This window comes from Neovison vison, chromosome 1 (genome assembly GCF_020171115.1).
Source record: "Neovison vison isolate M4711 chromosome 1, ASM_NN_V1, whole genome shotgun sequence".
NCBI classification, from domain to species: domain Eukaryota; kingdom Metazoa; phylum Chordata; class Mammalia; order Carnivora; family Mustelidae; genus Neogale; species Neogale vison.
This window is the reverse complement of record NC_058091.1, coordinates 136,508,227-136,650,315: the sequence shown is the minus strand read 5'-3', so window position 1 is coordinate 136,650,315 and position 142,089 is coordinate 136,508,227. Positions and strand designations below refer to the sequence as shown.

The 142,089-nt window shown below is 42.7% G+C and overlaps 2 protein-coding genes across 2 annotated transcripts; one reads left to right on the top strand and one right to left on the bottom strand.

Moving 5' to 3' along the window:
• Window positions 1–47,714: 47,714 nt before the first annotated feature.
• RANBP9 (RAN binding protein 9) lies at window positions 47,715–136,335 on the top strand. The gene is given in 15 exon segments (XM_044259249.1): window positions 47,715–47,980; window positions 47,982–48,324; window positions 61,787–61,898; window positions 97,607–97,659; window positions 98,539–98,706; window positions 103,017–103,039; window positions 111,817–112,001; window positions 114,730–114,842; window positions 116,112–116,220; window positions 117,792–117,982; window positions 119,135–119,279; window positions 122,979–123,100; window positions 124,734–124,885; window positions 131,545–131,656; window positions 135,344–136,335. Coding segments are annotated over 15 exon segments (2,202 nt in total). The 5' UTR covers window positions 47,715–47,737; the 3' UTR covers window positions 135,475–136,335.
• A 632-nt stretch (window positions 136,336–136,967) lies between these two features.
• On the bottom strand, window positions 136,968–141,659 carry NOL7 (nucleolar protein 7). The gene is made up of 8 exons (XM_044259265.1): window positions 141,350–141,659; window positions 140,999–141,059; window positions 140,291–140,349; window positions 138,384–138,415; window positions 138,059–138,146; window positions 137,599–137,720; window positions 137,443–137,520; window positions 136,968–137,163 (listed from the first exon to the last, which is right to left on the bottom strand). The coding sequence occupies exons 1-8, from the start codon at window positions 141,613–141,615 to the stop codon at window positions 137,087–137,089; spliced, it is 783 nt and encodes a 260-aa protein (XP_044115200.1). The 5' UTR covers window positions 141,616–141,659; the 3' UTR covers window positions 136,968–137,086.
• Between the last annotated feature and the right edge of the window lie 430 nt (window positions 141,660–142,089).

The following is a 142,089-nucleotide window of genomic DNA, read 5'->3' as shown; positions in this document are numbered from 1 at the left end:
AGGGAGCTGCGCTCATGGTTTTCCTCAGCACGTCCTTCCCGCACTTACTGTCTCGCACAGGTGCTTGAATTCTTCCTTGGCCACTTCTGACTCCATCCACAACGTGTGTTCTCCCAGGAGGGAAGAAACAGCTGCTGCGTGGCCTCTTGTCCCTTGCATGAAAATCAGTGTCTTTACCTACTACAGAAGCATTTTTTACTATTTCTCTTGCTTTTGTAGAAGTTTATAGTGTGCATGAGCCTCACATCATCCTGAAAGATGCTGTAACAGGTGGTGTCTCTGGGCTATTCGTGAAAAAGTGTGATGAGATTTTAGGGAGAAAAGATGGAAGCCTGCTTGCTTCCAAAAGATCGAGATACTTGGTGAACCCATGAGAGCACTTGTGAATTTTTTTTCTTTTTTTCTTTTTTTTTTTACATCATAGCTGTTGGATGCTATCAAATGTAAGTAACACAAAACAAACAGCAGCTTATACCAAATGACATTTACTACTTAATTGAGTCTAGAAATAAAGGTGATCCTCAGGGTTGGTTTGGCAGCTCAACATTGCTTTCAAGGACCCAGCTCTTTCCATCTTGCCATTGTTAGCCTCCTCCGTGTGTTACCTTTCAGCTTCAGCCTTGGTATTACCTGGTCACAAAATGGCTGCCACAGCTCCAGGCCTCACATCCTCACATGGCAGCGTGCAAAACAAAAAGAAAGCGAGGTGCACAAGGGCTCTTTTCATAGGTCTCTCTTCTTTTAGTCAAGGAGAAAGCTCTATCCCACTCCCACAGAAAACCCTGGATGTCTCATAGGCCAGGATGAGGTCACATAGCTACCTACAGCAAGACAGGTTGCAAAAGAGAATGTTTAGCTTTTGCAGCCCTTCTGGTGGGAGCAGGACAAGGAAGAGGGAAGCTGGAAGTCTTTGTTGGGTTGGCATTCAACAGTGTCAGTTACAGTGTTTGTGTGATTAACACAGGCTGTGCACTAGGGAGAAGGATATAATTAAGTTACCACCTTTCGTGGCTAGAAATGCTTTAGGATGTCCTTTCCCTTTATTTCCAAGAACCTGTGGCTAATTTTATTTTATTCTATGCCACAGAATATTTTTACTGGTTCTCTGACCAAATTTTAATTCCTATATATTTTTAATTCTAAAACTAATTCTTTGGATTTGTTCCAAATAACTTGCATATTTGAGGAAAAATAAATCTGTTAATGAACAAATTCACATACATGCTTATTTCTCAAAACTCCTCCCCAATCTGCAGGGCAATATAGCCTCAGTTTTTTTGTTTTTTTTTTTTTCCCAATTTATTTATTTTCAGAAAAACAGTATTCATTATTTTTTCACCACACCCAGTGCTCCATGCAAGCTGTGCCCTCTATAATACCCACCACCTGGTACCCCAACCTCCCACCCCCCCGCCACTTCAAACCCCTCAGACTGTTTTTCAGAGTCCATAGTCTCTCATGGTTCACCTCCCCTTCCAATTTACCCAAATTCCCTACTACTCTCTAACGCCCCTTGTCCTCCATGCTATTGGTTATGCTCCACAAATGAGTGAAACCATATGATAATTGACTCTCTCTGCTTGACTGATTTCACTCAGCATAATCTCTTCCAGTCCCGTCCATGTTGCTACAAAAGTTGGATATTCGTCCTTTCTGATGGAGGCATAATACTCCATAGTGTATATGGACCACATCTTCCTTATCCATTCATCCGTTGAAGGGCATCTTGGTTCTTTCCATAGTTTGGCGACTGTGGCCATTGCTGCTATAAACATTGGGGTACAGATGGCCCTTCTTTTCACGACATCTGTATCTTTGGGGTAAATACCCAGGAGTATAGCCTCAGTTTTGCTGAATTATTTTGGCCAAAGCACAGCATAACCCAGATAACCACTCCCCTTCCATTCAACAGCGCTGTTGCCCCGTATCCTGAGGTTTATTTTTTTTCCCAATTTATTTATTTTCAGAAAAACAGTATTCGTTATTTTTTCACCACACCCAGTGCTCCATGCAAGCTGTGCCTTCAATAATACCCACCACCTGGTACCCCAACCTCCCACCCCCCAACCTGAGGTTTATTTTTGCCTCCGTTGCCTTTGGCTGCATGGCAGAAGCACGCATTTCCCCCAACTGTCCTATCTGTTCTTGACCTCTGTTCCCAGTTTCTTGGTTCCTTCTTTTCCAACTATCTCCTATAAGAGAACATACATACTAGATCTGAAATTCACATGGTTGAGGGACAGTAAAAAAGTGAGTCTACCAAAAAAAAGTGAGTTTACATCTGGTAGAAGTCAGGGTTGGGGAGGAACGGCTGTGGCACAGTTGGTGACCATCAGGCTTGCGAAGGGGGCAGCAGAACTTACTGAACATCATGTTCTTTGTGGGATCCTGCACATTCCCAGCGAAGCCAATTCCTTCATGCAACCCAGGACAGGTGCACCTGCAAAAAGTCTGCTTAAGATGTGGGAATGCAGTTAAACCAGAAGGCAGTGAGAATGAAAAAGCTGTTGAACTGAGCGTGGTCAGGTCATTCCGAGTCTTCCCCATTAATACTTATGTGAAAGCCTTTGCTTAGTTATGAACACCGCAAGTGCTGGGAGACAGAACAGCATCCAAGTCCTCCAAGGTTTAGCAAACACTAAGGCAAAAAGTTTAAGGTTTGGAAAAATCTATTAACTTCTGCCTGCCAATTAATAAAACCGTGATGATTTTGTTTTAGCGGCCCAGTATCTTGTTTTGGTTGCTAACCACCAGTTTTTATGGGCAGATAATTTCACAACCACTAATGCGATGAGTCAGGAGATCTGGGTTCAGCTCCCAGCCTGGCCACTTGCTGTGCTCTTGGGAAAACCACTGGACCTTGCCAAGCCAATGGTTCCCACATTTCTAAAATAACAGCAACAATAATAATGAGAATGGGAATCATTATGGAGCTTTGGTTTAGTGTATTTCAGGCACGGTTCTAAAGTCTTTCCACGCTCACTTACTCTTCATCACATCCCTAGGACGTAAGCACTGAAATGATCTCTTTACAGAGGGGGAAATCAAGGCAGAGACAAAGTAACGTGCCCTACAGGCACCCAGCTGATACACTCAGTGACTCCAGATTCAAACCCAAGCATTCTGACTCTGAGGAATAGAGACTCTACCCACTGATAGCACTTGGTAAGCATCAAATGAGGTAATTAAAAAAAAAAAAGCGAAAATGTTTTCTAAAACTATAAATCCATTTGTGCAATTAACTGGAATCACCTACTCGTAATTGCCAGTAACATTGCTTATACCACTACCCAAATAAGTACATTTCCCTTAACTCTACTCCCTCGCAACCTCCCCAGAGTACCAAGACAGATGAAGTTATTGAGAAAGATGCAGTATCCTAGCAAAAAACTAATCCTGGCGCCCTGGGTGGCTCAGTCGGTTAAGCGTCTGCCTTCAGCTCAAGTCAGGATCCTGGGGTCCTGGGATTGAGCCCCATATTAGGCTCCCTGCTCTCCCTCTCCCTCTGCCTCTCTCCCTGCTTATGCTCTCTCTCTCTCTTTAAATAAATAAGTAAATAAATAAATAACACAAATCCTTAGAAAAGCTGGAGTATAGATTATAGCAGGGATTGGAGGAACACAGATTACCTCAAGGAAATAACCATAAGCTCTCAAGTATTATATTATACCAGCCCTTCATATAAATCCCAGGGCGACTGTGAATGTTCATAATTTTATTTGGGGGTCTTTATATAAAAGGATTAATGTTGACATGAAGGCCACTGTCCAAGCCTTAGATTCATCCAAAGTGTAGACCTTAAATAATTCCTTATTATTTAGTTAGTATCTTTTTTTTTTTTTGGTGATATGATAATTAGGATATTTCATTCTTTTTCTTCTTAAAGATTTTATTTTTTAAAAAACATTTTATTTATTTATTTGACAGAGAGGGAGATCACAAGTAGGCAGATAGCAGGCAGAGAAAGAGGGGGAAGCAGGCTCCCCGCAGAGCAGAGAGCCTGATATGGGGCTCGATCCCAGGACCCGGAGATCATGACCTGAGCTGAAGGCAGAGGCTTAACCCACTGAGCCACCCAGGTGCCCCTAAAGACTTTTTTTTTTAAGATTTTATTTATTTACTTGACAGAGAGAGAGAGCACAAGCAGGCAGAGCAGTAGAGAGAGAAGGAGAAGCAGGCTCCCCACCGAGCAGGGAGCCCGATGTGGGGCTCAATCCCAGGACCCTGGGATCATGACCTCAGCTGATGGCAGTCACTTAACCAACTGAGCCACCCAGGCACCCCCTAAAGATTTTATTTTTAAACAATAATCTTTACATCAAATGCAGGGCTCAAACTCCCAACCTTGAGATCAAGAGTTGCACACTCCACGGATTAAGCCAGCCAGGGTAACCTCAGATATTTCATTCCTTTTTTTTTTTTTTAAAGATTTTATTTGTTTATTTGACAGAGATTACAAGTAGACAGAGAGGCAGGCAGAGAGAGAGAGAGGGAAGCAGGCTCCCTGCTAAGCAGGGAGCCCGATGCGGGACTCGATCCCAGGACCCTGGGATCATGACCTGAGCCGAAGGCAGCGGCTTAACCCACTGAGCCACCCAGGCGCCCCAGATATTTCATTCCTAATCAACCAAGTCAACCATCTCTCTGTAGGACTACATGAGAAAAAAAAAAAAAATCAGCACTTTTCAAAATTTCCCAGAAAGCTGGGCTACCCAAATCCTGTCTGGGCCCCTGGTAGCATTCACATCTTATCCAAATTCTTTCTTTGCATAAAACCCTTCTTGCCTGCTTTCGGCTTACCATGGAAACCATGTATGTCCTGCTCTTCCCAAGCAAAGTGGGAATTTAGATCTCAGATGGTAGGAAGAAGGGGCACACTTGAAGGGCACACACGCTTTTTACCCCAGCTTCTTGTATGTTAAAAAAAAGTATATATGTATAAAATGTGTGTGTACACACACACACACACACACACACACACACAGCTTCACCAGAATAAGAAAATCCATAGAGACAGAAAGGGGATTGGTATCTGCCTGGGGCTGAGGGGGTGGAGCGTGAGTGTAGAGGGTACAAGGTTCCTTTTTGGGGTGATGACAATGTTCTAAAAATGGATTATGGTGACGGTTGCCCAACTCTGTGAATATAACACACTTCAAATCAGTAACTTGTACACTGAACTCATTAAAAAACTGCTTTTTTAAAAACCTTGTCCATACTACATCAATTTTCGGAGGAAGAACCCAAGCCAGAGAATTGTGCAGTTGACTTCCTGGGTCACAGAGCGGGTTGCTCACTGGAGGCCCCACCTACTCCGGGAATAAGTGATTCCAGTTTCTTGCACATAGGGTCTTACAGTTTATTAAACATTTTCACATTTTTGACCTCATTTTTGACCTTCGCATTTTTAACCTTTTGACCTTTGACCTTGGCTGCACACCCCAGGACTCCCACCCAGTCTCCCAAGATGATGTTCTGGCTTCTGATAAATCCTAAATTTTTATTTAGTGATTAAGGTTCAGTGATAACTAAATGAAATGACCTAGTGCATCCCTCTGTTTAAAATGTTGAGGAAGGGCGCCTGGGTGGCCCAGTGGGTTTAGCATCTCCCTTTGGATCAGGTCACAGGATCGATTCTCCATCTGGCTCCCAGGTGGGGGGGGGGAGTCTGCTTCTCCCTCTCCTTTTGCCCCTTCCCCTTCATGCTCACACTCTCTCTTTCAAATACGTAAAATCTTTAAAATAATACAATAAGTAAAATGTTTCATGAGGAGCAGAGCCGGCTCCTGGTCTGCACAAGGAGAGAAACTGAGCTGGTGGGTTTAGAAATGTGTCCCCCCGCCCCAGCCGCCTGGCGGGCGCCCCGCACTCCCGGGCGGGGAGGGGGGGCAGGCTCAGCACGGCGCCCGGGGCACTCCCCTTGGGCCCAGGCCACCCATCCTCACCACGGGCCTCTCTTCTGGGGAGTGAGCGGACATGGGGGCCAGAACCGGGCGCTACGACCGGCAGCAGGCGCAGAGGTCCGCCGTCCAGGGGCCCAGACCAGCCGGCCCCACCCGGAAGGGCCCTTCGCCTAGACCTCCGCCTGCCCCCAGCCCCGGCCTCGGCGGCGCCCGCCGGGAAAGGACGCTGTTGAGGGGGGCGGGGCCTGGGGTCCCGGGCCCGTCCGGAGTGCCTGGGCGTGTGCTCACGAGCGGAGCCGCTGCACGGAAGGCCGCAGCCCGCGGGGAGGCCCCCGGGGTCGCTCTCAGCTGGGGCTCCTTGTCTCTGAAAGAGGACGGCTCAGCCTGGGGACCGGATCGCTCTCCGTCCAGACCCACAGCTCCGGGAAAACCCGGCCCCCAGGGCCTGGCGCAGGCCTAAGGACTGAAGCTACGAAGAAACTTGCTCCTCATTACAGGGAACGGGGGCCAGGGCCGCCTGGATGGGGGAGGCCGGAAGCCACCGACTCTCGGTTTCAGCTCAGGTCATGACCTCATGGTGGGGAGATCGAGCCCCGCCTCGGGCTCCACACTTATCCGGGAGTCTGCTTAAGATTTTCTCTCTCTGCCCCTCCCCGACTCGTGCTGTGTGTGTGTGTGTGTGTGTGTGTGTGTATCTCTCTCTCTCTCTCTCTCTCTGCCCCTCCCCCACTCGTGCTGTCTCTCTGCCCCTCCCCCACTCGTGCTGTGTGTGTCTCTCTCTCAAATAAATAAATATATCTTAAGAAAAAGGCGACATGGCTTAGCAAGAAGGGGAACCTAAGTTTTGTTTTTAGTTGTTTTTTTTTTTTTTACCTCTTGCTCATTCTCATTTACCAACAACATGGCCCTGCATCCCCACCAGTCTCCTGAACCCATACCTCCTCCAGGGGGCCGTCTCAATGAACCCCATTCTTCCCTGCGCTCCTCCCTGTTAGCGTCCTGCATCAGGGTCGGGAGCACGGCCTCCAGAATCAGCCTGCTTCGGTTTTGAAATCCCTTGACCTTGGGAAAATGACTTAAGCGCCCAGTGCCTCCGTTTGCTTATCGGTGCAATGGAGATAATGACAGGACTTAAGGCTGGGGCTCCTGTCCGGCATCACAGTAGTTTAGACACAGTGGTACCTAGGAAGGAGACCGTGCCTTGCTGTCTTTGCGTCTTATCCTCTCTATCTTCATTGTTAACTTGTTTTATAGTCGTTTCTAAGTCTGGAGGGACTGTCCCCTCACTGAAGTCCTTTCCCAGTGCTCAGTTAAAGCCACGCACTAGCATAGGCTTCAAGAAATGCCTGCTGTTTCCCAGAGCCAGCGGTTTCGAATTAGGAGAACATTTATCAGAACTTTTAACAAAGCTGATCTGCCCATGTTTCAAACTCTGGCTGACAGTTAGAGAAAAGAGTTGTCCCCTTCTTGTTTGTCTTGTTTCTCGTAAGCCTTGTTTCGTGTTTTCCCTGAAAGGGGCCTCTAGCTGCAGCTCCCCTGGTACCTTGGGACTGCCCCCAACTGAGCTTCAGATCACAGGTTAAAATTAGGCACCTCACTCTCGTGATCGGTTCCAGAAGAGGCCGGGGTGTGTCAGAAGTGGATGGCGGAGACCTCCAATGGAGACCACAGTGTAGGGGAATAGAGGCAAGAGCCTCCTGCCCCCCTCAAATGTTGGCATCCCCTGAGGGGGCATAGAGCCTGGGGATCCCCGAGGTTAGAAAAAATCCCCGATCTGTGTCATGGCCTGTGTCTCCTGTGCAAGGTCTGCTGCTGCTACATTTTAGCTGTGTTGACAGCTGGAATCTTCCGGATTGTTCCTTTTGTGATTATAAACTGTCTTTGGAGTAGCGGGCTGTGGGTGGATGCCATTTATAGACCTCCTTGGACCAATCAGCCTGCTCCCCAAAGGAACACTCTCGCCTTACCCTCTGCCGGCGTCTTCCCTGCAAAACAACAGAATATGACAATCTGTTTGGGGAGAAAGGAAAGGAGAAAGGACATCATTTAATTTAGGGACAGGAAGAAATACCCAAGCAGAGGCCAGACCTGAGTAGAATTCAGCAGGAATTCTCTTTTCTGCAACCTCCCTCCTCTCCCTGGACCTTTTCCCCATTCTGTGGTATCCCTTCTTCTGTCAGATGCCCTAACCCATGGAGTATATGCACAGAAGCTTCTGATCTCAGGAAGAGGGGAAAGCTCACCCTTTCGGGGCTTCATTATGATGGTGGGCTTTGACAACATAGAGATCCTAGCTTTTCTGCTTCCTAGGGGTCTGAGCTATACTGCAAATCAGCTGGCCTCTCCCACGTAAGAGACAGATCATCATGCTCTGTGTGTTTGGAGGTGCCTTTCAGCTGCAAGAAACCAGAAGCCAACTCACAGGGGTCTAAGCAGTAAGGAAATTGACGGACATTCCCCACCCCACCCGCCCTAATTCAAAGTTCAAAGGAATCACAGTCTGCCTGAATCCTGCTGCCAGGGACCCAGGCTTGGTCGGCCTCCCTGCCTTCCATTCTCGACAGCAGCCGCATCTTAAGGCCGGCTCCTTTCACAGAGTGACTGTCACCAGGATGGACGGACCATGCCCTCGGGCACGGAGTCATGACTGACACCAAGGGAATGCCAGGTGCTGCTTGACTAAGGCCTGGGTCCTTAAAGCAGTTACTAGCAAGGTATGGACAGGGTTACTGGGGTTGGTATATGGATGGGAGTTCTCAAACTTGCGCATATGTCAGGATTACCTGAAGGACGCGTAAAAACACAAATCACTGGACAGATAACTGGGCCTCGGTGCTTGAATTTCTGATTCTACAGGTCTAGAGAAGAGCCTGAGGATTTACCTTTATTTATTTATTTATTTATTTGACAGAGAGAGAGAGAGAGAGAGACAGAGCATAAGCAGGAGGAGCAGCAGACTGAGGGAGAGGGAGAAGCAGGCTCCCACTTAGCAGGGAGCCCGATTCAGGATTCGATCCCAGGACCCTGAGATCATGACCTGAGCCGAAGGCAGAGGCTTAACTGACTGAGCCACCCAGACGTCCCAGAATTTGCCTTTCTAATGAGTTCTGAGATAACACTGAAGCCACAGGATCACACTTTGAAAACCACTAGCATGGTCTGATGAGGGGGTACCCTAGGGGAACCCAGATTGCACAGTGAAGAAGAGTGAAATGGATGTTGGAGCATTCACTGTGGTTTTCAGAATCTTGGAGAGTATCTCAGCAATCTCTGGCTGGATAACAAAACCTTCCGAAATCTAGTGGTCTAAAGCACCAATTTCTTATGATTTCTAATGTTCTGCGGATTGAGTGGGCTCTTCTGGGCAATTTTCACTTAGGGTCATCAGATTCCGGGTCGGGGCCAAATCGTCTGAAGAGGACGTTGCGACTGCATAAAGCTGGCTTCTTCGTTCACGTGTCTCGCACCTGGTGCAGGACGGCGGGACTAGCCGAGGGCCACCGCCGGCATCGCTCTCTACTAGGCCGTTCCACGTGACTTGCTTGGGCTTTCTCCCAACATGGCAGGTTCAGGGGAATTGGATTTCTCATCTGGCAACTGAGTTTCCCCCAGAATGCCTTTTCCAAGAAACCAAGGTGGCAGACTTCTCCCGAGCTAGGCTTGGAGACCGCACAGTATCCCTTCTGCCCCATGCTGCTGGTTACGTGTGCGTCCCAGAGCCAGCCCGGGTTCAAGGGAAGAGCGGTGCACCAGGGCATCTATGTATGTAGAGGCCAGGTCATGGAGGGGTCATCCTGGGGACCAGCCACCACAGGGATTAAAGGAGATCATTCATGTAAAGTCCTGAGTATGAATGTAAGCATCTACCGTAAGTAAGCATTCGGGAAATGAGCATTATTGTGATTGCTGATTTTGCTTCTTTCGCGTTCTCCACTGTTGAGGACTTGGAGGCTTTCTCAACTCAGAAAGGATTTTTCAGGCAGGAGCCAGCAGGTGAGGCAGTATTTCCGTGCAACGTGATTGTTCTAGTGTCCCGGAAACCAGACATAAAAGTTTCTCTTTCCTTAACCAGGAGTAAGACGTGCTCTCCCAGGTGTCTCTGCTATACGATGGAAACGTTCCTTTTCTACTGCTTTCCATATGGTTCCTATTTTAGAGTGTTGGCTTTTGATGAGAAATTTTTACTCGGGTTCCCTGTAGATTGGCTGACTCCGCTAAAAATTAGGACAGCTCTTTTATTACTCTGTATTGGGACTTAGGTAAGAGCAAGTCCTCTGGTGTTCCCCAGTCCCGTGTCAATTATGAAAAAGTCTCTAGAACGGCAGCTTCTCATGTTACTCCGTATCGCTCCCATCAGCCACTGCTATCCTGAAGCCAAAGACACCACTTCCCGATTTGAGCGATACTGTGCGTGACCTAGCTTCAGAATGGCCTCCTAGACAGAATGATTTCCCTTGTTTCTGCCAAACATGGACACATGGGTGTGTTTCTTTATACCTGCTGGTGTTTCTTCCTTTCCTTCCGAGTGCGAGCGAGTTGGGTTTTGGTCCAGCTGCGTGATGGAGAGAAACTTGAGGGGCTTTCCACTTCTGCGTGTTGGCGACAGGAGATGGGCTGGTGTGGTCCAATCCGTAAGAATCTGCTGGTTCGGAGGGAAAAGCACAGAGAGGCTGAGGAACTAAAGTGTCTGTCTGTCGGCCAATGTACCCGAGCAGCCCTGCCAAGCTCTGATGTGTTTAGACTTGAGCTTGAAGGGGAAGGTTGCACAAAGGCAAGTTCCTGGGATTTGTTCTGCCGTCTGAGTAGGCTGGGTGTTCTCACCGGGCTATTTCTGTACAAAAAGCTGTCTGGAACCATCTGAGAATCCACTCACCACTGCGGTTTACTGGAATATACCTACTAGTCATGCTGTTGCATCATTTCCCCTCCATTTTCTGCTGTAGAGGACGACTGTGTATATGTGTACGTGTGTATATCTGTGTAAGTGTGTGTGGTTATGTATGTTCCAAAGCTATGTTGCCATGGAGAGTTATTTGGAAAAGCTATCTTACAAACCACTTCAGCTGAACCTATAAAAACGCATTTCAAAAAATCAAAGCTCCTCTTGTGTGCATAGACTCTATTGGGAAGGACCCACAAAAAAATGGTAACAGTGGTTTCCTCTGGGGAAGGGACCTGGAAGGGGGACAGTCAGTGTGCTGAGGGAGGCTTACTCTTCACTGTGTGATGTTTACTTTTTTCTTAACATGAGCATATAATAGTTTTTAAAAATGAAAACTGGAGGGGTGCCTGGGTGGCTCAGTGGGTTTAGCATCCAACTCTTGATTTCGGCTCCGGTCATGATTCATGTTGTGAGATCGAGCCCCCACATCGGGCTCCATGCTGGGCGTGGAACCTGCTTAAGATTCTCTGTCTCCCTACCCTCTAAAAAAAAAAATGAAAACTGAGTTTAAGTGCTGAAGCTTCTCTTGGAAAACATTCACTGGACTCACACATCCCCTTGGCTTCTGCACTCAGCTCCCCAGGAGAAAACTGGGAATCTTTGAGCCATCTTGGGCTGAGTATGAAGAATGAGTCTGACTGCCTTCTTGGACGCACACTACGGGTTCTCAAGGACACTCTTCACCTCTAGCCATCGCAGAGGACAAAGTATGTTGAGAGGATACTGTGTTACTACCGGATTTAGTAGTAACTTTAAACATATCCCGCCTAGCGATCTCCCAGAGAAAACACAGCAGTTGGACTCGGAAGCTCTGTACCTGGTCACGTAGAAAAATATTAAAACCTTCATGATGTGTCTACACATGTTTCAATTCCCTAACAGATGATGGCTTAGACTTCAGAGAATATGGGGACCTTACTGTGTATTTTTACATTCTCTTTGCTGAGCTCATGCCCTGCTTCCAAACCAAGAGCACAAATTACAAGTGAACACCCCAACATTTCCTCCTCCGTCTTCACTATACTGGGAGTCCATTAAAATAATGAATGTCTCTCATTACACAGCCTCTCTTTGATACCGTGCATGCAACGTGAGCTAACTGGATTGTACCAGACAGGGGCTATTCATTGGAAATCCTTCGCCAACTTGAGAGGGAGGAAAATGGAATAAAAAAAAGAAAAACACTGCCCATCACAAAAATAACTCGAGCATTATGCAATCTGCCAACATTGGTCATTCATGTTGAACTTGCTTTCACCGCTCTGTTAAATATACCACACCCTGCCCCCGAAACGATTACTCCCTTCCTTGGGAGTAGCAAAGTAATGGGAACTAGAAAAGCTTCTGTGAAATTGGCAAGGTTTAGTATAAATGTTTCCATTAAATCTGGCAAAAGCGAGGATAGTGTTCATTCTGTGTTAGGGCTACCTGTCTGTTAAAGGCTGCCGTTCAGTGGAGGCAAAGCCAGGCTTCCGTCGGCGTGAGCTAACTGCCCGGATCTGGTGGACCCAGCCGGACGTGGAACTTTGCCGCGCAGGTTGCTGTTGTATTGTTCCAAGATGTTTGAAATTCTCACAACCCTTCATGTAATGCTAATGTTTTCCCGAGGGAAATAATAGATTTTTGCACACGGGGGCTACCGAGACTCAAAGCTGCCTCTTGAGGACACAGGGCCACTCCACTGAACACAATGGGCCAGATGTTACCGAGGATCTCAGGATAGTCGGGGAAGTTTGCTGACTGCCCGCAACGTGCCAGACGTCTTCATATGTTCTCCTGTGCTGATGACAGCCTCTCTGCAAGGCTGACGTCATCAACTGTACTTTCCAGCGGGGTGGGGAGCTAAAGCACAGAGAATTGAGGGGCTAGCGCGACGGCGGCCCCACAGTAAGCGGCAGAGCTGGGATGTGCACCTCAACGCAAACTTTCTTCCCTGCAGCAGGGACACTGCCTGTCAGTGGCCTTTCTGATGCTGCTGATGAAAGGGTGGCTCATCGTCTGGACAGGGCTTTCAGGGAGGTCGACCAGACCGTGGGTGGCACATGGATGAGAATGGGGTCTTAGATTGCAGGGGGAGGTTCTGATACTCAACAACACAAGGGCACCTGGAGAGTGAGAGGTAGGATTCCTGCTAATCGAATAGCAGATAGAGAGGGACGACGCTGGAGGGGCAGGATCCTGCCTCTAGAAAGGTTGGAGAGGAGGTAATAAGGCAGACCCTCCACCAAGTCGTGGAGGATACGATGGGAGCCATGAAAGACATTGACTCATCATCAAAGAGATCGAAGGAGTCAAGGTGGAAAGCCACACAGCAGGACTTTGTCACAGAGGATAGAACAGTGGCCAGTGACCAGCATCAGGTCAGAGCAAGACCAGCAGCATCCTGACTTGGTGCTGAGTCCCGACCCTGTGGCAGGAGCCAGGGAATCAATAGCAGTGAACAAAACAGGTGAGGTCCATGCCCTACGAAGCAAGTGTGCAATGGGAGAAATAAACAAGGAAATATTTATCACGTGATCACAAAGACGTAGAAAACCGTGCAGCCCAATGAGGCTCCACCACCACACTCATTAAATTGTGTCCAAGCGATGACAGGAGAGGACTTGGTGCTGGCGGTGCTGTTTTAGTCAGGAAGGGCCGCTCTCTACGGGATGTTCCGGAGAGATGGGAAGGAAGGGAGGGAGGGAGCCGCAAGAGCATCTAGGAGAAGAGCTGGGTGAGTTTACTGGTGCGTTCCAGAAAGAGCAAAGGGATCAGTTTCCCAGGTCGGGTTCCCCAGGAAGCAGTGTCTGTCTGAGGTGGCGATTGGTGCCCGGGGAGTTCATGGGGGAGTGCTCTTGGGATCAGCTTGTGGAAGGGAAGGGGGAAGGGAGCGAAACTAGGTTCAGGAGGAGCTGTCTCCCATGTCGGGAGTTCTGAAGATAGGACGAACCTCCAGAGCTGTCCCAGAGCTGTGGAGGGGCCTGGCCCCTTGCACCCCTCTTTCATTCAGCAGTGGCTGCTCTGGGACAGGGGTGGGGTGGGCTGTTGATGAGAGGGGGAGGGGGAGGCCACCCTCCTACCCTGCGGCCATCCTCAGTGCCCAAGGGCTGTCCACGGGCAGCGCTGCCTTGTGCGTGCCAGCGATGGGAGCAAAGTGAGCGAGTGTTGACCAAAAACCAGCTCAGAGAGGCATCCGGGGGCCACGTCATACAGGCCGTGGAGACCCACCTAAGGATGGGCTTTCATTTCACACGAGATGGGGTACCATGGAAGGTCCTAAGAAAGGAATGACAAGGGGCGCCTGGGTGGCTCAGTGGGTTAAGCCGCTGCCTTCGGCTCAGGTCATGATCCCAGAGTCCTGGGATCGAGTCCCGCATCGGGCTCTCTGCTGAGCGGGGAGCCTGCTTTCCTCTCTTTCTCTCTCTCTGCCTGCCTCTCTGCCTACTTGTGATCTCTCTCTGTCAAATAAATAAATAAAATCTTTAAAAAAAAAAAAAAGAAAGGAATGACAAGCTCTAATTTATGTTTTAACCTGATGGCTCTATTAACTGAGTGCCATAGACCGTAGCTGAGCAAGAGGGGACATAGGAAGACTGTGTGAGCCTGGAGTTCAGAGGAGAGGCCCCAACTGAAACATGACTTTGGCAGCTGTTGTGATGCATCTAAAGCCACGTGACCACAGATGCCCCTTAGGAAGTGAATGCAGAGAGGAGGAGAGAAAAAGTCTGAGGACTGAGTTCCGGAATATTCCAGCGGCTGGGGGGTTGGGGAGATGAGGAGGATGCAGCAAAGAGAGACAAGCGAGGCTGCAGGAGACGCATGGGGGAGTGGTGGTCCCGAGGCCAAGTGAGGAAAGGGTTCCACAGCGGGGAAGAATCAGCTGGTGAGAGGTCGAGTGAGAGGAGAGGGGGAGGGGTGCCCATCAGGCCTGGCGAGTGACCTGGACAAGAGCGGTGGCAAGGGAGCGGCAGGGTGAGAGCCTGATGAACTGCATTAAAAGATAACGGGAGAGGAATTGAAGACGATCGGTACAGACAACTTCCTGGAGAGTTCTGCTGGAAAGAGGAGCAGAGCAACGGGGGCACGGCTGGATGCCTTCGGGATCCAGAGGAGACTGAGGGGCCTCGGGTCTCCCAGGGACAGTCCAGCTCCAGAGTCTGGGCTGAGGGGGAGTCCATGGCTGAGCACAGAGGGGCCCGACTGAAGGCTGGAGACGGTGGGATTTCTGGAATCTGGATTTCTGGATTTCTGGGTACCCCCATAACTGCACTTTGCACTCTTGGCTACATCTAGTATGAAACTAAGTATCATTATACAATATTTTCTTCAAAGGCTCTTAAACAAAAACATTGAGGCCATCCCAATCTGACTGTGAGATTTTAGAACAGCCTGTCGTTTTTAAAAGCTAAAAGATGGCGTCGGAAAGTTCTTTTCCAGATGTCCCTGAGGAAGCCTGGCCAAGCCTGGCAATGAGGCAAGAAAACAGAAATCTGGGGCCGGAAGGCCAGTTGTCCTCCGGACCCGAGGGAGATAGATACTCATCACGAGCCCCAACACTTGAGGGAGGGCTTCGAAAATTAAAGGACCAGCCTCTAACGTGAACAGGACCCTGGATAGCAGCATGGGGGCAGGGGGACAGAAGACATGGCCACCCGAGGATGGTTGCCGAGCACGTGAGCATAACAGGCTTGGTCCACACGAAGGAGAAGGTGCCCACCTTGTGCTTGGAGCTTCAAGGCTGTTGGGTGTCACGTGAAACTGACATCTCCAAGATGGAAGTAACATCTCCAAGAAGTGCCGGCCACCCAGGGGCCTTTGACATGTGGTCCCTCTGCTGGGACTACTCAGCCCTCCCCTCTATCCCCAGTGGACTCTTACTCAGCCTTGAGGTCTCATCTCAAACCTGAAAGCCTTCCTGACTCCCCTCCCTGAAATCTCATTTTATTTTTTTTTTGTAGTGCAGATGTGGATTCCCGGCTTCTCCTTCCTTGCTTGGTCTTTGTGCACCTGCCGCCCTCCCCGGTTCCTCTTTCATTCCCTCTGGCTCTGATTTCCTCATTCCCCTTGGCTCAAAGCAAGCCCTTGACGGGCAGTCCGCTCACACACTGCCGTCTCCAGTCTCGTCTCTGGCTCCAGCCGCCATGCGAAGTCAGTCCCCCCTGTTTCACGGGATAGACCGTTTCAGCTGCGCCGTATCTGTTCAGTCAAAGGTGCCCTCCTGCTTTGCCAGTCACATTCTTTTTTTTTTTTTTTTAAAGATTTTATTGACTTATTTGACAGAGAGAGAGAGAGAGATTACAAGTAGGCAGAGAGTCAGGCAGAGAGGGAGGGGGAAGCAGGCTCCCTGCTGAGCAGAGAGCCTGATGTAGGGCTCGATCCCAGGACCCTGAGATCATGACCTGAGCCAAAGGTAGATACTTAATGACTGAGCCACCCAGACGCCATTGCCAGTCACATTTGAAGGAAACCCTTTGGTCTCCTGACAAGACATACTTCTGCAGATAATATTCCAGATAATCACCAAGAAGCAATTTGATCTGCATCCGAGGTCACCCCTGAGACTTCCCATTGCTGCGTGGAGACCTTCCTTCCTTAAGGATTTTGGGAAGACTCCATGAGGTCCCACATCATTGACGATTTCAAATATTCTACTGAAAAAGAGAAGAGTGAGAACGTGAGGACACCAGTTGTCACCTTCTAGCGCCTTCCATCACCTTCCGAGGCTGTTGCATCGGAGCTGTTTGCTTTCCCTCACTGTAACCAGGACAAGACACAGGCCATGTACCTTAGAGTGCCCCATCCAGAAACCAAGCCAAGGCACCCAGCTCAGCTCCCCTAGGCCTGTGACACTTCTATCACGTTTTCCTTTTTCCAGAGACAAGCGTGGCTTAGAAACTTCAGAACCTACATCAAAGACTCACCATGGCTTTGGGTTATGGTTTCCTGAGTCTGCTTCCTGGAATGCCAGGGAGCCATAGAATGTCTTTGCACACCAAGACCCCAAACCACTGCTTATTACCACTTTAGGTACCAAAGTGCCAGCCACCAAGCCAAGCCATCCTTAGCTATGCTTTCAGAGCAGTGCCATCCACAAGTATAAAACCTGGTATTAAGAAGTCCCACCCTTGGGGTGCCTGCGTGGCTCATTCGGTTGAGCGTTTGACTCTTGGTTTCGGCTCACATCATGATCTTGGGGTCGTGAGAGTGAGACCCACATTGGCCATGCTGAGAAGGGAGTCAGCTTGAGATTCTCTCTCTCCCTCTCTCTCTGCATCACCCACCCCTGCATGTGCACAGACACTGTCTTCTTCTCTCTCCCATGTTCTCTTTCTCAAATAAATAAATCTTTTTTAAAAAATATTTTTATTTATTTGACAGAGAGAGACACAGCAAGAGAGGGAACACAGCAGCAGAAGTGGGAGAGGGAGAAGCAGTCTCCCCTCTGAGCAAGGAGCCCGATGCGGGGCTCAATCCCAGGACCTTAAAATCATGACCTGAGCCAAAGGCAGACACCTAACCACTGAGCCACCCAAGTGCCCCTAAATAAATAAGTCTTGAAGAAGGAGAAGAAGAAGGGGTCCTATCCTTGCCTCTGTGGAGGCGAATTAGACAAATTTTAACTTCTGATATTCATATGCATCTGACAAGGGCTTGCTTGTATCCAGATATATTTAAAAAAAAACACAAACAACTCTTACAAATTAATAATAAGAAGACAAGCATCCCATTTCTTTAATGGGTAAAAAAAAATTTAAACATTTCACAAGAAGAGACCTACAATTGACCAATAAGCGCAGGAAAAATGCTCAACATTTTTATTTATCAGAGAAATGCAAACTAAAGCCAGGAAAAGACGCCACTACACATCCACTGGAATGGCTAACATGTGAAAAACTGACACCACCACCAAGTGTTGGTAAGGATGTGGAGTGACAGAACCCTCAGACACTGAAGGTGAAAACCAAAATGGTACAAACCAACATTGGAAAACAGTTTGGCCATTTCTCATAAAGTTACACTAACCATATGATCCAGCAATTCTACTCCTGTTGTTTTTACCCAAGAGAATTGAAAATCTGTGTCTACACAAAGACCTGTACATGAGTGTTCATGGAAGCTTTATTCATAACAGCAAAATAAAATTGAAAATACCCAAAATGTCTGTCAGCAAAGAGATAAACGAATTCTGGTAGATTCACATCTTAGAATGCTTCTCAGCAATAAAAAGGAACAAAGTTCTGGTATACAAGACAGGAGCGAATTTCAGAAACATTACACTCAGTGAGAGAAGCCAAATACCCCAGAGCATACACGATCTGATCCCATTTTTATGAAATTCTAGAAAAGGGGAAAATAACTGTAATGACAGAAACATTCTCAACTTCATACACAATTAAAAAAAAAAGACAAAGTAAAACCACAATGAGGTGGTTTTTTAATCTCCAGGACTGCAAAAAATATGTGCTTTGAGCAGAACACAAGTCTAGATTAGAGGTCAGAGACAGAGTTTGGGGACTGATTGCAGAGAGCCACAAGGGAACATTTTGTGGTGACAGAAATGTTCTATATTTTGATGAGAGAGTGACTACCCAAGAGTATGCGTTTGTCAACATCTACCGAAATGTACACTTAAGATGGGGATTTTATTGGGTACAAATTGTACCGCAACCAGGGGAATAGGGAGTTATTGTTTAATGGGTACAGAGTTTCAGTCAGGGATGACAAAAAAGTTCAGCCTTTTCATGGTGTGATGGATGTCACTTTTTTTTTTTTAAGATTTTATTTATTTATTTGACAGAGAGAGATCACAAGTAGGCAGAGAGGCAGGCAGAGAGAGAGAGGAGGAAGCAGGCTCCCTGCTGAGCAGAGAGCCCAATGCGGGACTCGATCCCAGGACCCTGAGATCAAGACCTGAGCCAAAGGCAGAGGTTTAACCCACTAAGCCACCCAGGTCCCATGGATGTCACTTTTAATGTAAATTTTAAATTCTTCATGTAAACTGTTAAGCAACAATGTGAGCGTACATAATGCCAAAGAATGGTACACTTGAAAATGGCTGCAATGGTAATTTTTGTATTGTGTGTATTTTACCACAATGAAAAATTCTACCTCTTGGGGGGCTTGGATGGCTCAGTCAGTTGACTCTTGGTTTCAGCTCAGGTTGTGATCTCAGTGTTGTGAGATGGAGCCCTTCATTAGGTTCTACGCTCAGTGAGGAGTCTGCTTGTCCCTCTGTTCCTCCCTTCCATGATCCTTCACCCTCTCTCTCTCAAATAAATAAAGAAAACCTTGAACAAAAAATTCTACCTCCCTAACATTAATTTTACAAAAATGGAAGAGGGTATTCCAAATAGAAGTTTGGAAAAGAATGAACTACAATGCCTTGAGAATGAATATATAAATGAAAATGAATGGAAATGAATATACAAAATCTGGAAAAACTGACGGAGGATCTACGGATGCTCGCTGGCCGTCATATGCTCCTGGGCCGTCAAAGAGGATAGACATGGCGGCCATAGGGCAGAGAAAGAGCTGAGATCAAACACGAGAATTGTAGCTCCTGCCCTGTTCACTTGTGTGGCCTGGTCACTTTTCCTCTTTGAGGAACACATAAAACGTGTGAGGGCTGGTATGTGGGGGCTGGTCTGGCTTGCATCCAAGGAGGGCCCCGCCCCAGGGTTGACACTGTTTTTACGTCCATCAGGGATTTCCTTCCCTACAGAGTGAGAGAGTCGAGCAAGTGGAGAAGCTACAGCTTACGTCAGACAGACCTAACGTGTGCTTTAGAGAAGTAAACAGTATTTGCATCCATGATAATAATTATGATTATATAACATTAGATAGTAATTATTATTTCTCTTAAGGAAGTCTTGCCAGTTTTTTCTTTGTTCCAATTAACTTCTGCTAAGCACTCCTGTTTTGTGTCCAGGCCACTCCCTCCCTATTTCTTTCTCTCTCTCCCTCTGTCTCTCTCCCCAACCCCAACCTCACCCCACCCCACCTCACCCCACCCCCAGGGCCTTCCCTCCCTTTCTGGTTTTTTTTTTCTTTCTTGTGACTCAAAAACCCGCCTATCAACAATCCCCCAAACCTGTTCTACAAAGGTCACAGTGACCTGCTTCCTCATTGCTGATTCCAGAACACTATTTTTTTTTTAAGGTTTTGTTTATTCACCTGACAGAGAGAGAGGGAGCACAAGTAGGGGGAGGGGGAGGGGGAGAGGGAGAAGCAGACTTGCCGTTGAGCAAGAAGCCTGATGGGGGGCTCGATCCCCGGACCCTGAGATCATGACCTGAGCCAAAGGTAGATGCTTAACCAACTGAGCCACCCAGATGCCCCAGATTAAATCTTGATCCTTCCTGAACTCTTGGCCAAACTTGACACCGAGAAGCCCTCCAGCTAAGAGAACTGGGGACTCTTCCCTTCGGAGCTGCCATCTGTCTGAGTCCCCTCCTGCCTCCCAGCCTGCGCCAGCCTCCCCTATCCCAGCCTCCTCTTTTTTCTTTTTATCCCTTCCAGCACCAGAAACGCAAATGTTTTCTGCAAGGGGCCAGATCGCCAATATTTCAGGTCTAGGGAGCCATAAGGTCCCTGTTGCACATTCTTTTGTTCTTTCTTTGTTTGGCGATGTAATGTATATTACAACGTATAATACATTGTATAAGCCATGCTCTCGGTCTCTGTGGTGCCTCCCTCACTCCGTGGGTCCCTCCTGGGCCATTCTGCCCACCACTCCCACTCAACGCCCACCTGTAACCCCACGGCCTAATGGGAAGGTTTCTAAGTTCCACCGTCCCAGGAGAGGGGTGTCGAGGATGTCCCATCTCCCACATTCCAAGGAAACTGGTAGATGCACAAGAGCAAACGGGCCAAGTATGGGCCCAGATGATTTACAAAAATAACTGTCAGTGGCTTTTAAGCTTGTTAACATTCTCAACCTCAAACAGGATGAAAGAAAGGCAAACTAAAACCACAAGGAGATGTGTTTTTTTGATCCTGTACAACAACAAAAATGAAAGGGTAATAACATAAGGTGTTGATAATTCAATGGAGAAATAAAGCATCTGTGAAGCTTTTTGTATTGTTAGAATATTTTTATCTTATGCATATAGTATTATTACCAAAAAAAAAAGCCATAAATGAATGAATGGAGATGGATGGATGGATGGATGGATGGATGATGGATGGATGATGGATGGATGGATGGATGATGGGTAGATGATGGATGGATGATGGATGGATGGATGGATGGATGATGGATGGATGATGGATGGATGGATGGATGGATGGATGATGGATGGATGATGGATGGATGGATGGGAATATCTTATAAACAAAGAAGGGACCATGGTGATTGTGTCCTCCAAAGCCATCATTTGCCGATAAGGAAACTGAGTCCGGAGCAGGTCCGTGACTGCTGAGAGCTCACTGTTGCTGACTGAGCTAGAACTTGAGCTCGGGCTGCTAATTCTCAGTCCAGCACTGGTCCCTCTAGCTACAACACGGTGCATCACATCTCTTAGATGACCCTTGGATGCAGGAAGTTTAGCTATGTAATTTGAACTTGAGGAAGAAATAAAAAATATTTGTAAAAATGATCATTTGCTGGGGCGCCTGGGTGACTCAGCCGGTTCTCTTGGTTTTGGCTCAGGTCAGAACCCAAGCTCCAAGCTCAGCAGATGCTCTCTCTCCCTTTCTGTCCCCCTCCCCTCCCAAGCTGGTGCTCTCTTCCTCTCTTTCCCCCTCTCTCGCCCTCACTCCTTCTGCCCCTCTCTCTGCTTGGGTTCTCTCTCACTCTCTCGCTCTCTCTTAAAGAAATAAATCTTAAAAGAAAAAAAAAAGATCATTTGCAATGTATTTTCATGAACCAAAGGAAAAAAAAAAAGGTCTACTGTTGTATTTTTTAAATTACCAAAGTGTTAAATGCTTTGGTGTCTATTGAATTGATAGAAATTTAAACAATGCAGATGTGTGTTGTAGTGTTGTTTCCACAACAAGCGTTCCACCCCTCCCCCATCACAGTCACAGCCATGAGTGATTTATATGGGATCTACCGTACTCCCAGCTCCAGGGGACGCTTTGATCAATCTCAGTAGGACTCTGTCACAGTGGTTTATTTAGAGTATATAGGCCCAAGCTGATACTTCCCTGCCATTCCTCTGGCCCCTGGAATTCATTCAGGCTTGGTTCCATCGACACCGAACCTGAAGACTTTTGCTAAGTAACAGAGGACACGAGCACATCCCTGCTTCAGGATACGGTGGGGTGCTTATGTGAAGCCTGGAACCGCTGCAACCTTTTTGCCACCCTGAGGGAATCTTGCTTATGAATGCAGCTGACACAGCTGAAAGCAGAGTACAAAGATGGAAAGAATCCAGTTCCTTGAAGACATTGCTCCATTGCCAAATCACACCAAACCCAGCCTTGTAAAACTGTCAAATCACACCAGACCTCTGGGCCTTCCAGTGGTATGTGCAAATGTTCCCCTGTAGTATTTCAGCTGGTTTGGGTTAGGCTTTCTGTCACTTATGAAGTCAAGAGACCTAAATGATACATATTTAAAGAAGTGAACGCCCCCCTATTTCCACATTTAAGGAATAACTACTGTAAATGACTTGGTGTGTGTCCTTTTTCTTACATCACTCTGTGGGGGTGGGTTGTTGAAGTGGTATGTGTCCCTTTGTACCTATGCACACACCTAGTTGATTTAAAAAAATCCATTTAACTGCTCATGTCATTTTATAACTTCCTTTTTTTCTACTTAATAAAATGACATGAGTAGTTTCCCTGTCGGTATGAATGAAGCTATCTACTGCTGTAGGGCTTCCCAAGGTAAGACTGTAACTTATTTATCAAACCATCCTTGTGATTTTATTTTCTTTTATTATTTTTAGATATTTTTTATTTATTCATTTGAGGTAGAGCAAGTGAGAGCAGGTAGAGAGAGGGAGACAAGCAGACTCCACACTGAGCGGGGAGCCTGACGTGGGGCTGGATCCCAGGACCCTGAGATCATGACCTGAACCGAAGGCAGAGGGTTAACCGACTGAGCCACCCAGGCATCCCCGACCCTTCTGAAGTCCCCCATCCTTCTAATGCTAGAATCTTGGATTTTGTCTATTATAATAGTACAACCTCGTGCAAGTGTGAGGTATGCTAAAGGGAGTGATGATATGCACAGGGTTTGGAATCAGACTTCCCGGATTTAAATCCTGGCTCTGCTAATCACTCACCAAGAAAACTTAACTTCTCCAAGCCTCAGTTTCTTGGAAAATGGAGGTGATGATAGGTCATCTTGTGACGCAAATGACGTTGTCCTTGTGATGCACTTGGCGTGGCATCTGGTACACAGGAAGTGCTCTGTGAAGGCTGCCCATTGCTGTACCACCCGAATGCTTCTCCAGAATTGTACTTTCTGGACACAAGCTTATTTACCTTTTATATCATGGTAGATGCTGCCAATTGCCCTCCAGAAATAAACCAAGTTATACTTTCTCCCCGAGTGCTTTTCACCCCCAGCTTTAGCAACACTGGATCTTTTCCATTTCTGTCAACCCAGGAGGCAAAAAGTGACTCATTGCTGTTTTAACGTGCATATCTTGGGTCAGTAGCAGACCCTTTCCTTGTTTACCAGCCACTTGTGCAATCTCTCTGCCTCCTGCTCTCCCTGCTTGTGCTCTCTCTCTCTCTCCCTCTGACAAATAAATAAATAAAATCTTGTCAGAGAGAGAGCACACAAGTGGGAGAAAGGGACATAGGGAGAAGGAGAAGCAGATTCCCCACTGAGCAGGGAGCCCGATGTGGGGTTCGATCCCAGGACCCTAAAATCATGACCTGAGCTGAAGGCAGCCACTTAACCGACTGAGCCACCCAGGCGCCCCCTTTCATAAAACATTTAAATACAGGTAGTGATATTGACAAGATTGGTCCATTTAATATTACGGAATACTTTAAAAAATGGATCCAATAAATTATGATCTAAGATTCAACAACAACCAAAGAATTACCTTCTAAATGAGACAAATGAAAATGGCAGGCGTGGAAGGAGGCCTCCTGAACAAGGATCCGTTCCTTGGATTCTGCCCTGGGATCATGCGGGGGACATGACCTGGGGACTCCCCTACACCTTTGAGCTCGACTCTTTCTTCTTTGGCTTTTAGGAACTTGGGGTAAGGGGAGTTTGGGTAAAAGGAGGGCAAGGGAAGGCGGAGGTGCATAAGGATTGTTTTAATGTTTCATTTTGATTTAAAAATCTCGTACTGGAAAACCCTGGCCTGTAGATGAAACTTGTATTTGGTTTATAAAGTACTTTGGTTTATATTTGGTTTATAACGTACTTTGTAATTTGCTCTTGAACACATCCTAGACTCATCTTTTTTTTTTTTTTTAAGATTTTATTTGTTTAGAAAGAGTGCACAGAGTATGAGCCGGGGTGGAGGGCAGGGCAGAGGGAGAGAGAGAGAGAGAATCTCAAGCAGACGAGGCACTGAGGGCAGAGCCTGTCGCGGGGCTCTGTCTCATCACTGTGAGACCATGACCTGAGCCGACCCAAGGGCTGGACGTTTAACTGACGGAGCCACCCGGGCCCCCCACCTCAGGCTCATCTTGATTCTCTTCCCCGTGTGGCCCTGTGCTCTCCGGTCTCTGTAGGGCCTTTGCAGGTGCCTGGCTGGCCTTCCTCCCATGACCACTCTGCCCACTCTTATGGGGTGAATTGTGTCCCTCCCAATTCACGTGCTGAGGTTCTAACTTCAAGTACCACAGAACGGGGCCTTATATGGAAATAGAGCCTGGCAAATGTAATGAGTTAAATCAGGGGGAGGCCACACTGGGGGTGGGGGGCCGGTGGGCCGGGCCCCTACGCCAAGAGGGACTGGTGTCCTTATGGAAAAGGGGAAATTTGGACACAGAGCCCTGCAGGGAGGGTGCCGTGGGAAGACTGGAGTCAGGCTGCCACAAGCCAAGAAGCCCCAAAGATTGCCTGTTAACCCCAGGGAACTGGAGGAGAGGCAATGGAAAGGGGGAAAAAAGCCCAGCTTACAAATCATCTTCAGATGGAATCACTTTTTATAAGTAATTTGGATGCAACTGAATATGGCAGGTTTTGAAGACATTCAGTTACATATGTATTTGATCTCATCTCTTTTTCATATTTTGGACATGATGCCTTTTATTCCCCCCCAAGGATTCAAACATTTTCCTAGTTCCTGGGAAACCTGGCCTTAAGCTCCTGCCTGTGGTGACCAGAGAATAGCCTTTGGCATCCGGGGCTTATTTTGCCGCAGAACCTGGCACCTGCTACGTAACTCTCATCCCGTTGTGTTTTTCTTACGAGGCTATACCTTCCCGGGGGACCAGTCTTGACCTTATCTCTCTTTGTGTCTACGGCTCCCATGTAGCTTGTAGACTTATTTAATAAGCAATGATTTTTTACAAAGTCCATTTTTTAAAACTTACAAAGTGGGGCAACCCTTAGTGTTTCTACTTTGAAGCTTAGATTGCAAGAAATAGTTAAACATGACACAAGGAAAAACCCAGGACACATTTTCTATATTTGAGGATATTTACATACGGAGGCTATGATGACGATGAAACCACATTTCACATCATGAGGACAAAACCACGGTCACTTTGTTATTCCTAAGGGATAGGAGCAGAGGCGAACTGTTGGTAAGTAATTTAGGTGGATTTCTATCTCTCTTGGCCTCTTTTGGTTTTCCCAGGAGATGCGTCTTGTATTGGGTTCAACTCAAGGGTTTAGAACAGCTGCTGGAGAGAAAATGCCAGGCAGGAGAAGACAATGGACGGTCATCATAGTGGCAGGAATGAGTGCCCTCTGGAAGAAAGTAGGCGTGCGAGGAAGTAGAAGGCGAAGTGGAAAGAGAGAGTTGTCTCTGGAATAATAATGATGCTTCTGGTAAGACCCTAAGCAGGCGAGCAAGCAAGGGCTTGCTGGGAGCTCACTGGTGCCCCCAAACAGTGGTGAGTCCTTGTGTGCCTGTCTCCGTCTACCCTCCTGACAGCGATGAAGTTATCATTCTGTTCTGTACTGATGAAAGAGACTGAGATTTAAATTTTTTTTAAGATTTTATTTATTTATTTGACAGAGATCACAAGTAGGCAGAGAGGCAGGCAGAGAGAGAGAGGAGGAAGCAGGCTCCCTGCTGAGCAGAAAGCCCCATGCGGGGCTCGATCCCAGCACCCTGGGATCATGACCTGAGGCAAAGGCAGAGGCTTTAACCCACTGAGCCACCCAGGCGCCCCAGTAACTGAAATTTAAAGGGGGTTCATCTGAGGTTAGCATGAAGGTCTTAACAGCCGGTGATGGTGGGGCTGGTATCGAGGGATTGCTTGGTCCCAGCACCTAACTCCTCCCAAAGATCCCGCCCCTCCAGCAAGTTGTACCCCTGGGTCTGTCACTTCCTTGTGTGGCCCCGGAAGGCAGACATTCCCTTCCATCTTGTACGATAGGTAGGCTTTCTGAATTTTTTTTTTTAAGATTCTATTTATTTATTTGACAGAGCACAGTGAGAGAGGGAACACAAGCAGGGGGAGTGGGAGAGGGAGAAGCAGGCTCCCCGCCGAGCAGAGAGCCCAATATGGGGCTTGATCCCCGGACCCTGAGATCATGACCTGAGCCGAAGGAAGAGGCTTTAACCCACTGAGCCACCCAGGCGCCCCCCTCTGACTTTTTTCTTAATGGAAGAATATGTTAATTGCGTACCAAATCAGTGATTCTGATTGAGGAAAGCACATCTTAACTCTCCAAGTTGATTTCTCTTGTCATTCATCCCAATATTTATTTGAGAGCAATAATCCCTTGAATCAAGACCTGTTCTGTTAAAAACATCAAACAGTCAAACAATTTCACTTGCTGTGTGGCTTTTACTCATGTTCTCCTCTCAGGAACCCTCCAGGCAGAGCAGCAGCCTACAGTCTTGGAGGTGCCCCCAACTCTATGCAGCTCTCAGTCTGTACTACCGCATACGGTGACCCTGGCTGGAATCCTTAATATACCCATTTTATGGGTGAAGAAACTGAGGCATGGAGATGTTCAGAGAAACTTTCCTAGTTCAGGGTTTAAGCAAACACACCCTAACTACATAATACTATATTCAAGATTTGATAAGATAAAAACTGTATCAGTCAGCCTAGTTGTAAGGGTGGTTATGGAAAGGGGATAGAACTTACATGCCTCGGAAAATGTGTGAGTTTTAGAGTCACTCATAAGACATCAGTTCTAGTGCATTAAATTACATCAGACCAAATAAAGTACTCTCAGAATGTCTGTTGGAAGCAGTTCTGGCCCCCTAACGAAGGTTGATGTCTCATTTGCAATCAGAAACCATTAATATACTAAGATCCTCAAAATTAAAAAAAGAAGCTGGGCTGGCTTTGTTTAGTGGCTTACATATGGCCCCCTCCAAGCCTAGTGACTAGCTTGACAAATTATTTACTAAACAATTTCTTCAATTTCTCGAAGCCTTCACCAGATTCCAAAGGAATATGTTGCAAGTCAGAATTGAGTTCAATAAGGTTTTACTCTATGGTTGAAGACTGAGTTTGGAAGGTCAGAGGCAGGAGTCTCAAGAGAAAAAAATTTATAACTGACAAAATACAACTTTTTTTTAGAAAAGATTTTGTTTACTTGTGAGAGACAGAGAGAGAGAGAGCATAAAGAGGGGGGTGGCAGGAAGAGGGAGAAGCAGACTCCTGGCTGAGCAGGGAGCCCAACACGGGACTCGATCCTAGGACCCTGGGATCATGACCTGAGCAGAAGGCAGACACTTAACCAACTGAACCACCCAGGTGTTCCTGATGAGTAACTCTTAAGCTAATAAGACAGGATGAAACCTAATTTGTGGCCAGGTGTGTGTGTTTGTTGTTTGGTCTAGTTTGTAAAATAAGCTGCTCAGTTAATAAAAACAATAGTCCACGGAATTCCAAGTAAAGTTTACCGATGCATATGTTAACATTTATTATTCTCATGAGACAGACACTAAGTGCTGCCTGATGGTTTGGGCTGCAGTCCCCTCGGCCTCCGAGATGTACAAGACTCCTCCTGGATCTCAGTGCTGTGCAGATCTGATCCGGAGGTCTGGAGCGGGGCCAGAGAACTCGCATATTTGAGAAGTTCCCAAGTGAAGATGATATGGAAGCATCTAGAACTCAGTCTCTGGGAGCCAGAGAGTCGGAGCTAGATCAGACTTCTAGCTCTGCGACTTGTTAGATCTGTGTCCTTGGGCAAGGTGCCTCACCTCGCTTGTGGCATCGTTTCCTCATCTGCCAAATGGGGTGAAGACAATCGTATGCACCTCATAAGGGGTGTCACAAGAATAAGATGAGCTAGTAAGTGTGAAACAGAAAACAAGTGACATTATACGCCACGTATGGTTACAACTTGCCTTTTTTTTTACTGGGCATCTTTTTATGTCCACAGAACAAAATCTACCCCATTTCTTCTAACTGCTGTATGATATTCCACGGTTGGATGTATCTGTTTTTATAAGTTTTATTTATCTAGTGATCTCGACAAGCCCCCACATGCGGCTCGAACTCATGACCCCGAGATCAAGAGTCGGACGCTGCACCGGCTGATCCAGCAAGTGGCCTCAGGATATGTATCTTGATTTGTATCATCCCAAGGCATTTTTTCCCCCTGTTTTCAAAATCGAGGTAAAATAAACAGAACAAAATTGACCATCTTAACCATTTCTAAATGTGCGTTTCCGGGGCATTAGGTATAGTCACGTGATATGCAATCATTACCACCATTCATCTCAAGAACTTTTCTGTTACTTTAACCTGAAATCCTATACCCATGAAGCAACAACTCCCACGTTCTCTGGCCCCTGACAGTCTCTCTTGTCCTTTCTGTCTATATGAATTTGCTTACTCTTGGTTCCTCATTTATGTGAAATCATACACTATTTGTCCTTCTGTGTCTCCCATGGGTTTTGAAGGACCAATATCCTGCAGTTTACACCCCTGAAACCTGAAATCTCTGAGCTGGTGGTAGTTGTCCCCCTCCACGGCCTAGGCAGGAATTAGGTCAGAGCTGCTGACCTTCTATGATGTGCAACCTCTGTAGGTTTCTGACTCTGTCATTAACAAAACCCATCGCCACTTTTCTTCTCTGAGCACCTGCCCTGGGCCAGAAATGTGCTGGGGACTGCAGAGTGTTCTATGAGGCGGGAAAAGTGACCCCCATCTTGCAGATGCAGAAACTGGACATCACTCGAGAAGGTCACTGACCTGCCTGCTGGTACTCAGGGATTTAGGGACGGAAGTGGATTATAGTTGGGTCTGACTCCATAGTTCAAGCCCTTTCCCACTCCCTACTAGGCTGGCAAATGAGAAAAAGCAATTGTTGGTGGTGTATTTCTACCACAACCTGAATCAGTGCAGCTGGAACTTAAATTAAGCGAACCTGATAACTGAGGATTCGGAGGTATAGCCGAAACCATTGGGGGTGTTTGCTAATCAAAAGAATTTACAAAGCTTCTCATGAGCATAAGCTGCTGGGTTTTCCAGATAGGGAGCATTTCCAACCCCTTGTGTGTCTGAGAGTTGATTCATACCGTCTGCTGTTGCCTGGCCTCCCTTCTGTGGGGTCTCTGCCTGAGCAGGAGGGTATGCTGACTTTGAATGTCAAGCAAACGAGGATGAGGAGAATGTCACCAAGCAGATCCTTATGGGGCTAACCCTGTCCTAAACCCCTGCAGCCTTTCCTTTCAGTGTTTCAGAAGGAACGAGAATACTCAGCAGCCCCCACTGGGACCCCTGACCCACAGAACACAGTCAGAATGCTGCCGGATTTCCTCAGATATCCCCTGGCCAGCTAAATGGGCGAGTAGTCTGTGTTGTGTACATGTGGATCCAATTACTTTACAGAACCAGCCTCAAATGTTCTGCTTAAAAACACAAACGTAAAAACCGACATCATTTTCAGTTTGATGGGACAGTCCTCTAAAAATGGCTATCACTCTCCCATCTAAAAAGAGCATTTCTTGCTCCTCTGAGGTGGCTTTTGTCTCTTGTTTTTGCCAAGAAGAAAGAGCACTGTTTGCGTTCTGCCTCGCCCTCTCACAGTGCTTTCAGTTCGGATCCTCTTCACCAGCCTCACATGCTGTTTTGGCAACCCCCGTGCATTCTTCCCTGCTTCCAGTCCTTAAAGGAGCCCCATCCCGTCGCGGCCCGCGGACCCCAGCGGTGGGGGTACCGCATGTCGGGTTTGCCTGATGTTCTGCTTTGGGACTGTGCTGACCAGCCGGGTCTTAGATCGGGGTGATTAGGGAAGGCTTGAGACTATCACCCCAATAGGAGGCAGGACCCAAAGCCAGTCGGTTGTGTTTAGCATCCGTTGTGAACACCAGCAAGAAAAAAATACCAATCATCTCCACCAGGACTGGTGGAAGGTGCAGCTGATCAGAAGGTCAAGACTGTCCAGGTCTGATGCTTTTTAGTAACATGTTTCAAACTAGTTGACATTCTTTGGTGATAACTGATATCTATTTCCTATGCAGTTACTAGGGATTTAAAAAAAAAAAAAAAGATATGTTATTTATTTGAGGAGGGGAGAGAGAAGGAGGAAAGGGAAAGAAAGGGAGAGAATTCCGAGCAGACTCCGTGCTGAGCGTGGAGCCCCATGGGTGGCTTGATCCCACAACCTGGAGACCATGACTTGAGCCAAAACCATGAGTCAGATGCTTAACTGACTGAGCCCCCCCAGGCGCCCCACTAGGGGTTTTATTTTAAGACAGACTTCTGGGGCACCTGGGTGGCCCAGTTGGTGGGGCGGCTGCCTTCAGCTCAGGTCATGGTTCTGGAGTCCCAGGGTCGAGTTCCGCATCGGGCTCCCTGCTCAGCAGGGAGTCTGCTTCTCCCTCTGACTGTCCCCCCCTCTCATTCTCTCTCTCTCAAATAAATGAATAAAATCTGTAAAAAAAAAAAAAAAGGACAAACTTCTGGTGTTATTACAAATAAGTCTGAAATTCAAATGATATGTAGCCCCATGTGGTGAGTAGCACTGAAGGATGTATGTTAAACAACGTGGCTATGACCTGGTTAGACTCAGTGAGGGTACGTGTCACAAGTTGTTCTTACTGCTTCCTCATTGCCACTGAGGATGCCGCCTTTCTTAACCCAGACTCTGTATCAGAAGAACCTCTTAATCTTTGATCTCTCTCTTCACCCTGGTTCGTAAATATAATCGTGCATCACATTCAGCGACGCTCCTCTAAATGAGGGGCTCGTATTACATAAAGGTCCAGTAAAACGGGCCTAAATAAAGCCACGGCTCCAGCTCTATATGCACATCACTGGCCACCCATGTGGGGTAGGGGGAATGCAGCACACGTGGTTTCTGGGGCCCGCGTATTCCAGAGAGACTGTGGCTACTGTGTACGCCAAATTATAATTCAGTACATATTTATTGAACCTTCAGTGCTGGGCCTGCCTTCTAGTCAAGAGACTGAACCAAACAAGAAAATAAGAGATGAAATGCATAGTGGTCACTCTTCTGGCGAGGGTCCCATCTGTCTCTTTCCAGCCCCATTTCATACGCCTGCCGAGTGGCTGCTTTCAGTCACCCAGCGAGTGTGTGATGGACGCAATGAAGCGTTATCTCTAAGGAACTTACTCTCCAGTTCAGGAGAAAAGGTGTGTAAAAAAAAGTAAATATATTTTAAATTTAAATATATTTTATAATATATAAATATAATATTTATATATAATATAATGAATTTAAATATATTTATATATAATATAATGAATTTAAATATATTTTAAATTTTATTTTATTTTTATTTATTTATTTAAAAGATTTTATTTATTTATTTGACAGAGAGAAATCACAAGTAGACGGAGAGGCAGGCAGAGAGAGAGAGGAGGAAGCAGGATCCCTGCTGAGCAGAGAGCCTGATACGGGACTCGATCCCAGGACCCTGACATCATGACCTGAGCCAAAGGCAGCGGCTTAACCCACTGAGCCACCCAGGCGCCCCTCAAATATATTTTAAATTTAAATATAAAATAAAAGAACTAGCGACCAACACAAGCTCATACAGAATCCAGCACTAGGGTGTGGTGACAAGGGCATGAGTTTGGACCGGAAGGTGAGAAGGAGGTAGAAGGTGGCCGGGGTCCAGTTAGAGAGGGTCTTCTGTGGGAGAAGGAACCTTAGGGGCTGGCCCTTGTGTGAAGGCCTGCATGGATGCAGAGGAAAGAAAAGGGGGCAATGCAGACTGGAAAACAGATGCGCTCCCACAAAGCCCAGAGGTAGAAGGAAAGCGCTGTGTGCGTTTGTTTCTCTTCATCCTCCCTGTATATTTTTTTCCTGCTGCTTCCTCCACTAGAGCTCCTCCCACTCCAGCTCATAGGCTGCAAATTTATAGAAGAACCGCTTGCGTCGGACACCATCTGTTCAGGGAATGCTTTGTACCTCCTCTCCCAACTTTGGAGGGAGGAGAGGATGAACTGTATTTAAGGAGGGAAAGATGGGAGCGTTGAGGAGAAATGTGTGCTTTTCTTTCCTTTCCCTTCCTCTTCTTCCCAAATGATGCGGACATAAGGTGTTAGATGGGGCCGGACCTCCGTGTGGGGAGGGAGGCTTGGCTGGGTGTGTCAGATCTCAAGTAAGGCAAAGAGGGCCACCACCCAAGGAGAGGCATGACCGACACTGGAGTCAGAGCCCCTGAGGGTGAGGGGATGTCCCCAAACAGAGCGGCCCCATGTGTGTGTCAGAGTCTTGAACCTGATGACCGAAGCGTCTACACAGGAGGGCAGCGGGATATGGGATATCAGAGCCTGAGCAGAGAGGAAAGCATCTGTAATGGAGAAGGAGTGGCGGTAGAGACAAGGAATGGGTCCCATCAACACGTATATCAAGGTTTCTCACCCTTGGGTGAGGGAGTCACAAACATGGAAAAGAAGAAAACAAAAATGAACAACGTGGTGTTCTGTTGCGAGCGGATATCGTCGTCATGAAGTGTGGTTTGCAAGATCGGAGAGGTAGACAGACTGGATGGATAGACAGGTAGATAGCAAAATAAACGTAGACGTATTTATGTGCGTATGTGTTGTGGCAGACAGACTCGAGCATGGCCTCCTTGTCTCTATTACTCAGTCAGGTGATTGTAGCAGGGAGCTCCTAAGACGGTCTCAGTCATCCATACTTCTGAGCATTCAAGCATTTGTGTAAGTCCCTCCGCTTGAGTGTGGCAGGACCTATGACCGGCTTCTAACCGATACAATACAGCAAAGATAATATGGTGTGATTTCTGTGATCATGCTCTCTAAGATGGTCATGTCTGTCTTGTTCAGAGACTCTCTCCCTTGCTGGCTTGGATGAAGCACACTATGACGTTGTCAGTGGTTCTGTGGAGGAGCTCACAGGGCAAAAAACTGAGCGCAGCTTTCCAGCCAACAGCCCGACTGAGAAACGGAGGCTCTTTGCCACCCTATGAGCTTGGAAGTGGGTCCTTCCCCAGCTAAGCCTGGAGAGAAGATCACAAACCCCAGGCACTTTGCGAGACCCTCAAGGAGAAGAGCCAGCTCAGCCACGCCAGGATCTCTGACCTTGGAAACTGTGAGATAGTAAGCGTATAGTAAGTGGCTAAGTTTGTGATATTTGTTACACAGCAGTAGATAACTAGTACACACGTGTAGTATGTACACCTCAGCTGTCACTGAGGAGGACTGAGAGCAACAACACTCCCCCAAATCTGGGCTTCAAATGTCATTTCCAACTAAAAGGAACTGTGGTGGGCTCCTCGCTGACTCCATTGGTTGAGCATCTGCCTTCGGCTTGAGTCATGATCTCGGAGTCCTGGGACTGAGCCCTGTGTTGGGCTCCTTGCCCAGAAGGAAGTCTACTTCTCCCGCTGCCTGCCGCTCTCCTGGCCTGTGCACTCGCTCTCTCTGTCTCACTGTCAAACAAATAAAACCCTTTAAAAAAATTTTAAAAATAAATAAATAAAAGGATGTATGGCTTCTTGGAGAAACGACTGATTGCAAACCCGCAGGACGGAAAGTACAAGATGAGTCTGGAACATCTTCTTGGGCAAGAGAGTAAGAAAATGCTCAAGGAAGGATGGGGACGTGTTGGAAGGACATAGGGTTCCCACTAGTCAAATCAAGGGTACTTCGAGCATCAAAATAAATGACAATATTGTGGTTTATGAACCTATTGAATAAAATGGGAAGCCATGCGTTGATAGATATATAAATAATGAATTTATGAAGGGGAAGTTTGATAAGGGATGAAATATTTAGCTCATGTCAAAATACTTCCCCACAAGGGGCTTCTGGGTGGCTCAGAGGGTTAAGCCTCTCCCTTCGGCTCAGGTCATGATCTCAGGGTCCTGGGATCGAGCCCCTCATCGAGCTCTCTGCTCAGCAGGGAGCCTGCTTCCCCCTCTCTCTCTGCCTGCTCTGCCTACTTGTGATCTCTCTCTGTCAAATAAATAAATGAATAAAATCTTAAAAAAAAAGAAAACGTCCCCAAAAAATGTTAATAAATGATAAAGAGGAAAAGAGTAACTAACCATAGAGCAGAGAAGCCTGGCAGATACCACCTTGATTAAATGATCAAAGGCAACATCATCGTTAGTGGGAGTCATAGGAATCATGCGATGCCTGACAAAATGCACACGGAGAAGAACACAGAGACATTTGTATGTTATTCTTTTTTTAAATTTTTTTAAAGATTTTATTTATTTATTTGACAGAGAGAGAGAGATCTCTCTCAGACAGAGGTAGAAAGGCAGGCAGAGAGGTGGGTCGGGGATGCAGGCTCCATGCTGAGCAGAGAGCCAGATGCAGGGCTCAATCCCAGGACCCTGGGATCCTGACCTGAGCCAAAGGCAGAGGCTTTAACCCACTGAGCCTCCCAGGTGCCCCTGTATGTTATTCTTGCCCAGGGTGCATAACCTAAGTCTTCTCAGGAGGAAGCACCAGACAAACCCAAACTGGGGGTTACTATTAAAAAATAACAGGGAATAAATAAAAAGGTGTGAGGGTCAAGAACATCAAAGAGACTGAGGAACTGGCCCATGACTATGGAAACATGACAATTAACTGCGACGTGTTGTTCTCATCTGGATCCTTGGGCTGTTAACAACATTATTGGGCCGACGGTCCAAACTTGAATAGGTATGGTGATTAGGTGGTAGTAATGCATTCGTGTTTCTTTCTTTTTTTCCCTTAAAGATTTTATTTATTTGACAGAGAGAGAGAGACTCAGCAAGAGAGGGAACACAGCAGGGGCAGAGGGAGAGGGAGAAGCAGGTTTCCTGCCAAGCAGGGAGCCCGATGTGGGGCTCGATCCCAGGACCCTGAGATCAGGACTTGAGCCGAAGGCAGATGCTTAACGACTGAGGCACCCAGGCATCCCCTGCATTCATGTTTGTTTCCTGATCACGATGGTCCTACTTTGGTTGTGTAGAAGAGAGTATTTGTGGGAGTTTTACACTAAAGTATTAAGATATAATAGGGCATTATGTCGGCAGCTTATTATCAAATGGCCCAGTTAAAAAAAAGAAAAAGTTCTTTGTGCTGTATTTCCAACTTTCCTGTAACTCTGTGACTTTTTCTTTTTCTCTTTCTTTTTTAAAAATGTTTTATTTATTTATTTGAGAAAGAGAGAGGGCACAAGCTGGGGGAGAGATGGAGGGAGAAGCAGACGCCCCACTAAGCAGGGAACCCAATGCGGGGACCCCGATATCATGACCTGAGCCAAAGGTAAACGCCTAACCGACTGAGCCACCCAGGCACCCCACTCTGTAACTTTTTCAAAATAAAATAAATAAATAAATAAATAAGAAGAAATTCTAGTCTAGTAATTCTCAAGTGTGGTCCTCAGATCAGCAGCAACAAATTTCCACCAGCCAAATCAGGGGTACCTTGTTGGGAATATGACAGGTTTGTTGGAAATTAACAAATCTATGGATCTTTAGATCCATAGATTGATGTCTTGGGTCATTCAGATGCACTCTGTGCCCTGCATCTATGCCTTGGGTCATTCCTGCCGTGTAAAGTTTGAGAACCACTGTGCTAGTCCACTTGTTCCGGACTTAAGGAGTCTTGAGTGGAATTCCCACCACTGAACACAGAAACATTGGGTTTTTTGAATTCCAACCCCCATTTCTATTGGTGATCCATTATAAAATTGACAAAGTGGATGCTAGAAAAAGAAAGTAGAAGAATAGATTTTAAAACTGTTTGATAAAAGATATAAATGACATCGTAAAATACGTGGTCTTTTGTGACTGGCTTCCTTCACTTAGCATACCATTTCCAAGGTCCATCCATTGTAACCTGTGCCCATACCTCATTCCTTTTCATTCTCCATGGAATGGATATACCACATTTCACTTATCTGTTTATCTGCTGATGGACGGTTGGATGGTTTCTACTTTTGGGCTGTTATGAATTCTGTTGCTATGAATATCTGTGCACAAGCTTTTATGTGGACATGTTTTCATTCCTCTTGGGTGTGCATGTAGGAGCAGAATTGCCAGGTCACAGGGTTCCTGTAAGTGTCACCTTGCGAGGACCCACCCTACTGGTTTTCACGGTGGCTGTCCCGGTTTACGTTCCTACCAGCAGCATATGAGGGATTCAATTTCTCCACATTCCTGCCAACGCTTGCGATGAGTACGTGTAATCTTTGCAGCATAAGCAAATGCTGAGAAAGATTATTCTGAGAATCAAACCCATGAGGTCCTTCTCCAGACCTGGAATCAAAGATTATCAAAACAGCTTGTTTGTGGCATCAGGAAGTATTTAAGGAGCACCTACTAGAGGTGGGACCCTCCAAAGGAAGTAGGTAGGCTCTTTGAAGGTGTCTCTCCTGGTTGTGTTAAGCATATGGGGCACCTGTGACTCAGATGTCCCTGGCAAGCCGAGCAGTCTATCAGGATCTCTAGATCTGGTTCTACAAGCAGGGCAGCGTGACCGAAATTTCAGGTGCTTCCAACTGGCCACGGTGGACAGAGGCAAATCCTAACAGGCTTTGGCTCCTCGGGGACCCTGGTGGATGGGAGGCAGCAGAGTACATCCAAGACGCCTGTAATTGGACTGAAATTCCAGCTAGGAGCTCAGAGCTGCAGTTCAGCCCCTCACTGGTAACCCATTAACCCGGTCTGACCCACAGAATGATTTTGTTTCACCCCTATAGAGTTTCGAACATGACAATTTTAATCCCCGTACACACTTTGCCTCTTATAGTTCCCACTTCTCTCTGTTGTTTTGTACCTAACCTGGGCCACTGTTTCACAAGATCTGTGTGGCTCCTGGAGGTATCTGAATGTGAGGATGACGCCTTCATCATATGCTGAAAGTGCGGACGGTCATTAAGTGAAATGTCATTGCCGCCGTCGACAGGCAGATAGTCACCTATCCACACTGCATCGTCAACAAGAAGCAGTTATTAGGCAGTAATTGTGCAACATGCCATATAGAGAACAATAAATAGAGGTGACCTGTGCCTACTAGGACCTTACAGACTAAAATAAACCACACTGACACAGTCGGACATTCGTATGGCCAGCTGCAAGGGGACGTACAGACTGGGAAACTAAGCACCATGTGAGGTCAGCACTGAGCACAGCGACACAAACTCACAGCTGGGCTGGGCTCCCACTTGTGTCCTGAAAACAGATTTCTTTTCTCTTAAAAAAAAATTATTTTTAAGATCTTAATCATTTACCATTTGAGAGAGAGAAAGGGAGCCCGAGTGGGGTGAGGGGCAGAAGGAGAAGCAGGCTCCCTGCTGAGCAGGGAGTCCCACACAGCACTCGATCCCAGGACTCCGGGATCATGACCCGAGCAGGGCAGATGCCCAACCGACTGAGCCACCCAGACGTCCCTAAAACCAGATTTCTTTACAAACGGCACGTTTCCCAGATTATTCCAATTAGAACTTGAAAGTGTATGCTGATACTATCTCCCTAATATGATTTGCAAGACTTGTGACTTTCCAACTCTCCAGTAATGCAAACATATTTTTTTCCTCTGCCAGAAAGTTCTCTTATGGCATCGGTATTCATGGAAGTGATCAGCCGTGTGATTAGAAATGCAGTTGGAAGCAGAGCCCACACATCCCGAAAGAGCTATTAGTACCTTGACCAGTTTCTATTACATGCTGGTTCACCCATCTCAGGCTGCTGGGAACGTGAGTTGCCGGCAGTTCGCAGTGTGTCCTTCTCGAGAGGGTTGCCCTTGCCTGTAGGGAGGCTCCCGGCCCAGAGATCCTGGGATGTTATGCTTCCCCAGGGAGGGAGGTGGTCCGCAGCTGATGAGTGATTAATACACGTTATAAAAGTCCTGGACTCTTGCCCAAGCTGGGGGACAATGCTGCAGTACCATACACATTTCAGAGCCCCCCATGGGGTCAGGCAGAAGCCAGACTTCAGTGGACACTCGTCTTTTTTTTAGATTTTATTTATTTTATTTGTCAGAGAGAGAGAGAGAGATTGAGCTCAAGCCGGGGAGTAGCAGGCAGAGGGAGAAGCAGGCTCCCCTCTGAGCAAGGAGCCCGATGGGGGACTTGATCCCAGGATCCGGGATCATGACTTGAGCTGAAGGTGGACGCTTAACCGACTGAGCCACCCAGGTGCTCCTGGACACTTGTCTTTGCCTGGCTTCTTCCCCTGCACTGCCTGCTTCCCTTTTTCGCTTACAGATGGTGCTTGAGAGCACTGTCTCAAAAAAAAAAAATCACTTGCATCAGAAACCCCATCTCCACAAACAAAGAAAAAGGAGAGGAACATAAAAACAGACTTTGTATGGGTAAAGAACCAACTGGTGGTTGCCAGAGGGAAGGTGGGTGGGGAAATGGGTGAAATAAAGGGGATGAAGAGTGCACTTATTGCCATGAGCACTGAGTAATGGATAGAAACGTTGAGTCACAGGGTGCCTGGGTGGCTCAGTGGTTAAAGCCTCTGCCTTCGGCTCAGGTCATGATGTCAGGGTCCTGGGATCAAGGCCCACATCGGGCTCTCTGCTCAGCAGGAAGCCTGCTTCCCCTCCCCCCGCCCCGCTTGCCTGTCTGCCTACTTGTGATCTCTCCTCTCTGTCAAACAAATAAATAAAATCTTTTAAAAAAATTTTGAATCACTATATGGTACACCTAAGCTGGTATCATCCTGTACATTAATTATTTGGGATTAAACATTTAAAAAAATGATAAATAAATAATAATAAAAAGAAACTGCAGGGCAACTGGGTGGCTCAGCTGGTTGGGCAGCTGCCTGCGGCTCAGGTCATGATCCTGGAGTCCCAGGATGGAGTCCCGCATCGGGCTCCCTGCTAAGTGGGGAGCCTGCTTCTCCCTCCCGTGCTCTCTCTCAAATAAAGAAATAAAATCTTAAAAAAAAAAAAAAAGAAAAAGAAAGAAAGAAAGGTTCTGCTTCTAGGAAACCTGATAGAAGACAACTGACCTAGCCTACAAAGTTATCCTTATGGGGTCAGATGTTTATAGTCTTTAAAGCATGATACATGTGCCATTAGGCATGTAATGGTTAAGAAGTAACAACTCTGAGCTCTGGTGGCCAAGGGGATCCTCTGATAGTGTCCTTAGGGCCGGTTTATGGCATCTGTACTTCCTGCCCTATGGAAGAGCCATTTCAACTCATACCACAATCATAAAATTACTTTTCCATCAAACCGAAGTGCTTATAACCCCTTCCTTTACTGAAATGTAATCAGAACCGAGAGACAGAGAGAGAGAGAGAGATTGTGTGTGTGTGTGTGAGAGAGAGAGAGAGAGAGATGAGGCTAAGCTTTTAAATCACGAAAAGTCGTGAGTCTAGATATGCCTTATTGAGGTAGACCATTAAGATGGTGGCGGACTCTGAATCTTACAGCAAACTACATTCAAATAAAAAAGCAATTCTGGTGAAGGAAATGTGTTAGTCGATCACCCTGGCTCCCACAACACACAGTATACTTATCTTAACAACTTTGTGCAACATTATGTCCCCAGAACCCAATACATCTGAAGTATATGTGTGCATTCCTTACCCAGGCTACGTGACAAAGGACCCTAAATTTGGTGGCTGAAAACAACAAGACTTTATTCTCTCACATCCCTGGAGGCCAGAAGTCAGAGATCAAGGTGTTGGCAGGGCTGCACCCCTTCTATGTCTGGAAGGGAAGATCCATGCTTTGCCTCTTCCGGCTCCCAGTGGATGTTGGCCATCCTTGACTTGGCGGCAGGCTCTCCCCCTGCTTCGTCTTCACTTGGCTTCTGGGTGTATGTCTCCTCATCTGTCTGTCCGAAACCCCCCCTCCCCCAGCCTGTCTTAGGAGGACATTTGCTCTGGAACTTAGGGCCCACCATGACAATCAGGATCGTCCCATTACAAAATCCTTAATCATAACAGCAAAGACCCTCTTTCCAGTGAGGTCACATTCAGGTTCACAGCTGGCTGTCTTCTGGGATGCTATTTTGGGGTCAGCTACAGCATGGATGTGTGTGTGTGTACAACCGCGCCAAGATAAAGAGGGAGGTGCTGAAGAATCCAGCCCACTAGCCTCGACATTGAACACCCACGGTCTTGACTTTTTAGAAGCAACCCAGAAGATTCTTGACATAGTTCATGTTTGTAATTTTGCGAAGCACAGACTGCCTCACGTGTGTGATAAGGTTAGTGCACTAAGAGGAAATATACACTTGGTCATGCAATAAACACCCAGCAGCCTCATGTTTAGTGCAACATTGTTGTTCTCTAACCATGTAGATGATTTTCATTGTACTTACTGGATTTTATAGGGCAGCATGCTACGAGATGGTGGGATTTGGAGTTTAAGGATTTAGAAAGGTCTTTGGTCTCTGAAGAATGCTGATGATCTACGGGACATTTTCAGATGGATAGTGACACAAAGCACATATGAGGGACTGAGATGGTTGGTGATGGCAGGGGACAGGCCAGTAATTCCCAGCAAATGCCCCTCCTTCAAATAATTGATATCTATTTATAAGTTAAATATTTGTAAGATAGATTGCAGCTGAAGCAGAAAACTACTAAAGAAGTCTTTGAAACAGTTTATGTTGATTTTTAAAATATAGATTTTTTAAAAAAGATTTTATTTATTTGAGAGAGAGAGAGAGAGAGCAAGAGAGAATACGGAGAGGGAGGGACAGAGGGAAAGGGAGATGCAGGCTCCTGGCTGAGCAGAGAGCCTGCTACAGGACTCGATCCCAGAACCCTGGGATCATGACCTGACCTGAAGGCAGATGCTTAACCGACTGTGCCATCCACGCGCCCCTAAAATACAGATGTTCTGACATCTTTGAAACATCATGATTTAAAAAATCATCACATAGTGCTTGGATTATTTTTCCTTGCATATTCCTAGAGGCCCTTAAGGAAAACAAACAAAAATGTTTAAAAAATTAATTACTGAGCATAAGATGATTTATAGCCATGATGAAGGAAATAGTGAATTGTAAAATAAATTGCTTCACTAAATTACTTTTTTTCTTATGTTTACTTAGGTTGCAAATTACACTTTGCAACTTCTTTGAAGTCCATCATGATAAAAAAAATACATATAATTATGTCCATGCAGTAACCTGGGTGCAAAGAAATTCAGATTGAAGAATTAATTTGTTTTACTTATAACAATGGGTTGGGCTGGAGAATTATGTTTCCTGGGATATTAGAAAAATAGCCATGTTGCTTTTTGTCTTTATTATAGCATTTTTCATCCTCGATCTGAGTAACTGGTTGTGTAAGAGCAATATTCTTTTCCACAAAACTATAAACTCCTTTAAGGCAAGGAGCTTAAGACTCCCCACACCCCTTTTCTAGAAATGTCCACATGCACTGTGTATTGCATATAATAGGTACCCATAAATGATGGCTGATATGCAGCCCACATCTTACGGAAGTAGGAGGCAAGTAACAGCCCTCAGTGATGTCTGGCACTTTGGGAAAGTATTCATCATTATCTGTTAAGGACCTGTTTATTTTTTTCCTGTTTTTTCTATTTTTGTCTTTTATTTTCCTTCGACCTATCTCTTCCCTCCTAACTATTTGCCATAGACTGAATATTTGTATCCCCTCCCCCTCCAAAACCATATGTTGAAATCTAATTCCCACTGTGGTGGTATGTGAAGGTGGGGCATTTGGGCAGTAATTAGGTCAGGAGGGTGGAGCCCCCGTGAATGGGATTAGTGCCCTAATAAAAAAGATCCCAGAGTGCTCCTTCACCCCTCCTGCCATGTGAGGACACAGTGAGCAGATGGCCATCTGTGAACCAGGAAGAGGGCCACCCCAGATGCTGACTCTGCTGGTGCTTTGATCTTGGACTTCTAGTCTCCAGTACTATGATAAATAGACATTGGTTGTTTATAGTCACCCAGTGTTTGGTATTTTACTATAGCAGCCCAAATGGACAAAAAACAGCACACCTTTGGCCACTGGGATGGTTCAGAAATCGCTTAACTAATAGACGTTTCCTAGGCTCGTAGGAGGCATTGCCTGGAACTTGGGGAAGTTCTGGGGCAGACTTCCCATTTCATGAATCCATCGAGAACCTGATCACACCTCCCCAGTAGCACTAAGGGAGACAGTGCAGAGGAGGTGAGTTTCAGAGCTTCCCAGGAAGTTAAGCTCCTTGCTGTTATTCCATTTTATATGTACTTTTCATGGCACTGAGGAAACAAAGAGGGACCTAGAGATCCATACGGAAGAAAAAATACGACTTTTGACAGATGAAAGAGGAGTTACAGAAGACTAGAAAAGGCAGAAGGAAAAAGTAAGAGGAAAATCAGATTGATGGTAGATTAACTTGTTAGCTCGGGTTCTTTAAGCCAGAATTGCAGTTTTTGTTCAAATTCTTCTAGAACTGATTAATAAAACGTGGAGTTTCCTCTAAATTTAATAACTTCTGGGTTCACGTTTATTTTATGAATGAACACTGAATTATAGCTCCTTTTATTCACACATGAATATGAAATAATGCATTTGTATTATTTCATGTGATTATGCAGATCCTTTTCACCCTGAACCCAAAGCCCCAAGAATCCTATCTCTGGGTTTGTGGTCATAGTCAGCAAGATAGACCTCCCTGGCCAGGTTAGATAGGATGCAAAATCTCATTAGATTTTGTTAACCTAGCTTGGACTCTGAAGTCTCTGTTCATCCTCTAGTATCATCCCCTCCCCTTGAATGTGACCTAGAGTGACTAGCTTAGTAGATTTCCCTTTGAACAAATAGATGAGGGTAAAAATGATGGGATGGCACTTCTTTGATGAGGCTACAAAAGACCGACTTTTGTCCTGCTGGTACTGCTGTCTTGGCTGACACACTTTGATGACACAAACTGTTTTTGTTGGAGGCGCCCATGGGCCAAGGGACTGAGGGCCACTTCTGGCCAATAGCCAGCAAGGAATGGAGGCCCTGAGTCCAATGGCCTCGAGGAACGGAATCCCGCCAATAACCAGAGGAGTGAGCTTGCAAGTAGATCCTTTCCGCATTGAAAAGTCTTGGAATGAGGGCAGCCCAGCTGACAGCTTGGGGAGGTATCTAAGGCAGAGGGCTCTCTTAAGTTGGGCCAGATTCCTGCCCCTCAGAAACTGTGTGATATGTTGTTATTTTAAGCTACTAAGTTTGGGGATAGATAACTAATATAGACCCTAAAGCCATACTCCAGGTCTTGGATGCTTGGCCATCACACTTTACAGCATACTCAGAAAGGCTACTGTCATGGATATTTACTGAACCTGGCTGGCCCGCATCTGACCCTCTTTCCAAGTACTGGGATAGCCTCAACGATGGGCATCAGTGGCCTTTTCCCACTAGGGCAGTGTGTTCTAACCTTTTTCATGTCATGCCATGCATAGAAAATGGATATGATGTGTAAAGTACTCTGTGAATGCAGGAGGCTGCTCGCTGCCAGAAAAGACCAGCTCTGCAGGCTCTAGGCACTCCAGGCCTACCCTGAGCTGAGGGTATCACTCTCAGAATCTCTATAATCCACCCATAGGAGAAGCTGGGAATCGCTGCTCACAATAGCTCCTGGCACCGTCACGCAACCGAGGCTTCACCAACTTTGAAAATAGAGCGAGTGATGAAGAGATTGGGGGTCACAAGGACGAGAAGCTAGGTGGTAGATGGTGGCTGCTCAGACCAGCGGTGGGGCCCTGGCCAGTACATTTATGCTGCTTGACCCCCTTTGGCCTTTGTTTTTAGGTCTGGTTGTCAATTCTGAGAACTACCCAGTATCTTTCCAGTAAGTTTCTTCTGCTTAAGAGAGCCAGGTTTGGCTTCTATTGATTCTTACTGAGAACCTCAGCAGACAGATATCTATCAATATTATAGCAAAGATATATATCAGTATTATAGCGATACATGGGAAAAACTGGAAACAGGTACAAAAAGATTGTGTACAAGTCCAAGGCTAATGGATTTTTACCACAAATGTCTCTATGTACAAGTCTAATATTTTCATAAAAATTAAAAAAATATTTTCATAATATTTCAAAAAAATTTACTTTTAATGATATATTATGATTGCCCATTATAGAAACATTTTTGTGGGTTTTTTCCCCCTTCACATCTTTTTGGTAACAATTTTGGCAGTGTATAATTACTGTAGAGACTTTTCCCATGTAGTGCATCATAATCTCTCTTCTGTGTTTTCAAAACCATATTTTTATTTTATTATTTATTTATTTATTTATTTTTAAAAAGATTTTATTTATTTATTTTGACAGAGAGAGATCACAAGTAGACAGAGAGAGAGGCAGTCAGAGAGAGAGAGAGAGGGAAGCAGGATCCCTGCTGAGCAGAGAGCCCGATGCGGGACTTGATCCCAGGACCCTGAGATCATGACCTGAGCCGAAGGCAGCGGCTTAACCCACTGAGCCACCCAGGCGCCCCTCAAAACCATATTTTTAAGGGGCCGTATAATACTTATTTCAGACTGGGCCTGTGTAAGAGGCCCAGAGAGAAGAGGTCTGAAATTGGGCCCAATATCCAATGACTAAATCAAGAGAAAGGAGCACTTTTTTCTAATTGGTCAGCCTCCTTCTTTTGGCAGTTCCACTGCCCAGAGGGATGCATTTAAAAAAAAATTCAAGCAAATGTGCTAGATATGCTCCTGTATTTCTAATTCTTTTGAGTGGGTTATATGACAATTTCTTCAACCAGGCTCTTCCTGCTGGACATTTTGTTGCTTGCATATTTCATCTAGTTCTTGTTAGCCTGAGATTCTGCCACATTTTAGATTTATTACTTGGCCTTGATTTTCCGGTGGGAGTAAGTCAAAAGGCACCAAATACCTTTATGTCTCTTTATAAGTATCACCAAGTACGTGGCTTTCTAAAATGACATTATCTATGTTTCTTGCCAAATTTAGTATGAAAGAGTGGCCATTTCACAGCATCCTCCCCCCAAAGTGAAGGCATTAATTTCTTGAGGTGGCTTATTTGGAGAACAACCAGATACTCCTTTAAAAAGTGGGTTAAGCCGCTGCCTTCGGCTCGGGTCATGATCTCAGGGTCCTGGGATCAAGTCCCATGTCGGGCCCTCTGCTCAGCGGGGAGCCTGCTTCCTCCTCTCTCTCTCTCTCTGCCTGCCTCTCTGCCTATTTGGGATCTCTCTGTCAAATTAAAAAAAAAAAAAAAAAAAAAAAGCTTCTAATGGGGGCGCCTGGGTGGCTCTGTGGGTTAAAGCCTCTGCCTTTGGCTCAGGTTATGATCTCAGGGTCCTGGGATCGAGCCCAGCATCTGGCTCTCTGCTCCGTGGGGAGCCTGCCCCCCCAACCCTGGCCGCCTACTTGTGATCTCTGTCTGTCAAATAAATAACGAAAAAAAATCTTAAAAAAAAAAAAAAGCTTCTAACAAAATGTCAGATACTTTCATTCTTTCAACTGCTCCTAGAATATGTAAGGTTTTAAACGGTTTCCAAGCATGTTGACACAGAAAAGTACATCTTCATAAATAAAAACTTGTTGACTGTTTCAAGAAAGTTTGATGAGGCTTGGAGCCCATTAATTCAACCTTGATTAGCTGATATTTAAAAGGAGTTTGGCTTACACTTAACTCATTGTTACTGTAATAAAAAAGAAAGTTTTAGAACAATTTAAATACAATGACATCATGTAATTTAAAGAGCAGTGGCTTGGAAAAAAAGTCACCAAACAATAGGTTAGCATTATCGGGTATTTTTATTAAAGAACAACAGGGCATCGAGTTGTCTGGGTAATTGAGGGAGAAATTAGACTGAATGACTTTATTAGTTCTGGCCACACATTAGGGGCCTTCAATTAAATCATCATTTACCTAGCCTCTTCAAGACAAAATAAATAATTCTCTATTCAACAAACCATTCATTCCTTGCTTATTTGGCCAATTACCATCACAGTATCTTTGGAAGCAAACAAAATAGCAGAATTTATAGCATGTAGTTTACACGCGTTAAGATCGATTTTGCCAGCTAAGGAAAGGATGACCCAAACAAAGGGAAGTGGTGAAAGCAAAATAGTAATGCTAGGATAGGTCAGAGAGCAACACTTGGCAAATTGTGCCAAATTAGTCGACCAAGCGAAGCACTCTATTGGGAATTGCAAAGTAGGAAGTCCTATTTTTGACTCTGCTGACCTCGGTGAATATTTCCTTGTTTTAAAAATGTGCATAGTTCTTTGCTACCTAACAAAGAGGTCTGTTATGAAATTAATGAGTCTATAAAATGTTTTGACGTCTCTGGAAGCCCTTTCTTAAATGCACACCACAATCTTGTATTCATACAGTTTATGTTCCTGCTCTTTGAAGATATGCCAGTCTTTATTAGTATTCCTGTGGCACTTTCTACCACACCAAGTTCACTTTAAATCCTCATAAAATTAATTAATAGAATGACCACTATTTTAAGTGGGAGACTTTGCCTTCAGAAATGGTTTCCTGTCCCCATATGATAAATGTCAGGGTATTAAGTTCGGTGCGAAATAAAGAGAGGGAGGCGGCGAAAGGGAACCTACTCCGGGGCAAGCGCGGCCAAGCGGCGCCCGGGCAGCCCGTGGGCGCTCTCGGGACCGCTCACCTCCGGGTCTGCGTCGGGCCCCCGGAGCCGAGCTGCTCCGTTCGTCCCGGGCGCCCGCGGGCCGGGCTCGCGGCGGCCCCAGCCGGGCTCGATTACTTTCGCCTGGGCGAGAAGCAGCACCGCCGCTCCAGCGGGAACCCTACGGTGGCGGGGAAGGAGGAGGTGGGGCGACGACAACAAAAAGAAGTAAAGTAGGAGGAGATTCTCCCGGGAGGGCCCGGGCGGGCGAGGGTGGGGGGTGGCCGGAGGCGGGGGTTGGGGGGGCAGCGGCGGGCTCGCGGGAGGAGGCGGGGACAGGTGGAGGGACCCCGCGCCGGGAGCCTCACGCCCCGCCCCGGAGGAGCGCTCCGCCGCTCCGGCCGCGCGCCTCGCCCCCCTCCCCGCCGCCGCTGCCCGCGCGCCGGGACCCCCGCGGACCCGCCCCCCGCCGCCCGCGCTGCCCCCGCCCCTCGCGCCTCCGTCCCCGCCCCCTCGCCCAGCGCCGCCCGCGCGCAGCGTCTCGCGCCGGCCCGGCCCGCCCGCCGGGAAACAGCCGCGAGAGCAGCGGCCGCCGCGGCCGCCACCGCGCCTTCTGCGCCCGCGCTCCCGCCTCGCCCCCGCCCTCGGCGCCTCGTCCCGGGCCCGCGCCCGCACCCCGGCCAACGTTCTCTCGGGGCCTCTCCCGGCCCGCCGCCCGCTTCCCCCTGTCTCCGAGCCCCCCAACCGTCGCGCTCTCCCTCGGCGCGCGGCCCGCCGCCTGCTTCCGGGGCGGGCGGACTGGGCGCCTGGTGCCGGCGGCCGCAGCGACAGCGCCCCCGGGAAGCAGAGGAGGAAGGAGAGAAGAGGTGGAGGTGGCCGCAGGCTGAGTCGCGGCCGGGATGTCCGGGCAGCAGCCGCCGCCGCCGCCGCCGCCGCAACAACAACAGCAGCAGCAGCAGCAGCTGCCGCCGCCACCGCCGGCGGCCGTGGCCCCCGTCTCCGGAATCGTCCTGCCGGCGCCCCCGGCCGTCAGCGCCGGCTCCTCTCCGGCCGGCTCGCCCGGCGGCGGCGCGGGCGGCGGCGGCGGCTTGGGGGCCGCGGCGGCCGCCCTGCTCCTCCACCCGCCGCCGCCGCCGCCGCCACCCCGCCACCGCGGCCCCGCCGCCGCCGCCCCCGCCACCCCCGCCGCCCGCCTCGGCGGCCGCCCCCGCCACCGCACCCCCAGCGCCCCCGGGCCTCGCCGCGGGCCCCGGCCCGGCCGGGGGCGGCCCGGCCGCAACCCTGGCGGCGGGCAGCAGCGCCGCGGCCCCCTTCCCGCACGGGGACTCGGCCCTGAACGAGCAGGAGAAGGAGCTGCAGCGGCGGCTGAAGCGCCTCTACCCGGCCGTGGACGAGCAGGAGACGCCGCTGCCGCGGTCCTGGAGCCCGAAGGACAAGTTCAGCTACATCGGCCTCTCTCAGAACAACCTGCGGGTGCACTACAAAGGTACTGGGCGTGTGTCGTGCGGTGGGAGTGGGGCCACTGACCCGACGTGTCCCGCCGCCGCCGACTCTCGACCCGCCCCCGACCCCCTCCCGCCCGGGGCCGGGTGCCCTCCGAGGTGACTCGCCGCCCGTTCCGCTGCTGCGAGGGTGGGACCGGGGTCGCGGGGACAGGGGCCAGGTTCTTGGGGAAGGCAGGTGAGTAGAATGCCCCTAGGTGTAATGGAGCTGGTAATCCCTAGGCCAGGAGGAGGACACCTTGAGGGAATCCAGGATGACAGGACATAACTCGCTTTCTGATTTCCCCTGAAGATAAATCTTAGGGCTCGGATAGAGGAATCTATGGATCCGGAGTTGGGTTACATTGTTCTCCAGGTGGCTGTGGGTCAGGCGTTCTCTTCTTACGTAGGGGGAACAGAGGCACGATTCTGAGGTATGATTTCTAATTAAGGGAGAGCAGGGATATATAGGGGGAGGGGTAATCAGTGGAGGATTTTGTCCAAAATCAGGCCAGAGATTGTCTGGGGGGACAAAAGGACAAGGGCCCCAAGTTTGGCATCAGTGTTTCTTACTCAGAGCAACTGGGAGGAAAAGAGGTGAACCTCAGAAGTAGGTGTTTTTTTTAGGGGAGCAGACACCTACCACTGCTATTGGAAATGCCCTGTATTTACGTGCTGGTGTTGTATGAAGTCTGATTGGAAAGGGGTATCTTAAAATGTTACGGAGCATTTTAAAGAAAATTGGCTTATGTTTTACACCTGCAGTTAAAAACAAAAACAAAAAGCAGCCTTAGGCTTGTGTTTGTTCCCCCTCCTCCCTCATCTACCTCTCCTCTGTTAAAACAAAGCTTTAAACAGATGAGTTTTATATACAATTATAAATTGCTTTGAGAATTTTTGAAATGTAGCCCAAAATAATAGCATGTGTCAAGTTTACTTGTCTGGGAGAAAACAAAATCAGTCTGCTGTATCAGTCTGTCTGGAACCAAATCCAGTTTTTAGGCCCCGAACCTAAAGCAGGAGCTTTTATATTCAAAGCAGCCTCCTTTTGATTGGCTACAAAGGAAGGGTCTTAATCAGATCCTAGTGACAGGGATGTTGAGGATGTAAACAGTTCTTGTGGTTAAATTCTTAAAGCATGCAAGACTAAAATATGAGAAGAACCTTGATAAATAAGTGCTATTTAATTATAAAGGCGAATGGCGACAATCTACCAAATGATTTGGCTGGAAAGAATCACGCACAAAAATAGGCCTTGTGGAATATTCCTTCTTTTTAGCCATAGATCCAGAGGAGTACTTTCAGTTTTAAATATTTTGTTTCTTAATCTAAATGGTCTAAAATGACCTTTGTTTTCTCTTAAGTTAGGACATTTTGTTAAGACTCTGTGGAGGCTGTTATTTGATTTTGTGTTCCAATTTGTGTGAACAGTGCTGTGCTATGAAGTGTTTACTTCTTATCTGGCTACCGGAAGGCTTTTTGTTAGACTTGACGAAACTTTATCTTAAATTTATGGTCGATGGTTAATAATAAGCTTATAAAACCAGAGGCAAAAGGTATGGAAATTTTTTGAACAAAGAATTCTAGCTTTGCGGAGTCCTGCAGTCATCTGTGATTTTAGGCGTGTTACAGGACGGGGCCTCAGTTTCTTCCTCTGAGACATGAGAGAGTTGAGCTGGATGGTAAGGAAATTTCCAGCTCTGAATTTTCGTGAGATCTCGGTTTTGTGATGAGGTTTTTTTTTTTTTTTTTCTTTTTTCCTTAGCACTGTAACATGCTTTGATTAGTTTTATTAACTCCTTTTACATAAAATTATGATTTGGATCAGAGAAAAGTTCATGCTTATGAGGAATTGGTTGGAGTTTGGAGTATTTATGACACTGCTGCCTCCCATTATTTTTCCTGTTGGCCTCTTTATTACTTTTTGTTGTGTAATACTAAGATTCACTTTCTGGAAACTTCACTGCTTTATAAACATGAAGCATTACTTCTGGAAGAACAGATTTTGTTATCTTTTTTCTTTCCCTTTCTTCATCTATCCTTTTGTCTCTCCCTTCCCCCTTGTCACAAACACTTTCTCCCCCCCCCACTGTCTCTTCCTCTTGTCTTGTTATTTTAATGTGTGTGGGTTTTTTTTTTTTTTTTTTTCCTGTTGTCGTTCTGTGTGCCTTCTGAGTGGACCACACCAAAGTACTGGGCAACTCTGTCCCAGTAATAGGGGAAGGGAGCAAAGGGGAAGTGTCACAGGTAGTGGAGAATAAAACTTTGAAGTCATAAAATAAAAGTGAATTTTAACATTTCATAGTGCCACTTTGATTTTTACCTCAGCATTTTCAGACATTTTTAACATTAAAACTACTGTTCATAAGATGTTTTTGCATGTTACAGAGTTTGAAAAGATTGATAATTATTTCCCATAATGGTAAGGATTGTTCTTACCTTTGAAATAGAAGTATCTTGGTTTCTTTTGCTCTGAACATGCTCGGTTTTTAAAGATGTTATTCTTCTAAGTTGGAATTGCTGTTTTGGGAAGCCATATGGTTCCTTAAATGATTCGAAGGGATTAATGTTAAACAATGCCAGACATGCAGTCAGAGTTGATTGGATTGCAGAGGAAGAGCAGGGTGTGTATACTATATGTTAAAAATTTTAAGACGACCTTTTGCTTAGCAGTCACACACCAACTGTTGAACTCAGGCATAGCCCCCTTTTTTTTTTGAAAATTGTCAGCTTCGAATAAGTACAAATGCGACAAGTTTAGACTTAGTTATAATGAGGACTTTATTCCATCTTAAAGCATTTTAATGCATATGACCATAGATTCAATTAGTCCTAAATGTTTCAGTTACAGATTGCATTTTTCTATTTGTGAAGTTATCACATTTGGATACTTTACAAAGCTTTTTAATACACACAAACGTGTTAGCGGATTTGGACAAGATGGTGGAATTCTCATTTGAGATGTGAGAAAGTGGGAGCACCTGAGGGTTAGATTTTTTCCAGTCGCAAGTAAGCCAGGGTTGGAAACTAATTTTCACCAACTTTAAATTTAGTGCTCTTTCCTACCATAGAGTATTGCCTATTTCATTTTGTATTGAGTTTTAATTTTTGGTAATAGATAAGTCCAGGTGCCTTGATTCTACTGATTTAGGGCAGCTTACAGGAAACAAACAGAGAAGTGAAAGTTGGAAATGATAGGTAGCCATGAACTAGTGAATTGAACTTTTAATTGAAGCATTATTAATGGCATCTAACCAGATAGCTGACATTTCTTGTGCTCCCCACTCCCATCCCTTCCAGTATCACCAGTCGTCAGGCCTTTGATACTTCTTGAATCACTTACTGAATTTTTTGCACTTTATCTTAAGATTTAACAAATATCTTGACGATATTTGCTTGCCTACCAACACAAACGTTTTTTTAGGAATTATGGGGAACGATATAAAAAGGTTCCTTAAAATCAAGGAATTGAAAAACCAAACCGAACTTTTCCCTGCGATCTCTGCCAGTATTATGGGAAATTTATCTCCAAAAATGGTAGTTGGTAGTTGCAAGAATTACGTAAATCTAATAATCACATTTATGGAAAAGTAGTGGTGATGATAATTCATGGAGCTGTTGCTGTAGGGCACGTAGTCTGCTGGACAGTTTGTGTACATGCCTTGCTCTCCATGTATTTATTCGACAAGCTTTTAGTGAATGTTTACTTTGTGCCAGGTTCTGGCCATGCAAAGGTGATAAGATACTATCTTTGAATTCAGAGAGTTGAAAGCAGGTAAAACATACAGGCGTAGTGAGGAAGAGTCTGAGCAGTCCTGTGGAAGACAGGAGGAGCATCGACCCCTGGCTGATGCTGGAAGTGATGAAGTTGGTGAGTCAGGGCCAGCTTTTGGGAGAGCTGAGGCCAGCGTTGGGCCCGCAAGATGAGGAGGATGTAGGAGAGGAGGGAGGGGCTAGGCATTACATGTGAAAATGCATAACTAAAAGCTTAAGAGGTGAGAACTACTGTATATGTTTGGATCTATAAGCAGTTTGGGAGTGTTGGAATTTAAGAGTGTGTGACAAGTAGCAGCTGGGAAAGATTGAGAGAGGCCTTCGGAATAGTTTATCGAGCTTAGATCTTATTCTGTAGGACAGGAGGAATCATCAAAGGATTTTAAATAGGAAGTGACTGGTTCATATTTTCATTTTTGTCATATTATACAACTAACTGGAAGATGGATTTAAGGAGTACAAGGCTGAAACTAGCAAACTCATTGAGAAGTCTCTGTGGGAAATAAGGACCTGAACCCGCGCAGTGGTGGGGTGGAGCAGAGCAGACGTATTTGTGATGTTTTCAAGTGACACTGATAGAAGTTGATGGAACGGTGGAGAGAGAAATCAAGGATGACATTTGCGTTTCTAGCTCTGTGAGTTTCTTGCAGTGAACCGGGAATCAAATAATAATTGCAAGGAAGTATTACAGTGTATTTGGAGATGTGTAGGAATGGGAATCTCAGCCATATGACCTGACTTCACGGAAACCAGAAGAACCCAGAGAAGCCTTCCAGAAGGAACAGGAACGGATCTCTTGGAGTTAGGTGGCCCCAAGTATTGCAGCGGCTGGAGTTCATGACTTTCACTTTATTCTAGTGCTGAAGTGACTCCGCTGTAGTTTCTGGTTGTTTAATTCTCTTTTCCCTCCTGACTGGTTTATCCTTTTCCTTCCTATTCCAGATTCCTGAGGGACTGAACAGATGGGATAAGCTAATTGCCATCATTCTTAGTTGGGCAGAGCTTTTCATTACATGCTGTGGTGTTGGACTGGTGGCCTTGGTGGCGGCTGTTAACCTGTGTTGATCAGCTTTAGGGTTGTTACGGGTAGTTATGAAATACAGAGTGCCCTTCTGGCACAAGGAGAGTCTGGGCTCTGCTTCTTCCGGTAGGGGTAACCTGTGAGGCCGTTTGTTGTAGGAAGGGTGGGCACATACCATAATTGCCCTGCGTGTGGGGAGGGGTCTAGGTCATGACTGATTTGGGAGTTACCTCTAGGTGGTGGCTGAAACTCAGGGAGAGGGTATGAGAGAGAGAGAGTAGGTAAAGTGAGAAGAGCCGTGGGCCACAGATGGAGCCCTGAGCTGAGTGAGGCCAGCATTAAAACTGGGGAGAGTCCAAGAAGCACTCGTTAAGAGGTACCTGGACAGCGGAAGAGTGTGGTGTCACAGAAGCTGAGCAGAGTATCAGAAATGAGGAAGTGACATTTCGTGTCAAATGCAACAGATCGGTTTAGTGAGCCGAGCAGAGAAATTTTTCCACTGGATTTGGAAATTAGAGCATTGTGACCTTAGAAGAGCAGTCTGAATTTAGTGATGGGGCAAAGATCAGAGTCAGTAGTGGAGATCGAGCAGAGGGGATAGCGAATACAGATTAGTCTTGAGAAATAGAGGCGGAGGGAGACCTCACGAGGATGAAGGTTAAGGCCGGATTGTTGTTGTTGTTGGTTTAAATGGGTGATAGTGGAATTAGGTTGTGCCTGGTGATTACTTTCTAGTGTCAGCAAAGACGATGAAGATCCACAGAATCAAAATTATCCATAAAAACCCCTTTGGAAAGTACTGTGTTAGAAGCTGTTGTATCATTTCTAAGTAAGTCTCGTTTTAGCTCAGCGGTGTGGGTGAAACTGAAGTGACATTAAGTTGGATGAGTGTCGTGTTCGTCTGATGCACAGAGTCCCAGTGAATGTGTCCAGAATTTAACATAGCTTCTGGCAAATAAAATTAATAGTAGTAGTACTTGCTTTCGTTACCTTAACGTTCCAAAAAAAACAAAGGTTAATTATGCTCACTACGAAGCCCAGTGCATTATTGACTGTGGTTTATAGCACCAAGGCATGTAGGATTTTGTGGAAAGTGGCTATTTTGGGGACACTGCCGGTACAGATTGAGAGATGGAGGGGGAAGAAAGTGAAGAAGGGAAGGGTGAAGAAAAGCTTAGGAGGCCGACAGTGCTGGCTTGGAGGGCGGAGAGCCGTTCTGGAGCACAGGGCAGTCCTGAAGAAGAGCGGAGGACACATGACTCCTCTGGAGCTAGGGGAAGAGGTGAAGATGCGTGTGGACACTGACCGCTTTGTAATAGGAGAGTGAGGAGTGGACCAGGGCCGTAGACAGCAGCGGAGTCCCGTTATGTGATAAAGTCGGTGTGGCCGTGTGCTCACTTATCCGAGTTCGGGACTAAAGCTTCGCGTGAGTGATGAGAACGTGTAGCCATCCCCCATGGAGGGGAATGGGGCAGTAGCCAACGAGAGGTTTCTCAGTGTGCTGTTGACAGCACTGGGAGAGCCCAGCCGAGAACAGTGGTTCACAGTGGTGGCTGTTGCAAGACTTGGATTTTGTTTGGGAGAGGGCAGCCGCCCAGGCCAAGAGTCGGGAAGGCGGAGTCTACTATTGCTCTAAGGCTGTGGTTTTGCTGCCTGCCTGTGGTGGGAGCCTAGGCATGTGAGAGAAGTATCAAGGATGTTTCAGAGCTCTTAAGTGATCACCATGTACCCTCTACTGGAAGAGGAAAACGGGAAGAGGGGAAAAAGGGTTCAGGGAATGGGAGTTCTCTTGATGTTCAAGAGGAAGTGTGGAAGCGAAGTGTTTAGAAAGGGGAGAGGATAGGAAGTGGTGTCCTAGAGGAAGATACAGGCACTTCAGCTCCAATGCCAAAAATGTGTTCCTGGGAAAATGAACTCCTACATGTTCCACAGAATTGGGCGCCAAAAGTAATGGGTCTTACGGGAAAAATGAGGTTCAGTTTGCGCTGGCATTTGTGGCCAGCATCCCAGGCTGCTGATCCTTTAGAGCCTTAAGTCCTGGCCTTGGGCTTCCTTCTTAGAGATGTAAGTGCTTGACAGCTGTTTAATCAGAAATAAATATCTGATTCAGGGTTTACACCCCCCCCCCCCCCCCCCCCCCCCCGCTTCAGACAAAGAGGAAAGGAAGACAGACTTCAGCTGTTAGAATGGCTAAAGCCCGATGAAAACCTGACAAGGCCCGTTGCTGGCGCGCGGCCGGTGGGAGCTCGAGGTGATGCGGCTGCTCTGGAAGGTGGTTCGGCAGTTTTTGACAAAAGCTAAACATACCTTTACCAGCGGCTGAGCTCCTACCGGGCTGATGTGAAAACTTAGGCCCACAGGAAATCCCGCATGTGGATGTCCATAGCGACTTCTCTCATCATTACCCCAAATAAGCAGCAGCCTCAGGTCCTTGAGTAGGTGAATGGATGAGCTGTGATATATCCATACAATAGAGTGTTATTCAGCGATATAAGGAAATGAGCTGTCTGTCCCTGCAAAGACACCTGTGGATCTCCAGGGCATGTATTGCTTAGTGAAAGAAGACAGTCTGAAAAGATTATATACTGTATCATTTCAGTTACCTGATATTCTGGAAAAGGCGAAACGATAGAGATGGTAAAAAAGAGTGATTGTCAGGGGCTTAGGGGAGGGATAGGCAGTGCACAGGGGATTTTTAGGGCAGTGGAAGTATTTTGTATGATGCTCTGCTAGTGGATGCATCACACCATGTATTTATTTAAGATTTTATTTATTTATTTGACATAGAGAGAGATCACAAGTAGGCAGAGAGGCAGGCAGAGAGGGAGGGAAGCAGACTCTCCGCTGAGCAGAGAGCCCGATGCGGGGCTCGATCCCAGAACCCTGGGATCATGACCTGAGCTGAAGGCAGAGGCCTTAACCCACCGAGCCACCAAGGCGCCCCATCACACCATATATTTAAAACCCATGGAAGTTTTCAGCCATATAGAGTGAACTTTAATGTATGTAAATTAAAAAAGTTATTTGGGGGGGCAAATCCCAGGATAAAATGCAGAATGTGATAAAACCGTCTGTATTTCAAATATAAGAAACAGCATCAGAGAAGAGGGGGAAGAGTGCCGACACAGGTAACTTTGGAAATCAGTAGTCTGTAAAACTAAAAGTAAGAGAAACCAAACTTACTGATAAAGTTGTATCCCATGGGGATATGAATTAACAATTCAGATGCTGTTACTATACATGTATACTGGAATCAAACAATTAAATGGATGGTGGGTGGTGGGAGCTAAGTTTCTTATCACTGGGGTGGAATTTTATAGGTAAGCAGAGAGAGAATGTTGGAATGATCGGTGTGGTAATAAAGTTGGAGACCTTAGTGGGAACCTCATGTCTGGTTTAATATAAACATGGACGGTTACGTGTAGAAATGTAGGCACACACACACAGGGGTTTAGTACACATACATATATTTCCTCGCTCTTATCAGTGAGAAAGCCCAGAAGCAGTGACACCCCAGTAACAAGGAGCATGCAGATGTTGGAGAAATGGATGATTACAGAAATGGCCGATTCTAGGACTGGGGCAGGAAGCATGCACGATGAGCCTGCAGGGTCTTCTGGGGCCTGAAAGTAGCAAACAAAGAAAAACCATAATACAGGTATGTCAGAGGAGCCAAATGAAAAAGTTCCCAGTGGCTAATTAGAGCAGCAAAGTAAAGTAATAATGAGTTCTAACACAAAGTAGAAAGTAAATATGCAAGAGATAGTCCATGCTGATAAAAACAAAGAGGAGATATCTTAGTACTTTTTGATCAGTATTGGGCTTGAATTTTCCCCGGATGGCTTAATACAGTGGCAGGTGTAGCAGTTCCTGAAGGCCCTGAACTTTGGACACTAGGAATGCACTTGCGGAGGTGCCCCAGGTTTTTGACTTAGGGTTTTTTTGTATGTTGCTAGGTTTTTCTCTTCACTTCGTTGGTGTACTGGGAAAAGCTGTGTTAGGAACTAAATGACTTCTTTATTATGCTGACGTCATTCCTGTATTTATCAAGTACATGTGAGCTAATTTGTATTCAAGAAATGTTTTTTGTAGCAGAACAGATTTCATTAGAATTTACTCTTTCGGAGGTGGAGTAGTTGCAGGTGATGTCAGAGTCCAGAGTGTGGCTTCAGGAAGGAATGATTAGAGTAGGAAGTCAGTGGGAGTAAAGAGGTCCAGGAATTGAAATGTGAGCAGTAAGATAATCACAAATAATTGGGAAGTGTGGTAATGTTGTATGGGACAGATACGTATTGCTGTGAGGGCATATAAAAAGGAGGCTGAACAAGTCAGAGAGGTTAGAGCAAGAGTCAGTGAGGAAGGAAAACGTGAGCTAAGAGCAAATGGATGAGCAGGACATAACCAGGTAAGGAGGAAGGGTATAGCACTTTCCAGTTTGGTGTGGGGAAGAGTTGGGGCAAAGACCATGGTCAGGCCAGTGTGGCAGGTTCAGGAAAGTGGTGGAAAGTACTGACGACCCGATCAGCAGGGTTTTCCTTGGCTGAATGGGAGTCTGTTAAGGAATTTTAGTTGTATGGGGGAATAGAGGTACAAGGAAGACTGAGTTAGATTTCCAGAAAGGTAGCTGGAACTCTATATTGGAGAGTGGAGGTGGGGGTTGGAGGTGAGCTTCATTCAAACCCTTTCCTTCCATTTACAAGGAATCGACAGGTTGTGAAATGAAAGAAGGGGTCTTGCTGGTCTTAGAGCTTTGAAGCAATAAATGTATTTTCTTTTTGAACTACATAGAAAATACTTAACATTGAAGACTTCGTAGTTTTAACAGTTTATACTTTGGTAGTGTGAGGTTGTTTTCTGGTTGTCACAGAATTCAAGGTGATAAGCTTCCTGCTGATGAACATTATTAAAAATAGGCCCTTCACTCTGACATTACTAGTCTTACCCAAGAGTATGAACGCTTTTAATCTGACATCTCAGCTTTTTCCTAGGTCTTTACATTCAAATTTAATTTAAAAATGAGACAAAGGTTTTAACCTTTTTGACATTTTTCCAGTGTCTAAGTAGAGCATAGTGAGTATAATAGAACCTTGAAGATTAAGGATTGTGTAGTTGTTGATAGTAATTTTTGCATGAGGGGAAAGTGTAGGGCAGTTTAATTCATGTATGGATTTAATGCATGATTTACTAATTCAGGGCAAGTTATATAACATCTGTAAGAGTTTTCTCTCTTTAAAATGAGGTTAATTTAAAAAAATAAAATGAGGTTAAAACCCATTTCACAGATGCTGAATGAGAAAAATCTATACAAAAGCACTTAATTCTTCGAGAGAGAGTTTACCCTCAAATATTAATTTTCTTTCTCTTTTCCCATACAAGTAGCAAGAATAGGAGATAGGAAAACAAGTGATGTGATCCCAGAATGCTCATTGTAACTGGGTCCTTCCTGTGGGTTCAGTTGCTCTGGATTGGACTTCTTGCATTAAAATCTCAGCACAAATCCTGGTTTGGAATTCCCACACAACATTATGACCTTGGACGAGTCTCTTCATCTTCCCTTAATTTCCTTTCCTTAATAATAAGTAGTACCGGGTGCCTGGGTGGCTCGTGGGTTAAGCCGCTGCCTTCGGCTCAGGTCATGATCTCAAGATCCTGGAATCGAGTCCCGCATCGGGCTCTCTGCTCAGCAGGGAGCCTGCTTCCCTCTCTCTCTCTGCCTGACTGTCTGCCTACTGTGATCTCTCTCTGTCAAATAAATAAATAAAATCTTTTAAAAAAAAAAAAAAGTACTACTTCTGAAGTTGTTTTGAGTGCTAAACAGGTGAACAAATATAGTACTTTTGGAGTAGTGCCTTTCACATAGCATAAATATATGTTAACTGTTATCATCATCATCATCATCATTGTTAAGAATACCTTAGGACTACTTTATCCCTAAAAGTTTTGGTCACTTCCCTTCCAGAAAAACCAAAACCAAAGTAAAAGCTAGTTGATTTAGGATTCCAGGGTTAATCAGGGTTTTCTTTATATATTTTTTTAACTGTCTAAAATTTTTAAATAAATTTAGTTTGCCCGACCATTTCCCAAGCAACTCAGTTATTTGAACACGTATTTTTTAAACTTTGTTTTTTATTTTTTATTTATTTTTAAAGATTTTATTAATTTATTTGACAGAGAGAGATCTCAAGTAGGCAGAGAGGCAGGCAGAGAGAGAGAGGAGGAAGCAGGCTCCCTGCTGAGCAGAGAGCCCGATGCGGGACTCGATCCCAGGACCCTGAGATCATGACCTGAGCCGAAGGCAGCGGCTTAACCCACTGAGCCACCCAGGCGCCCCTAAACTTTGTTTTTTAAAAGATGTTATTTATTTATTTATTTGACAGAGAGAGCAGAAGCAGGGGGAGCAGCAGGCAGAGGGAGAGGGAGAAGCAGGCTCTTTGCTGAGCAGGGAGCCCGATGCAGGACTCCATCCCAGGACTCTGGGATTTTGACTTGAGCCACCGAGGAGCCCCACATATTTACAGTTTAGATGTCTGATTTTAAGAAGGGACCTGTGTCATTCTGCAGATTTATGCTATTGTTTTTTTCTTCTGCTTAGCCCAGTGTAAATCGGTTACCTCCATATGTTAAAAGCAAGTGGGGGGGGAGCATCTGTATATTGCTACTCTTGTTTTTATCTTCCTAACCAACTTTATCACCTCTCAGTGGTCACCAGGCTGAGAACTTTTGCCCATAACCTATATACTTAAGACATCTGGGGACACAGGTTTTCATGGTAATAAAAGGGAGAGGCTGGGTTTATTCAGTTTCTTTTGGGCCATGTCAAAATGTGCTTATTTGCATTGCAAATGTAAACGTAACTGTTAAATGATATAATATGATGAAGTGTATGGGAAAGGAAGGTATCTCGTTGGTGTGTGATGGTTATTATAGAGCTAAGATAAAATTTTTGATTTAAAAGAAGGTATTTCGTTTTAAAACAATAGTGATAAATTTGAGAAGGGGAATTTTTCTGCCCATGAAGGTAATGTTATAGTATGACTAAAGGACTAATGACTTAAGTTTGTATTGGGCGAAGCAGATTTAACTGGAACAATGAATAATAGAGTGTTTTTTGTCATGGAATCATTTTGGGGATTGTGCAGACTTGTCTTACTCTGAGTGCTTTCTGACATGCTACTTCAACTTTTTTTCTTCTGCTGTGGTTTTAGGCATGTATTTTCTGTTGCTCACTTGATTTTTGTTCATATGCTAGCTTTCAGGCTAATTTGTTTCTTGGGTGAGGGACAGGGGAGGTGATTGTGAGCAAAGGAAATCCTTCAGGATCAGAATTGAAGAATAGCTATTTTAAAAAGGTTAAAAGCCATTGTCTTACAGATTTCCCTAAAGATTTCAGCAGCCGTAGGATGATGCATTCCTTTCTTTAAAAAGAGAGAAAGAATATACAGCTAGAGATTAGATATATTTCTTAGTAGGCTGTAATTGACCGAAGAAATTTGTTGAATCCGCCTTTTTTTTTTTTTAAGATTTTATTTATTTATTTATTTGACAGAGAGAGAGATCACAAGCAGGCAGAGAGGCAGGCAGAGAGAGGAGGAAGCAGGCTCCCTGCTGAGCAGAGAGCCCGATGCGGGCCTCCATCCCAGGTCCCTGAGATCATGACCTGAGCCGAAGGCAGTGGCTTAACCCACTGAGCACCCAGGCGCCCTTGAATCCGCCTTTGTGTAGAACTGATAAAAGTATGTCCAAGAACAGACTTAAGTTCTTTTTTTTTTTTTTTTTTTTTAAGATTTAAAAAAAAATTATTTAAGAGAGAGCATGAGTGGGATCCTGGGGGTGGGACTGAGGGAGAGGGACAAACAGACCAGCCTCCCCGCTGAGCAGGGAGCCTGATGCAGGGGCTCCGTCTCAGGACCCGCGATCGTGACCTGAGCTGAAGGCAGTTGCTTAACCAGACTGAGCCACCCAAACTTGAGAATTCTTAAAGTAAGAAAGCTGCTTTGCCAATTTAGTTAATTATATAAAATTTCACTTAAAGATATACCCATGATATAGATACTTCTGGTTTAAAAAATAGCCCATTTGGGGTGCCTGGGTGGCTCAGTGGGTTAAAGCCTCTCCCTTCGGCTCAGGTCATGATCCCAGAGTCCTGGGATCATGCCCTGCATTGGGCTCTCTGCTCAGCAGGGACCCTGCTTCCCTTCCTCTCTCTCTCTGCCTGCCTCTCTGCCCACTTGTGATCTCTGTCTGTCAAATAAATAAATAAAATCTTTTTTAAAAAAGGCCATTTGACAAAAGAATGTTTCTTGGAAATAATGTGAATTATAAGCATATTTGGATCTAATAAAATTAAGATCATACTTTCATCATGTTCTTCAAATGCATCCTTTTTCTCTTAAAAATATAGTCTACCCTGAAATACTAGTTTGGTAGGCTCAGTGTGTTCCGATTCTGAAAGTGTGTTCATCTAGTAATAGTGTCAAGAGTCCCATGACTAACCCTGGGCTACTTTGCATATTGCATTGTAATGACACATGTTTCACTGAGTCTTTATATGTACTGATAGGAGCAGAAATGTCTAGATACCATTCTAAAAACTGTATTAATTCCTGAATTGTTTTAGATTTTCATTGAATATCTCATTTGATTTTTTTCCCTTTCCTGTTTCCTATGTGCAGGTCATGGCAAAACCCCAAAAGACGCAGCATCTGTTCGCGCCACGCACCCAATTCCAGCAGCCTGTGGGATTTATTATTTTGAAGTAAAAATTGTTAGTAAGGGAAGAGATGGGTAAGTATACATTTTGGTGGGATAAATTGTTTGCTGTTCTTGGATAGTTATTTTTGTCTTGATTTATAATATTTATGCTATAATTGGAAAATGGGAGTCTCGGAGGTATTGGTAAAGTAGGATCTAAATGTCACAATGCAGCAAGTTGGATACAGTCCTGCTTTAATACTGGTTGAAGCTAATACTTGAGTTGGTGAAATAACCAAGTTTTTTGGTCTGCTTGTCCTTAAATTGGAGCACTGGAATTAAATAACAGAGGCAGTGACTCATTTTCCATGCTTTGTCTTACACTGCCCTTTTCTGAATTCTGCTGAGAACTTAAATCTTCTCAGAGCTAGTTAACCAAGGCCAAAAGGTGATTCATAGGTATTTCACAGGGGGTGGCACTTAGACTCTTGTGTTTAGATCAGGGAAGTATGTTTGTAAGCTCTCAGCTGGAGGGGATTCCCAGGGATTAGGATATGGTGTAAAAGCTTCCAGGTGAGAACTCCATGTAGATTGTGGAACCAGCTTATCTAGCATCGCTTTTCAACTTGGGATCAGTGTATGGTATGTGAGTGTACATCAGAATCGCTTACGGGACTACTAACAAAGATAGTAATGTGGGCCTTACCTTAAAAGTTCCTAAATCACTATTTTCAGAAGCAGAGCTTGGGTAAGATAGACATTCTTGAGTAAGCTTCACTGGGAATTTTGGTGCATATTTCTTTCTTTCTTTCTTTTTTTTTTTTTTACTACATCTATATCTTTGGTGCATATTTCTGATTAAGAATTGATTACCTGGAATCACTAACTCTATCCTACGGTATTTCCTGGTAACCTCATTGTGGTGTCAGAGGTCCTTTAAAGCATCCATAGAGTCATTAGGCCAGCTCCCAAGATAAACTTACTGGGTGAGTTGGCCCAGTTGAGTTAAGAGTTATTAAGTTGACCTGGATTTGAAGTGAATCATTTAACCTGTTAGTGCGTCTTCTGTGTTTAACTGAAAAAATAAGTATGTTTAGTAGATGATTCCTCTACTTTATTTGCTGAATATTTTCATCCTCAACAGTATGGAAAGTAGAAAGTGCAGCCTTGGAATTCATTGATGACTTTTTATGAACTGCCTCAGTTGTCCCAGGGTGATCAAGCCAAAGCTAAAATCAGAGAAGTCAAGGATAAAGTGGTCGAGAGACCCTAGATTGAAACAGGCACACGATTGTAACCATTTTTAACTCTACCGCTGCCTGTATACTCAGCCAGTTCTTCTTATACTTAAAATTATACCGTCAGCCTCATTCTGCTGATGTTGCTCCTGATTATTCCCAGGGTTCTCTTCACCTTTTCGTTCCACGTGTGTGTCTTTGCATGATCTTCACCTTACCTCTTCATGGCTGCAAACAGCCTGATGAGCTTCAAATCTAAAACTCCCTTCTCAGGTTTTTCCCTTGAGCTCTAGACGGATCTGTCTAACCCGATGTTTGCATTTGCCTGTCCCACAGGTATTGCAGTGTCGCTTGTTGTCTTTTTCTCAGCACCAGCTTGCTTAGTGGTTTCACTGTTGCTAGAAACTTGACAACTTCCTACCTCTTACTTTGTCCATCTCTATGGCCTGCACCTCAGATTTGCTAATTAATCCCCTAAATTACCTAGGTTCTTTGGTCTCCCAGTTGCTCCCTGTTATGCTCTTACTTACTTCACTCTGCAACTGTTATCATCCTTCTTTCAAACACAACTGACTTGTGTCTGTCCCTATCTTGAGATCATTTGGTACCCCTGTTGCTTTGAGGGTAAAATCCGAAACTTCTTAGCAGGGTCTTGCATGATGTGACTAACTCCTTTGTAACTTTTCAGTCTCATCTCTTCGTTGCCAAGATCTCTCATTCCTCTTTTTTCTCCCCATTTTAAAAAAAATTTTATTTATTTATTTGACAGAGATCACAAGTAGGCAGAGAGGCAGGCAGAGAGAGAGGGGGATGCAGGCTCCCCGCTGAGCAGAGAGCCCGATGCGGGGCTCAATCCCAGGACCCTGGGATCCTGACCTGAGCCGAAGGCAGAGGCTTAACCCACTGAGCCACTCAGGTGCCCCTCTCCCCATTTTTAAAATTAAATGATTTTTACATAGAGTAAAATGTATCATTTGTAGTGTGCAGATCTGTGGGTTTTGACAGATGTGCATATTCATGTAACCACCACAGTTAGTAAACAGTTGGTCTTTGAAGGATGCAGGTTTGATCTGCACAGATCTACTTTATATGCGGACTTTTTTTTTTTTATAACTACAGCACAGCCCTGGAAATATATTTTATGCGGACTTTTTTTTTTTATAACTACAGCACAGCCCTGGAAATATATTTTCTCTTCCTTGTGATTTTCTTAATAACATTTCCTTTTCTCTCGCTTTATTATAAGAATGCAGCATATAATACAATGTACAAAATACGCCTAACTGTTTACGGTCTGGTAGGGCTTCCAGTCACCATCGGCTATTAAATAGTTAAGTTTTGGGGACAGCAAAAGTTATATAGGATTTTCAGCTTGTGTGATGGCAGGTGTGGGGGGTGGGTGATCCGTGTCCCAGCACCACCCAGTTGTTTGAGGATCAGTGATCAAACAGTTCCATCACCCTCCGCAATTCGTCTCTACCCCTTTGTAGACGATTCTTCCGCATCTCTCAGTGATGACCATTGATTAGTCTTCTGTCTCTAGAGTTTTGCTGTTTCTAGAATGGCGTATAAATGGAATCATAGTATGCAGCCTTCTAATTTTGGCATCTTAGTGTAATACATCTGAGATTCATAGCTGTTGTTGCATATATCGGTAGATCAGTCCTTTTTATTGCTGATTGTATTGGCTGAGCCAACCACAGTGTGCTTACCCGCTCTTCTGTTGACGGACATCTGGGTGGTTTCCAGTTTTTGGCAATTAGGAATATAGCCACTATAAACATTTATGTACAGGTTTTTGTGTAAACTTGAGTTTTCATTTCAGTTGGATAAATATCTAGGAGTGGGATTGCTGGATCGTGTGTTAAATGCATTTTTAACTTCACGAGAAACTGCCAACTTGTTTTGCAGAGCGACTGTACTAGTTTGCATTCCCACCAGCCTCGTGTGAAAGTTCCTGTTGCTTTGCATCCTCTGTAGCGCTTGGTGTTGTCAGGCTTTTTAAAAAAAATTTTACCTCTCATTATAGGTATCTTAGTGGTTTCTTAACTGTGGTTTTAATTTACATTTCCTTAATAACGAATGATGTTAAAGAATCTTTAATTTTTATCTGCCCCCCCTTTTTAACAAACACAGTAATACCTTTATTTTGAATTATTTTTAAAGATTTTATTTATTTATTTGAGAGAGGGCATCAGCTGGGGCGGGGTGGGGGTGGTGCACAGAGCGGGATGGGGAAGCAGGCTCCCTGCTCAGCAGAGAGCCCGATGCAGGGCTCAATCCCAGGACCCTGAGATCATGACCTGAGCAGAAGGCAGAGGCCTAACCGACTGAGCCACCCAGGCACTCCTTTACTTTGGTTTTAAATTAATCATTTGTCAACAGCTGCAGAAGTGGCTTAAGAAGTGACCTACAGATATTAAATATACTGAATTGACAGCTGAATTGAATGGAATATTTTGTAGGGCACTTCTCATTTTGTCACTTACTCAGGTTAAATTCAAGGTCTTTATACTTCATCTCCTTCAAGAGTGGTGGAACCTCTAACTGGGGCATCCAGTTAATCTCCATTTCCACTTGGATGCCCGCTTAGACTTGAAGAAATAAGCCCCAGAAAATAGAAAGTAGGATGCTAAACAGAGTTGAATCAACATCAGATGATCCCAAAGACAGAGGTGGAACAAACTTTTTGGGTTAGAGCATACTCCCAAGGACCTGTTTCTAGTCAGAATCGGCTGTCGGTGGGGGGAGGGGGTGCATTCGGTAGAGCGCGCGCGTGCAGCGCGGTCAGCTCCTGTTTTACTTCTCTGTACGGGCTGGCTGGGTTTCTAGTTCTTGCCGTGGGCGCTTTCCTTCCTTCTTACATTCACCTTCCCCTGTCCCTTTGCCATTTGCCCCCTTAACGAATTAGCCCTAGTTTAGTTTAAAGATATCTTCTGGGTGGCACTTGTCCTCCCCCAAATAGGATTATGCCTTTCATATGCCTCCTTCACATGTTGGCCAGACTGTAATTATAATATCTGTGTGTTTCAGTTGTTTGCCTCCTGGTGGTCTAAACTGCAGACACAAGTATAAGGGACTATTTTATGTTTCTGTCACTCCAGTGCTGACTTGATAGCTAGCATTCATACAAGTGAATAAATGAATGAGAAACTGTACTTCCCTCCTATGTATTCTTGGAGAAAACTGTTGTATCTTTGGGCAGATCTTATTTATCCTTCTCATACACTTTTTGACTAAGTTCTAGGTCTAACCCCATGCTTTTGAAAGGGGAGCATGATTCATTTATGGAAGAAAAGCAAGTCATATTGCTAATTTGGGGCGAGTGACACCTTTTTGGAGATTTATTTAACTGTATCAAGAGAACTAAAACTGGGGGCGCCTGGGTGGCTCAGTGGGTTAAGCCGCTGCCTTCAGCTCAGGTCATGATCTCGGGGTCCTGGGATCGAGTCCCGCATCGGGCTCCCTGCTTGGCGGGGAGCCTGCTTCCTTCTCTCTCTCTCTCTGCCTGCATCTCTGCCTACTTGTGATCTTTGTCTGTCAAATAAATGAGTAAAATCTTTTAAAAAAAATTAAAAAAAAAAAAAGAGAGAGAACTAAAACTTCCTGCCTAAAATCCCAACTTCTTTGTAAAGAATGGACCAGAAAGAGGAGCTTTTAGTCACTTTTTCGTTGCAGTGGTAAGAGTGCTCATCTGAGAGTTTAATTATACTTAAGATTTAATTTTCTTCTAAACAGTGTGTTTGGGGCATCTGGGTGGCTCAGTGGTTAAGCATCTGATTTTGGCTTAGGTCATGATCCCAGGACCTTGGGAAGGAGCCTGCTGCTCCCTTTCCCACTCCCCCTGCTTGTGTTCCCTCTTTCACTGGGTCTTTCTCTGTCAAATAAATAAAATCTTTAAAATAAAAAACAACAGGAACAACAAAAAACAGTATGTTTATCCAGGATTAGAGCAGGCAAGTAAATATTTAGGTCCAAGAACTTGATCTAAGATGAATCGGTCAATGCAGCAAATTTCTTCGTGACATAGTAGGAGTTGATACCTCTTAATTTATCTGTGATGTGTGTTATTTCTGGGTCTGCGTTGGAAAATTAGGACTATGACTATGATAGTTGTTACTTGTACCTTATTGCCTAAGAAATAAGGCTTGAAGGAAGTTTCTTTAGTGAGTGAAAGAAATAATATATTTTGGGTTTTGCCTTGGATTTTCATTTAAACAAAACACATTTTTATGTATTCAGGAAAATAAGCTTATTTATTAGGACACAGGAGCCCAAGTTTTATAATTAATTTAAAAATAAATTTCTAATGCATTCCATTACAAAAGGTTAAATCATCTATCACCTTGTCTGCATAACTTTTTTTTAGGAGACATATTTAAAGGCTATATATTTGTGTATTCTTTGTTAATGATTGTTGACCATCAAGATGAATTTCTAAAAGCAATCTTGTCTCATGGATCTACTTACAGTGCAGAAATTTTGTTCAAGTTTTGAATTACACATACTAATATAGGCAGTGAAGATACAGTTAATTTTAAATGTGAGAGGCGATAAATTTTTTATTTGAATATTTTTAGAGTTATAATTTATTATGAGTATGCTACTTTTAGCTTTTCAAGCAAAATGTTGATGCCGCTCTGCCCCTGGTTCAGGAGGGACCAGCAAGAAATCCAGTCTCTGTGTTCGCTCCTAAATTCTGCTGACAATAAAGTACACTCTTCAGAGTGTTCCTTCTGTGCTTGCTGACTTTCTGGATTATTTGGTGGGGGAGTGGAAGAGAAATAAAGGCCTCTCTTCCCGTTTAGTTTTAAAAGGCTATAAAAGGTCTTTCCTTCTGGTTTCAACGGAAGATAAGCAGCAGATGGAAACAACAGTGAACAGAGGAATGGAAGAAATGAACAAAGGTGTCAAGTAAGCGACGTATTTATTAACTTAGCAAATACATATTGAACACGTATGATGTGTCAGGCATTGTCAGCAGCTGAGTATAAATATGAAATTATTTTATCCACCTGTTTCTTATCCATGCTTCTTAGTAGAGAACCTGCCACTTGGTCGAAACTCAGAAACTGCATCAAGTGAACTAAATGTGGGTTTTTGCCCGCAAGGAGTGTCAAGAAGCAGACTTAAATCACTCTCAGTTAAGACTTACACTTTAAGAAGTTTGGGTGTAATACCAAAAGACAACTTATTTGCAGAGAAGCAGAAGGGATTTTTGGTCTGTTCTGTTCACAACTGTATTCTCAGTGTACAGAGCAATGCTGGGCAAAAATCAGTGCTGGAGGAATCTGTTGACTGAGCAGAGGTAGGTAGGGATGATGTGTTTTCGTCTCTCTCGCGCCCAGCCCTGCGCCTTGTACGGAGTGCGTGTTAGGGGTTTGGTATCGATGCAGTGATTTGAATACTTCTTTTACCCACCTTTTGAAACGGGAACCAAAGATGATGGGAACTGTTTGTGGTGGTGAGCAAAGTGTTATTTAACTGAGTACCCAGCGAATATGGGAAAAGGGACCTAGAACTTTATCACCATTGTGTTTCTCAAATTATCCTTGTGTTGGTTATCTTCAGTGCAGTTAATCTCAAATCATCCTTACCCTGCCCCCTACTTCCATCAGTTATCTTGTACCCAGCAAACACACATGGATTTTAAGAACCTTTTTTGTAGTTAGGAAGTAATGCATTCTTAACGCCAAAGGAGGAGTCGGACAAAACCTGTGAAGCAGAAAAAAGCACAACTATTTTAAAAAGGATCTGCAGTCCTACCACCCATGATGGTTTGTGGTGTGTTCTCCAGGACATTCTTCTCTCTAGTCAAACAAATTTTAACATTACTTTAAGGAAAAAAATAGTCTTAAGATGTATTTGAATAATAAAATAATATTCTCACATGTGCCACTACCTATACTTTACCTTAGGATGAATTTGATGAAATATTCAGAGAGAAAATCTCTTTAATAATGTCATAAAAATACCCATAATCTTTCAATACAACTGTAAGACTGTATAGCTTTTGTCATAATGAGTATGTTTCTTGAAGTCCTTCATTTTACTTTTTCAGAACCAGAAAACCAGTTTGTAACCAGTCTGTGTTTATCTCAGATACACGGACTGCTTGCTCTTTGCTCACTGCTGGAATCATTTAGGCCAAATCGAGCATTTCAGAATAAGGAGAGATGGTCTTTAGGTCCTAGACCTTTTGACTCTTTGTCAGTCATCTGGCAATTTGCATAGATTTTTCAGGAGGAGTAGTTGAAATGTTTACAATGATTATAGAGAAGTAATTGTTCTTGGATAAAAGCACAGGCTGCTAAAAAGTTGAGCTTCTTCCTAGTGTTTCTCTCATTGTGATTTAGACAGTACAGATTCCTTTTTTTTTTTTTTCCCCGCTTTTTTAAGATTTATTTATTTGGGGGTGCCTGGGTGGTTCAGCAGGTTAAAGCCTCTGCCTTCGGCTCAGGTCATGATCCCAGGGTCCAGGGATCAAGCCCCGTATCGGGCTCTCTGCTTGGCAGGAAGCCTGTCCCTGCCACCCCGCCACGCCTACTTGTGATCTCTGTCAAATAAGTAAATAAAATCTTTTTTTTTTTTTTTCCCTAAGATTTTATTTGTTTATTTGACAGAGATCACAAGTAGACAGAGAGGCAAGCAGAGAGAGAGAGAGGGAGCAGGCTTCCCTGCTGAGCAGAGAGCCCGATGTGGGACTCGATCCCAGGACCCTGAGATCATGACCTGAGCCAAAGGCAGCGGCTTAGCCCACTGAGCCACCCAGGCGCCCAAAGTAAATAAAATCTTTAAAAAAAAAAAAAAAAGATTTATTTATTTGAGGAGCGAGTAGGGGGAGGGGCAGAGGGAGACAGAGAGAACCCTCAGGCTGACTCCTGGCTGAGCGTGGAGCTTCATGCGGAGCTGGATCCCAGGACACTGAGCTCATGACCTGAGCCTAAGGCAGCAGTTGGCTGCCCAGCCAGCCGAGCCCCCCTGCCCCGCCAGGTGCCCCGACCATGCAGATTCTAAGCAGTTTTCCTCTGCAACATCTCAGACATACAGAAGAGTTAACTTGGTCAACAGCCATATGCCCCAACATTTAGATTTTAGAGTCAGAATTTTGCTGTGTTGGCTTTATTACAAACAGGTCTGTCTATCAACCCATCTTCTTTTTAAATGCATTTCAAGGGAATTTGCAGAATTTTTAAATCAGTTTTACGTGAATTCTCTGGTTTTAGCCTTGTATCTTTTTTTTTTTTAATCTGAAGATGATTGTTCCTGATGTTACTGACATAATTTTTCATTTGTTTTGTAGTGGACATAACTACATCTAAGTTAAAATACTGATATTGTTACTAAAAAGAGTGTTGATTACTATATGATTTCTTTATAGGGTTTTTTTTTTTTTTTGGTCTGTAGAATATATCCTATTGGGGATTGATACTCAAAAACTGAGCTTTAAAGTCCCTTGAAGTAATTCTTTTGTGTTTCTACAACTAACTTGACATACTAGTTTCATTTATTTAAATTTCTTAGGTTTTTAGGGGTTTCTTTTTTTTTTTTCTTCTCTCTTTTTTCTTTCTGTTTTCTGTAATTATGTAAAACATTTAAACGTTTGCATTGGTCCAAAATTAAAGCCATACCAGGAGGTACTTCACAGAAGTTTTATTTTCTCCTGGTTGTCTTCCCCATTCCTGCAGGTAATTAATTTTTTTTTATTAGTTCTTGGTTTATCTTTCCATTATTTCTTTTGAAAATACATTTGACCCTTGAATAGTATGGGATACTAGGATGCTAAAATCCTCTGTGCAGCTGAAAATCTATGTATAATTTGGGGCTTTTTGTTTTATTTTTTGCCTAATGGAAAGTTGTTTTTTGCCTGGAAGGAATGTGCTGTTATGTTTGTAAGTTTGGAGTTGGCTGATCTTTTTTCTGATAGTTGACACACGGTGTGTGACTCTGTAGCTTGAGCCGTGCTCACCGTCAGTTTGGCTCCCGTCTGTCACCATCCAACACTGCTGCAGCATTATTGCCTGTATTCCCTATTTTGTGTCTTTCATCCCTGTGATGACTTCAGTCCATAACTGGAAGCCTGTGCCTCCCACTCCCCTTCATTCATCTGCCCGTCTCTCTACCCCTCTGCCCTCTGGCACCTATCAGGTATCTGTATTTATGGGTCTGTTTCTACTTGGTTGTTTGTTCATTTATTTGTTTTGTTTTGTTCAGATTCTGTGTATAAGTGAAATGGTATTTGTCTTTGGCTTTTTTAACTTAGTGTTATGCCTTCTAGGTTAATCCATGACACAGATGGCAAGATCTGAGTTTTTCTTTCCCCTCCCCCCCTTTTTTTAATGGCAGAGTAATATTCATGTGTATAATCATTGTGTATGTGTGTGTATCACATTTTCATCTGTTGATGGACACTTAGGGTCGTTGTAAATAATGCTGCCTTTAACATATGGATGGATGCACCTTTTCAAGTTAGTGGTTTTTGTTTGGTAAATTATCCCTTATTGCGATTATTGGATCATATGGTAGTTCTCTCTTTGATTTTTTTTTTTTTTTTTTGAGGGACCTCCATACTGTTCTCCACAGTGACTGCACAAGTTTGCATTCCCACCAGCAGTGCACGAGGGTTCCTTTTCCTCTGCATCCTTGCCAGTACCTGTTATTTCTTATCTTTTTCATTTCAGCCATTAGACAGGTATAAGGTGATAATCTCTTTGTGGTTTTGGTTTGCATTTCCCTGAGGATTAGTGATGTTGAGCATCTTTTCATGTTTCTCTCGGCCATCTGTATGTCCTCTTTGGAAAAAATGTCTGTTCAGGCCCTCTGCTTTGAATTGGATTATTATTTTGCCCCCCCGTGTTGAGTTGTACAAGTTCCTTATATATTTATTTTTAATATTAACCACCTATCAGATATATCATTTGCAGATAATTTCTAAGACTCAGTAGGTTGCCCTTTTGTTGATGGTTTTTAATTTATTTATATATTTTACTATGCAAGGGCTTTATTTATTTATTTTAGTATAGTCCCAGTAAATTTGCTTTTGTTTCCCTTGTCTCAGGAGACCTGTCTAGAAAAATGTTGCTTAGGCCAATGTCAGAGATTTCTGCGTATGTTTTCTTTTAGGAGTTTTGTGGTTTCTGGTTTTGCATTTAGGTCTTTAATCCATTTTGAGTTTATTTTTGTGTATGATACTAGAAAGTGGTCCACTTTCATTCTTTTGTGTGTAGCTGTCCAGTTTCCCAACATCATTTATTGAAGAGACTGTCTTTTCCATTGTACATTCTTGCCTCCTTTGTCTTAGCTTTAATTGTCCATAGAAGTGTAGGTTATTTCTGAACCTTGCATTGTGTTTCACTGATCTGCATGTTTATTTTTGTGCCACATACTGTTTCGATTACTCTTTTATACTATATTTTGTCATCTGGGATTATGATACCTCCAGCTTTGTTCTTCTTTCTCAAGATTGCTTTGAGAACATTCAGGGTCTTTTGTGGTACCATACACATTTGAGTACTGTTCTCCTGTGAACAATGCTGTTGGTGTTTTGATAGGGATTACATTTTGCTTTGGGTTGTATGGACATTTTAACAGTATTAATTTTTCCAGTCCAAGAGCATGAGAAAGTTTTCCATTTCTGTCATCTTCTGTTTCTTTCATCAGTGTTTTATAGTTTTATAGTTTTTCAAGAGTACAGGTCTTTGCGGCGCCTGGGTGGCTCAGTGGGTTAAGCCGCTGCCTTTGGCTCAAGTCATGGTCTCAGGGTCCTGGGATCGAGTTCCGCATCGGGCTCTCTGCTCAGCGGGGAGCCTGCTTCCACCTCTCTCACTCTCTGCCTGCCTCTCTGCCTACTTGTGATCTCTCTCTGTCAAATAAATAAATAAAATCTTTAAAAAAAAAATAAAATAAAATCTTTAAAAAAAAAAAGAGTACAGGTCTTTGACTTGGTTAAGTTTATTCCTAGATATTTTATTTTTTTGATGCAGTTATTATTGGAGTTCTTATTTTTCTTCGTTACTTTGTTATTAGTGTATAGAAACAAGCGATTTCTGCATGTTAATTTTGTATCCTTCAACTTTACTGAGTTTATTCTAATAGTTCTTGGTGGAATTTTTAGGGTTTTCTATGTATAATATAGTATAGTATCTGCTATCTGCGTATAGTGACAGTATAACTTCTTTCTTAATAGTCTGAATGCCTTTTTTTTTTTTTTTCCCCTTGTCTGATTGCTTTGAGTACTTCTGGGACTGTGTTGAATGAAAGTGGCTGAGGTGGCCATTCTTTCTTATTCTGATCTTAGAGGAAAAGATCACAGTTTTCACCGTTGATTATGATGTTAGTTCTGAGGGTTTTTTGTGGGTTTTTTTGGTTGTTACTGTTGTTTAAGATTTTATTTATTTATTTGAGATAGAGTGAGAGAGAGAGCATAAGCAAGGAGGAGGGGCAGAGGGAGAAGCAGCCAGTGTGGGGCTTGATCCCAGGACTGGGAGATCATGACCTGAGCTGAAGGCAGACAGATACTCAACCTATTTAGTGACCCTGGCGCCCCAATTGTAAGCTTTTCATATATGGTCTTTATGTGCTGAGGTATGTTCCCCCTAAACCCACTTCGTTGAGAGTTTTTATCATAAATGGATGTTGAATTAGGTCAGGTGCTTTTTGTGCTTCTGTTGAGATGTTCATATGATTTGTATCCTTTCCCTTGCTAATATGGTCTGTCATACTGATTGATTTGTGTACAGTGAGACATTTTTGTTGCCTCCCTAGAAATAAATCCCACCTGATCATGGTGAATGATCCTTTAATGTATTGTTGAATGTGATTTGCTAATATTTTGTTGAGGAAATGTGGATCTATGTTCATCAGGGATATTGGCCTGTAGTTCTCTTTTTTTTTTGTAGTGTCTTTGTCTGGTTTGGGTATCAGGGTATTGGCCTTGTAGAATGTTTGGAAGCTTTCTTTCCTCTTCTATTTTTTGGAATAGTTTGAGGAAAGTAGGCATTAACTCTTCTTTAAATGTTTTGTAAAATTTACCTATGAATCCATCTGGTCTTGGACTTTTGTTTGTTGAAGGTTTTTTGATTACTGATTCAGTTTTGTTACCAGTAATCAGTCTGTTCAGAGTTTCTGTTTCTTCCTGATTCAGTTTTTGGAAGATTTTATGTTTCTAGGAATTTACCCATTTTTTTCCTAGGTTTTCCAGTTTGTTGGTATATTCTTTCTTGCAGTATGTTTTTTAACCCACTGAGCCACCCAGGCGCCCCAAAGATTTTATTTATTTATTTGACAGAGATCACAAGTAGGCAGAGAGGCAGACAGAGAAACAGGGGGAAGCAGGCTCCCTGCTGAGCAGAGAGCCCGATGTGTGGGGCTCGATCCCAGGACCCTGACATCATGTCCTGAGCCAAAGGCAGAGGTTCAACCTACTGAGCCACCCAGGCGCCCCTGCAGTATGTTTTTTTAAAAGAATTTATTTATTTAGAAAGAGTGTGTGGACAAGTGTGTGGGGAGGGGCAGAGGATGAGGAAGAGAGAGAATCTTAAGCAGACTCCATGCCAAGTGTTGATCCCAGTGCAGGACTCTATCCCAGGACCTTTAGCTGAAATCAGCAGTCAGATGTGTAACCAATTAAGCCCCGGCCTCCCCTGCAGTAGTCTTTTATAATCCTTTATAGTTCTGTGGTGGTGTTACTTCCCTTTCCTTTCTGATTATTTGATTCCTCCCTCTTTTTCTTGATGAAGTTGCCTAGAGGTTTATCAGTTTTTCTTTTCAGAGAACCAGTTCTTGCTTTCCTTAATCTTTTCTTTCTTTCTTTTTTTTTTTTTGGTCTCTTTTTTATTTATTTCTGCTCTTCTGATCTTTCTTGTTTACTTTCTTTTACTAACTTTGGGCTTTGTGCTTTTTCTAGTTCCTTTGGGTGTAAGATTAGGTTTATTTGAGAGTCTTTTGGTTTCTTAAGGTAGGCCAGTATCACCATAAATTTCCCGCTTCGAGTTGCTTTTGCTATGTCCCAGAGATCTTTGGTCTTTTGTGTTTCCATTTTCATTTCATGTGTCTCCTTGTACTTTTGGTTTCTTCTTTGATTTCTTTATTGACCTATTGATTGTTTAAGCGTCCATATGTTCGTGTAGTTTTCGTTCTTTTGTTTGTTTGTTTGTTTAAGATTTTACTTACTCATTTGAGAGAGAGCAAGATTTAGAGTATAAAAGGGGGAGAGGCAGAGGGAGAAGCAGACTCCCTGCTGAGCAAGGAGCAGGATGTGGAGCTTGATCCCAAGACCTGGAGGTCATGACCTGAGCCGAGGGCAGAGACTCAACCACCTGAGCCACAGGCACCCCTTCCAGTGCTTTCTTGTGATTTGATTGCTGGTTTCATACTGCTGAGGTCAGAAAAGTTGCCTGATATGGTTTCTGTATTCTTAAATTTATTGAGACTCTTTTGTGGCCTACCATGTGATCCTTCCTAGAGAATATCCCATGTGCACTTGAGAAGAATGTGTATTCTGGGTTTTTTTTTGGATGGAATATTTTGTATATCTCTAAGCCCATCTGGTCATTGTGTCATTCACACGGATTTTCTGTCTGGATGATCTATCTATTGGTGAAAGTGGGGTGTTAAAGTCCCCTACTGTTGTTTTACTGTCCATCTTTCCCTTTGTATCTGCTAACACTTGCTGTGTATTTAGGTGTTCCAGTGTCGAATGCATAGATATGTACATTTCTTATATCCTCTTGTTGAGTCGGTATCTTTTTTTTATTATGTAGTAGTACCTCTTTGTCTCTTGTTGCAGTCTTTGTTTTAAAGTCTTTTATGTCTGTTAGTATTGCTACCTGTGCTTCTCTGTGTATAACTTTTTTTTTTTTTAAAGATTTTATTTATTTATTTGACACAGAGAGAGAGATTACAAGCAGACAGAGAGCCAGGCAGAGAGAGAAGGGAAGCAGGCTCCTTGCTGGCAGAGAGTCTGATACGGGGCTTGATCCCAGAACCCTGGGACCACGACCTGAGCCGAAGGCAGAGGCCGGACCCACTGAGCCACCGAGGCGCCCCTTGATTCCTCAGAAACTTAACTACTAATAGCATACTGTTGACCAAATTTGTTACCGATAACATAAACAGTTGAATAACACGTATTTTCTATCTGTGTTATATGTTGCATTCATACAATAAAGTAAGCTAGAGAAAGGGAAATGTTAAGAATTTCATAAGGAAGAGAAAATACTTTTACAGTACTGTATTATAAAAAAATCCATGTCTATGTGGACCCATGTAGTTCAGACCCATGTTACTCAAGGTCAACTGTATAGCCAAATATGCTTTAGAAAACTGAACAGATAGCACAAATAAATGATGACTGTAGTTGCTTCTAGATAGGGGAAGTGGTTAGCTAGAGATAGGAGTGAAAGGAAACTTGAAACATTTTTGTTACTTTTGAATTTTTTTTTTTTTAATAATGTGGTGGGGGAAAGGGTAGTGTAATTTTACATTTAGAAAGTTACTTTTATACTAACACAGCCCGCTCCTTTTAAGGCGATCTCTTTTGTGAGCAGTAATGAAGTTAGCAAGCAACCTCTTCATTTCCCGTCTCTCTTCCCTAGTATCTTCGGGACCAGGGGGAGGGGCATTTAAAAATTTCTGACTGATACACCTGCAGTAAAAATCTCCTTTTTGGAAAGGGAATGAATATACAGTTCTGTGAGTTTTGACAAATGCTTAGAGACAAAGCTTAAGTCAAGAACAGAACTATTGCCTCACCTCCCCAAATTCCCTCTTACTGCGTGCGCCCTTTATCATAGGATCCTCCTCTCACCCCTACCTAACTTCTGGCAACCACTGATGTGTTTTCTATTCCTGTAGTTTTTTTGTTTGTTTGTTTGTTTGTTTGTTTGTTTTTTCTCCATTTGAAACCAGAATGCCATATAAATGTAACCCTTTGAGTAAGGCTTTCTTTTTGGTCAGCGGTCAGTGTGATGGCATTTGAGACTCATGTGGGGGTCCAGTGTATCAATGGTTCATTCTTTTTTTGGTAAACTCTCCTCCATTTTGTTATTCTATTATAGCTACATGTTTAAAAAAAAAAACACACAGTATTTGCATACACAACTCTGTTACCTCATCATTGAGTGTTGGTTACAAATGTAGTACCTTTAATAATACTCTGTACCAGGCCTTAGGCTAGAGATACTCTAACCAGAGGACTCAGGAAGAGCTTGTGGGAACAATATTGAAGTCCTTTCTGGTTCAGAACTGGTTGTGACTAATACATCCATTTTATTTGAAAGTTCGACTGGGTATAAAATCCCTGGTGTATATTTTTTTGAGCTCCATAGACTTGGATGTGAAGTATCATTGTCTTATGCCATCTTTTTTTCCTCATAAGAAAATTGGTTTTGGAGCACTTGGGTGTCTTAGTTGGTTAAGCATCTGACTCTTGCTCTCAGCTCAGGTTGTGAGTTCAAGCCCCATCTTGGGCTCCATGCTGGGTATGAAGCCTACTTGGGTTAAAAAAAAAAAAAAATTGGTCTTTCATGTGGGTGGTCAAAAGATTTTTCTTTTAAGAGCTGCTTCTGAATGTATCTTGGTGTTAACTTTTATGTATGGCCTTAAATTATAATTTCAGGTCTTTTATTTCAGAAAGTTTTATCATATAATTTTCAGTATTTTTTCTATTCCATTACGTAGGTTTTTTGGGGGAGGGGACTCTAATTATAAGCATAGGCTGGATCTTCTTTGCCTAACTTCTATATCATTTGTTCACAAAACCTTTTATTTTCCTTCTTTGTTTACTTAGAAAATTTTCTCTGTTCTATTCCAGCTTTTTATGTGGGGACTGTTCAATGTTCTATTTAGTTTGTCTTCACTTCTGATACAATCTTTTCTTTAAGTTCTTACATAATGCAAATAAAAACACTATTACCCTACTGATTTGTATTATGAAATGGAGACTTCGTATTAAAACGTCTTAAAGAGGGATACCTAAGTGGTCCAGTTGGTTAAGCGTCTGCCTTTGGCTCAGGTCATGATTCCAGGGTCCTGGGATCAAGCCCCTAATTGGGTTCCCTGCTCAGTGGGGAGTCTGCTTCTCCCTCTGCCCCTGCCCCTCCACTTGTGCTCTCTCACTTTCTCTTTTTCAAGTAAATAAAATCTTTAAAAAGTCTTAAAGATCCAGTGCAAATTTTAAGTTCTAACACTTGTGGAGAGAAAGGTTATTGCTGAAAAATCAAACAATAAAATATACCACAGTCTTGTATGGTTTTGTAGGTTCACCTCACTTGGTATGATGGATAGTACCTGTAACGTTTATAAAATTGAAAGGCAAAGCAATTTTTTTCTTTTTTAAAAAGATTATATGTTTATGCAATCTCCACACTCAACATGGGGCTTGAACTCGGAACCCCAAGATCAAAAGTCACATGTTCTGCCATCTGAGCCAGCCAGGCACCCCAGAAGTGTGAAGCAATTTCATATTGACTTATTTGCATGGTTTGGAATTGCCGGTATTTATTGTTCAGCAATTTTATGGGGACATGTTGAAAAGTAAGAATTTCGAGTATGGAATACAATATAAATAATTGATTTTGGGTTTTTTGTCATTGTTTTTTGTTTGTTTGTTTTTTGTTTTTTTAAGAATTGATTTTGTTAGCCAGATATTTCACTTTATTAGTAGAGTCATAGTTTAGTGCCCATGAGGTAGAAGGATTTCTTTCATACATAAAGTGTGATAAATTATTTTCCTTTATGTTTAACACTATAACAGGCTACTTTAAAAAGTCAGGAAATCAAGTTATATTGATTTGTTGTTGTAGTTAACTACAGATGCAGTTTCCTTGATAAGGATTGTTGAAGGAACTTTCAAGCTAGTATTCTGGTTTTGTGGATCTTCATGTTGTGTTGTCTTAATTATTACTTAAAAGGCAGGATAACTAGGTACCTAAAGGCTGTCTTCATAACCATAGCCACTCCTTAATTTAAGGTACATATTTTTAAGGTATTTATTTTTATTTTTTAAGATTTTATTTATTTATTTGAGAGCACTCACAAGCGTGGGAGGCCAGGTGGTGGTGGGGGAAGCAGACTCCCCGCTGGGCAGGGATCCCAATGTGGGGCTCAAAAACAGGATCCTGGGATCATGAGCTGAGCTGAAGGCAGACACTTGACCAACTAAGCCACCCAGGCACCCTGGTACTAATATTTTTATAGCTCTTTTAGAGGTAATGGGAGAAATACGCATCTCAAAGGTTCATGTATATTATTGTGGACTTTCCAGAGGCAAGTAGTAGAGCCTGTTTGGTTTTCCAGGATCTTTCTGCTTTAGGAGAAATGGGGGTGGGCTGTAGAGAAAGCAAGGTGCAGTGTAGAGAGGGAGAGGTAGCTGCTTTGCTGTCGGTGGGGGATTAGAATTGGAACAAAATTTTGCATCATAGAGAAGAAATCTGAATGCTTTAGGTTTGAATAGTAGTATTGTGGATAATTATTTCCATTTTCCTTTACTTCTCAATTTCTTACCTTAATTCTGTTAGCTTGGGTAGTTGTCATCTAGTGATTATTACTTAATTTGTAATATTTTAGATATACATATTCTCGAATTACTTTGGTGTGGTAACAGTGGCTATTCTGAGAATGTACGTGTTGGATATGATATGGTAAAGTTGTTAACAGCTGCAGGAGGAAGCAAGAACAAGGCTTGGAAGGAAGTTTATTAGGCTCAAAGGTCTCAGAGAGGGAGGTCCCACATGCTGTGAAGGGTCCCAGGGAATTACTAAGTTTGGGTCAGGTGACAGAAGATAGGCGGTAAGGGCTTTAGGTCAGAGCCTTTATTGGGGTTCCCAAGGGAAGGGCAAAGCAGGGCGAGACTGAACAGTTTAGGAGAAGCTAGTTTGAAGGAATTGGGCAGGCTTTGGGCTATTGTGGTGGTCTCTGGGTTTCTGGTCCCTGACCCTGGGAGGGTTTAGGTCAGGGGAAATACTGATGTGATAGTGTGTGTGAAAGTGAGATAAGAAGCCCGCTGGGCCGCAGACCCCGGATTGGCTGGTTTGTGTGAGAGATGACAGGAAGCTTTTTAAGATGTTCAGGACTTAGAAAATACAAACAGTAAAAAACGTGACTAGTTTAATGGTCAAGTGAAGTTTCATATGTTTCTTATCTCATAATAACTAAAGTGTTTATAATCTTTAAGAACCTTAGCTCTCCAGACAATTGTTTTTGTTTTTAAAGATTTTATTTATTTATTTATTTGACAGAGACCACAAGTAGGCAGGGAGGCAGGCAGAGGGAGAGAGAGGTGGAAGCAGGTTCCCTGTTGAGCAGAGCCCAGTGTGGGGCTCGATCCTAGGACCCTGGGACCATGACCTGAGCTGAAAGCAGAGGCTTGAACTCACTGAGTCACCCAGGTGCCCCATGACAATTGTTTTTTGTTTGCTTTTTTGGTTGACTTCTTAACTGACTTGGTTAATGATTGTTTTTGAACCCTGAAATATGCATCTTTTAAAAACCTGACTGAAATACTTTGACAGGAACATCTACAACTTTTTATGAAATGTTTTTGGTTTTATTTTGTAGCACTACTATATGAATCACCAATTGGGTGTATATCTGCAGTTTACTTTTAATGGTTGGAAGTAGTTATGTTTTTTCTTTCACATAAAGAAGAAGTGGATATATGTTCATATCTTTTACACAGACTGAAGATTGGTAGCTTGTGGGGCACCTGGGTGGCCAGTCGGTTAAGCATCTGCTTCCAGCTCAAGTCATGATCCCAGGGTCCCGGGCTCTAGCCCTGAATCAGGCTCCCTGCCCAGAGGGGAGTCTGCTTCTCTCTCTCCCTCTGTAGCTCCCCCTGCTTGTGTGATATCTCTCTCTCTCTCAAATAAATAAAAGCTTTAAAAAAAGAAAGATTGGTAGCTTGTGGGTTGCAGATAAGTGTTGTAAGTTTCTATATATAGAAATAGACATATGTACACCAGTGTATCTTGAAGCAGTAATTCTCTTTTGGTGCTCTTAATTTAAGAGTCTTATTATATTCATTATGCAATCTGACAGAAATAAGACACAGTTCACTTCAGAAGGTATTAACTTAATTTTCTAGTCTTGTAAGTCAAAAAGATCCCTCTTGTACCTAGAATAATGAGAAGAAACTACTCAGAATTTGAAATTTTAAAATTAGGCGTCAAACAAGGAATTTGATTGGTTACCATTATACCCACTAGGTGAATGCTTACTAACAGCTAACATTAGTGTAATATGAAATTGTCTTTATTTCTGAAATTCTTGAGCACTTTTGTTAAGTCACATTGATAAAATTGCTTCTGAGTTTCAAATAATGTATGGGTTAAATTAATTATTGTAATTAAGAGTAAATCTTTTTTTTTTTTTTTTAAGATTTTATTTATTTATTTGACAGAGAGAAATCACAAGTAGATGGAGAGGCAGGCAGAGAGAGAGAGGAAGGGAAGCAGGCTCCCTGCCGAGCAGAGAGCCCGATGTGGGACTCCATCCCAGGACCCTGAGATCATGACCTGAGCTGAAGGCAGCAGCCTAACCCACTGAGCCACCCAGGCGTCCCAAGAGTAAATCTTAAGATTAAATTAAGAACTAATAACTCTAATCCTTTTTTTTTTGAGATTTTATTTATTTATTTGACAGAGGTCACAAGTCGGCAGAGAGGCAGGTGAGAGAGGGAGATGGGGAAGCAGGCTCCCCGCTGAGCAGAGAGCCTGATGCGGGGCTCGATCCCAGGACCCCTGAGATCATGACCTGAGCCGAAGGCAGAGGCTTAACCCACTGAGCCACCCAGGCGCCCCTTTTTTTAAAGATTTTATTTATTTATTTATTTGACAGAGGCTAATAACTCTAATCCTATATGACACAAATGTCTAGTTCACCAGTTTTTTTGAAGCTGCCAAAAGTTGAATTGTTTCACTCAAAAGGGCCATATTTGCTCTTTTGAAAAACATTGTCACTTTACGTTTCTAAGAAATGTACACAGTTTCCTGACATGCTTTCTCCTCTATTATTTACATATTATTTATTACATTGCTTTATAGCAGCATTGGTTATAAGCACCGAGATGTGTTTTGTTTGAGGCATTGGGGTTTCTAGCAGGGCCCTCCTGCGTGTGCTGACTTCTCTGCCCGGGGCCATCCCTTCCTCCTCTAGCTGCAGTGTTTGCAGGGTGCAGGGCCTGGGTGGGGCCTTCTGGGGATGGAGATGCAACAGTGTTCCCCATTTTAATGTATGCATATAAGGTGATTTATTACTTTCCTTTATTGTTACACATATAGGTTAGCCTTGGTTTTTAAATAATTTTATAAACAGCCCTGCATTTTAATTAATGTAAATTTACCTTTTTGTTTGTTTGTTTGTATAGTTCTGTGAGTTTTGGCAAAGGCAGAGTCCTGCAGCCACTTCCACGATCATGATATAAAACAATTTCTTTTTTTTTTTTTTAAGATTTTTTTATTCGTTTGACAGAGATCACAAGTAGGCAGAGAGGCAGAGAGAGTGAGGAGGAAGCAGGCTCCCTGCCAAGGAGAGAGCCCGATGCTGGACTTGATCCCAGGACCCCAAGACCATGACCTGAGTCCAAGGCAGAGGCTTAACCCACTGAGCCACCCAAGCGCCCGATATAAAACAATTTCTTCACTTCCCATACTTTCCTAAAAGAGAATGACCATTAATTAATCTTCTCTTCACTGGTGACTCCTGAGAGCCACCAAACCGTTCTCCTCCCTTAATAGTTTGCTTTTTTAGAAATGGCATGTGAATGGAATTGTATCATATGTAATCTTTGAGACTGACTGACTTCTTTCTTTTGGCACAATACATTTGATAATAATCCACACTGATGCTTGTGCCAATAGTGTGTTGCTTTTTATTTTTTATTTTTTTTATTTTTTGTGTATGTTGCTTTTTATTACAACCGAGTTAGTATCCCATGGTCAGGCTGTGCAGTGGTTTATTTATCCCTTCCCCGGTTGAAGGACTTTGTGTTGTTGATATGTCCATTATGAGTGCAGCTGCCGTAAGTATTTAAAAACAGGTTTTTGTGTGAACATTTTTTTTCTCTGCTTTTAAGCAGACTATATATTAAGGATAATTCTTTATTATGTATGTTGGAATATTTCTCTTAATTTATTTGCCTGTTATATTTATTTATGGTGTTTTCTCCCCTAAGTAGTAGACTTCGGCTTTTAGGACAATTTTAGATTTACAGAAAAATTTTAGCACTCGCCCAGTTTCTCCTATTATCATCTTGCATTAATGTACATTTGTTAAAATTAATAAACCAGTATTGATGTTATTATTAACCGAGGTTCTCACATTAGGGTTTACTCTCTGTACGGTGCCGCTCTCTGCGGTTTGCCCAGATGCATAGTGTCATGTATCCACCATTGCAGTGTGGATACTGTTCTGCAGTACAGAATAGTTTTGCTGCCCTAAAAATCCCCTCTAGTTCAGTCTGTTCATCCTTTCCCCTTCTGTCCACCCATCTCCACACTCCTGGCAACTACTGATCTTTTTTCTGTCTCCATAATTTTACCTTTTCTCAAGGGTTATAATTGGAATCATACAGTATGTAGCCTTTTCAAACTGACCTCTTTGCGCTTAGCAATATGCATTTAAGATTCTTCCATGTCTTTTCATGGCTTGATAGATTTCTCTTTGTATCAGTGAATAACAGTTTGTTGTATGGATGTAGTACGGTTTTTATCCATGCACCTATCCAGGGACTTCTTGGTTACTGCCAGTTTTTAACAGTCTGGACAAAGCTGTCATACACATTCATGTGCAAGTTTTGTCTGGACATAAGGCTTCAGCTCTTTCCGGTAAATACCTAGGGGGATGATTGCTGGAGCAGAAGGTGGCCTGGGTGAATGGTTTTGTGAGCTTGAAAAGAATGTGTATTCTGCTGTTACTCAAACAGAATAGAATTGAACTGTTCTATAAATGTCAATGAAACCCAGTTGATTGATGGTGCGCTTGAGTTTGACTACGTCCTTACTTATTTTCTGCTTGCTGTGCCTGCCAGTTAATAATACAAATTCGTTGATGTCTCCAGTTACAATAGTGGGTTTAGCTGTTTTTTCCTTGCAGTTCCATCAGTTTCTGCCTCACAGCTTTTCACACTTTGTTGTAAGGTGCCCAGACATTTAGGGTTATTATGTCTTCTTAGAGAATTGTATCATTATGAAATGCTTCTCTTTAATTCTGGTAATTTTCCTTGTTAAATTTGCTTTGAAAAAATAGCTAGTTCTGCTTTCTTTTGATTAGGATTAATTAGCGTGGCATACCTTTCTCCAACCCTTTACTTTTAATCTGTCTGTGTCTTTATATTTCAAGTAAGCTTCTTGTAGGTGACATATACTTGGGCCTTGTTTTCTTATCCAGTCTGTCAGTTTTCTTTTAATTGGTAAATTAGACCTTTCACATTGAAAGTGACTCTTGTTATAGTTGGGTTAATGTCAGCATTATTTGCAATTGCTTTCTGTTCATCACATTTGTTCCTTGTTGTTTTATTATTATGAATTTAAATCTGTTTTCTTCTCTGGTTTTAATTGAACACTTTTTATGATTGTATCTTCTCTCCTGTTTTAAGATACCAATTATATTTCTTTTTAAAATTTTATAGGTAGTTGCCCTAGAGTTTGCAGTAGACATTTTTAATGAATACAAGTCCATTTTCAAATGACACTTGACCATTTCACAGGTAGTGCAGGTGCTTTATAACAGATTATAATTGATTCTTCCCTTCCTTCTCATGTACTGTTACTCTCATTTCACTTATCCATAAACTACAGATACCTAATTCATTGTTATTGTTATTATTTTCAACAGTTAAGATCAGTTCAGAATAAGAAGAATGAAAGATCTTATTTTATCTTCATTTGTTCCTTGTCTTTTTCATTATGTAGATCTGAATTTCTTTTCTTTTTTTTCTTTTTTTTTAAAGACATTTATTTATTTGACATAGATCACAAGTGGGCAGAGAGGCAGGCAGAGAGGGAAGAAGCATTTCCCTGCTGAGCAGAGAGCACGATGCAGGGCTTGATCCCAGTACCCTGGGATCATGACCTGAGCCGAAAGCAGAGGCTTTAACCCACTGAGCCACCCACCCAGGTTCCCCTAGATCTGAGTTTCTTATCTATGCTTTTTCCTTCTCTCTAAAGAGCTTCCAGTATTTCTTGCAAAGCAAGTATATTGGCAGTTCTTCAGTTTATGTTTGTTTGATAAAGTCTTTAACTTTTGAAGGATAATTTCCCTGGTTATTGAATTCTAGATTAGTTTTTTCTTTCGACACCCAGATAGTTCACTCCAATGTCATCTTGTTTGCATGGTTTCTGGGAGGAAGTCTGATGTGATTCTTAATTAACCCTCTTCCTTAAAGGTGACTTCTTGTTTCATTTTGTCCTTTAGTTTATTTCAAGAATTTCTTTTTGTCTTTCTGAAATTTGAATATAAGCCTAGGTGTTGATGTTATGGAATGTATCCATTTAGTGTTCTCTGAGCTTTCTGAAATTTTGGTTTCATGCCTGTTGCTAATGTTGGAAAAATTTCCCAACTGGGATTACTTAAAATACCCAAGTTTCTTTCTTCTTCTTTTGGTATGCCCGTTATGTGTATGTTATACCTTTCATAGTTGTCCTGCAGTTCTTCCGTGTTCTCTTCTGATTTTTTTCATTCCTGTTTTTCTCTTGGCAATTCAGTCTGGGAGGTTTTTATTAACATATCTTCAGGCTCACTGATTGCTTTGTGTTTAGTCTAATGATGAAATCATCAAAAGCATTTTCGTGGTAGTATTTTTAACTTCCAGCGTTTAAAAAACTGTTTTTCATAGCTTAGTATATTAATAACAGTTACCTTAAATTCTTAGTTTGATGATTCCAAAATCTCTGTCTTATCTGAGTTTGTGATGCTTGCTTTGTTTCTTCAGAATGTATTTATCTTGCTTTTTAGCATTCAATATAATTTTTCTGTTGAAAATTTTATGTGCTTTATTGGGTGATAGGAACTTACATAAATAGATCTTTAGTGTGAAGAATCTGGCTAGGAGTCAAGTTGTGTTTGGTGTGTGTATTGTGTGATGGTGTCAGGGGCTTCATTTTTCTCAGGTTTCCTTGTTTTTGTTTCCACTATTTGGGGTTTCCCTAGAAACTCCTTAAATAGAGTCTGTGTCTTGCACCTCTAAGTTGTAATTTACTGTTTTTATACTATTATACTAGAACTTTGCTGATGTGGTGATAAGGTACCAGGGAAAGGAAGTGTTCTGTAATTTTTTTTAAAAGATTTTATTTATTTATTTGACAGACAGCAAGAGAGGGAACACAAGCAGAGGGAGTGGGTGAGGGAGAAGCAGGCCTCCCACAGAGCAGGGAGCCCCACACGGGGCTTGATCCCAGGACCCTGGGACCATCTACGAGCCAAAGGCAGATGCTTAATGACTGAGCCACCCAGGTGCCCCGGGTTCTGTAATTACATGATTAAATTTCAGTTGTAACAGTGAATTAGAGTCCCTTCCTTTACTATGAACTTAGAAGAATTTTAATCTTCTCTCCCTCTTTAATCATGAGGGCGAAGGGGAACTGGAGTTGTCTGGATGCTCTTCTACTAATTCAGAAAAGGTTCTGATAAAGTAGTTTCCCTTGAAGGTAGGTCTTTGTTAAGGGGGATGCATTGTGATTTGCCTCGGAGGCTCCATGTTGTGTCCAATTCTTGATTCCAGCTCAGGTGAGGAACTTAGAGTTGTAAGATTGAGCCCTGGGTCTGGCTGGGCATGTAGCCTGCTTGGGATGGTCTCCCTCAGCTCCTCCCTCTCTGCTCCCATCTCTCTCTCAAAAAATAAAAATAAAAATAAATAATAAAATAAACCAAACCAGTGAAAGGACACATTGCTCTGGCCATATCTCAGAATGGTTACTTTTCCTCTTCCCATGCCCAAAACTGGAAGAAATCTTTTCCTCCTGGATGATAATCTGGCGGAGCCACTGAAGGTAAAAACCCATGAATATGTGGCCGCCTTGGTTAAGACTGGGCCTTTGGGGATATTAAAGCTTCAAGCTAGTTTATACTCTGCCTTCAGGAATTCATCGTTACTTTTTATAAAGTATTCGTAACACTTACTTTCTTCAGAGGCTCCTCCTGATCATGGTAAACTCTGTAGCTTTTTTATTCTTTTTTCAGCTTCTTTTTTCTTGTGGGGAAGACAGATTCCAAGCTCTTTATGTACTGGAGCTGAAAACAAAAGACCTCTTGCTTATGCTTTAATGACAGTTTTATTGAGACATAATTTAAAATCATAAACATTTATCCTTAAAAGCATACAATTAGGTAGTTTTTAGTATGTTCACAGACTTATGCAACCCTTACCACTGTTTAATTTTAGAATTGATACTATCACCTGAAAAAGAAATCCCATACCCATTAGCAGTCACGGCTCCCAATCCAAGACAACCACTTACCTGTTTTGTTTCTGTGGATTTGCCTACACTGGGCATTTTACGTAGGTAGAGCCTTAGGGCAGGTGTCCTTTGTTTTGTTTTCAGCTTATCCCCCCTTCCCCAAAGATCTGTCCATTTATTTTAGAAAGAGAGAGGGAGGAGGTAGGGAAGAGTAGACAGGGAGAGGGAGAGAAGCAAACTCTCCTGACAACAACTCACCACCCGGAGATCAGAGATTAGGACAGGACTGGAGCCAAAACCAAGAGAGCCAGATGCTCAACTGACTGAGCCACCCAGGCACTCTGTGGCTTATTTATTGTAACAGTGTTTTCAGAGTTCATTCCTGCTGTAGCATATATTAGTATTCCATTCCTTTTTGTTCCCAAATAATACTCCATTGTAAGGATAGACCACATTTTGTTTATCCACTGGTCAGTAGGTAGAAATATATTTTTCGCTATTATGAATGATGTTGTTACAAACATTGGTGTAACTTTCTTTCTGTGGATATGTTTTCATTTCTCCTGGATAGATGGCGGGTGTTGAATTGGTAGGTCATAGAGAAACTGTGATTACCATTTCAAGGAACTGCCAGACAGTTTTTCAAAGTGACTGCACTGTTTTTTATTGTCACCAACTGCGAAAATTCTAAATGCTCATTCTTGCCAACACATGTATTCTTGATTCTAGGCATCTTAGGGTGTGTGAAGTGAGATCTCTTAGTGGTTTTGATTTGCATTTCTCTAATGACTAATTTCATGTACTTATTGGCTATTTGTATATTTTCTTTGGAGAAATGTCTATTCAGGTCTTTTGCCCGTGTTTTGGTTGGATTTTCTTTAATTGCGAAGTTAGTTCTAAGAGTTGTTTATGTATTCTGATAGAAATCCCTAACAGCTATATGATTTGCATGTATTTTCTCCTGTTTCACATTCTTCGGCCATATTCTTCAACATACAAAACTTCTATAATTTTATGAAGTTTGGTTTATCTTGTTGTTGTTACTTTTGGTGTAATATCTAGGAAATTATTACCTAATCCAAGGTTAGGAAGATTTGCTCTGGTGTTTCAAAGAGTTTATACTTTTAGCTCTTCCCCTTAGTTTTCTAAACTATTTTGAGTTAATTTTTATATATGGTGTTGAGGCATTGTTTTGCTTTCATTCTTTTGCATAGATATATCTGGTCCCAGCGTCAGTTGAAGAGACTTTTCTTCCATTAAATTGTCTTGTTTCTCTTGTCCAAATCAATTGACCATAAACCTTAGGGTTAATTTCTAAACTTTTAATTCTGTTGCATTAATATATATGTTTGTTCTAAAGCCAATAATAATACACTCTCTTAATTATTTTCATTTTAGTGAGTTTTAACATTGTGAAGTGTGAGTCCACCAAGTTTTTTCTTTTTCTTGGGCCCCCTGCTTTTCCATATGAATTTCCGAATCAGTTTGTTAATTTCTGCAGGAAAGCAAGTTAGACTTTTGGTAGGAATTGCCTTGTATCTCTAGAGTAATTAAGGTAGCATTACCATTTTAACCACATAAACAGTATTCTTCCTGTCCATGAACATGGTTATCTTCCATTTATTTAGGTGTTCTCTAATTTCTTTCAACAGTGTTTTGTAGGTTTTAGTGTTTAAGTCTTGCACTTTTTTGTTGTTTATTTCTAGATATTTTATTCTTCTTAATTCTGTTGTAAATGGAATTGTTTTCTTAAATTCATTTTCCAGTTGTTGCTAAAGAGTAGAAATAAAACTGATTTTTTAAAGATTTTAAAAATTTATTTAGACTGCATACATGAGCATGGGGCAGAGGGAAAGGGAGAAGCCCAAGCAGAGTCCTTGCTGAGAGTGGAGGCCAAGTAGGGCTTGATCACACTATCCTGAGGCCATGACCTGAGCTGAAATCAAGAGTCAGACACCCAACCAAGCCACCCAGGAGCCCCAAAACTGATTTTTGCATATTGAACTTGGTATCCTGCAATCTTGCTGAACTTGTATATTAGTTTTTTGGTAGGGCTTCTTTAGGATTTTTTATATACAAAGTTGTGTCATATGTGAATAGAGGATGTTTACTCTTATCTTTACAATATGGATGCGCTTGCTTTTTCTTGCCTTATTGCCCAAGCTAGAACCTCCAGTCCTGTTTTGAATAGAAATGGTAGAAGTCCTCTTTTCTTGTTTAAGGGGGAAATATTTAATCTTTTACCATTCAGTATGATGATGTTAGCTATGGGCTTTTTAAAATAGATGTATTTTACCAGCTTTGGAGGTTCCCTTTTATTCCTAATTTGTTGAGTGTTTTTATAAAGAAGAGATGATGGATTTTGTCTTGATTCTGTTTCTTTGTCAATGATCATGTTGCTTTTATTTTTCATTCTCAGTGTGGTGGTTTACATTGAGTATGTTTCTAAGTCAACTGTATTTCTAGGATAAATTTCCCCTTGGTCATGATGTGTAATCCACTTTTTGTGTGTTGTCAGATTTGGTTTGCTAGTTGAAGATTTGAGCACATATATTCATAAAGGATAGTTTCTGTTGTTTTCTTGTGGTGTGTTTGTCTGATTTTGACAGTAGGGTAACACTGGCTGTGTGTAGAATTAGTTAGAAAGTGTTCCTAATTTGTGGGGAAGAGTCTAAAGATTGGTGATAATTTCTCTTTGTGTTTGGTAGAATTCAAGAATGAAGCCATCTGATTTTTGCATATATTGAACTTGGTATCCTGCAGTCTTGCTGAACTTGTATATAGTTTTTTGGTAGGGCTTCCTTAGGATTTTTTATATACAAAATTGTGTTGTATGTGAATAGAGGATATTTTCTCCTATCTTTACAATATGGATATGTTTGCTTTTTATATAATATAAAAATATTTTATATTTTTATTCTTTTTATAAGTGTAGCTTTTCTTCATGGGAAGTTTTAAGATTGCTATTCATTTTTGGTAGTTTATGACTTTAAAGAATTTGTCTATTTTAAGTAGGTTATGTAATATGTTGCTATATAGTTCATGGAATTTTCTTACAATTCTTTTTATTCCCTTAAAATCTTTTTTTTTTACTTTGGTAGTAATTACCATTTTTTTGTTTTTGATTTGATTAATTTGAGTCTTTTTTTCCTCTTAGTAGAACCGAATTTTGGATTCATTGATTCTTTTGCTTTTCTGGTCTCTATTTCATTGATTTCTCTGCTCTGATCTTTATTATTTCCTTCCTATTGCTGCTCTGGGTTTATTAGAGTTTTGTGGGTTTTTTTAAAAAAATTCATTGTCTAGTTTCTCAAAGTAGAAAGTTGGATTATTAGAGACACCTCTTCTTTTATTTTTTTTTTAAGTTGTATTTTTAAGTAATCTCTATACTCCGTATGGGGCTTGAACTCAACAACCCCAAGATCAAGAATCACATACTTTACTGACTGAGCCAGCCGGGTGCCCTGAGATACTTCTTTTTTAAATATAGGCAATTGCAGCTATATATTTCCTTCTAAATACTACTTTAGATTCATCACGTAAGTTTTGATGTGTTATGTTTTCATTCTCATTCATTTCTAAGTATTTTCTAATTTCCCTTGTGATTTCTTTGTATTTGTTTTCTAGGAGAGTGTTGTTTAGTTTCCACATATTTGTACATTGAAATTTTTCTTGTTTGTAGTTTCTGAATTAATTCCCTTGTGGTTGGAGAATATACTGTGTATAATTTCAATTATTTTAAATTTATTGAGGCTGTTTTATGGCCTAATAGATCTTGGGAGATTGTTTTGTGTGCTCTCGAGAAGCGTGTCTCCACGGTGGTTGGCAGAGAGTTCTGCAGATGTCTGTTATTTCTGGTTGGTTTACAGTTGTGTTCAGTTTTGTGTTTCTTTGTTGATCTTCTTTTTGGTTGTTCCATCCATCATTCAAAGTGAGTTATTGAAGTTGTCAGCTATTGTGAATTGTGTATTTTAATTCTTTGAGTTTTTGCTTTTTTTTTTTTTTAAAGATTTTATTTATTTTATTTGACAGATAGAGATCACAAGTAGGCAGAGAGAGAGAGGGAGGAGGAAGCAGGCTCCCTGCTGAGCAGAGAGCCTGATGCGGGGCTCCATCCCAGGACCCTGGGATCATGACCTGAGCCAAAGGCAGAGGCTTTAACCCACTGAGCCACCCAGGTGCCCCGAGTTTTTGCTTTAAATAGGACTCTGTTGTTAGATTTGTATTTGTGTGTAATTTTTACTCTATCTTGGTGTATTGACCTTTTTATCATGATAATATATATTCTTTTGTTTTGAGTAACAACTTTTGTCTTAATGTTTGTTTGGTATTAGTATAGTTATCTAGTATCTCATTTGATTACTATTTTAGTTTCTTTTTTACTTTCTTCCGCTTGTGTGTTCAGACCTAAAGTGTTCCCTGTAGAGTACATATCTCTGGATCTTTTTTCAGAAAGGAAAAGGACTCTTCAGTGGATCTCTGCCTTTTGATTGGATAATTTTATCCATTTGCATTTATTATCATTACTGATAACATAGGACTTAAGTCTGCCATTTTGGTATTTATTATTACATTGTTATATCTTATTGTTTCTCTGCTCTTGTTCCTTTATTTTGTGTGAATTAGATGTTTTCTAGTGTACCTTTTAATTTCACTGTAGTTTCTTCTCTGTAGTTCTTGAGTTCTCTCTCTCTTTTCTAAATAAAGATTTATTTATTTATTTATTTAAGAAAGAGTGAGCTAACAGGGAGAGGGGCAGAGGAAGAGAAAATATCCTGAGCAGACTCCCTGCTGAGTGTAGAGCCCCATGCAGGGCTCTATCCCAATACCCTGAGATCAGGACCTTGAGCCACAACCAAGAGTCAGATGCTTAACTGATAGAGCCACCCAGGTGCCCCTTGAATTATTTTCTTAGTGGTTGCTCTGGAGGATTACTCATAGTATCTTAATAGGAAAATATAATTTGGATTGATACAAACTTAATTCCAATAGTATGTTAATTTTTTTTTTTTAAAGATTTTATTTATTTATTTAAGAGACAGAGATCACAAGTAGGCAGAGAGAGAGAGGAAGGGAAGCAGGCTTCCTGCTGAGGGGAGAGCGTGATGCGGGGCTCGATCCCAGGACCCTGAGACCATGACCTGAGCCGAAGGCGGAGCCTTAACCCACTGAGCCACCCAGGCACTCCTAGTATGTTAAATTTTGCAACATAGTATATGTTTTCTGCTTTCTCCTTTTTGCTATTATTGTCATGAAATTATATACGTATACAATTTAAACCCAAATGTTATAATTACTACTTTGTGTTTTTTTCTACTTTTTTAGATAGAATTAGAAACAAGTCATTTATATTCTTTTATGTTTATCTATGTGAGTTATCTCTTGATGTTCTTGCTTTGTGTGGATTTGATTTACTACCTAGTTTCCTTTCTTTTCCACTTTATTATTTCTTAATATGCCGGTTTGTTAGAAATTTGTTTAGTTGGGAACATCTTAGCTTCTCCATTTTTGAAGTATAAATTTGCTCCATATAGAATTCTTGCTTTACAGGCTTTTCTTTCAGCATCACAGTATGTCATCCCACTGCCCGCTGGCTTCCATGGTTTCTGATGAGAAGGCTATTGTGTATCTAACTGAGTAAAATAGCATTAACTATATAAAGTGATAATGGTGACATTCCTCTGGAGTGCGCAACATGTAAAGAAATAAAACGTGAGATGTCTGGGTGGCTCAGTCTAAGGTTAAGTGTCTGCCTTCAGCTCGGGTCGTGGTCCCAGGGTCCTGGGATTGAGTTCTGCGTTGGGCTCCTTGCTCAGCAGGGAGTCTGATTTTCCCTCTGTAAGCAGATCCTCCTCCTTGTGTTCTCTCTTTCTCTGACAAATAAATAAAATCTTGAGAAATAAAACATGACAACAGTAGCAAAAATGTGGGAAGAGGTAAACAGGCTTTAAAAAGCTTTGTGTTACATTGTCATCATGTGATAAATATACTAATTCAATCAAAGATATGTCAGAGGTGTACTTTTTAACACTTACATGGTGTTCATTAATACAGTACCAAAATGTATAGCAAAACGTTAACAAGGATTAAATGTAGAAAAAATATAAAGAACATAGGAAAGGATGAATGGAGAGAACAGATGGGAAACTAACAAGCTCTAGTGGATTTAAACCTGTCTATAGTAGGAATTAAACTAGTCTTCTTAGTCTCTTTTATTTGATATTTGGTACAACCATAATTTTAAAAATGGTAGTAAATGTAAAATTTGAAAATATCCGTATTGACATATTGATCTGGAAATTTTTTATGTCTATTTCCTTTGCTAAACACAGAGTACCACAGTAATACATTTTTGTTCATGCGCTTTAAAAATCTTGCCACTCCCTCACTGCCGTTGAATATGAGCTTGGTTTTTTTTTTTTAGATTTTATTTATTTATTTGACAGAGAGAGATCACAAGTAGGCAGAGAGGCAGGCAGAGAGAGAGAGAGGAGGAAGCAGGCTCCCTGCTGAGCAGAGAGCCCGATGCGGGACTCGATGCGGGACTCGGTGACCCGAGCCAAAGGCAGCGGCCCAACCCACTGAGCCACCCAGGCGCCCTGAGCTTGTTTTTATATGTCCTGCAACACCTCAGACATGTACCAACTATGTTGGTTCACTGCGTGTTACGAGCCACACCCGTCCACATCTGCTGGGACAGATTTGCGCGTCGAGTAACTTTCCTTCCACCACTTCACAATAACCCACAAGCTACAGTGCTGTGTCACCTACTTCCCCAAGTAAACTTCAGATCTTTTTCAGTGTAAAGTGCCATATTTATTGTGGTGTTTATGTATCTTAAACAATTTAGTGTGTGTAAAATCGTTTTTTATTGAATTGGGGGTTTTTAAAGTTGGGTTCTTCCCTTTTTTTAAATGTGTTACTGATGGAGTTTAGGAATGCTGTGCTTGTAACCCCATTTTTTTCTGATAAGCCCTGTGGTTTTTACTGCATGATTTCGTATAGTGTAGTCATTTTAAGGACCTTAGATATGATAATAAAGCATGAGTTCCCCTTCCCCCAGCTTTGGTTTAATAGAGATTTCATTTTCAGTGTCTTCTGGGCTTCCTATATTCTTATGAGAAATGCACAAGTGTTCAGCTCAGTGTTCCTATGACAGTAAAATGTCTTTTTTTTCTGGCTGCTTTCAGTGTTCTTTTGTTTTGTTTTATTATTTTTTTAAAGTTTTCAGCAGTTTGGCTGTGATTTGTGCCTAGGTGTGCTTTTCTTGGGATTGAATGTGTGAGGTTTGCATGCTTCTTAAATTTAGAGATCTTTTTCTTTTCCGAAATCTGGAAAATTGTTCTCTGAACTTTTGACCCACTCTCTTCTTCTCCTTGTGGGACTGTGGTTACATGTTTGATAGACCTTTTTTTTTTTTTTTTTAAGATTTTATTTATTTATTTGACAGAGATCACAAGTAGGCGGAGAGAGAGGAAGAAGCAGGCTCCCTGCTGAGCAGAGAGCCCGATGCAGGACTCGATCCCAGTACTCCGGGATCATGACCCGAGCCCAAGGCAGAGACTTTAACCCACTGAGCCACCCAGGCGCCCCTTGATAGACCTTTTGATGCTGCCTCAGCCAGCAATCTTTTTTAGCCTTAATATTTTTTCTCTCTGTTCTTCAGAATCTGCTCTGATTTCATCATTACTTACTCATTTTGCCATTTCCAGTGTGCCATTAAGTACATAAGTAAATGCATATTTCAGATATTTTTCAGCTCTAGAATTTTGGTTTTTTCTTAATTCTTTTTCTTTGTGGAAATTGCTATCATTTCATTCAGTACAAGCACATTTCTCTTTACGTCCTTGAGCATTGTAACAACAGCTGCTTCAAAATTCTTTATATTTTAATTTCAAACACTTCATCATCTCAGAGGCATTCTCTTTTGTTTCTGTTCTCTTGAATGGGGGTGATATTTTCCCGTGTCTTTTTATGTAAAGTACCATTAATTGTATTCTAGCATATTATATATGGGTTACCAATTTTAAAAACAATAGTATTTTTAGAGAATTTGGCTCTTTTTAAGTATATATTTCATGCTTTTTGTGCTGATTATGGTTTCTTTGACCCATGTATTTCTTCTCATTTTTTTCACTTATCTTTCTACTAAAGCATATCCCCAAATAGTTCTTTTGTGAGGTTCTGCGGAAAGTAAGCCGTTAGCTTTTTAGTGTCTTAAAATACCTTATTTTGCCCTCATTTTCAGTGATACTTTATCTGAGCATTCAGTTCTAAGCTGGCAGTTCTTTATCCTTAGTGCTTTTGTGCCATTGTTTATTGTTCTAAATGGTCCTTTTTGGAGGGAGATAATTTGCCTTTTCTCTTCATAAGCTTTTAGGATTATGTGTTATCGATATTCTACAGTGTGCCCACGTGAGAGTTTATCTTCTAAGCTTTTAGTAGTTTCTGTGGTTTTTTATGTATATAATCATGGCAACTAAAAATAAAGATTATTTTATATCTTTTAATATTAATACTGGTTATTTGTTTTCATTATATTATTAAATTATCAAAAACCTTCAAAATACTATTTAACAGTTGTAGTAGACAATTCCATGTCCTGATTTTAATGGAGATGGCTTCAGTGTTTACTGTTGAATACTTGCTGTATTAGATTTGGTTAAAAAGTGTGTCGATTTTAGTTTGCTTTTATTTTGGTTGAGTTTTTATTAAAAGTGGTGGCTGAAGGGCGCCTGGGTGGCTCAGTCTGTTTAGCGGCTGCCTTCAGCTCAGGTCATGATCCTGGAGTTCCAGGATCTAGGCCCATGTCAAGGTCCTTGCTCGGGGGGCGGAGTGGGGGGTGTGGGGGGTCTGCTTCTCCCTCTCCCTCTGCTCTTCTATCCCTGCTTCTCCCCCTGCTCATGCTCACGCTCTGTGTGTGTCTCAAATAAGTAAAATCTTTAAAAAAAAAAAAAAATAACGGTAGCAAAATTTATCAAGTGCCATTTTAAGTCTTGATGCAGTCATAGTCAGCCTTTTCACAAACTGGATTCACCTTATTTTATTTAGTCAGTGGCTTTTCTTTTTCTTTTTGCATCAGTACTTACAAGTGTATTGTTTTATACTCTTCCCACTTTTCAGCTATCTTTATCAGCTTTTATTTATATTTCATAAGCTTCTAAAATGAATCACATAGTTCAATAATTTTTCCTTTTATATTTCTTTTTTTGGAGATAATTTTGTTCTTTTAGTTTGATAAATTAAAAACGAAGGATCTTATCTTTAATTCTTTAATTTGATTTTGTCATTTTTCCAAATTCTAAGAAAACCGGTACATGGATACTAATACAGTACAGACTTTTTTTTTTTTTTTTTTTTTTTTTTAAGATTTTATTTATGGGGCGCCTGGGTGGCTCAGTGGGTTAAAGCCTCTGCCTTCGGCTCAGGTCATGACCCCAGGGTCCTGGGATGGAGCCCCGCATCGGGCTCTCTGCTCAGCAGGGAGCCTGCTCCTTCCTCCCTCTCTCTCTGCCTGCCTCTCTGCCTACTTGTGATCTCTATCTGTCAAATAAAATAAATAAAATCTTAAAAAAAAAAAAGAACCCAGGGATCATGACCTGAGCCGAAGGCAGAGGCTTTAACCCACTGAGCCACCCAGGCGCCCCTACAGTACATACTTTTAAATGTAATTTTATTAAATATCTCACATGTTTTTTATGTGAATTTGACATTTTTTACAAATATGTATCCGTGTCCCATTTTTTGTGGTCTTGATTATTACTGTGTCTTTTTGGAAATATAATAGTTTCCTGAATATTGTTTCTTTTTTCTTCCACAAGGCCCCCTACGCTTTTTATTAGAAATCTTAATCCTGAATACTTAAGTGTGGATAAGTTGAAAGGTTTTTATAGCTGTTAGTAGAGTATATAATTATTACTAGTACTTTGGGTGTATTTAAGAATGAGTATTATGTATTATAGGAATTTACTGTGAATCTGAGTTTTATTGTTGCTTAATATTGCCTTTTTTGCTGTTTAAGGAATTGTAAAATTTTTTTGTAGCTGCCCTGTGAATTTCAACTTGGGTTGGGTTCTGATATGTTTCAGAGTATTTGGTAATTTTACATATATGGCTATAGTAACCTGCTTTTGTTCCTCTCTCTGCCCCCCCCCTTTCTTTTTTTTAACAGTTACATGGGAATTGGTCTTTCTGCTCAAGGTGTGAACATGAATAGACTACCAGGTACTTGTAATTGAATTATAATACTGTCTTATGGCTATATCTTTCTGTCTAAATATTTGAAGTAATAATTGAAATAGTTAAGTACATTGATTTTCTGTGTTTTTAATCTCCTCTGTGTTATGAGTTTGAAGGGGAAGTCAGGTGGTTTTTAAAAATTTAAATTTTATGCTATTTAGCAAAATTTGTATCCTGCATTTTTTTGTTTTATGTTTTTGCTTGTTTTGGTATTTTAACTTCTATTACATAGTCATATCAATGACTTTAAATATTTTAATGTGATTAATTCTCTTTGCTAGCCAGTACATTCCTGGCTTTTAACCTGTTTTCATTTGTTCAGTATTCTGGAAATGGAGGCTAATAGTCCAAGTGAGCTAAGGAAGGTGTCAGCTGAGATGGCAGAACTGTTTCCCAAAGCCATTAATCAGATGAAAGTGATTCTTGGATTATATTTTCTGTTATTTTTACTAATGTTAAAAATTAATTTGGGAGGAAACTTTGAAAATAGAAAAATCTTCTATTTTATATTAAACTGTGTGTGTGTAAATGAAAGCAAAATTCTTTGGTTTATTAGCAAAGGAAATATGCATGGAAAATATGTCTTGCCCTTTTTTTTTTTTTTTAACATGGTAAGAATCTTGTTTAATACATGTTTTAGTCTTCTGTGTGGCAGATTTATTTTCCTTAGTGTTGCAAACAGTATTTTAATGTAGAAATCGTGTGGTGTAATTATTGGGAATTTGAATGTACATTTGAGAGTTTTTACTTTTGTGCTATCATCTATTGTACTATTCTTACTTTTCTTGTCATAATCTTAGTGAATAGCTCTAGTACAGAGGAACCTTACTTTTCATTGTAAATATACTGGAACTTTCTCTTTAGGCTGGGATAAACATTCATATGGTTATCATGGGGATGATGGACATTCATTTTGTTCTTCTGGAACGGGACAACCTTATGGACCAACTTTTACGACTGGTGATGTCATTGGCTGTTGTGTTAACCTTATCAACAATACCTGCTTCTACACCAAGAATGGACATAGTTTAGGTACTAAGATAATGTATTGCATGTAAAGTAATCAAATACTGTGATTATTGTACTTAGAGCATAGTAGTCACACTTGTTGTGTAGTCCTCGATTGTTAGTACATGCCTCTGGATGTTATTTCTTTGTTCTTTCCAGGTGGAAGTTGAGGAAATGGTAAAAATTTGCATTCTCTGAACGCCACGTTGTATTACATATATGGGAGTAACTATGAAAATATTCCCCATAGTTCCCATATTTATTCTAGTAATAGAAATGCTAAGTCTTTTCTGCTTTGAGTAAGACACTAATCACTTCATAGTATGACTAAATTCTCTAAGTAACAAGTACTAAGAAGAAAAGGCTGTCAGTTTTTAGTGTAGTATGGGGTAATAATGAAGGAAAGTCTTGATACTGTCAACCAAAGGAAAGGCATTTGACCCACTAAAAGGGCAGGCCTGCCCTTTAGTGATGACTAAAGGGTGATGACTACAAGTTCTGCAGAAAGGAGCAGAATTAAAACCATAACAGCAAAACTTCCAAGGATAAAAGTCAGATGGTAAATAAAAAAATAAATTAATGAAAACATAAAGAGGCATAGCCATCCCAAGACTAGTAGAAAATCAGGCTTTTTGGTTGCATGTGCACCCGTAGTGTTTCAAATTGAGAACTGTGTGTGGTGGTTATATTCCCTTAGAAGTTTTTTTGTTTTTGTTTTTATACAGAAACTATGAAGGATAGCAAGACTGATGCTTTAAAATGGTTTCACATTACTAGAGAAGTGCTTAATTCAAAGCAAACTACTTCTGATGAAGTAAAGCAAAAGGAAGCAAAAACTAACCTCGGAAGGCAGAAATTTCATTGTGCTCATAAATTGTATTTAAAAATAAGACTGCAAATAGTGTCCTTAGGTATATAATAGATGTTCTTTAATATAACACAAAAACTGTTGTGTCTTTCATTTCATAGTAGAAAATTCTAGATTTCTGGCTGCATTGGTAATAGCTGTCATATTCCTGACATAAAATTAGTGTCTTCACTTTTATATGCAGCTTAAGTCTTTTCGTTCTGAATATTAATACTGATTTCGAAGTCCTGTCTTAGCAACAGAAAGGTTGTCCCAAGTCCACACAGGAGTGTTGCTTTGGGACACCAGGAGATGTGTGGATTTGTGATTTGATTGCTATGGCTGGCCCCTTTCCAGATGATGTAGCCTCTAGTTGATTCTGTGTTACTGTCCTGGCTCTGACTCTTCACAGCATTTAACCCAAGGTGGTCTTAGTTGCCTTGCTTGCTTAAGGTATTTGATCTTAAATTAAACTGCAGAAATCTGCTTTTAGGTATGACCTTTGATTCCAAAATGCAAAAGAAGGCACATTTTTAAACCAAAAATTAGTCTTTTTACTGTTTTTTAAAACTTTATTCCAGAGAAGGAATTTTGTTTTGGGAAATAGAAAGATCATAGGTGATGTGATTTTATTTGTTTCTTGTTAGATTTTCACAAACATTAATATTGAGATTTTCTCTTGAATAAGAAATCTATTTAAAATGTGAGATACTTCTTAAGAAAAGGGTACTTCGTGATAAAATCACGTTCTAATTTTAAGTAAATTTTTGAGACATTTGTCAGTATTCATTTATAAATTTCATGTTTATTAAGCACGTAGGCAATATAAGAGCCGTTATATGGGTTCTTTAGTTGCCTGGGTTTGTCTCCTGGCTTAGGCCAGTGACCTTATGCAAATTAATATTTCTGTGCCTCAGTTTGTAAGTAGGACCACTGTAATACCTGCCTTTCTTTGGTTGGTAAAGTAGACTGAAATGATGCGTGCAAAGTTCTTAGGTGACTGCCTGGCACATAGTGAGTACTCATTCAGTGTTGTTAGCCAGTCTGGGCTAGATGCTGGGGATGCAGTGGTAAAAAGTCACTCCTTTAGAACAGAGGTCAGCCCGCCACAGCTCAGGATCTAGATAGGTCTCCTGTCTGTGCTTTAAGTCAAGTTTCATGGGAACAGAGCCACCCCTCATTCCTTTGTGCGATGTATACAGCGCTTGTCTGTCCAGTGGCAGGACTGAGTGCTTGTGATGGAGACCGTAGAGCCTGGAGAGTGGAAGAGGTTTACTCTCTAGTCTTCATGGAAGTATGCTTCCCTCTGGTCCAGTTTCTAGCATCTAGAAGATAAAAATATTATTTACATACTGTTGTACTTCCCGGAGTGGATCATTTCTACCCAATAGCTGATATATCTTTAGTTTCTTTTTCATGAAGGTTTTAAAAATATATATTTACTGATCATAGAAATAGAACTGGAAAGGTTTTTATTTGAGAAAATAGTTAAAGGAGAGACAGTTCATTATCTAGGTTAATTTAATTGGAAGTTTTTTTTACTTTGTTTTATTGAAAATCATCAATTGAAGATCACTTTTTGAAAAGCCTTTTGACATATCAGAAAATTATAAATATAAAAAATTGTCTTCCAGGTAAAATTTAAATCTGACTCACTAAAGTAGCATCTTTTTATGGTCTGAATGTGTACAGGTTGTGGTAGCCATTTCAAAAATGCTAATCTCTGGAATTGAGTTGGGTTTTTCATTAGAGTTTATGGTAAAGACTGAGGATTTCAGTAATTATTAACAAAAAGGAATTTTGGCTAAAACTGTAAAAGTAGACCATCTTTGCTATAGTAGATGTCTTTGAGGAAAATAACTTTTTAGGCTGCTAAATTATGATTAAGAAACTAAGATACAGTTGGTAATATTTTATTAAAATATTCTGTGTTGTTTCCTGTATCCTTTTTAGTTTTCTGAGAATTTTAGAATAAATTTTCAATTTGGCCTATGGTCACTTTGCTTTCTATTTATTAATGAAGCTAAAAGTAATCTGTTTATGGGGAGCTTAGGTGACCTCCAGTTTTGCTTTCCTTTTGACAAGCCAACATGAATTTACTAGTTTTTTAAAAGTCATAAAGATGGGACTTGACTACAAACCCCTGTTTTTACACATTTATTAAAAACCATATAGTAGAGAGGCATAGTCAGTTTGTCTTTTAATTTTGTTACTTTATTTTTTTTTAAATATTTTTTAAAGGTTTTTTATTTATTTATTTGACAGACAGAGATCACAAGTGGGTAGAGAGGCAGACAGAGAGAGGGGGGGAGGCAGGCTCCCCGCCGAGCAGAGAGCCCGATGCGGGGCTCGATCCCAGGACCCCGGGATCATGACCTGAGCCGGAAGCAGAGGCCTTAACCCACTGAGCCACCCAGGTGCCCCAATTTTGTTACTTTAATAGATAGAGTCAGATAGTGGTGTTTTCTGATGGTGTACAGCACAATAACAGAGCCATAAAATTTCACGTGGGAAGAGACCTTAAAAGATAATTCAGTGGAAACGCCCTCAGTTTTTAGATGGTGGTCCACATAGGAAAGGTAGTGGTGTTGGTGTGGGTTTTTTTAGTTTTAATGTGTGTTTAGACTGGAAGAATTGAGAGTAAGTGACTATCTCCTGTTTTTCTAGAGCTCAGTCTTTTTAAGCATATGAATGAGATCCTACAGAAATACTTGGTGTATTTATTATTTTATTTTCAATGAAGTAATGTATTTAAATATTAGAAGAGAGAGTATTAAATCATCAGTTTGGGATGCCAGTAGACTCACTCCTCTGACTTGTATCTGAACATGACTGTGGTGAAATTACTGTCAGAGGACATTCATGAGAAATTCTCAGCTGTATAACCCTTGATCCTTTGAATGAGGAATTGAGCTTTTTCGCAGAATAGTCCAGTTATTTAAGAATGTACTTTCATGGGGAAAAACTTTTTTAAGAAACAAAAGTACTGTATTTTGCATCGTTCAGTTTTTTTCCCTTGGTAACAAAAAATTCTCTTCTTTCCCTTCCCCCCAGAATTACTTAAAAGCTAAATGTAGGTGAGGAAGATTTGTGGTAAGGCGCAATAAAGCAGCATGGGTGTTGGTCAGAAATCAAATGTGACTGTTTTGCAACCAGTTTTCTTATAAGGTTCTTGACGTAGCTTAGAAGGTCTGTCTGAAGCCAGAGTCCTGGAGGCAGTCGCAGTACTCCAGAAATAACACTGCGGTGTGACTAACAAGGGTGTTGATCTTGAAGGGAGATAGAACTTTCTCTCTCAGACCTCTGTTGGGGTTACTGAGAAAAAGACTGGTCTCACTATTTAATTCTGGGTTTTGAATTTTTTCCTTTCCTTCCTTTGCCATTCCTTCCCTTGTTTTCAGTTTAAATTCAGCTTGTCACTATCGTCTGCCTTTGAAAAACCGTGTCTAATGCCACTTTTTTGGTTTTTGTTTTGTTTGTGTTTTAGGTATTGCTTTCACCGACCTACCGGTAAGACATACTTTCTTTTAAAAGCTGTTTTGTATTTTTAATTAAAAGAAGCGTAAAGAAACGGGTATTAAACATGCTTGGAATTCTATCTCACTGATATTTATCAAGTCTATATGCGATGCATAGACCAGAGATCCTTTCCCCAGGCGCCAGGGGCCCTGGCACAAGGGAACCGTGTAACTAAACAAATCAGAATTGGTTACTTAAAACACACCTTGTACTGTCACTGTCACTGCGTTCAGTTGAAACGTGTTTCTCTGGTATCGCTGAACCGTTCAGCAAGTGGCTGTGCCACGGATGCCGTGACCATGCTCCAGACCAGGTGAAGGGCTCCGTCCTCTTGACGTATTCAGTCTGGGGACTAGGAGTAAACAGTACGTTAAGGACAAATAAACTATGACATTTTAAAGCGTGGTAGGTACCTTTTAAAGAAAGAGCAAGAGAGTGGGGGAGTACCAAAGACAGAACGTGGACTATACGGTCCACTCGCCTTTGCCAAGGTGTGCAAGGGGGCACTGGAGCAGAGACCCGCAACAGAGTGAGGGAGTCGGCGGAATAGGTAGATGGAGCAAGAATGGCCCAGGCAGAGAAGCAGGTAGAGGAGCCTGACTAAGTAAGGGGTCCACAGAGGGGACGAAGACAAGAGTGCACCAGATGAGTCCAGGATCGAGGTGGGGCAGGGTGAGCGAGCTCATGGACACCTGGAGGGCCACTGCAAGTACTTGGGCGTTTACTCTGCCCTAAATGCAGACACTGCAGTCTCCATTCCCATGGCGTAGCTTCAGTTTTAAAGGGTCGCTGACAGCTCTTTGAAAAGTAGACTGGGACAGGGATTTAGGGCAGAAGGAGGCAGACCTGGGAAGAGGCTCTTGCAGAAATTCAGGCAGCAGGTGATGGTGACTCACATCGTTAGAGATTTGAGGGCTTTGACTGTGGATACCTTATTTACCCAGGCGAAGACTGCCCATCGTAACACACATCACATGTAACGCTGATGAGGAAAGACCTAACAAACTAGGATAGGATGCTTTGTTATCACTTAAAATTGTTATTTTGTATTCACTGAATGATCTCTTAGGGTATTTAAATAGAGATTTTTTAAAAAATTTATTTATTTATTTGACAGAGAGAGAGACGTCACAAGTAGGCAGAGAGGCAGGCTCCCCGCCGAGCAGAGAGCCCAGATGTGGAGCTCAATCCCAGGACTCTGAGATCATGACCAGAGCTGAAGGCAGACCCTTAACCCACTGAGCCACCCAGGCACCCTTAAATATAGGTTTTTAATGTATAGATTTTAATCAGTATCACTTGTTAAACACCTGAAAATAATGAAATAAGGAATATAGATTGGCTAAGGTATTCCCGGTATTCCCCAAACTTCATATTTAGAATCCAGTCTTTTAAACCTCTTTTTTAGAGTTGATGTCTGTGGTTTTCTACTTGATGCTGACATCTGTGCCATCAAGAACATTTCCTGAGAGCTCTCCGTGATGTCTCTCGCATTTTCTCCCAAGCTTCCGATTGCATTGTGCAGGCTCTGATGCTGCCCATTTTCAGTATTACCAGAAGGCACTACAACAACCAGGACTCTGGTATTTCTTTCTTAGTTGGTCTGTGCATAACTTGTTGACTAAAATGTCTCTGAGGTAGGAGTTATCCAGCTGTTCCACCAGGAAAAAAAATGAGTCGAGTTCCAGAATTTTCGGAGAGCTTGTTCTTGAATGGATTCACACCTGTGCAGGCAGGGACAGCTGCCTGTGTAGACAGATGTAAGGTGCCACTGTTTATAAACACATTTCAGTTTCAGAGATGTTTTGAGAAGGGTGACAGGAGAATCAGAGGCAGAGGATATTCATCCTATCTAGAAGTTACTAATGTTCCTGAAGAAAATTCTAGTGGGAAAAAAACAAAACAGAAGAAAATAGAAGTTATAATAGAGAACAACTTTGCTAAGCCAAGGAAAATTCGGAGTCTAAAATCAACATGCTCACTAGGAAGTATTATTTGATAAGCAGTATGGGAACCAGTGTTTATCTTTTTGAAGAAGTTTGTAATCTTGGGATTTTGTCTTATATTTATGCCAAAGTAAGTTTCAGGTAGATTAAAGAGTTAAATTTAAAAATAAAAATAAGTATGTTTGGAAAATACCCCAACTGAGAGCCAAGAGGATTTTCTGATGAATTGGATGTGAAAAATACGAGAGAAAATAGGACTTTGAGATTCTTGGCCTGGGGAATGGAAAGAACGGTGATGCCGCTTACTGATGTAGAGACGGCTGTGTATAGGCAGAGCAGGTGTAAGGTTGGGGGGTGCATCTGGAGACCAGTTTGGGGTAAGTTTTTTTGGTTTTTGTTTTTTTTAAAGATTTTATGTATTTATTTGACAGAGATCACAAGTAGGCAGAGAGGCAGGCAGAGAGAGGGAGGAAGCAGGCTCCCTGCTGAGCAGAGAGCCCCATGCAGGGCTCGATCCCAGGACCCTGAGACCATGACCTGAGCGGAAGGCAGAGACTTTAACCCACTGAGCCACCCAGGCACCCCTGGTTTTGGATAAGTTAAATGGAGTTCCCAAGTGTACAGTTGGCCATGTAAGCCTATAATTCAAGAGAGTGATCTGGGCTGGAGACAGAATTTGTGGAATCCTTGGCATTTCTGTTTTTAATGTATGATACCAGGTGACATCCACAGGGAAGTGTGTGTAGCAGAGAAGAGGGGCATGCATGTTTGGGAAAAGAGAAGGAACCAGCAAAGGGAGATTGAGAAGGAGGTGAGGTGAGGTCGGAGGAAGACTTAGAAGGGGGTGTGTCCTCAAAGTCAAGTGAAGAAAGCCTCTCTAGAAGCAAGGTGAAATCACCTGTGTGAGATGTTCCTGTGATACCACGCATGAGCTAAGAACTGAGAATTAATTACGGATTTAGCAGAGAGGAGGATGCTGGTGACCTTGACACAGAGTTTCAGCAGACTGAGTGATGGAGGAATCCTCACTGGAAAGAGTTTACTAGCGAATAGGAGGAGGGAAATCACAAAGTAGGGACAGGTTTGTGGAGGATTTCGACTGAATAGGGAAGAAGCAAGTGGCACGTGGTGGCTGGTGGCAGATGTGGAGGCGAATGAAGATTTTTTTATTTACCAGGATGTTTATTTGCCGATGAGAATGATTCCAGTAGCAAGCAGATGAGTTAATGTAAAGGGAGGAGAAGTAACGCGGTCCTCACACCACTTACTGGACGCATGGGGCTGCAGTCACGTGCTTAGGAAGGGGGCACGGCGGGTGTGGCCAGTTGGAGGCGCGGGTGGGGTGTGTGTGGCTCAGATCTCTCCAGGGGCTGCCGGGCGGGCGACATTCGGTTCCCTTTGCAGTTGGCGGAAGGGCTCACCTGGGTGGGTGTTTGGTGTTTTGGTTTTTTACCCCTTTTGTGACCTTAAGCAAATAAAACCAACCTGTCAGAGCAAGCAGTTGTTCGATGAGCTTCTGTTCCTCACTTGTACAAGTGGTGATAATTTGGAAAAGGCTAAGTGGGTTGTACACATGTTGACTATTTTTGTGTTGTCTTCTGATTATTTTTGTCCCATTTGAGAGTCACTAGTCATGTTTTTTGCCTTGTCTATAATTAATCAGTGAGGATACTCGGCTTTGTAGCACCAGTGGGTAAAGTGGTTACGGTGGTTGTTGCAAGGTTGTCTTTTGTTGTTTTTTTTTTATACAGTGGTTCTGTTTTATTTTGTGACTCAGATTTTCTGGGACTCCCACCTGCAGCACAGCATTCTGCTACTTAAAAAGGAAAAAAAAAAAGCTGGTCTTTCCCTTAAGTGTCCCACCAAAGAAGTGTTTATATGTTCTGTACCTGTGATGCCTCACTAGCGGGTCGTAGCATTACATCCTGGCAGGGTATTTACAGAACAAAAGTTGATCTAGATGGTTGCACTCATCATGGAACCTACAGTGTGTAACGCCTTTGAAGACCTGGTATCTTTTTCAAAATGATCTTTCTTCACCAGTTCGGGAAGTGTCCCTCTGTAAACTCACTCAGTTTGGGATTAGGTCAATTCCTTTTGTTACAGAAGCTGCTCTCCTCTAAAATGATGCTGCATTCCAGATCTTGCTGCAGACTTGAAATCTACTTTTCATAGATACATTATTTGCTTTCATTTTCATTAGAAAACATCTTCAAAACAGAACAAAATTATACTGTTGAGGATATGATTTTGTGTATCTTTAGCTTTTGAATATTTTTAGGATCTGTATTTTTCATAGGTTAATAGAAATTAGGAGATCTTTTTAAATTCTCTTCATAGAGGCTTAAGTTATTCTCATTTTTGTGTAATTCTACACAAGAAGGGGTGATTTATTTTTTTCTTTAATTTAGAAAGTTTCCTGGAAAACATTGTTTTACATAAATCCACAGCCTGGATTCATGCTATATCATAGAAGAACCTTGAAAGCATTATGTTGAGATGAAAGAAGGCAGTCACGAAAGACCACATATTCTATAATTCCGTTGATATGAAATGTCCAGAATAGGCTGATCTGTGTTGTCAGAAAGTGGTTGTCAGGGGTTATGGGATGGTGGGCAGGAGCAGACTGCTAGGTGTGTGGTTACTTTTTGGAATGATGGAAATGTTGTAAAATTAAATTGTGATGATTGCACATCTCGGTGATTATTCTGGTTTTTGTTTTTGTTTTAAGATTTTATTTATTTATTTATTTATTTATTTATTTGTCAGAGAGAGAGAGAGAGTGTGTGTTCAAGCGCACAAGCGGGCAGAGTGGCAGGCAGAGGCAGAGGCAGAGAGAGAAGCAGGCTCCCTGCCAAACAAGGAGCCCGACGCAGGACTCGATCCCAGTCCTGGGATTGTGACCTGAGCCGAAGGCAGTGACTTAACCGACTGAGCCACCCAGGTGTCCCTATTTGTTCTGTTTTTAGAAATCTATAGTCTAGCAAGTGAAAAAGTCTTTTACATTATTTTTTAAATGTGTGGTCCAGCCAGTTAGGAGGTAATTCCTTTCTCTCAGTTCTTCAGTTTTAAAGTTGAGTAAGTAGTATAATAATACACTTAACTTTTCATTGACCCCAGCTAGCTTTACCACGCCCAGTTTCTTATTGAGTTCTCCTGATTACAGAAGTTATATATAGTGTTAAGTATTGAAATACTGATAATAAATGTTTATAAATACAGAAATGTACAAAAGAGAAGGTTCTCATAATCCCAGCCTGTTTAGATGGCTCTGTTGACTTGGGTGTAGATCTTTCCAGGTCTGTTTTTAAACTTGTATTAACTAGTCTGTCTATTATTTAAATGTTTACAGAAAAGGTAGAGTTGATGTAGTCTCTAGCTTGCTTTCTTCATTTAGTAATATATAGGACATCTTTCTCTGTCAGTATACAGATTTTTTACTCTTATTTTTTATAGTATCTTATTGTATGATGCACTACCGCAACTTCTGAGATGCACATTGTTCCTATTTTGACATGAAATGGGGGTGCATCTTGGGCTCTCTGGCCTGTCAGATTTAGTAGGCAGTGTGTTTTCTTCAACATAAAATGATGGTATATCTTATTAGAGTCTGAGTTTCAGTGAGTTTGGTGGGTAATACCACCTGTGAGTGGACATTCTTTTTAATATTTTGCCATAAAAATAATGCTGCAGTTGGTATATCTTTGCACTTTGTTTTTCTGTTGGATTTCATTCTTTCACGTGAAATTGTTTTGTCAGTTTTAATAGACTTGGCCAAATTTCTTTCTTGAAACATTATCAGTTTATATTCTGTGTATAGTGGCTGAGAGGGCTTATTGTCTCAACCTTCAGTCAACATTGGGTATTTTCAGTCTTTTAAATCTTAATCTAATGTGCAAAAAAACCCCTCTTCTTGTTTTGATTTGTATTTTAGGAAATTGAATGAGGTTAAGTGTCTCTTCATATTTTCATTGTCATTTTATATTTCTTCTGCAAATTGCCTGTATACCCGTCACCACTTTAAAAAAAAATTGAGTTGGCTTGTTCATCTTTGTCCTGTATTGTGAAAATATTGTTTGCACTGAGAATGTTGATCCTTTCTCATATGTGCAACAGGGTTTTTTGCTCTAAAGTCCGTTTGTCTTGACATTTATGGCATGTTTTGTCACAGGAACGTTTTACACTTTTTTTTTTTAAAAGATTTTATTTATTTATTTGATAGAGAGAAATCACAAGTAGGCAGAGAGGCAGGCAGAGAGAGAGAGAGGGAAGCAGGCTCCCTGCTGAGCAGAGAGCCCGATGCGGGACTCGATCCCAGGACTCTGAGATCATGACCTGAGCCGAAGGCAGCAGCTTAACCCACTGAGCCACCCAGGCGCCCCCGTTTTACACTTTTTTAATGGCACAGTTTTACCACTGTTACTGAATGTCGATTATCTTTTATAGTGTTATGATTATGTTCTTGAATTTGTTGGGAAAATTTAGATTAGCAAACAGAACATCTTTTTTAAGATTGTATTTATTAGGGAGAGAGAGACAGAGCACAGAGAGGGGGGAAGGAGGAGGCTTGCTGCTGAGCAGAGTGCGAACAGAGGGCTCCATCCCAGGGCCCTGAGAGATCAGAGCCGAAGGCAGACACTTCGCCGACGGAGCCACCCAGGCGCCCCAGGCAAACAAAATATTTCTAAAGCATCTTTGGGCAATGCTGAATATCAGAATTATAAATTCTGCTTAACAAACAGGATTGCCTTGCATTCGGTGCTCTCTTTATTAAGAAGCTTTGGCCTTCTACACTTCTGTTTTAAAGTATGTCTTAATTTTGTAATGGAGTATAATGGAAAGAATACTGTGCTAGAAATGGTGAGGCTTACATTAATTGCTTTATGTCTGTCATGAAGAAGTTGTGTGCTTTTTGGCGCCTGGGTGGCTCAGTTGGTTAGGCTCGGGTCTTGATCCCAGTGTCCGGGAATCGAGCCCCACATCTGGCTCCTTGCTCCATGGGAGGCCTGCTTCTCTCTCTCCCGCTTCCCCTGCCTGTATTCCCTCTCTCTCTGTCTCTTCTTGCCAAACAGATGGATAAAATCTTTTAAAAAAAAAAAAAAGAAGAAGAAGAAGAAGAAGAAAAAAAGGTTGTGTGCTTTTGGATAAATCCCTCCCCCTCTTTAGGTCTGTTTTCTCAGTGGTGGAATGAGAAAGTCTCGTGCTTGTTTCCAGCTCAAATTGTAAGAACTTGCTAGTTTTGTTGATTAAGAATCAGTCCATCTGCGGACACTGCATTACCATTTCTTTCCCAAATCCAGTGCGGTTCTGTTTCTCAGTATTTTGACACAGTATTCCTTTTGTTTCTGATTCTGGTGGCTTGAGTGATCAGTTGTTTCTAAATACATCCTCTTAGCTTTTTGCTGTGAAATCTGAGCATCTTACAGTTACATCCAAATTATCCCCTCTCAGTCTCTACCTGATTTTGTACTGAAAATATTTGTAAGAACCATTATAGCAAAGAAATAATGTGTAAATACGGTGAATGGTGATTGAAGTAGGATTTGGAGTTTGTAGGAAGGAAAACTAAACTTAGATCTAGTGTCCGATAAATCTGTGTTCCAGTCTAGACCCAGGGCAAGTTAATGACCCCCAGCCCTCAATTTCTTTATCTCTGTAATGCAAACAGTGATTATTTCCCGGGATTATGTTGATGCTTAAGCCCTGCTGTTCAGTAGACATTCAGTAGCTCATGCCCACTTTAGGTATAACAAATAGTAATAGAGCCAAAAGACCTTGCGTATTTTTTGTGTACTTGAAGCTGTTAAACTTGATTGTCTAGCCTTAAAATCTTGGAGTATATCTGGATGCATTCCTCTGTGAATCTGAATATTTAAATTATTTTCAGCTCCAAAAATATGTGCATTTGAGTCATTTGTTTTTATAAGGAGAACCCCCACTCTCAGTGGCACTGTGTTTTATGAATGTAATGTAGAATTACATTCTCCCACTGCCTCTTCCTAGTGGCGTGCCAGATGTACAGAGGAATGAATTTAGGAAACTTAAAAGTAGTGTGTGCCCAGTTAGGATTGTACTTCTGGGGTAACTGGTCCTCACATGCCATTTCTGGACATGCATCATACACATATATAGAAAGATAGGTCTGAGTTATGTGTTTAGATTTTAATCTTTGTAACTATTGTATGACCTGTTCTGAAGAGCAAGATTTGTGTTTTTGTTCATTATAGGTAGGTGTAATACCACACAGTCTCTGAATAAACAAAATAAGTGGCTTAGGTTGTTTCATATTTTTTCTTGATAATCACAGCATAGGAAGTGGTGTTTTTCATCCAGCCTGTAATCTATTTTTAGATTACAGAATATTTTAGATTCTGTAAAAATTGGAATTTTTAGATTACAGAACTACCAAATACAAATGATCATTTGTATTTGGATGATTTCCTTTTAATTGTATTTAGATCGTTTTTCTTTCTCTACTGGTTTTGATTGCAGTTTTAAATTACTCAAGAAGTAGGGCGCCTGGGTGGCTCAGTGGGTTAAGCCGCTGCCTTCGGCTCAGGTCATGATCTCAGGGTCCTGGGATCGAGTCCCGCATCAGGCTCTCTGCTCAGCGGGGAGCCTGCTTCCCTCTCTCTCTCTCTGCCTGCCTCTCTGTCTACTTGTGATTTCTCTCTGTCAAATAAATAAATAAAATCTTTTAAAAAAAATTACTCAAGAAGTAAATTTTATTCTGTTATTTTAAAAATAGCATTCGTGAAAGAATGAATATGTCTGTAATATAAAAAGGATAGATAGATGCTAGTGGAATGTGTTGTCTTACAGCCAAATTTATATCCTACCGTGGGGCTCCAAACACCAGGAGAAGTTGTCGATGCCAATTTTGGGCAGCATCCTTTTGTGTTTGACATAGAAGACTACATGCGAGAGTGGAGAACCAAAATACAGGCACAGATAGACCGGTTTCCTATTGGAGATCGGGAAGGCGAATGGCAAACCATGATACAAAAGTAAGTGAAGAAATTTGAATGGATGTTATTATTCTAAAATATATTTCTTATAAAACATTCTTTAGCATGAAGCTTTTTAATCTAATTTATATCCTAATAATCTTAGTGTATCATTGATTATACTTAGATCTCTGGAAAAAGTAATTTACTCTTCTTAAAAATTATTTTTTGTATATCCTAATAATTTTAATATATTGATTATCTTTTAATCGCTATGAAAAGCAGTTCACGCTACTTAAACAATTAAAAAATCGTTTTATATTTGGTGGCACACATACGAAATTATATTTTAGTCTGACATATGAATTTAGTGGAGGAAATAAAGTGACACTAGATCGCTTAGGTTGATTGATTTGCTATCCTTAGTAATTGGATTTAATGCTTTCCATAGGTCAATTGATTCTCTTGAAATCGTGCTAATGCAAAAGATAAATTCAGGAAGATAATTTAGATTGTGTAATTCAGGAGCTGTGGGTTTTTGGGTATGAACTTGGTTGTGTTCAGCAGTAGTTCTGATATGGATGAGGATAAAGAAATACTACACAGTAAGAATAAGTATCAAAATAATGGTGTAGTTAATGTATTGGAATACAGACTTAGTATGAACATTTTGTATTTCAAGATTTGACTCATTTTTTTTTTCCAGTGAATCGTTGACTCTTTTAGAAGTAATATCAACTATTTTTGCTTATTAGGATCCCTGTCCCGTTTTTGCTAAATCTGTTTATTAATTTTCATGTAGATTCAGGGAGGTTATAGTTGGGCCCTATTCTAAATCGGAAAATCTGACCAGAAGCCTCCAATTGAAGGAGTTTTTTAAAATCTTACTAATTATTTTTAATGTAATTTACTTTTACGTGTTATTATTAGACATTTAAGAGGCAGCAAAAGAAATAAGATCAAAGAGTTAGGAATATGGAGTGAGGATTCCTAAATGTAGGATAAATAGTTCACAGATTCCATAATAACAGTGGTACAGAATCAGTTGGGTAGCAGCAGAGCAAACAGTGGGTGTCAATAAAGGTATACCATAAAATGAACAACCTTTATCTCAACTCATTCTTTATGAAAAAGTAGAATTTCATTGGTTTGGAAGTCAGGAAAATAGAAGTCCTGTGACAGTCAACTTTATAGACTATACCTTTGCCAGAAGCCTGGAGATGACTCCTGGCTGTCCGTAGCACTAAATGGTAACTCTTAATAAAGCTTGAAATAGTACAGACTTAAAAAGTAAGTACGTACCAGTAAATGTAGTCATTTCCACTGCTGTGTCTCACTCAGGAAAAGAGCAGAGACTTCCAGATAGCGGTAGTCTGACACTTCGTCTTAAATATCTGTGTAATTGCTTTGAACAGTTGTACATTTAAAGATAGAATAAGTTTTTGTCTGTGTCTTTTGGAGGCGATAATGATTGGAAGATATGATGATGATTCTGAAAACCTGCTTCTTCCCAGGAGCGATTATCTGGTAGTGCACAACCTCTGCACTGGTATTTTTTGCCTGCACAGTTGACAGGAGAGCAAAGTCCGGCTGACAGTCATTTTAAAAGTTATTACCATGAGTTAGAGCTCGGATAAGTTGCTCTTCCAGGGTCACATCCCTTTCGTGCTTTAAAAATGGTCACCGCTGAGCATCACAGCAGGGCAGTAGTAGAAGAAACATCATTTCTCTTAATTCTGGAGCCAGAGTCCAGTGCAGTCTCCCATCCCCACCCCATTCTTTATAAAATTGACTCTCACCATGACCTCCTAGGAAGTCCATTTTTAAAAAGCTCTTCCCTACCCTTTTAAACCTAATTTGACCAGTTAGATGAAATAAAATGAAAAATCTGTTTCTTGGAGCTTTTCCCCTCTGCCCCCTGATCCCTCTCTCCTGAATCACTGCTTCCTGCCACTTTCTGATAGGTCCTCAGTCATGCCAGAGGGAGGCAGGTTTAGGAGTTGAATATTTGGGTTAATATTGTTGAGTCATACTGTTTCTCACCTTTTGTAGTTAGATATCAAGGTGTTTTGACCACTTGATGACATTTTAGAAAACTCTGTTCTCTGGAAGCGTGGCGCTTCCATGGGAGTCATACTTTCATGTGCAGTGATGTACAGTAATCTTTCACGTACCGTGATACTGATTGAGATGAGAAGGGGTAGTTTCTCGTTGATTAGTATTATCACCCGCATAGGCTTCCTTCTGAAAGATCCTCTCTCGTGTTCACGTTAGTATTTCTTGTGTTCACGGCTGGTAGATCCATCTCATGTGACGGATGAGTAAAGAAAGGAGTTGAACTCCATGACACGCAGAGTTCATCAGTTACTTAAAAATCGTTGTATTTTATGAAATGCCAGCACTTCACTGGGATAGGTCATACAATAAAGATGAAATAGAAATTATGGTTAGTAGGATTGAATATGAGGCTGGGAAGTCACAGGAAAGAAGCCAGGGATCAGGGGCAGCCAAGAATCAAGAGTCTGTCCGGGACTCTCCTCTGGTGACGGTCATTCTTCCGGAGAGTGCTGGTAGCCTGGCGTTGGCAGTTCTCTTTTTGGAAATACTACATGACCAGAACAATAGGATTTTTTTTTTTTTAACTTTATAGTTGAGGTTCCTAAAGGCTTATTTTAAAGGGAATAGGTTGGTTTTGTAACAGCAGAGTAGATCTTGTTTTATATAAATTGTAGTATGAAGCCTGTATTCTCTTGACTAAAAGATGTGTGTTTCTTCTTTTTATTTTAAGAATGGTTTCATCTTACTTAGTCCACCATGGGTACTGTGCCACAGCAGAGGCCTTTGCCAGATCTACAGACCAGACCGTTCTAGAAGAATTAGCTTCCATTAAGAATAGACAAAGTAAGGACCCTGTGGTGCATGGATAATACTTGTTTTCAGATTATAGGTTTGGTTATATTGACTTTTAGAAATTTTATTTTTTAAGTTAAAAAATTTCAAATATATTAACTTAAAATTGATGCCTCTGAAATTTATTTTCATTGACGTTTTTGAAGATCACCTTACAAAAAACTCACGTAAGACTGTGTTAGCATTCTGGATATGGAAAGATACAATTTTGGAGAAAGTTGTATAAGAAATGTTTACCAATTTAGGAGATAAATAGTTAAACACTTTTTTTTTTTTAGTTGGTAAAGTAGTGCCATGACTAGATATTAGTGCAGATAATATTTGAAAGAAATGTAAATCTTTGCATTATTCCAGTTGTTGTCTAAAGATAGCATTGATCTTAAGTTTTTCCTGCTTCAGTCCCCGGGCTTGTGGCCAGAGCCAGGGCCCGTGCTGGCGGGGGCGAGTCCGCATGTGGCTCTGCCACAGTTTTTTGCCCTCTCGCTGTGGGCGTTAGTCCATCGGGCAGAGTGTGGCCTGGTGAGAGGACAGGCATCAAAACACAGTGGGATGGATGAAGTCAGGATGCTTGAAACTTGCTTTAGCACCGATTACATTGTGTGGTCACTAATCTTATGCTTGCCTGCGGTTCGCACTATGTAACCGAGCTCTGACAAGCGGGAGATGATCCCATACTCTTTCTGTGTACTCATCATCTGATTTGGCAAATCATCCGACACCCAGGGAACACTCAGTAAAGGTTGAATTCAGATTTTACTCAAAGGCTAGCATTCTCATAGTACTGGGGGCAGAATGTTACATATTTGATAAGACATTTTGAATATTTTCTCTAATGTTCGCTATGGTGTTTTTAAAAAAAACACTTTATTGAGGTATGATTGACATATTAAAAGCTGTACATATTTTTAGTGTGTGTAACTTGATGAGATTGGGAAAAGTATTCTGTGAGGCCGGCACCACCTTGTAGGCTGTAAACACAGTGTCTAGTACCTCGGTACGTCTTAACAGGTATTTTTCCTGTATTACTTGTATATTAGTTTGTGATTTTTAAAAATAGTTTATGAAATATTTCTAGTTTTTTAATATGTCCAAAATCTCTCCTTGATTGCCCAATAGAAACTATGATTTTAGAAAAAGAAATGGAAGTTAATTGCAATAATTTATTTAAAGTATTTTTTAACCTTTTTTTTTTTGACGGCCCTCTTAAGTTTATGTTACTACTCCTAAAAAATTGATCTCTTGCTTTCTTTCTCTAACTAGGAATTCAGAAATTGGTGTTAGCAGGAAGAATGGGAGAAGCCATTGAAACAACACAACAGTTATACCCAAGTTTACTTGAAAGAAATCCAAATCTCCTTTTCACATTAAAGTGAGTTTTTAATAAAAAGTTACTACATTATGTGTGTGTGTGTTATATATAATCAGAATTATTTTCATGTTTTAATAGTTTTAATCTTTGTTTCACCTAGTTTCAAGTATTAACATAATTTTGTAATATAGCGCATTTAAGTAATAGATGATTTAAAAAAAAACCCTGTGTTGGGGGTTATAAGCAGATGGCATCTTTTGCTCTGTTTGCTCTTCTGTTACACTAGCTATATGTTCAGAAGTGTTAAAATCTTCTTTAGAAGATGGATTCTCTGTTTCTCTTCCCACAAAGTACCTTATTGTAAGTCTGTGTAATTTTGGAAAATTGTGGCAAAATATACATAACATAAATTTGCCAGTTTTACACGGCAGTTCTGTAGCATTAAGTACAGTCACGCTGTTCCGCAGTCCTCAGCAGCCGTCCATCTCCAGAACTTTTGTCGTCATCCCAAACGGAGACACGGACTTCCCATTTCACCCTGCCCACAGCTCCTAGCAACCGCCATTTTACTTTCTCTCTCTGTGAAATTGAATTTGACTACCCCGATAACTCATCTAAGTGAAATCACAACATATTTGTTCTTTGTTACTGGCTTGTTCCTCTTAGCAAAATGTCCTCAGAACTCATCCATATGTAGCATGTGTCAGAATTGCGTTCATTCCGAAGGCTGACTGGTAGACGTTTGGGTTGCTTCCACTCTGGTGGTCGTGAATCGTGCTGCCATGAACCGGGTGTACAGATACCTGTTGGAGTGCCTGTTTCCAGTTCTTCGGGGTGTATACCCAGAAATGGAATTGTTGAACCGCATGATAAATCTGTATTTAATTTTTGGAGGACAATAATCCTTAGAATCCAATAGCCCCGCACCATTTTATAGCCTCACCAACAGCCTAAGAGTTCCAGTTTTTCTACATCCTTGTTAACACCTTATCTTCTGCGTCTTTTTTTTTTTTTTTAAATAACAGCCATCGTAATGTGGCTTTTTTTGCTGGTCTTTCTGAATCTTTATTATTTTGAAATTTAGGTGTTATTAAGCTTAACATTTCCTGTCTCCTAAGTATCAGAAACCCTTTGTAAGCCAAATGTTAGAATTATTTTGCTTTAGAGTAAAATTTTAAGTGTGGCCCATTTTGGTGAAGAAGTTGCAAAAGGACCTAGGAATGAGGAACAGTGGGGAGCAGGGCTCTTTGTGTCATATGTCCAGGAAAGCACATCATGTTCTTACATACTATTTGACTTGCTATCAGGTGCAAATATTATTTGATCAAGTTATTTTTAACTTCAGAAATGAAGTCCATATTGATTTTTATTATACTACAGAGAGATTGTCATTTTCTCAGTAACTCTTGAATAAAGGAGGTACAATGTCTTTTGCTTTACACTCTGATTTTTCTGGAAAATTTCAGATTTAAGCAGTACAGTATATGAAACCACAGGTAATATTTTTAGTATACAATGGAAAGGCCATACTTAGTGATAAATACAGTTTTTTAAAATATTTTGTGTCAGAAATCTGTTGTACTAAATAAACTGTTTGAAAATAAAGTCAGTTTATCTTTTGTTTTTTTTAGAGTGCGTCAGTTTATAGAAATGGTGAATGGTACAGATAGCGAAGTACGATGTCTGGGGGGCCGAAGTCCGAAATCTCAAGACAGTTACCCCGTTAGTCCTCGACCTTTCAGTAGTCCAAGCATGAGCCCCAGCCATGGGATGAACATCCACAACTTAGCATCAGGCAAAGGAAGTACTGCGCATTTTTCTGGTGAGACTCAGTGTTACGACAAAACTTACAAGTTTTTACCCTTCTTTGTGCTTTTGAACCAAAATTTAAATGTTTAAAAATCTGGGTGTTTCCACATAGCCGTTTTGCACGCAGGCGTACTTGATCTCACGATGTTCTGGAAGACAAACGGTAAGTGGATCAGATGGATGTTTTTAGTACCAGGAAGGTAACGTGAAGAAGGGCTGGTTCTGAGCTGGGATTTGAGCAGATCTTCGTAAACATAGGCCAGCATCTGAGTTGTCTTTGGAAATGAAGTCATAGACGTTCGGTGAAGCTAGAAGGTCACCGTGCGTTCCTGGTGAAGTAGAAACGTGTGAAGGGGCTGCCGCGGTGGTGGCCGCTGTAGTCCGCCCGTCACCCCGCCTCGCTCCGCTGCCTGCTTTCTCATCCGCTCCCTGCCGGCCCCTGCGAGGGTCTGCTCTGCCCCGCTCGTTTCCTCCTGTGCCTTTATGGGCTCACTGGTCTCCTATCTTCAGGCTTTTGGTGTTTTCTTAATGACAGTTCTCTCCTTTTCTGTCCTAGATGACATCACTTCTCTAGGTTTATTTCCGGTTTTTCTCAGTCGTCTTTCTTTGCTTGTGTGTCTCATTCCATTCTTCCCAAGGGATTCTCCTGTCTCTGTGTGTTCCGCTTTCTGAAACAGAACCGTTTCTTTCCCTTTCATAGAATAATAACCCCTTCGCTTTTCCTCCATTGGTACATACCTTTCTCCAATAGTGCCTCTCATCTTATTTACCTCACCATCCCGCACATGCCCGTGATTCTCGGGTTTGTATCCTTCGCCACCCTCTGTCTCAAAGCCCATACATTGTCTCAGATGTGGAGAACTTCTTAGCTTCGGTATATTTATGTATTAGATGCGAGTGATGAGAACCTGCCCTCCTGAGGGCTTGTGGGGATTAAATAAGATCCATAAATAAGCCTTCAGTGAATGTTAAGGAAGATAGTAATTACAGCCCACAATTAATATCCTTGTGTCCTTTCAGAGAAGTTATTTGTTTACTGTTTAAGTAATGCATTGACTCTCCTACATTGTGAAAGTTTTAAGTGCAGACCAGAATATAGGTACATTGTTTACAACTTAATTTAGTGTGTGTTTCTGTGTTCATGCACCTTTTTCTTTGTTTCCAGGTTTTGAAAGTTGTAGTAATGGTGTAATATCAAATAAAGCACATCAGTCATATTGCCACAGTAAACACCAGTCACCCAGTTTGAATGTACCAGAACTAAACAGTATAAACATGTCCCGATCACAGCAAGTTAATAACTTCACCAGGTACGTGATCTCCCTAGCTTTTGCATTACTAGAAGCAACCTGTGTATAAGTGTCATCATTTTTAATAATTTAGAAAAATTGAATTATATGGTCCATAATAGGGCCTGGGAGTTCCCAAGCCCCAGAGAATACAAGGGCGGGCAGTAAGTTCCCCAGAGCTTTTCACTCCCCGTGTGCTTGCAGCCTCCTTCCTTTAGGCCTTGCTCTGACTCTGCATTCCCTCCTCCTCCTGCTGGGACTGTAAGAATCCGTTCTGGGCTCTGCCTTCTGCTGGTTTTCCTGATGGCACCAGCCTCTACAGATGGTCACATAGATGCTGTTCTTCTATTTCCCAGTGAAGTCACAGTGGTCTGTTTACTCTCCAGAAGTAACATAAGATACATTGACAACTATTTTTTTCTCTGAGTGGGATTTTTTTGTTTGTTTGTTTGTTTGTTTTTGGTGTAAATGTATAGAATGTTTCCTGGGTTCCAAATAACTTTGCGAAGAATCTTTTCTGAAAGCCTGTGTTTAGAGAGCTTGCTTATAGCAGCAGATGGACCTTAAGTCATTTAGTAATAACCATCCAGCATGAGCGTGGTATTGAGGACCGGTTGGGTGTCAAACATTCTGCTAGGCGTGGTCTCTGACGTCCCAGGGCTCTGAGAGAAGGGATGGCTGTACGACTCTGCTAAAATCCTGGATCTGCTCAGTTGAAGATTCCTGGGCCTAAAGGTTCATGGAATGTTACCGTTTGGATACGAGTGTATGAGAGCAAGCTCTTGCGAGGTCAGCCTGCCCGGATCACCCAACATCTGAATTCACTTTGGTTCAGGACCAGTGGAATGATAAAAATAATACAGATAAAAAAAAAATCACGGGTAGATTTTATCATTCTGATGTTGGTTTGGTCTCGTTACATGAATTGATTGGTCGCAGTGCTTGCTGGGGGGAGTGTTCATCAGTGCAAAACTTTCTCACATGGAATCTTAATGGAAATATTCTGGAGAGAGGCGTAGGTATAAAAACCTGTATTTGTGATTTGGGAGGGTAATCAGAATATCCAGATTCTCTCTCGACTTACTGAAGGGATGGTGTTGGGTGGTGGGGCTGCAGGGGGGCGTCCGCAGAAGTGGTGTGCGTAGAGTGGTGGAAAAAACGGCCGTCTCGGGCAGAGGAGATTAGGGTAGCCTTTCACAGGAGCAGTGACGTACTAGAAAACAGAAGATTAGAAGACTGGGTTGTAATCAAAGTTATGCATGGAAATGGAGGAAGTTACGCCTTTTCCTTTAGGTCTTACCGTCCTATATAGCACGTCTGTCCTGTATTGTTGGTAGAAGGGTCTGTCCTTGTCTGGGGGCAGGACTGCAGGCAGTTCATGGGTTAGTCTCTTAAATACTCTTCATGGCAGGAAGTTGCTAAAGACACCCGTTACCACCCGAGTTCTGGGCAGCACGCTCACTGGAAGGGTTTGATGAGACAGCATGCTCTGAGTGCAGGGTAGAAGGAGAAGAAAGGAAGCTTTTAAACTACTGGGGCGCCTGGGTGGCTCAGTGGGTTAAAGCCTCTGCCTTAGGCGCAGGTCGTGATCTCAGGGTCCTGGGATCGAGCCCTGCATTGGTCTCTCTGCTCAGCAGGAGCCTGCTTCCTCCGCTCTCTCTGCCTGCCTCTCCCTACTTGTGATCTCTGTCTGTCAAATAAATAAAATCTTAAAAAAAAAAATTTTTTTTAACTGCTTTAAACTACTAAACAGTTACATTTATAGGTGGTAAAGTCGTCCTTACAGTGGGATTGCGAAGTAGGCGAAGATGGTATTAACTGTTAAAACCATTTTACAGATGTAGACCTGAACACCAGAAGTGCAAATGACTTTTGTGGGGGTCCGTTTCAGTAATCAGGGGCTAGTAAGTTCCAGAACTGTGACTACTTCCCAGGATTTCTGACTCCCAGACTTGTGCTTTTTGCATTATACTGCACTCTACCCTGAAACGCTGCTCCCTACCCCCCTCCCCTACATCTGATCCAGCAGGCTATAAAACTCAGTCCCCTTATTACTCTTGAAGGATGATTTCCTCGATTATGTCCCCACTCAGTGTTGCGTCACTCCTTGTAATTAACTTCCACCATCTGAGTGCTGATCCTCTGTTCCCCCCGGGAGGGCAGAGGCTGCTTCTCTGAACACAAAGCATGCTCTAAAGCTCTTCTTAAATGGGTTTCGAATGAAGGAATCCCTTCCAAATACTACATTGTTTTGTCAAAAAAGGGAAAAAAAGTTTAGTATATTTATTAAGATGGCTAAAAACTATGATCTTAAGAATTTCCATTAAATTAAACATTATTCTCTCTAAAATTTGATTTGTCTTACCCATTCTCGAAGTTCGTCAGGATAGAGTAAACCAGGGCACCTGGCGGGCTCAGTTAGTCGAGCATCCTGATTCTTGATCTCGGCTCCGGTCTGAGCCTGCTTTGGGCTTTGTGCTGGGCGAGGAGCCTACTTTAAAAAAAAAAAAAAAAAGTAAACAAGTGTTTCTGCCTGATGGAGGAATGCTGGGCCCATTGCCCCGTTCTCCCTAGGTCTGTGTCTTTTCCCCTGACGTGTGTTGCTGCTAGAAGCCGTGTCCTCACGCGCACACACTTCACCTCGCATGCTGTCCCCGAGGTGTTGCCTGTGGTTGTGTCTGGTGGCCTCATGCGCAGAGCGCTTTTTGCTCATCTGCATTCAGTGTTGCTTTTTTCCCTCCACAAATGAATATACGTTGCTTTTTAAATGAGAAAAGTACAGTTTAATGTATTTGCTGTATTTTCAACAAGTGTGTCCTTCTGGACTGTGGAATCCTTATATAGATCTTCACTGGAGAAATCTTCGAGAATAGGTGTTTGTCGTGCTTAGAGTGCAGGGATGGGTGGGGGTGGGTGGGGGTGGGTGGGGGGACGCGGCAGCGGTGTCAGCGTGTCCCCATGCGGGGACTGGCACCGTGCTGTTGTCAGTAAAGGAGACGCAAGTGAATGGAGCAACCTGCGTATCCAAAGTGGCATTTTTAAAGTTAAGGTTTGGCAGATTCTTAAACAAGAAAGAAAGCCCATGGGAGGAAAATCATGTTGGGTGCCGACAAGGTCTGAGAGGACCAGAGTGCTTTTCCAAGTCATCGTTTACTTTTGTGGGAGGCTTTGTTTCTGAGCCACGAGGACAGATGCTAGAAAGTGAAGACCCGTTAAAGAAGAAATCGCCTTAGGAGAGATGACTATGAGGGCAGCAAAGAGGTGAAGCGGACCCGGGAATAGTTTGAGAATGAAGTCCCCTCCCCCCTGCCCCCCCCATTTTCCCTGAATGCTGGAAACGCACGCAGCAGGGTAGGGTTGGGGGATCTTGGGGCAAGGGCTCATCAGCAAGCAAAAAATGAAGTGCAGATCTGAGTCAGTAAAATCATGGGAAGTATGTGAAAAAGTTTGTCCATACTGCTAGAAAGTCAGAAAACCCTACATTTTAGGACATACCCTTTTCCCCTTCCCCATCCAGGAGTACAAATTTGTTAAGGGCAAGCTACATACTGGCTTTGAAGACGTTCAAGATTGAATTAAACACCTTTTTTTACAGATTGCTATCGCCTCGTATTATGAAGTCAGTATATAAGCAGGCTATATGTAGTGAGTAGTAATTTATTTTAAACTAAGCTACAAGTATGCGATTTCTAAAATTAGGTTTGTTTTTTTCATTTCCAGTAATGATGTAGACATGGAAACAGAGCACTACTCCAATGGGGTTGGAGAGACTTCATCCAATGGTTTCCTAAACGGTAGCTCTAAACATGACCACGAAATGGAAGATTGTGACACCGAAATGGGTCTGCAGTGATATTTCTTACATTTTTAATAAAAAATGATGACTACAAGGTTATGTTTTTACTTGTATTGATTCCCAGCTGATGAGCATAAATCAGATTTTAAGATGTATGTGCCATTGGATTTGACAGTCGTACATATAGTACATAGTACCCAAAGCATCCCTTGGACGGGGGCTGCTCGAGGAGCAGAGGCGCTTCTCAGTGTTCCGAGCGGGGTGGTTTCCCTGACCTCAGTGCTGTTGTTAATGCAGCCGCACTCTTGGTAGTGTTTACTGTTCTGTAGCATGTTTGGGGCTGGAGGTGTGAATAGTTTTTATACTTACTTCAGTGTAACCAGTAAAGGCCAGATGGGTAGAAATGATTTTATAAATTCTAATCAGACAATTTCTTATGTCGATTTAATGTGAATGTACGTGCCTTATGCATAGTTCGGTGCCGGGCACATAGTAGGTTCTTAAGTGTGACCCCCCCCCTTCTCCTCCCTACCACCCAAAAATGATGTGACTGAAAGCACATTAGCATATATAGTTCTGTTTTGTTAATAACTTGTGTAAGTAAATCGTGCCACAAAGTTAAACCATTGGCAAACTCTCCCATCAGTTGGAGAATGAAATTTTGTTGGGAGCCTCAACATTCTTATTTGTCTGAATTGCATGGCAACATTAGATTTCTGACTGTTTTGATGTTAAAAGGTCTATATTGAGGATTGTTGTTGAGGATTATGTGTTCAATATAGAATTCATTTTCTCAGGCAAGGGGTTTAATTTAAAAGGCAGCCTCGTTTTCCTGTGTCAGATACCAACGGCTTCAACACTCAGAGAGTAATTTAAGCACAGTGATTTAAGAACAGGGGCTCTAGAGCTAGAGGACCTGGATTCAAGTCCTGCAACTGCCACTTACTAGCTGTGTAACCTTGGACATGTTACTTAAGAGCTCAGTGCCTCAGTTTCTTCATCTGTAAAATGGGTACAGTAATAACAACAACGCCTGCAGGTCATTGTGAAGATGAAATAAGACAATCTGTGAAAAGCTAATAAGCACAAAGTAAGTGCTCAGTAAATGTTAATCATTGTCATCGTTAGTCATCCATACAGTTACATTATTGATCAGTGGTTGGTGTCCACCAAGATAAATATATATACCATACAATTATTTTGTAAAAGTATGTGATTAACCCTTTCAATAACATGGTGTCTTCTGTGTTTCTTTGGAGTCATTCAGCTTTTAGCCAAGAGGCACCCTATCATTCCATCTCTGTTTGGTCAGAGTAGCCTGAGAGGCAGTTACTGACTTTGTTCCTTTCTTCTTAATGCTGCTTAATGTTGTGTTAGAGATTTGTGCTTAACTTCTCATAAACCTTTCCCTGATACCCTAGGTGCCCACTGCACAGGAAGGTTGTCACCTGACTTTAGCTGCGTGCTGGGTTTTGGAGCCTAGATTCTTGAGACTTAGAGGAAGTAGACCTTTTGCTGCAGTGTTTCACACTGAATTAAAATAAAGCCACGTGTTTAGATAAACTATTAGGTAGTAGTTCCTAAATGAAATGTACAGACTGTTATAAGCAATTTATGTTCATCTCTTCATTGTATTCCATTTATTAAGGTAGTAAAATACCCGTTTGTTTCGCTTACAGAAGTTGATTCGAGTCAGTTAAGACGCCAGTTGTGTGGAGGAAGTCAGGCCGCCATAGAGAGGATGATTCACTTCGGAAGAGAGCTGCAGGCCATGAGCGAACAGCTGAGGAGAGAGTGTGGCAAGAACACAGCGAATAAAAAAATGTTGAAGGTAGATTTGTTTTTCCTTGAAAAATTAGAAACGTGTCAAAGGAATTCAATTGTCATTTTGTAAAACACTATGTCGTGCTAGAAATTCCATTTGGACTTCCAGTAACTAATGTGGATTACATCCCCGCTCTGCCACCCGTTAGCACTGTATACCCTCGCTTGACTTACTTGTCTGGTTCTGTTTTCTCGGCTATAAAATTGGCAGAGTTGGTAGAGGTGTGGGTTTGCTGGTAAAGATATAAATTTGAGATTATTTTTATTTCTGCAAACGCCACGCAGGGCTGCAGCGCCTTGAATGTCTCCTGCAGGGTTTCCGTTTTGATGGCGATTGCTGCGGCCTTGGGTCATCTTTCAAAACGGGGGGGTGTTGAGATACATTTTCAGAACTCTTCTGGATTGATGTGTGTGATGGGTGGATGGCAAGATGGATAAAATGTCAGCACTTTAGGATGTTAGCCAGTTTTACAGATCGGTTGCAGATGGACGAGTTTTCCCCTGCCTTAAGTCAGCATTGTAGTCCGTGGTAGGGATGTTAAGATTCTTTAGAAGACTTCTTTTTCTTTTTAACTCTTACAGTCCCAATAGCCCTTTGAATCTGTGGAACATTAACCTAACCATTGTGATTTTTTTCCTTTTCTTTCTTTCTTTCTTTGGTAATCCTGCATTAGCATTAGGTTGGGCTCAGAGTTGATTCCTTGTAAATAGTTTCTCTGGAATGTTCTGTAAGAAGTCCAAAGGACAAAGGGGAGATGCGAGCAGCCCTGAGCCCATGCCTGGGTTTGGTGGGAAAGAGCAAGGCCGGGGCCGCCCTTTCCTGCCCCAGACTGAGACTTGGCGCGCCAGCCAGCACTGCCTGGTAGCGCCACGCCTGGCATGAGGGCAGCAGACAGGCAACGGCCTCCTGTGCTGTGGCCTCGGTGTGGCACCTGCTGCGTACATGGAGCGTACCTGCTTAGCCTCAGAGCGGATAAGGAGCCCCTTACCTACAGCACCAGCAGCCCAGCGGGAGGGGCGGTGGCTTCCCTGCACATGCGCCGGACAGCGCACCTGCTGTTTCCAGTGAGGGGGGGGCCCTCAGCCAGAGACGGGGGTTAAATTACGATTTTTATGCTAAGTAAAAGAAAATCAGTGGAATATGTAATTTAAACAATTTTTTATTTAAAACGTTCAAATCTTTTTTTGATTTGGGACTGCAAACTGGTGCAGCTACTGTGGGAGACAGTTTGGAGGGGTCCCCAAAAAGGAAAATACAACTGCCATATAATTCAGTTATTCCACTGCTGGGTATTTACCCAAAAACTGTGAAAACAGTAATTCAGGAAGATACATGCACCCCTGTGTTTACTGTAGTGGCATTTACAATCGCCACATTATGGAAGCAGCCCAGGTGTCCCTGGTAGACCAGTGGATAAAGATGTGCTCTGTGTGTGTATATATATTTGTGTTATTTATATATATACACACAGTGGAATGTTACTCAGCCTTAAAAAAGAATGAAATTCTGCCATTTGTGACAAAATGGACGGACTTAGAGGGTATAATGCTGAGTGAAGTCAGTCACAGAACTCCTGTGTGGAATTCAAGAACCAAAACAAACGAACAAAGAAAAGAGAAAAGGGCTGTGAACTACAGAGAACAGGGGAGGTGGGGGCGTGAAACGGGGATGGGGTGGACGGCGCACTGAACGTGATGAGGACTGAGGAGCACATAGGGTTGTTCAAGCTTGTGCTAACATACACCTGAAACTAATGTAACTCTAATTATACTGGAGTTTAAAGAACACAACATAAATAAAAATCAGACATCCATGTATTAGGGAAATGGCTGTCCACATTTGCCCTCTGAGATGAAGAATTCCTTGAGGCCAGAGTGGGTCTTTGTTCCTCGCCCTTTAACTGTATCTAATGCAGGTGGCATCTAGCTATTTAATGATGATTATTCAAAAGAGTTTTGTTCCTATGAGTGATATTTATTTTTATCATACTAGTAATTATAACTGTAATCTATTGACAATCATAAATCCATTGGATATTTTTATGAAGAATAACTTTCAAAAAATAAGGCCAGTGGCATTGCTTTATATTTGTATGCGTCTCTTGAAACGCTAGGTATGTTGGAGGGTAAGCTGCGTTCTCCTCCCTCCCGGTATGTCCGCACCGGGAGCCTCTGGAAACCCTCCACCGTGAGGTTGCGGGAGTGTGAGAGCGAGACGAGACAAGGTATCTTCGTTTCCTTATGAAAGCAGTTCGGAACTTACAAGACATCCTGAGAGGGTCCCCAGCGGGACCCCGGTGTCTCTGGAGGGTCCTGGGAGCTCTCCTGTTGGAGGGGAGACTTGGAGATATGAAATGTTTTTAGGATTTCATACACCTTTTTACACTAGGTCATCTGACGGTTTTCTTGTTCAAACTTCATGCTAAAGCACACGACGAGGGACTGGGATTTCTGTGGGGTCTTTGGAAAATGCAGGCTTTCACTTCATCAGCTGACTGACTTGGGTTCCGGTGTGCACAGAGCTCCCAAAATGGCATCAGTGGCCTCTTCTCGAAGAGAGTCCTTGATTATATGTTGAATTATGTGAAGATGTAATTCATCTTCTTCATCTAAAGAATGTGGAGGGCTTTGATTTTGCACTTCTGACTTCGAAGCAGATGCCAGCTGCTTCAAGAGACTTCCTCAATATCCTGTGTGCTCCCCTTCCCCTCCCGCAGCTCCCCTTGATGCACAGGGGTTTAAGCTCACTGATCCAGCTTGGAAGCCCCAGGAGAGCAGCTAGAGGATTTGAGGACAACACACAAAGTTTCTTTACCGCAGTTCAGAAGGTTTAGAAATCTCTCTTTTTCCTTTTCCTTTCATTTTTCACTTCAGGGCACGCGTGATCGTAGTGGGTGTTTTTTATCTTTCATTGTGTGTGGATCTGCGTAGATATCTGAATCACGTGCATAGAGCAAGATTTGTTTAAATGCAGAGGTAAGAGTCCCCGAATGCTTTCCCGGGAGGCCCCTCACGTTCCACTGGCCCTGAGTCCTGGCGGAGCGGGCCTGGTGCGGACTGAACCCGGGGCAGGAGCGCCCCTGCCCGGACTCTCCCGCTTTCTCACCTGCCGACGCCTGCCCGCCCGCGGCTTCCCAGACCGCCACCTGCATGGGTTCCGCCACCCTTGAGGGAACCGCGGCAGGGCCGCCAGGCACGGCAGTGGGGCCGAGGCCAGCAGGATCGAGCAGCCCCAACTGGCAACCGAAGCAAAAATAGAACAATTTGGACTCACCCTGTTTAGAAACTGCTACAGATTTTAAGCCAACTGTAAGTACAGTTTGAGAATCCTACCTAACTGGTGTCACACTGGCCTCCGAAATTCTTCCCACAGAGACCTGTTCTTCTGAAATAAAAAGTAACCCCTCATCCCATGATAGTTGAAAGATATTTTCAGTTTTGTGCCTTAAATCCCGTGTGCGTGTATTTTACCTAGTGATTGTAGTTGTGCTGTTTGGTATTGTTTCTGTTTACAGCCCTAAACGCTTATTTCCAGTTTCTGTGCCTTCAGTTATTTTAAGTGGCCAGGTACTGCTCTTCAGTGCTGCCAGGTTGGTTCGTGTAAGCTCTGCTCAGTTAGACTTTTTGCTTTTATTCCAGCGCTGTAGTGAACGCCTTTATACATGTGTCTTTGTTTCTTCCCTAAAATTGTAGCGCTGGGAGAAAGTCCTAGAAATAGAATGATTGGGTCAAAGGATAAGATTATTGTGGCTTTGCTGTGTATTGCTGTATTGCTTTCCAGAAACCTCTCCCGGCTTACCAGCAATAGAAAAGGAAAGTGCCAGAGGCACTACTGGATTCTTCTACTCTAGTGGGTTCCACGTCAGACCTTAACATCACTCATTTGCATTTCTTTGGTCACCAAAACTTCACCCTCAGTTGTTTTACTGCAGGATTTAAAACATTAATGTTGCTGCCCTGACTTCATTCCCTTTGTAAAAGAAAGATAAAATATTCAGGGAACCTGGTGGTTTTTTAGTCCTTTTAAGGTTTTATTTTCTTACTTACAGCTTCGCCTGACTTCCAAGCTTTGTTCTTTAGTGTTGCTGCATGATATTTCTAAAGTTCAGTTTTATCCATGTCAATCCTTGATTTAAAACTCCCATTGCCTCTGTCTTCAGCTCAGATCATGATCTCAGGATCCTGGGATGGAGCCCTGCATCAGGCTCTCTGCTCAGTGGGAGCCTGCTTCCCCCCTCTCTCTGCCTGTCTCATGCCGACCTGTGATCTCTGTCAAATAAATAAATAGAATCCTTAAAAAAACAAAAAACTCCACTGCCATATTGGAAAAAAAAATCAAGCTTTTTAAGTGTGACTTAGAGGCTTTTTGGGCTCGAACCCCTTACCTGTGGTTCCATCCAGGCCTGCCTTTCTCTCAGCCTGTTTCCATGGAGCTGGGGGCGCTTTCTGGGATTAGGTCACGTGACACAACGTACTCTGTTAACAAGCGGCGCACCGCACATTGTTTATTTCCGTGCCTGACTTTCCTCTAAGACCGTGGGGGTCCTCGGAGCAGTGGCGGCCCTCCGTGGTGATTGCCCGCTGGGGCCCAAGTGTCTGGCAGCTTTGTGCAATACTGTTTTCTACTGTACTGAAAATATTAGAGCAAAATTTTGGACTTTTTTGTCCAAGTATTTAGAGCGGCAATTTAAAGAAACCGCATCTTCCTAAGTGGCTTCTGCACCAGCTGTGTGCTCTCAAACTCTCTGGGCCTCGGTTTGCTTCCAAGTTGGGCACAACAGTATTCCCGTCCTAAGGTTATTGTGAAGATAAAATGAGTCCGTCCGTGTTCGTGCTTACAGAGTGGCTGCACCCAGTGTTAGTGCCTGACACAGGATCGCCATCTCCTTCCACGAGGTTTTGTTTTAAATACTAAGGAAGGTGTGAGCACAAGGATGGTCTGGGCTTGAGATTAGGGAGTGCACCATTTCTTTCTGGTAGCATGTCTGGGTCTGTAGCCCCAACGGGGTAGTCTGGTGCTTAAAGGTTTTCATATACCAGTGGTTCCTAGGCAGCTCCTCAGTGTACTTGAAAAATGGATCCGTAGTATGGGGATGGTCCCCCATTGGGTGGTTGTGGGGTAAATGAAGTCTTGAGCGAAGATCAGTCCTTTAGGAATAATGGGATTGATCAGAGTTGGCTTTCCAGGTAGGACATGGTAGGACGTGAATCGTCTGGGCAGTAAGCCCAGAGGGAGGGAGCCGGGAGCCGGAGCGGAGCGGCTCCGCGGGGCGCACTGAAGCAGCAGCTCATGTGATTGGCGGGTGGGAAGCGGCTTCCCTGGACCCCGCGTGCACCCGTGGCTGCAGGGGCCAGAATAGGGTCATACATTTTTGTCTTCAGCGACCTTTCAAGCTGTCTGGCACGAGGGAGAGATGCGTCCGTGTCAGACCGTGGGCGAGCCGCACGTGTGCCCTGCCTGGTGGCCTGAGGGGGACAGCTAGAGCTGGGCAGCCCTTCCCCGCCTGAGCGCCGGGGAGCTCCGTAGAGGAACGTCAGTGCGGCGGTGCCTGGGAGCGCTGGGCTTGAGCGGTCTCAGCCTTCCCCGTGTCCGAAACCAGCGTTCGGGAAGTGTGGTTACCCAGTTGCCGCGTCCGCCTTCTGAACGGGAGGGGTCCTGGGATGTGTCTCTCCAGGTCTGGCCTGGTGCTCCAGGTGAGGCCACTGACTGGTGGCGAAAGAACACGACGTCCGGGTGGCTCAGTCGGTTACGTGCCTGCCTTTGGCTCCGGTCACGACCTCAGGGTCCTGCGATGGAGCCCCAAGTCCGGTTCCCTGCTCAGCGGGGAGTCTGCTTGTCCCTCTGACTCTCCCACTCCCCTTGCTCGCTCGCTCTCTCAAGTAAAATCTTAAAAGAAAAAAAATCACGTGTTGAGAGGTTAGAATGAACTGACATTGCTGACTTCCGTGAGCTGTTGGTCCTCACGACCTTCTCGGGCAGGACCTCTTCTGTGGAGATGAGGAAATGGACACTTGGGCCTTTGCCCGCCAGAGGCCACACAGCAGCTGATAATGCAGCTTGAACTTGAAAGCAGGGTTTGAAAGCACGGTCATATGCACCTCCCATAGGAAGAAGACAAGGAGCGATTGAAAAGACCGTGTGTCACTTCTTTGGGAACGGTGGCCTGAGGATGGTTGGAACTATTGAATGTTCGGGAAGGGGAGCCAGTTTAGTTTTTTTGATTCCTGAGTGAGAAAATGATATCCAGTGAGTTGTAGCGAGTGCCCACATCTATTTAAAAAAATACACAGGGAGGCCCTATCCTTTTAACGTCAAATTTGTATCAGTGGTAATAAATTATAGAGCATCTGCATGTTTTTGTCTTCCTCTTTAATTAGCACATTCCAGAAGAATTCGTTTTAATTCTACTGTTCCGCATGTGTTGTAGGGATGGGGGAAGATTAATGAGAATGGCTGTTTACAGTAAAGAAAAATGAAAACAGCTTAGGCTTTGTTGCATAATCTAGTTGTTAAAAAACATACAGCCTAAGCATAGGGGTAGGTGGGTTGTGACAGTAGTCTAGGGCCACGAAGCTGTGTATTTTACTTGTCTCTCAACTTCGTAGCTGTGGGGGACCACGGTAGTTTCAATGTTTGAATTAAAAACCAAACTCTGTTTTCGACAGGATGCATTCAGTTTACTCGCTTACTCAGACCCTTGGAACAGCCCAGTTGGAAATCAGCTTGACCCAATTCAGAGAGAACCCGTGTGCTCAGCTCTTAACAGTGCAATATTAGGTGAGTAAATAACCACAGCTTCAACGAGACTCTGAATATTGGAGGTGGTATTTGCGCTGGGATTTCTGTTTTGGTAAAGTCTTGAGGGAAGTGCTTTCTGCATTTTTAAGAGAATTATTTTGGAATACAGAAACCTTCCCCTCCGCTGTCTGAATTCCAGATGAAGTGCATTCACATGGACTAAACAGTACTTTGGGGTACACCTGGGGAAGTCGGGAAGTTTTTGTGCGCAGGGTGCAGAAGCATTTTGGAGTGACGCTGCCGGGGGCACGTCAGGCAGCAGAAGCCCCTGGAGTAGCAGGACGTTGGCACTCAAGTTGAGCGTATTCCGCCCGGTGCCCTTACCGAGCACAGAGGGTGGGCAGGGAAGAGCGGCAGCGGCAGGAGCGAGGCTTGGCTGAGGTGAGCCCGAGTGACGGGCCGCGAGCTGCCGCTGCTGCGGGCCGCTCCTGCCAGGAATCGTGACGGCGTTTGTGGACTGAAGAGTTGCACTAGGTCTGCGACCTCGGCGACATCCTGTGCGTCTACATACAAATTCTACAGGGTTGTTTAGGTAAAACTATCTTCTAATTTCTGGATACTCCTTTTCAAATGTAATTTGTAAGAGTGATTTTTCACCTGACTTTAGAATCTAGTTCCTCTGCTAAAATGAGACCCCACTCTAGAAGTGTTTTCTTACAGCTTGGCCTGTCAGGTGTGGAGGCTTAAACATGTTTCAGACTGTTTTTTAGGTGCAGGAGAGCAGTGCCACAAAGAGTAGCTTCGAGAACATTTTAGACAGGGAGACATGTAGAGGGCCAGGGCTCTTGGCCACAATGTAAAGGAAGCAAGTAGTCATAGTTGAGCCATAATCCATTATTTGCTCTTACAGAAGTTAATTACAATTGACCCTTGAAGAATGGGGGGTTGGGGTACCAACCCTGCTGCTCAGTAAAAAATTTGCATGTAACTTTTGACTCTCCCAAAACCTAACTACTGAGAGCCTGCTGCTGGCTGGAAGCCTTACCAGGAACAGGAGCGCTTGGTTAACATGTATCTTGTATGTTATATGCCTCCTGTGCTGGGTTCTTGCAGTTAAACTAGAGAAGAAATGGGGAGAAAACCGTAAGGGGAAACACACTGCTGGATCCAGAGAAACGCCACATGGGCGTGCACCTGTGCAGTTCACACCCCTGCTTCTCAGGGTCAACTGTTAATTTGTTGCGTGTTAAGGTATCATAGTGGGGTGTTTGGAGTAAGAACAGTTACTAAAAAAAAGTAAGTCATCTTTTGTGCTGTTTCCTTAAATTTAGAACTTGTATATAATAAATACTGTGAATTTTCTTTGATGAATGTGTTGTGTACTTTGGTTACATGAAATTCATTTAGCTCTGTTGGTAGAAATAGAATTTAATAGCAATCATGGGATTATAAGGCAGATTATGGTTTACTGTAATTGTCTTTTTGAAATTACTACATGGTAAGTAATGATGACGGCTTAATTTCAGCTACCTTTATAGGTAAAACTCAGACTTGGAAAGAATTTCCTTTTGTTTTTATTTTTATATTTTCCCCCAAATTTTTATTTCCGTTCAAGTTAGTTAACATACAGTGTATCGCTGGTTTCAGGAGTAGAAGTCCACGATTTATCGCTTACATACAACACCCAGTGCTCGTCACAAGTGCTCCCTTTAATGCCCATACCCCCTCCCCCCCCCGCTAGCCCAGCACCCACCACCTCCGCCTCCATCAACCCTGTTTGTTCTGTCTTTACCGGTCTTACGGTTCGCTTCTCTTTTTTGCCCCTTCCCCTGTGTTCATGCTTTCTTAAACTCCACATGTGAGTGAGATCTTATGGTACTTGTCCTTCTCTTGACTGACTTCACGAAGCATAGTACGCTCTAGCTCCAGACCACAGCGTTGCAAATGGCAAGATTTCATTTTTTTTTTTTTTTTTGCAGCCGAGTAATAGTCCATTGTATATATATGCCACATCTTCTAGAAAGAATTCTTGGAGTAACCAGTTTTTCGCAGGAGGTTTTTTTTGTATCTTGGGTTCTTTAAGGGAATTCAGTTATTCAATATTAAATTTAGGACCACTCTGCAAGATATACGTATTCTTATATACTGTGCTACATATTATGTAGTATGTGGGTTTAGCTATAAATTGTACTTAAATTTATATTGATAAAATTCCTACAGAATGACAAGATTAGCAGATTGCTATAGGTCAGTGTACAGATTTATAAATATGCTCATTTATGTAGTTTCATCTCTAGTGCTTAAAGTTGTTAGATTAATTGCATGTAATTCCATTAAGTTCTATATCCAAAAAAAACCCCTTAAAAATGCTTATTAACCACATGCCCTGCCCCTCACCAAAGTAAAACTAGAGTACCTCCAGATGCTTACTTTTGAGCAACGTTACTTCCCTATACAAGACAAAGTTTGGAGAAAATGTTTCCTTTTCAGTTTTTATTCTGTTACACTGATTTTATATAAAAAACTGTTTTCAACTCACAGAACTGTAAAAGTCGGTCCTGCTTGGATTAGACTTGGCAAAAAATGTTTATCATCATCCAAGTTTAGCTAAATAGTGTTGCCAAATAATAGCCAGGGCCTTATTAATCCTAACCCACAGACCACTTTTCAAACCATATTTTCTCCCCAGTTTGTGTGCCTTTTCTGCCATATTTTGATTCTTACATTCTTGATCCTGTTTTCTCTTTTAAATCCTGAATTCCTACCCCCCCCCCACTTTTTGGCTCCATTCCTTCTGAATCTCTTCTTTCTCCCACCACACTGCAGACTTGGAATCCAGAGCTGAATTCAGTCATAGGGAGCCTTACCAGCCAGTATCATGGTTTTTGCCCTTGGTTATCAACTATGCCTACAAACGACTGATTAGTAATTGTATTAATTGGGAATCTGTATAAATCTAAATTGTGGACATTTCCACCAAGATTACCAGCTTCTAGCTGGTTAGCCACTTTCCCCACTAGTTCTTTTTTTTTCTTTTTTTAATCTCTGGTAAAGAACAGATTTTGGTAATTAACTACATCTGTACTGTAGTTGACCATTTTGGGGTATGCATGACCCTGAAAACTAATTTATTGGCAGTTATCTGTCAATTATAAATTAACTCCAGGATCAGAGGGTGATTTTGCTTTTGTCATCACTCATGGTCACCGTCACCATCAAGCCTCCTAGAAATCCAAGTTAACACTCGTCTGTTAACACTGTGCCTTGGAGACACTTAGCCTCAGTTGGGTCCTCTCCCCAGAAGGGGAAGAATCCAGCACTGAAACTTCTACTGAAAACCTGGTGTCTTTTTTTGGTAAGTCGGCTAACTTTAGTGAAGCTGAAGAGAAATACTAACTCTTCCCTACCCCTCGCTGTAAGTATCAGGAAAGAAATTACATCTTTCCAGTCGTAATTAATATGAAAGTTTTTAAGTACCTAAAGGTTTAAAAGTCTAATTCTGCAAGCATTTCTCTTAACAGATGAATACCTACTACTCGTACTGCCTAGTCAGAGCAGCGTGTCCAAGACAGTCCGCATTGGCTTAGAAGTTACCCTCACTAGTCAGGTCACTAAGAGCTGTGTAGACGTTGCTAATTTTTAGAGTAATGCAGTATCTTCCCAACAGAGAGTTTTTAGAAAAGGTCTTGCTAATTGCTATTTCCATTTTTAATCATTTTTCCTCAGAAACCCACAATCTGCCAAAGCAACCTCCACTTGCCCTAGCCATGGGACAGGCCACACAGTGTCTAGGACTGATGGCTCGATCAGGAATCGGATCCTGTGCGTTTGCCGCAGTGGAAGACTGCCTGCATTAGCCGTGCATTTCAGGAGCGCACGCGTACTGTGGCATATAGTCAACATGGAAGTAGACCAGCTCTGCTGATTTGAAATTTAGATTTTTTTAATTATGTACTGGGGACAGGTTTTTGTCGCTTTACATTGCTTCCTAGTTTACAGCATGATGCAAATGATTTTCTAACTTGGTGTTAGGAGAAATTATTTTCCATCTTTAACCTCTTAGTTGTCTAAGAGTTAAATATTACTGAATTTCAGACATTCAAATTGATCATCACAAATCCTTTAAAACAATTATCTAAAAGAAACCAAAAAATCCTGCCGCCTTTGTTTGGGGGAGAGGGGGGAAGGAAAACGGAACAAGTTGTGTTTGTGTTAGCATGTGGGTGATGTAAACTTCAAATCGGGAGATGCTCCGACCCCCGCTCCCATATAAGCATTCAATCAGTGTAACTTGCAAAACGCATAAACATCCGACAGTTTGAATTTATAGTGTTGATGGAAGAAATCATTTTTAATGTGTACTGTAAAACTTGAAATACTCAGGAGCTGAGTGAATATGTTTGTTGCTACTTACAATCCCGACCTGTTAGTCCCAGTAGTTTTGTTTTAACATGGTCTTTTTCAACTTTGTTTCCTGTTTAACTACAGACGACTTCTGTTGTAGACTCACAGTTTAACTGTTGTATTATAACAGTATTACATGTCAACAGTGTGGTTATGACCTTTATTTATATAAAAACCAAATATTTAGTCAATTTACCGTGTCTTAATTTAATCTTTGTACACCTTCCATTTTTAAGTGCTTAAATGAGTACTATATTGCAATAAAAATGTAGTGATATAATTAACCAGCCATTAAAAATTTACTATTACAGATACTAGAGTGTCAGTTGAGTCTATATATCAGGTACCTGCATATTCTGATTAATAGAAAATTAGAACAATTAAAATGAATGGTTTATACTATAAATCTGAGTTCTACAACCTAAGACTGCCTTCAGAGCATCAGCCTCCGGATTAGTCAAACCTGATACTGGGATGCTGCGGACAACAGGAAATCTCCTGTTTCTGTAAAAAGGACAGTGTGGCACACGTGGCTTGTCTGTAAAGTAACCAAGATAACCATATCCCTTGGCTGACTATTAATTTTGTATGTACAGACGTTTGAATAATTGTACTTAGATACTGCACTCTCTTAGTGACTTCCTTCCGTTTCTGTATTCTGTGAAACAAATTCTCACCAAAAGCCCTGCAAGGCGAAGACGTCTAAGAGCTGCAGCCGGGAACCCCCAGCTGCCCAGGTCTCCTCTCAGCCCGCCACTCCTGCTGCGCACCCAGCACTGCGGGGAAGACCCACTTTTTCAGTTAAATGCATAAACACTCATAAAAAGGAAAACAATTCCTTTGAAGTCGCTTTTCCTTCCAGTGTAATCCTCAAAAACAACAAGGCTCCAGAAGGATGAAATGTGCTGGAGGGGCTTCCCCCAAAGATCGAATGAGATTTTTGCAATGACCTTTCAAAACGATTTATAAATGATTTATTAGATTTTCAGAAAAACTAATTCTCTAAACCACATAACCAAATACTATACATACAAGTACATACAAGTTCTCATTCTTCATTTAGCTTTACTTCTTAGAAGTTTTCATCTTCCTGACCATCCACCGTCTTTTAAACCTCTTTGCATTTTGTTTTTTCTGGGTTCCTAAAACAGAAAATTTTGTGCAGTAAGGATATTAGATATAAAATTCCCAAGAAAGAATTCCAAAGTTTAAGATTCTATGAATACTAAAAATTACGCTTATTAAATCAGATTGTATAGATGTATGTACATGCTGATCTATTTTTCAAAAGAAAGCAACTTTAACATACTAATACAGAAGCCATTGTAAGGAAAACACTGATGTTTTGTGCTTGTTTACTGTCTCCTTAAAAAAGAACGTTTTTCAATATATAAAAAACTAAGAAGAAAACTGGATCTTACCCCAAGCATTATTCAGAAACTGAGCTGCAGCCTTTTTCACTGGTAACCTCTTATTTTCAAGAGACAGGAACTTATTTACTAGAAAAGATAATTATTTCTCATTTCTTTGTTTAATTTGCAATAAAAAGTGAGAGAAACAGTCTGTGAAGAACTTACTAGTAGTTCTGTTGGTTCCCGGACCATACAAAGAATTCTGTATGAAGGCCTTCGCCGCTTGCTGCCGCGCGTCTCTTAGATCTTGATCTTTGAGCCTTAGAGCCACGTAGCTTTTATTCTGGCTGGTGACCAACAGGAAAAGGTCAAAATGAGCAAGTCTGGAAACTACGTGTTTACTTTGAAAATTGAAAGCATTTTTTTAAGTTATTTCAAAAAGTGAGAAAACCAAAATCCTACTCTTGTATATGCACAGATGATGAAAAAAACGAAATCACAGAACTATTTTATTTTACTAGAAGTGGACTAACAATTATGTCTTAGTAGGCTGATATTCTTATGTAAATAACAGAATTGGTTTCTCATCTGAAACCACTAATTAAAATATTTCTCCACATAAGCCAATACTTTAACTCTCTCTGGTCACCTTTACATTCAAGGTGAAAAGAAAGACGACTCTTACCCAACAGACTGTACTTTTTGTACTTTCTCTTTGGCGTTCTTAGAATCACTGCCTTTTTCATATTCTTCCTTTTTCTTCTGCAAATTAGCTAAAAAAACAAATGGAGTTTTATTTCAAGTTAGTAATTAGGTAAAAGCAAAGCAGAAACCTTTACTGGAGTTCACTGTAAACATCCACTCATACCAATTGCAGCGCAATTCTTACTAGTAAGAAACAGAACAGGTCCAAGCTACACACTCTTAGGGCCACGAACATTTGGCTGCAGATATCCACAGATGCACTTGACACTTACATGAGAAGTTATTTAAGTCAGAACAGTTCATACCTTCTTTCAGCTTTCCTGATGGTTTCTTTATGCTAAGGAAGAATAATGAAAACACGGATTGGTAAGGCAGAGAGCAAAGATGACTTCACTTACTACACAATTCCGTCTGGCTTTACAAATAAGAGATCCCCCTTTCGTTACCACCAACCTCAGTTTTTACTCAGGATCATTTCTGGAAAGCGGAAGTCCCTCCTGCTGCACTGCTACCAATTCCCAGACCAGCATATACTCGGAGGGACTGTCTTAGAATCTAAGTTGTGAAAGCGTATTAGCAAACTTCGACAGAAGCAGACTGCTGTAGTTAGCAGTTAAGGACTTAAGAAAAAAGTGAGTTCTGTAACTACTCAAAATACGCAGTGAAAGGTGGTAGGACGGCATCCTTTGATTTGGAGAAATCACAAAGGATTAAATCAGCAGTTCAGGCACAAACACAGGGATGGAGACCAGGACTGGCCTCAAAGAGTACTGATTGGAGAGACTCAAATGTAAGCTGACAAAATACAACAGGGAGATTCCCATATAGAAGCACTTGCACAGCAGAAGGGCTACACAGAGGAGGAAGTGATGGAGTCAGGGGAGTAGGAGAAGGAAAAGTGACACTTGAGCCTGGTTTCTGAAGAGGGAAGGGGAATATGCCACCAAATGCATCTGAATGTATTACATATTCAGGATCTGAATAACTTTGGAAAAGTTCTTCTGCTGAAAATTTAAGAACCAGTGGCCTAGATAAAAAATATGGGACCAAACTTCTGAAATTAAGGCAGTTAGGAGGGACCCTGGGTGACTGAGTCAGTTAAGTGTCTGCCTTTGGCTCAGGTCATGATCCCAGGTTCTAGGATTGAACCCCACATCAGGCACCTAGCTCAGTGGGGAGCCTGCTTCTCCTCTGCATGCCGCTAGGGAGCGGCTGCTTATGCCCTTTCTCTGACAAAAATCTTTATTAAAAGGGCACCTGGGTGGCTCAGTTGTTAAGCATCTGCCTTCAGCTCAGGTCATGATCTCAGGGTCCTGGGACTGATAAGCCCCACATCAGGCTCCCTGCTCAGCAGGAAGCCTGTTTCTCCCTCTTCCACTCCCCCTGCTTGTGTTCCCCCTATTGCTGTGTCTGTCAAACAAATAAAGTCTTTAAAAAAGAAAAAAGGGGGTGCCTGGGTGGCTCAGTGGGTTAAAGCCTCTGCCTTCGGCTCAGGTCATGATCCCAGGGTCCTGGGATCGAGCCCCGCATCGGGCTCTCTGCTCAGTAGGGAACCTGCTTGTCCTCTCTCTCTGGCTGCTTCTCTGCCTACTTGTGATCTCGGTCTGTCAAATATATAAAATCTTAAAAAAAAAAAAAAAAAGACATTAAAAAACCTTTATTAAATAAAAGCATTTAGGAGAAACAAAGGGGGGCATAAAAAATTACCCAATATTCAGAAGTCTAAGTTTATTAACATATGATTTCATGGGACAGATGAGAAAGAGGAGACAGCATTTGCCTTTAACCACTCAAAAGAGGGCAGAGCTGCTAAATGAAATGAATGAAGCCACAGCAGCCAAGGCAAGTACCGGACAGCACCTTCGGGAGCCTGTGGACAGTGTCTCCTACTCCACTAAATGCTAAGTCCCGAGACATTATTTTATTCACCACCATCTATCCTGCCCCTAGTACGAGGACAGGAGCACAAGCATTTATGGACTCAACACTCTGGAATCAGTTACTCAGAAGCCAAAGTAAGCTACAGGAATGAACAAAGAAATGAAAATTGACAAAGAATGAACAAAGACTGAAAATTGGAGTTAATTTCCTCCACCTTTCCCACCAGATTCAAGTATCTGCTATGTAGCCTTTTATTACTTCTATTACTTGGATTCAAATAAACGTACCAATCCGTAACTCACAGGTGTCTGTAACAAGATCCATCACTTACTTGGTCGGCCCAGCTGTAGTTAACTTCTCTAGAATGTTATCTGGAAGGAGTTTTCTTTTCTTAGATAAAAACATTAAAAAACTGATCAGCAGGGAGGTGCATGACAGTACGCCCCCACTTGCTTCCCAAGTTTCTGATTTTAAGGACAGTTTACACCGCGACAGAATGAACGAACTGGGCTGAGCCCTGCCCCACGATCTCTGAGCGGTGGGACGGCTGGGCGCACGGAGCTCAGCACCCATTCCACATTCTCTGGAAGACCGGGTGCAGCCTGGCAAGGCTGCCCACCGTATGCCACCCCAAAGGGCACAGCTCTACACGGAGCGCAGTTAAGTCCCGTCCACCTCGAGTCCGTTGGGTGCCGCCCGTCTGCCAAAGTCAGAGAGCAAAGCAACCATACTCCTCGGTTTACAAAGCAGCTCCTAATTCTCAGAGCGACCCAATTTCGGAGAAACTACCTCCGCGAGACTAAATGACGAGGCTGTACTGGCCCAGGGGGGAGGAACCCTCCGACCCTCAAATTCACGACCTTCCCATTCCCGTTCTCAGTCGGACAGCAAAGAGCTCCCGCGCCTTCGTTTTCGCCGTTCTAAGGAGGCGCGTTAGCGACCTTCCCCACCCGCAGGCCCCCCAGCTGCGGCGCCACACAGGGGCACTCAACCCCGGCCGCGAGCTTTAAAATAGGGCGACGCCTCCCTACCCGCTCACCTTTTGTTCAATGAACAGCTCCTCGCGGCGCTTCCTCTTCTCCTTCAGGAGCGTTTTATCCCTGAAAAAGTGACAAGTTAGGGCACCTGGGTGGCTCAGTGGGTTAAGCCGCTGCCTTCGGCTCAGGTCATGATCTCAGGGTCCTGGGATCGAGTCCCGCATCGGGCTCTCTGCTCAGCAGGGAGCCTGCTTCCTCCTCTCTCTCTGCCTGCCTCTCTGCCTAAATGTGATCCCTCTCTGTCAAATAAATAAATAAATTCTTAAAAAAAAAAAAAAAGTGACAAGTTAGTGCGGGGCAACATGCGCGGGACGGGAAGGGGCGGGTCCCCCGGCCGGCGGCGGGCTCCGAACCTGCGCACCGACTCCCGAACCCGCCGCTCCTCTTCTCGTGCTTCCGCCTGGGCGCTGGCGAAGGTCAGCTCCTCCGGGGCCTCGTCGTCCAACTCGTCGTCCCCTTCCTCGTCTTCTTCCTCCAGCGGCTCCGCGGCCGCGCCGCTGCTGGGCTGCCCGAGCAACAGGCCGTGCTCCGCCTCCTCCTCCTCTTCGGAGGGAGGCTGGCCCTCGTCTACCATCGCCGAGGCCGGGATGCGGGACGCGCGCGGCCGGAGCTGTACCATAACCCGCGCAGCGTCCGACCGTCTGGCTTCTGACCCGGAAGCAACGCGCAAGCGCAGTGTGACGCAAAGTGCAAGCGACGCGACCTGCGCCGCCCCCTGCAGGTGCGGTTGGGGAGACGGCCGCGGGACGACGGATGCGCGTGCGCAGAGCCGGGAAGGGCGTGGCCTATGGGACGGACAGTCCAGCCGTTGGGATGTTGTTGTCTTCATTCCTCCGGGAGATTTCTCCTCCCGGGACGCCCTCTGGATTTCTTTCCACTTCATATAAGCGACTAGAACTTCCGCAGTGAGAGCAGGATGGAATGAGGCTTGTTTCTAGGAGGGGAGCGCCGTCGTGAGACCTCCGCGGGGAAGCCGACAGCAGGGTTGCCTGGGCCCCTCTCCCCCAGTGCCGCTGCCACGGGCTTTGGCGTCCAGGAGCCCAGGAACGTGTGACCACAAGCCCCGGTGACTCTGCCTAACACCGGGATCCAC

Coding starts and splice junctions, on each gene's coding strand:
- NOL7 (XM_044259265.1), bottom strand. CDS start 141,615: ATGGTACAGCTCCGGCCGCGCGCGTCCCGCATCCCGGCCTCGGCGATG. Junction 140,350..140,998: donor AGCTGTTCATTGAACAAAAG/GTGAGCGGGTAG, acceptor TTTTTATCTAAG/AAAAGAAAACTCCTTCCAGA. Junction 137,164..137,442: donor GTTTCTGAATAATGCTTGGG/GTAAGATCCAGT, acceptor TTTCTGTTTTAG/GAACCCAGAAAAAACAAAAT.